General features: G+C 39.6%; 4 protein-coding genes across 8 annotated transcripts; 1 reads left to right on the top strand and 3 right to left on the bottom strand.

The window, feature by feature from the left end:
• Nucleotides 1–34,496: 34,496 nt before the first annotated feature.
• LOC137286758 (DDB1- and CUL4-associated factor 8-like) lies at nt 34,497–58,284 on the bottom strand. 2 transcript variants are annotated; one of them, XM_067818742.1, is made up of 14 exons: nt 58,168–58,284; nt 56,910–57,895; nt 54,351–54,460; nt 52,229–52,369; nt 51,777–51,871; nt 50,909–51,016; nt 45,745–45,772; nt 45,057–45,101; nt 44,561–44,618; nt 43,575–43,682; nt 42,910–43,040; nt 41,653–41,772; nt 39,534–39,650; nt 34,497–38,953 (listed from the first exon to the last, which is right to left on the bottom strand). In XM_067818742.1, the coding sequence occupies exons 2-14, from the start codon at nt 57,781–57,783 to the stop codon at nt 38,846–38,848; spliced, it is 2,043 nt and encodes a 680-aa protein (XP_067674843.1). In that variant the 5' UTR covers nt 57,784–57,895; nt 58,168–58,284; the 3' UTR covers nt 34,497–38,845. The 2 variants fall into 2 exon arrangements, with proteins under 2 accessions (XP_067674843.1, XP_067674853.1); XM_067818752.1 differs by having other exon boundaries at nt 58,101–58,261.
• A 252-nt stretch (nt 58,285–58,536) lies between these two features.
• Nucleotides 58,537–79,142, top strand: LOC137286749 (hormone-sensitive lipase-like). The gene is made up of 9 exons (XM_067818730.1): nt 58,537–59,245; nt 70,221–70,376; nt 71,266–71,343; nt 72,100–72,282; nt 73,048–73,179; nt 73,834–73,978; nt 74,387–74,605; nt 75,665–76,812; nt 78,131–79,142. The coding sequence occupies exons 1-9, from the start codon at nt 58,694–58,696 to the stop codon at nt 78,326–78,328; spliced, it is 2,811 nt and encodes a 936-aa protein (XP_067674831.1). The 5' UTR covers nt 58,537–58,693; the 3' UTR covers nt 78,329–79,142.
• Nucleotides 79,143–89,180: 10,038 nt separating this feature from the next.
• Nucleotides 89,181–110,819, bottom strand: LOC137282339 (contactin-5-like). Of its 4 annotated transcripts, XM_067814119.1 has the most exons (11): nt 110,673–110,819; nt 98,483–98,800; nt 95,302–95,577; nt 94,421–94,675; nt 93,238–93,510; nt 92,715–93,011; nt 91,879–92,181; nt 91,418–91,534; nt 91,014–91,044; nt 90,751–90,815; nt 89,181–89,758 (listed from the first exon to the last, which is right to left on the bottom strand). In XM_067814119.1, the coding sequence occupies exons 1-11, from the start codon at nt 110,773–110,775 to the stop codon at nt 89,613–89,615; spliced, it is 2,184 nt and encodes a 727-aa protein (XP_067670220.1). In that variant the 5' UTR covers nt 110,776–110,819; the 3' UTR covers nt 89,181–89,612. The 4 variants fall into 4 exon arrangements, 3 of the variants coding, with proteins under 3 accessions (XP_067670220.1, XP_067670399.1, XP_067670328.1); XR_010956813.1 differs by lacking the exon at nt 91,014–91,044 and having other exon boundaries at nt 110,673–110,801; XM_067814298.1 differs by lacking the exon at nt 98,483–98,800 and having other exon boundaries at nt 110,673–110,818.
• Nucleotides 110,820–115,031: 4,212 nt separating this feature from the next.
• Nucleotides 115,032–116,063, bottom strand: LOC137290313 (putative ankyrin repeat protein RF_0381). Its single transcript, XM_067821178.1, has one exon. It carries the CDS (start codon nt 116,061–116,063, stop codon nt 115,032–115,034), a length of 1,032 nt encoding a protein of 343 aa, XP_067677279.1.
• Between the last annotated feature and the right edge of the window lie 28,116 nt (nt 116,064–144,179).

The following is a 144,179-nucleotide window of genomic DNA, read 5'->3' as shown; positions in this document are numbered from 1 at the left end:
AGCTTGATCAAGAGCAGTATGGAGTTCATGAATAGAAAATGTTTCATTATAATCTTCCCCATTATCTGAGTTGAAATTGATAGTTATCTTTTCTTGTTGTTTTTGATATTGTTGGAATTTAGGTACATAATTAGAAGAGGAAGAGTGTTTAGCGAGGGTTTCACCTAGTTTATCAGCAATATCTGATTTATCAGTAAGCAATTGATCTCCATGTTTAAGATGATGGACAGTAGATTTAGTACCTTTACCTTTAATTTTCTGAACCATGTTCCAAACCTTGCACATAGGTGTCCGAGAATTTATTTTGGATACATAATTTTGCCAAGATTGGCGTTTGTTTTGTTTAAAAGTACGCCTCGCTTTAGCATTTAAAATTTTCAATTTATTTAAATGATGCACCATGAGATGGCGCCGGAAATGTTGTTCTGCTTTTTTCCTTGAATTCCTAGCTTGTTTGCACTCATCATTGAACCACGGTTTCCGAATGTGTGGAACTGCAGAGGACTTTGGTATACATTCATCAGTTATAAATCTTAGTTCATCAGAAAACCTTTTGATAGCGTCAGGAGCATCAATAAAATATTCAGGTTGAAGCCTGGTTGCACATTACGTTTCATATAAAGGCCAGTTAGCCTTTTTAAAATTCCATCTTGATGATGGAGGCACATCAGATGGTGTTACAGATTTTAGTATAGTAGGAAAATGATCACTTCCACAGAGGTCATTGTGGACTGACAATTCAAATTCATTTCGTAAGTTGGAGTTAGTTAATGACAAAGCAAGAGCTGTATATGTTCCTGTGCCAGGATGTAAATATGTATTTGTACCATCATTATATATACATAAATTATTATTCAAAATGAAATCCTCCAGAAGCTGACCTTTTGTATTTGTGGCTACACCACCCCAGAGTGGGTTGTGCCCATTTAGATCACCAATGAGTATACATGGTTTGGGTAATTGATCGTAGAGAGTTTGTACATCAGCCTGCATAAGAGTTGATGAAGGTGGAATGTACAATGAACATAAAGTAAGCGTAATGTTCAAAGTCATTCACACAGCAACTGCTTGAAGATTAGTTTTGAGTTTTAAAGGACTGTGAATAACATCATGCCTTACAAGAATTGAAGATCCTCCAGTGGCTCTATCACCAGGTGGGGAAAAGTGATGATATGCACTATATTGACGTAAGTTAAAAGTATTTGTCTGCTTTAGATACGTTTCTTGCAAGCAGAATGCTGATGGTGTGAAGTCTTGGACTAATATGTGAAGCTCGTTAAGTTTAGTCGTTAGGCCCCTGCAATTCCACTGAATAATATATGAAGAAACTGTTTATTGGAGGGATTTATTGGAGATCTACCCCTTGATTTCCTTGAGGGCGATAAAATATGTGCCCTACATTGGATGTTTTCGGACACATCCATCCTCTAAGGATCCAGACTTATCAAAAAGTTTGATGGTGTCATTTGAACCTTTGGAGGTTCTGCTACTTTGACATTTTTGTATGTCATTTTTGGTTTTGATTTTATTTTTGGTAATATCTTTCCCATTATTTTGTGATTGACGTTTAGGCATAGGCTGTGATGATGAGGACGATTGTTCTTGAGAAGATGACCGTGATTGAAATGGAGGAAGTGTTTTTGGAAGTGATTTAGCGGTCTGGGTCGACTGGTTGAGTATGTATGTATCAGGCTTCTCTGTATCCACCCATGTCATATCACTTTGGCACTCCACTGATGAAGTGGATGCAGTTGCTTTGTGGCTGACTGCAGAGGGTATTCTCGTAAGTGAGACATAAGAAGTGGTCTGGTCTGTTGGGGAACAAGTTTCTTGGCATCAGCAAAACTAATATTTTGCTTGAATTTAATTTTGTTTGTTTCCATTTGTTGAATCCAGATGGGACATTGTTTCGAGAAAGATGAATGTGTCCCAGAGCAGTTTGCACACTTTTTAATGTTGTTATTGCAATCCTCAGTAACATGAGTTTTCTCACTGCAATGAGCGCATGTTACCGAGTTAGTACAGGTAGTGACACCGTGTCGATACTTTTGACATTTGAAACATCTCAGTGGATTAGGAATATAGGTATCAACACTGAGACTGCAATATCCTGCTCTAACTGATTTGGGAATGGTTGGTGAGGAAAAATGGAAAAGATAAGTATTAGTAGGTTTAGTTTCAGAGTTTATTCGTGTTGTAAATCTTTTGACAAAAATCTCCCTTTGCTCTTTCATGTCTGCCGCGATATCAAGTTCTGACATATCAGAAAACAGTCGATCTCTGTCTCTGACAATCCCTTTGCTCGTATTTAGAGTCCTGTGAGGAGAAATTGAGACCGGAACTCCAACGAACAACTCGGTAGACATCAGGTTGGTGGATTGTTGTTTTCGATTACACTCTATAAGGAGAGAGCCTGAACGTAATCGTTTGACATGTCTGACCTCACCTGCAATACCATGTATACCGTTTGACACTGCAAAAGGGTTTAATTTAATAGGTGATTTGTCAAGAGTTTCCATAACGAGAAATCGTGGCCAATATTCGATTGAGCTGGACGGTCGAGGTTCATCATCATCATCATAGTCAAGGTGACGTTTGTTTCTTTTTAGGGGGGTTGTGTAAGCCATGGGTAATGTAGTATGGTTCATCATCTGAGCTCCCCACCCACCACCGACTATCACAAGGACAATGCTAAAAGCAAGTGGGTCTCCGACTTGCAGCACCAAGGATACTCAGATGATATACTCTAGTGGAAGAATTATAACTAACTAATCCACCAGATTGGCCCATGAGCCATCGCCTTCTGGCATAAGACCCTAGGCAAAGTTGATTGACCAAATATGCCCCCGGATGCACACAGCGGGTTGGTGAGCACTTAGCATTAACCAGCACCCATCAGGAGGAGGTGGCTCACCACGGGTGCCACTTATTGCAGAATATATCTAATGTATATGTATAACTCCAATGTATATGGGTCGGAGTCCTTTTGTACAATAAGCATCTTTTGACTTTGACTGCATCCTGGACACAGGAAAACAACCAGAACGTGTTCCCCTTTAGGGTATTTTATGGCCCCTTGAACGTATCCCTGTGAATCCTGTCCTTTCACACTATCATCTGAGGAGAAGTTTTGCCATATTGGCTCCAAAATATTTCAGCCACATTAATTGTAGACAAGAACATCAACTGAGTCATAAACCTGAGATTGCTGCAATATGGGACCTACCCTTCTCCTGACTGAATCTTAGACCAAGGATTGCTGCAATATGGGACCTACCCTTCTCCTGGAGGAGTCCTAGACCAAGGATTGCTGCAATATGGGACCTACCCTTCTCCTGGGGGAGTGCTAGACCAAAAACTGATGCAATATGGGACCTACCCTTCTCCTGGGGAGTCCTAGACCAAAGATTGCTGCAATATGGGACCTACCCTTCTCCTGGGTTAGTCCTAGACCAAGGATTGCTGCAATATGGGACCTACCCTTCTCCTGGGGAGTCATAGACCAAAGATTGCTGCAATATGGGACCTACCCTTCTCCTGGGGGAGTCCTAGACCAAAGATTGCTGCAATATGGGACCTACCCTTCTCCTGGGGGAGTCCTAGACCAAAGATTGCTGCAATATGGGACCTACCCTGCTCCTGGGGGAGTCATAGACCAAAGATTGCTGCAATATGGAACCTACCCTTCTCCTGGGTTAGTCCTAGACCAAGGATTGCTGCAATATGGGACCTACCCTTCTCCTGGGTTAGTCCTAGACCAAAGATTGCTGCAATATGGGACCTACCCTTCTCCTGGGGGAGTCATAGACCAAAGATTGCTGCAATATGGGACCTACCCTTTTCCTGGGTTAGTCCTAGACCAAAGATTGCTGCAATATGGGACCTACCCTTCTCCTGGGGGAGTCATAGACCAAAGATTGCTGCAATATGGGACCTACCCTTCTCCTGGGGGAGTCCTAGACCAAAGATTGCTGCAATATGGGACCTACCCTGCTCCTGGGGGAGTCCTAGACCAAAGATTGCGGCAATACGGGACCTACCCTTCTCCTGACTGAATCTTAGACCAAAGATTGCTGCAATATGGAACCTACCCTTCTCCTGGGTTAGTCCTAGACCAAGGATTGCTGCAATATGGGACCTACCCTTCTCCTGTTGGAGTCCTAGACCAAAGATTGCTGCAATATGGGACCTACCCTTTTCCTGGGTTAGTCCTAGACCAAAGATTGCTGCAATATGGGACCTACCCTTCTCCTGGGGGAGTCATAGACCAAAGATTGCTGCAATATGGGACCTACCCTTCTCCTGGGGGAGTCATAGACCAAAGATTGCTGCAATATGGGACCTACCCTGCTCCTGGGGGAGTCATAGACCAAAGATTGCTGCAATATGGGACCTACCCTTCTCCTGACTGAATCTTAGACCAAAGATTGCTGCAATATGGAAACCTACCCTTCTCCTGGGTTAGTCCTAGACCAAGGATTGCTGCAATATGGGACCTACCCTTCTCCTGGGGGAGTCATAGATCAAAGATTGCTGCAATATGGGACCTAACCCTTTTCCTGGGGGAGTCCTAGACCAAAGATTGCTGCAATATGGAACCTACCCTTCTCCTGGGGGAGTCCTAGACCAAAGATTGTTGCAATATGGGACCTACCCTTCTCCTGGGGGAGTCCTAGACCAAAGATTGCTGCAGTATCCAACCTACATTTCACCTGACCTACTGCAGCTGCTGCTGAAAAACAAACTACTGCAACTGATAAGCTGAACTGGACAGGTGTTATTGCATGCATTTTGACAATGACTGTACATTACACCATGCCCACCAACGTGCACTAGTTTACCACCACAAAACTGTTTCCAAAATACAGTCAAGTCAACCCCCATCAAACATCTTATGAACTTTTGTTTTGATTCTACTCTTTATTGATTGATTAGTGAATTTGTGGGCGTTATGACGGCATAAGGTCGCCTGATTCACAGTGAGTATTTGCCTAGAACGTTTGCAACTTAAAATCAGGGGGATGACATCCACTTCCGTGAGGCATGAATCGATGTGTTCAATTTGTACATCATCTCTTACATTTATTCCGCAAATACTAAAAACACAGTAGATCCATATCTGTAATATCACTTAACAAATAATTTATAAGGTCTGAAAAGATAAACTCATTATGTGTTACCATTTATCACTGAGTGTGCATGCATTACTCCAAGCATTACAAAAGACGAAAAGCAAAGTCGTCATATCCATTTCAAGCACCATCAGTAATGATTTTAAAAGACTGGCTAAGTGATCTGACCATTAGCTTCGGCACAAATGGGCAATTTGATGAGCTATGATCAAGGAAACCAACCTCACGTATGAGATATAACTTTAGAATGTTTGAAGTGGCCAATATGGCAGATGTGTGGCAGCCTGCATCCACATCTTTCCGGCTTATTGTGGTTTTACAGTCCTTCAGACTCTGTTTCTGTGACTCTTCTCTTGGAATCAGGAACTCGTCTTTGGCTGGCATTCGAATGTGCAACCTATTGTGCCGTCAGAGAGGTGGCTGTGAGCTTTTCCTATACAACCATGCCCTCCTGACCTGCCAGTTAGTAAACATCCCTAAAACCTCTGAGATTGGAGATGGGTACATTACGCGTCATGTGGATAAGTCAAAGGTAAGAAAGGTCCTATTGTCTTCCCAAACCTGTGTGATATTATTCTTGAGTTAAACATGCTAATATCTCATCAGTGTTATGAGGCATGTTTGCTGGTAAAAAAACCCAACTATGTTTAAATTGTAGGAATCTGTTGGTGGTGGCTGTTCCCTGATGACATGTAACCATGATGCTCGGTGTCTAAAAAATTGCCAAGGAGACACAGTTTGTGTTAAAGACAAGCGACGTCCAAAGAAGAATGTTGAAGACAAGCAACATCCAAAGAAGAATGTGAAGACAAAGGACATTCAAAGAAAGGTTTTGGAGACAGGAAACATTAAAAGAAGAAAGTCCCGCAGAAGACACATCCGAAGAAATCAGCTAAAGATAGTAAGAAAAAATGCATGTAAGAATAATGCTCTTATTGTGTTGCGTAATTGAGGCGTTGTTGATTGCCAAGGTGAAAACAAACTGTGTGGAAACCATAACACAAAAGATGGGACCAACACAACAAAAAATGTGTTACAAATCATATCCCTGCAAAGGGATCATTGAGCAGCAGTGCAAACTCAATTGTAGTACAACTGTAACATAATATTAGAGCAGTGATCATAATCATACAGCCTAGGAGTAGTGACGGGGGAATTAGATGTTTGACAACCAGATTAGAATTAGATGAGCAGAGCAGACAGTGAATGAGAATATGAGTATATACAAAGATAATGAGTATATACAAAAAAGTTAAAATGTGTGTAAGGAATAACCATATATTATCCGAACCTTTCATTAGTGAACTAAAAGTTAGACAAGGTTGTATTTTAAGCCCTTTCTTTTCTAGGTTTTTCATTAATGAACTAGCAGTACAAATATGTGACACATGTACGAATGGGATCCAACTAGACCAAGATATAATACAACTATTTCTGCTACATTTTGCCAACGATATTGTATTATTCCCTAGTACTGTTAACGATTTACAGAAACAAATAGACGAATTAGACCAATGCAAATTGTGTGTAAATAGAGACAGAACCAAAATTATCATCTTTAAGAAAGGTGGTAAACTTTCTCAAATACAAAAATGGTACTATAAAGGGCAACTACTCCAAAAACTACCAGCGTGTATAAGTACCTTGGTTTGCATTTCTCAAAAGCCTTTCCTGGTCTGGACACACAAGATAAAAAGGGTTGATCCTGGTAATGCGTTTCTAACAGATATCAGAGTACAATAGTGAATATGTCACACACCAAAGAACCATTGTAAATAAAATCATCCAAACTCATATCCATTCTCGAACTGGGGGGTTGGCTGCATCTCTAAGTACTGTCACTGTGTCAATGGAAAAGATCAACTGCTTGGAGATTTGAATGATGTGAATGCTACGATCAATGAGAATCGAGATGAGGATCTTGCTTTTGTTACAAGAGTGATTTGAGTTGTTATTAATTATTATTGCGGTAGTTGTAATTGGGCCACAATATTTAAGGCTTTAGTGTTAGTTATTATGGGTCACACTTTATACAGAGAATTATTTAAGCGGCACGACTCTAAGGTCTAAGATGGGCGTATAAGCTCGAACTTTCAGGAAATCACTGAATATATATATAAAGGCTAGTTGCCGTGGGAGGGGGAAGTATACATCATCAATTGGTGCCAACATTTGATCTTCATATCTGCCGTCAGACTGCTCGCTGTGTTACATTCTGCCTAACTTTTTTTCTCTTTCGTACTTAGACTTTGGTGAGTTTGCTATATATTTGTGACCCATTGCCTTAGATTTTGTCTCATCTGTATTGTATTTGAAACTGGTTTTGTGAAATTGACTTGTGACTTTGTATAACTTGCTCTCTTTGCATAATATTACAATATTTGAATGTTTTCGACTTGTCTTTGTTCTGTTTTGCTGGTTCACAGGGGATCTGTCACGGCAAATTTTTAACTGTAACAAAACTGGGGGCCCGTCCAGGGGCCCGTTTCACAAAACACTCGCAAGCCTAAGATCTCGTAACTTTTCTCGTAGCTCTTGTACCTGGCATACTGTAACATAGGAGGTGCAAATGCTACGAGAAAAGTTACGAGATCTTAGGCTTACGAGAGTTTTGTGAAACGGGGCCCAGGAAAACATTCATTTGACATTTGAGACCATTTGTGAAATTTGTTTCAAATTTCTGCAATTTCGCAAGGTACTTGTGGAACCAGCAAAATGGTGTTTGAACTTGAGAAGTTTGTATTGTCCCCTGACTCTGAGACAATTAGTCATTTGAGAAAATCAGATTTATTGCAAATTTCTTCACATCTCAAACTTGATGCCAAACCTGCAATGAGGAATTTTCAGATTTTGAAAATTGTTTTGAACCACTATATTGATGAGGGAATTTTTGAATTCAGAAATGCCCACAAAAGGGACAATGAGACTTTTGTAGAGTTCGCTAGAGAAAAAGAAACATTGTTTGATAGGTGGTGTGTCTAAGGAGGTCACAGATTTTGATGGTTTGAGACAGTTAGTGTTGATGAAAGATTTCAAGCAGAGCGTTCATGCTGACCTTAAAACTTATTTGGATGAACAAAAGGTTGATGACTTACATAAGGCAGCAATGTTGGCAGATGATTATGTTTTGACTCACACGAGTTCTTTTAGGTCTCTGTGTAATACAAAGTTTTCTGGCCAAAAGTGCTTTTCCCCAGTGAAGACCTCAGGACATGCAGGTTACAGTGGTGTTAGAACAGGTTGAAATCCTAGGGGCAAGCAGTTAAAGACTTTTCAGTCTAAGCCTAAGACTACCAGTGGTTCTGATCCTGTTTGAGCATATTGTAAGAAGCCAGGTCATTTGATTTCTGCATGTTACAAACTCCAGTTTAGAAATCAGGCTACAGGTTCCCCAAATGTTTTTGTGTCCATCGCATCTAAATCTCATTTCTTTCCGGGTGGTTCTGAGGAGAGTTTTGATTATGAGAGTATGTCTCCAGATTCTGTAGTTCAGAAGGAGTTTTTGCCCCTTGTTCATAAGGGTTCTGTGTCACTTATGAGAGATAATTCTATCCCACGGCCCGTTCCTTTCTTGAGGGATATTAGAGCTCTTCAGTCTCTGATTTTGAAGGATATTTTGCCTTTTTTGTGATGTCTCTTCAGCTAACTCAGATATTTTGCTTCAGGATATAGGTGGCGATTCTTCTGCTCCTCTCCATTTTGTGAATTTGACCTCAGATCTGATTTCAGGCGAGGTGAAAGTTGGTGTTCCTGACTCTCTCACAGTTCCGGGTGTCGATTTGTTGATCGGTAATGATCTATTGGGGGCCAAAGTTGGCATTGATCCTACTGTCACTGTTTCGCCGGAGAGTTCAGTTAGTACTGAAAAGTTGGAGGATGAATTTCCGGGTATTTTTCCCTCTTGTGCAGTCACTCGTTCAATGTCGAAAGGCATGTCTTCCAGGACTTCTTTGCAGAATGATACCACAGATGATTTGTCAGGTACTTCTATGGATCATTCTTTGTGTGAGGTGGAGACGGAGGACTTATCTTCAAAGAGTAGTAGCTTTTCAGGACTTCTTGATAAGTCCAGTTTGTCAGGTGGTGAGCACATTCTTTCCAGAGTGCAGCTTATTAGTGCACAGGGTGAGGATGTTGAAATGCCGAAGTTGGCTAGTAAGGCTGTTTCTTGTGAGGAGGTTAGCAAAGTTTCAGTTTGTTATTACTACAAGGATGGTGTTCTAATGAGGAAATATAGGTCGCTGGATGTCCCTGCGAAGGATGAATGGAAATTGTACCATCAAATTGTGGTGCCAAAATTATTTCGAAAACATGTACTTTCATTGGCACATGAAAGTCCCATGGCAGGTCATTTGGGTATAAACGAAACTTGTGAGAAAGGTTTGGCATATTTCTTTTGGGCCAGTGTGAGACAAGATGTGGCTGAATTTTGTAAGACCTGTCATGCATGCCAAATTGTTGGAAAACCCAAATCAGAAAATTCATTCCGCTCCCTTGAAACCTATACTTGCTTTTGAGGAACCTTTCAGTAGACTTATTGTTGATTGTGTTGGTACACTACCTAAGACTAAGCCTGGTAATCACTATTTACTCACAATCATCTGAGCTTCTACCAGATGTCCTGAAGCAATGCCGCTTCCTAGGATTGTTGCTCCTGTGACTGTCAAGGCTTTGATCAAGTTTTTCACCTTAGTTGGTTTGCGAGATGTTCTTCAGTCTGATCAGAGCTCATATTTTATGTCTAAGGTGTATCAACAAGCTATGAACCAGTTAGGTATTAGTCAAGTTAAGTTTAGTGCTTATCATCCAGAGTCACAGGTAGCTTTAGAAAGGTTTCATCAATAAAAGATATGATCAAGACTTATTGTTTTGAGACAGAGAAAGATTGGGATGAGGGTGTGCATTTGTTGTTGCTTGCTGTCAGAGAGTCAGTTCAGGAAAGTTTAGGGTTTAGCCCCTTTGAACTTGCATTTGGCTCAATGACAGACCTGAGATCAGTCTCTTAGACGATGTGTCTACATTTAGGGACAGACTATCAAAGGAAGTGAATTGGCCAGAAAGAGCTTGAAAGTTTCACCAGAAAAAAAATGAAGCTAAACTATGACAAAAAGTCGAAGGAGTGAAATTTTACTTGTGGTGAGAGCAAGTCAGCCCCTGAGAGGAAGATATCAAGGTCCATATGTTCTTGACAAAAAGGCTAGCGAGACATGCTATGTCGTCTTGACGCCTGGTCATCGTAAACAGAAGAGATTGTGTCCTGTAAACATAATTAAGAAATATCATGACAGGTTGGAAACGAAACATGTCAATTGCATTGCCACACTCTCCCCAGTTTCTGATTGTACTAAAGACAATTGTGAAAATTTTGACAACATTGATGATTGTGTTAGCAATGTGAAGTTTGATGATCTTAGTGATGATGTTTCACCAAAGTTGAGAAATTCTGATGTGTTAGCTCACCTTGATGAGAAACTATCATATTTATCCCATAAGCAGAAAGTTCAAATGCCAGATTTAATTCATGAGTTCTCTCACTTATTTCCTGATGTGCCTGGTCGAAATCATGTTGTTAGCCATGATATATATGTAGGTGATGCTGTGCCTGTAAAACAACATCCTTATTGGATGCATCCAGTGAAGCGTGAAATTCTTTGGAAAGAGGTGAAATGCATGATAGACAATGACATTATTGAACCCAGTGACAGTCCGTGGAGTTCACCATGTGTTCTTGTGCCAAAGAGTGGAGGTGGTTGGCCCTGCTGACATGAAAGCTGTCAATGTGCTCTCACAAACTGATTTGTATCCTATTCCGAGAGTGGACAATTGCATTGATCACATTGGTCAAGCCAAGTATATAAGTACAGTATGGTTCAAAATTATTGAGAATAGCTAAAGCATTTCATATTATTAAACGAGAACAAATCAGATAAAATTGAATGTATTGTGAAAGTGAACTGACCTTTTCATGTTGTGTAGGTAACAATTTAATATTTTATCAAGTCTCCTTGAGCTTCACGGCACAGTCTAAGACGGGTAGGCATACTTCCTATCAGAGAGGTTAGTGTCTCGTGAGTTATGCTGTCCCAGTATCGGACCACTTCTCTCTTCATGTCTTCAATTTTTGTCAACCCCTTTTGATTCACACATTCCTTCATCATCCCCCAAATGTTCTCAATGGGATTTAAGTCAGGACTATATGCAGGAAATGGTAATGCAGTCACATTTTTCTCCTGAAACCACTGCTTGGCAGGTTTTGCGGTGTGTTTAGGATCATTATCTTGCTGCAAAATCCAGTCATTTCCATAAAACACATGTGCACTTGGTAGGAGAAAATTATCTAATATGTTAGTGTAGCGTTGACTTGTCAGATTTCCCTCAAACACACACAGCGGGGTCGTTCCTAATAAGGATATCCCTCCCCATACATGAAACTTTGGGCTGTATTTCGGTCGTTGATACAACGGTGCTGACGCAGACTTTGTCCATATTTTCACATTATTGGGATAAACCCATATTGAGCTTTCATCAGTAAAAATCACATTTTCCCAGTCAAAGTTTTCATGTGCCAAACACCACTCAACACGCCTGTCTTTATGTTCTTGTTTCATGAGAGGAGAAGGAATTCCAGTCTTTTTCTCCCATCCAAGATCAATCAAATTTCTTCTAACTGTCGATTTTGATACAACTGTTGATCCCCTGTCTATCATTTCATACCTGATGTTGGAGATGCTTGCCCTTTGCTTTTTAGACGCTAAAATTCCCAGCCGGACGCGATCTGAGAAGTCCAATTTTCTGGGTCTCCCTGTCCTTTCTGGTGCCCCAAATCCTTTCCCTCTTTACAATTCTTCCTAATCCTATACACAGTCGAAAGAGGAGTTCCTGTTCTCTCTGCCAATGTATTTATATCATCAATTCCTTGATTACACAACTAAAAAATCAACCTTCTTTTATCTTCAGCAGACATTGTTGACAGTGCTGAAGAAAATGACGTCTGCTACAAATTCAGGGGAGGTAACTCTAATTGTACTATACTCAGTAGGCCAAGATGAGTTACCTCCCTTATACCATTACTTAGTTTTAAGTATCAGTGAATCAGTTGAGGTGTTAGGATAGCTCAAAGTAAGAAGAAAAATTCTCACTAATTATGAACCAGACTATAAATTTGACTTACTGAAGGGCTTCTGGCAGATTCCACTTACAGACCGTGCAAAAAAATATCGGTAATCGCTACACCAGATGGACTGTATCAATACAAGGTTATGCCGTTTGGTCTGAAGAATGCTCCAGCGACTCGTCAACAATGTCACATCAGGCCTTGATCATGTCGAGGCTTACATGGATGATGTCATCGATTAGGACATGGAGTGGGATGACCATCTGAAAAGGACTCGCGCTTTCTTCGAAAGACTGTCTGAGGCAAAGCTGACATCTCACCAAGTGTGAGTTTGGGAAGGCACAAGTTGAATATTTAGGGCTTGTTGTAGGGCACGGCCAGGTACAACCAATTCATGCTAAAGTTGAAGCAATTGTACATTTTCCAATACCTCAATCTAAGAGAGAACTCATGAGATTCTTGGGTATGGCTGGCTATTACAGAAAGTTTTGTCAAAACTTCTAAGATGTTGTATCTCCACTCACCAACCTTTTGGGGAAAAAGGTAAAATATCACTGGGATAGCAGTTGTCAGACTGCATTTGAAAAAGTCAAAGACATACTCATGAATTCTCCAGTATTACAGGCACCAAATTTTGAGAAAGCATTTAAGTTGCAAATAGATGCAAGTGATGTTGGTGCAGGTGCTGTCCTCATACAAGAGGATGATTCAGGGATTGAACATCTAGTTTGTTATTTTTTAAGAAATTTGACCAGCACCAAATAAATTATTCTACCATTGAGAAAGAGATATTAGGTCTTTTGTTAGTTTTACAGCATTTTGAAGTGTACCTTGGTACCACCACTTTGCCAGTTGAAGTTTATTTATAAGAGACTTATGAGGTGGCGTTTGACCTTGCAAGGGTTCAATCTTGTGATCAAACACATTAAAGGCAAAGACAATGTTTGTGCTGATGCACTTTCCAGGGTATATCCTGCTTGACTGTGTTGAATTCTCCATCACAAGGAATAAATATTTTAATGTCAAAACTGTTAACGATCTTTTAGTTAGTTCTCATTTAATTATTGTTATTATTAGTGGCTGTACTCTCAAAGGGGGTTAAAGCATTGTAAAATTATTGTCCTCCTGACAGGGTACGTAAGTCCTAAAGTCAATGTAAACTTACCAGGATTTTTAAGCGTAGCATTTGTTGTTGTTGTTGTTATTTTAATTTTGGCTAACATTTCATATAATCGCCAGCGGCTGTGGGGATGGTGTAAATGCAGCTAGGGTCCAAGTAAATAGCAAAGGTACTGTAAGTCCCCATGATGCCCAGTGTGGTGATCTACTTTCTGTTGTTTGCGATCTATAGCCTGTTTTTCATATTGTATTGTCAATGTAGTGATATCAGTTTTAACTTTCCACGGTAGTTTAATGCTAATTGTGATATTCTAGTTATTTTACTGTCCTTCCTCGGCAGGTTTTATAATATACATATAGTCCTTTTCATTGTTATCTGTTCTCGTCACGATATTGCTGAAATATTGCCGATGTGAGGTTAAATATTAACTCACTCACTCACTACTAGCTAAATGTTAAACGACTGCTGTCAGGCTAAATGACCCGAACGGAGGGAACGGTCTCTGTAGAATGCACTCGCTAGACCTGGCAGACCCTCTGAGTGTTTCAAGATGATGGGGGTCCATTGCTGAGTCGCATTATAATGAAACTCTATATAAACACAATATTATTAGTCTAGCGTGTTATCAATGAAGTAGTACAAATGGGATGAGCAATTTGTGTTTTCGTCGTTGTTTGGACTGCGTCCATATGACACTAGCTTCCTTAGAATTTTCCACCAGCAGCAGTCTTTTAGCTAAAGTTCAGTGTCAACAACCTTCTGTGGTATACATCAAAGCATAAGATAGCATATATTATTTTTAAAAAATGGGCATTTTATAAGAAACTGTGCATTAAACTGTTAATGGATCTTATCTCTCTTCATGAACTCCCAACCAACTAGCCCCTTGACACAGATAACCTATCTTGAAGATACCTACCTTAGCATTTTGAAAACGAATGACACGTGAAAGTGCTGTTCCCATTCGTGCTGAGTACACTTGAGTTAGGTTTTATGTAACTGGGAATATTTGAACTCCAACCACTTTTTAACTTGGAGAGGTGCATAGTGTGAGAAACAATAGGTATTGCACACTGTGTATTTTGCTATATAAAATTCATTATCTAATTTCTACTTATGACATTCAAATGTAGCATCTCTCGGGAAGTAGATGTAGTTATTTTCGTATCTTTGCAGCTGCAGCAGAATATTATGGATGTTTCTACGTTTGGGACCTGCTGCCTCCTGATGTAGTAAAGAAAATCAAGGGCGATGTACCTTTCGACCAATGCATACAAACATGCCATGTGGGCTCTGTTGGTATTAATGTAAGTGACGTTCTCGTGATTATATGAATGTTATGCCTTATAGCATTCAGGATTGTTACCTGTATATTATGCAGGTCTATATGTAATCTCTCTGTATCAGACAAATGAGTTAGTAAGCTTAGGTTTTTGCTGATTTTATCTAGCAATATCGTAATGGAGGTCTCTAGAAATGGGCGTGGACTTGTTTTTAAAATCTTATTTAGAAACAAATTGTGGTGGTCCACATACAAAGAGTGGCTGTTTCGGGACAGTTGTTTCATGTTGAATAGCGTGACTTCCCATCTTTGTGAGTGCCATATCGTCCACTGTTGCATCAAAGGAAACTGTTGTTATCTTACCCTTTGATACATTTACACAGTGCAGATTATAGTCTCAATATTTTAGCAACAAAACTGTGGACGTAGGTGCTGGGTTAGAAGTATTACAAGGGTCACCAGAAGGTAGCTTGGTGGAGGAAAGGGAAGGGAAGGTGGAGGGAAAGTCTATTGGCTGATCTAAGTCACATGATCACCGCCATAAATAGCCCGTCAAAGGCGAGGAGGGAATGAAAGATGGTTGTTTTCTTATACAGAAAACTTCAAAAGAAGACATAAAGAAAAGTGTGATGAATCAATGAATGTATAGTGTGCTACCCTGAATAGACAGACTGTACCCATCAGCCCAGTTTGAATTCAGCGCAATTAACAGCTCACGTTTTCCTGCCCTTTGAAATAGCCGACGCTCGACAGAGCTTTGTCTTTTGTCAACCCTATGTAAAGAATTATTCATCTCTGTCCCGACTCGGAAAGTTGATGTTTAAACGCTGTGACATGCAAGCTTTTCCTGTTAAATGTCTCCAGTTTCAGTTTTACTTCAAGGCTGCAAGACTGCAGTATGATGTTTCAAAAGCAAATGGTTCGAAATACACATGGATCGAAGCATATCTAGAAAACTAATGAAAACAACGCCACGAAAGTCACATCATTTCAGCACCGAAATGCATAACCTGTGTTAGCTCATACAAAATATAGCTAGAGTAATACCTAAGTCCAAAAGTGTACTCAGAATATATCAGTGTACATATTGTAAATAATTGAACCCAGCTACAGTTGTAGATAGCACCACAATTTTGGCAACAGGGATTCTGTATACCACAGTTTACAAAGTACTTTCGGTGCTCTATGCAAACCACAGGTGTCTTTGTGTGTATAGTGCACTACCCTGAATAGGCAGACAGTACCCGTCAGACCAAACTGCAGTCCTGAAGTTATGGCGCACCTGACGGTGATCACATTATCAGCCAATGACTTTCTCTGCACAACATTGTTTTAGCCTGAATAACAGTATACAACCACATCACTGAATTTGTCGGTATCAGCAATCAAAAACTACGACCCTTCTTACTGTATACATATGTTCTTGGTGGAACATGGACATTAAGTGTGTTGAATTTACATTTGTAAAGGCAAAGCATTTCGTGGCAGGTGCTACTGAGAAGGAAGGTAAGAACGTGCTTATATGATTTCTTTGTGAACTTTGACACTGTTTGTTGTTATTTATCCCAAGTTTGTGGGGGATATGGAAACGAGGTCCGTCCATCCGTCTGTGCATCACTCATAAATTGTCTAAGCATTTTGCCTAAACTATACGTGACTGCTTAACCAAACTTGGTACACACATCAACCATGATACCTAGATGTGCCTTTGGTGGTTAGACCCATATACGAATTTTATTGTTTGTGATTTCCGTGGAAACTACATATGCTAGCTTTGTTAAACGTGGTACACATGGTCACGATGATCCAAATATGTGCCTTATGAGGATTGCTCTCAGAGCGTGAAATTAAGTTTTGTTGGTCCCCTGACAACAAGTTCGACTTTAAAGGTCACGTGCAACGTAAAACACAACTTTGCTGATTCTGATACGCACTTACTGAAACAAATCATCACAAATGTCAGTTCAAGTTGATAAATGCGAAGAGTCCTTCCCTCTCTATACAATACACAGCTTCAATCATTAACCACATGCAATTTGAACTGAACACCTATCAGGCTGTACGCCATAAACAAAATATGACACGAGCACCTGAGTCCTGTGTCTGTCTCTCCTACATTATGTAATTAGGCATGTGTGATACTTGTACACATGTCATGTTTTTATGTCTGTGGCTTGCACACCAACTACACCCACTTTTCTCGTATGACTAGATCTGACGGAAACTGGTTTAAACTCTTGTCAGTTTCAAGTCCAGCATTTCACTTGGACGAATGACAGTAGTTCACTATCTCTACTGAGATGATTTTTGATTGGATCGAACGAAAATTCAGAGAGCATGTATTTACAAAACCCAACATCTCTATATACATTCTGTAGGGATAACAACTTCTTCTAGTGCATATGATTTTGTTTGACAATGGTATGCGAATCCATACTGAAACGACGCATCAAATACAACAATCCATAGAGAATCTTACTTTCTTGTGACTCGCCACACTTCTAAAATGCCCATCAAAAAGAACATCCTTCGGTACAAACAATGAGCCCTTAGCATATCAGCAAATGAAACAGCCAATCGGAAGCCGCCGTTATACTTGAGTGTACATCCACCCGCTAGGACTGGGTTCGGTCTCCCGGGTGCTTCGTTTCGAGGGAAGTATGCCCAAGTACAAAATATTGCACTTTTGAATCTCGACTTTGTGCTTATAATTTTGTTTATTTGTTTTTTACAAGCAGCAATGTATATTATATGTCATGAATAAGTGATAATTGTGTTTTAATTTTGTTTGATTTTTTTGGTTGCATGTGACCTTTAACTGGATTTGGTGGTTGTATTTTTTTCTGGAGCAGAACCGTTCTCTATTTATTCACCCAACTTGGCACATGGATAGGTCTGGTGGTGTTGTGGTGTCTTTAGGAATTCTGAATCTATATGATCACATGTCTTGACGGGAAATTCGACAAACTTTAATGTCCCTAAAATATAAAAGGCCTCGGGATCCTGATAGAATACCCGTAGAATTATTTCAGTAAGGCATCATTAACCATGCCCTACTTAGAAAGTTTGCTTAATGCTATTTAACTGTGTGATTATTCCACTACATATGAAAGGTTCGCAGATGACCCAAGTAACAAAGGGATATTTTTACAAAATGTAATTGGGAATCTTTTGTTGGAAGCCGAACAAGGTAATATGTAAGGCACAATCAGGTTTTACAGGTTTTAGAGAAGAAAACTGAACTTTTGACAATATATTTGTGCACACATAACACAGAAGGGGTGTGCATGGTAAATTCGTGAATATATGTATATCAAACTACATGCATGGTCAGGTGAAAGCCTGTGTTAGAGCAGGGAAGAGGTAATCATCTGTGTTTGAAAATGCTGCATGCTTAGTCCTGCACTGTTTTTCTTCATATAAGAACTATCTAACTCAGACAGTTAGGATTATATTGTTACAGCTAATAATTTGTCGTGACAAAATGTGTAAGAAATCTCCCCTGAACCAGCAAAATATACACCTCAGCATAAGTAATGCACCACCAAATTATTTTGTCAATGATTATGCAGTGAATGTGTAAATATACTTCTACTTTACACTCAGTGATTTAGACAATATCTGCACGTGACGTAACCTCAGAATACGAGCATGGAGTTGCATTATGCGCGTGCAACATGCGTAAGAACACAGCCCTCTAACACAAGTGAAAATACATGTTTAACTGACTGTTTTCGAAACATTTGTGAATCTTTGGTTAAAGGTCACAAACAAACAAAATCAAATATAATTAAGGCACAATTATCACTTATTCATGACATAAAATATATACTGCTGCTTGTAAAAACACAAATGAACAAAATTGTAACCGTAAAATCGCGATTTAAAAGTGCAATATTTTGAACTTGGGCTTACTTCCCTCGAACCGAAGCACTCGGGAGACTGGACCCAGTCATATCGGGTGGATGTACACTCAAGTGTAACGACTGCTTCCGATTGGCAGGTTCATTTGCTGATACGCTGAGGGCTTATTGTGTGTACAGAAAGATGCTCTTTTTGATGGACATTTTAGAAGTGTGGCGAGTCACAAGAAAGTAAGATTCTTTGTGGATAACTTTTTACATTGTACTTCATACGTCGTTTCAGTGTGGATTCATATGCCGTTGTGAAACCAAATCATATACACTAGAAGAAGTTGTTATCCATAAGGAATGTGTATAGGGATGTTGAGTTTTCTAAATGCATGTTATCTGAATTTGCGTTCGATCCAATCAAAAATCATCCCAGTATGGATAGTGAACTACTGCGTGGCTGGAAACTGTCATTCTTCCATGTACAAAGCAGGACTTGAAACTGACAAGAATTTTGCATCAGTTTCCATCAGATCCAGTCATCCGAGAAAAATGGAGGTTGTTTGTTTGCAACCCACAGACATAAAAACATGTCATGTGTACAAGTATCGCACATGCCTAATTACGTACATTGTGTACACAACCAAGATTAGACTACTGCTCACGACCTCATACACCTAGCCACTGCGTATGCGTTATGAGCGCAGCGTAACACAACTGTTGAAACCACTTTTTTCCCCAGCACTGGGGGAAATTTAGTGAATCGTTTGAACTCCGATTTCTCGGGCTTTTTTTCAACGCGTTTTTTTTCAACTTTTTAGGCTGAATTGGCATTTTTGATGATTTGTTTCAGTAAGTGCATACTGAAAGGTATCAGAACCAGCAAAGATGTGTTTTACGTTGCATGTGCCCTTTTAGGTATCCTCTATAATGAGGCCTAAAATTACCACAGGAACAGGATGGCAAATGATTGGAATGCACAGAATCGGAATATGTTCACGGACGATAGGCAGACAACTGAACATTAGTCACAGCACTGTTAGCAGACTTGTTGCCAACTGTTCGTAGTTCCAGAACGAATAATTTTCATAACAGTACTCAGATATGTAATGCGTTGTGTACATAATTTCAACAAGCACTGTGCGGCGAAGGCTTCATGTCGCTGGATTAAGGGCCAGACGTCCGATACGAAGTCCCCTCTTGACCCCAAGACACCGACAAAAGCATTTACAGTGGTGCATGGCTATGCGTCACTGGAATCTATGGTCATGGCATTGTATACACTAGTCAGACGAATGTCGGTTCTTAGAGCATGTCGTTGATGGTCGTTCGCGAATATGGCGTGTTCGGGGTGAAAGTTATAACCAGGACAATATTCAGGGAGAGGTTCCCTTCGGTGGTGTTCCGTCATGGTTTGGGGATGCATTTCCCTTGATTGCAAACTCGATCTTGTTATCATCCATGGTAAATGGTTGAATGGTCCGCAATATCAAGCAGAAATTCTTCACCACCATTTTGTGCCTCATTTTGATAACCATACCCTTGCTACACACCCTATCTTCATGGACGACAATGCCAGGCTTCACCACACACGCGCAGTGCGTGAGTTCTTACAACGTAACGCAATAGACACATTGCCATGGCCGACACGAAGTCCATATCTGATTCCCCTGGAGCATTTGTGGGACATTATTGGGCGCCGAATCAGATATCGAGACCCACCCGTCAATGAATTGATCGACAAGAATTAACACATATGATAATCGATGAATGGCGCAGGATCCCAATGATGACTATGTGAAGACTGATTCAGAGCATGCGACGTCGTGTATGGGATACCATAGAAGCAGGAGGTAGATATAGCAGATATCAAACAGAACATCATATTCTGTAACTCTGAAGTGTGCCCTTACTTTCTGTAAATGTCTTGCTCAAGACATAGCAAGTTCATATTCCGTGGGACAGAACTTTTCCATTGCTTGATTTTGGTCTTTTCATGGTAATTTGTTTGACCTGAATAAAGTCACAATTTTCGCCACTGTAAGAACTATATCTCTATCAGATGCTCCAAAGATGCACTTCTGTTCAAATTAATGCCTTTGAGAATATAAAATGCGTTTACAGGAATAGGGTGGTGCATTTCTTATGCTGAGGTGCATATAACTCTGAGTATTGATTGGAGCGTGATAAACATTTTTACTGAATGTATCACCCAGAGCGGTCAGGCAGCGGTTATGTAGGTCGAACGTTGAGAAAGGCAGGCAGTTTAGTGTACTCTAGTTAATCTCTGTGTGTGTCGCCTCGTCAACACAATAACCAACTTTGAGATAAAAAGTCACTGATTCCTGAACGGTCCAACGAAGAATGGAACCTTTGCCATGTTTCGCGATATACAAGGTAAACAAACCAATGGGAGGTAACTCTGAAAAGCTACCTTATAGGCCTGTTACTAAAATACTAATAGCACTGAACATGTATATGTGACCAATAATAACTATCACCCAAAACTCCAAACATTGTGACCCAATAATAATTATCACTTAATCAATATTACAATTTACAGAAAATACACTCTTGTAACAATATGGTCGTCTGGAAAATTTCCTCCTTCGTGGCGTAATGTCATTGTAGTCCCAATACCAAAACCTGGTAGGGATCATAGTTTGGTATCTGGAAACTAATAACCTTATCACAAATATGCAATGTGGTTTCAGGAAAACTCGTAGTACCATTGATCATTTGGTACGTTTAGAATCCTTTCATAAAAATGATACAGTAAATAAACAACATGCTGTATCAATTATCTTTGATCTTAAGAAAGCTGATGATGCAACCTTTAAGTATGGCATTTTGAAGAATTTACATGAATTTGGGTTTAAAGGCCGTTTGCCTCTTTTTATATCACAGTTTTTGAAAGACAGGCAATTTCAAGTCCGAGTGGGTTCAACCCTGTCTGATCATTACAATCAGAATCATTGTGTCCCTCAAGGCAGTCTGTCACTTTATTTAGTAGTAAGATCAATAGTTTATCCAAGGTTTTAAATGATTCAGTCAATGGATCACTTTTTGCTGATGATTTTAATATTACCTGTCAGGGTTAAAAATATGCATACTACTGAATGTCATTTACAGTTGTGCTTAAATACAATAAATAAATGGTTGTCTTGAAAACGGCTTTACAGTTTCTAAATCAAAAAACTAATTGTGTACATTTTTTGTAGAAACATATGCTGCATCAGGACCCTGAACTATCTTTAAATGACACTATGGCCAACTTCTTGGGTTTAATTTTCGATTCTCATTTAACCTTCTTACCTCACATTGAATCACTCAAAGCTAAATGCCTGAAGACACAAGATTGTTTCAAATTCAAAGTGGGGAGGGGATCAAACTAACTTCCTTCACTTACACAGATCATTGGCTCCATTGTCTATATTAGAGCCTGTAAAAGTAACCTTACAATTCCTGATTCTGTCCACCACCAAGGTGTAAGACTCACCAGGCCACAGGCTGACCTAACATTAACTACATTTAAAAATCAGAAACTAACGCACTACAGTATAAAGAAAGAATGTAATCAATTGAAAAATATATATAACAATTACTAATCTTTATTTACTAACGGGTCCAAGGACGGTGGTACATTGGCTTGTGCTGCTGCCATTGGATCCAGAACAAGATCTTTCAGATTACCCGTTAACAGCTTTATTTTCACAGCTAAAGCAACGCCATGTTAACGGCTCTTAAATATATTCAAAGACATCCTAAACATAAGCAATATATAATCTATTCAGACTCTCTTTCTTGCCTTCAGGCAATGATAAACTTATCATGTGAACATCCAATTTTAATAGAAATTATTGAATTTTATAATGATCTTGCTACCGGTCAATACGACATTGTCTTTTGTAGGTTACCCAGCCATGTTGGTATTGTATATATAAATGCTAGTTGCCGTGTCTTCGACAGACATGGACACACAATTACTGGAGTACATACATCATCAGTCTCTGTCAACGCTTGGTCTACAAAACCGCTGCCTAACCGCTCGCTGTGTTACATTCTGCATAACTGTTTCTCACTCTCGCACTAAGACTTTGGTGAGTTTGCTATATATTTTGTGACCCATTGCCTTAGATTGTATCTCATTTGTGTTATATTTGAAACCAGTATTGTGAAATTGACTTGTGACTGTGTATAACTTGCTTTTTCTGCTTAGTACTGCAATATTTGAATGTTTTAGAGTTGTCTTTGTTCTGTTTTGCTGGTTCACAGGGGATTTCTTACACCTTTTATGACGACAAATTTTTAACCATAACAAAATTGGCGGCTCATCCGGGACAGAATTCTTTTGACATCTGACATCATTTGTGAAATGTATTGCAAATGTTTGCACTTTTGCATCAAGTTAATTGTGGAAACAACAAAAGGGTGTTTGAACTTGAGAAGTTTGTATTGCGCCCGACTCTGAAACAATCAGGTATTTGTGGAAATCAGATTTATTGCAAATTCCTTCACAGCTCAAACTTAATGCCAAACCTGCAATGAGGAAATTTTAGATTTTGAAAATTGTGTTGAATCGCTATATTGATGAAAGAATTTGTGAAGATGACGTTTTGGAAATGGTGCCAGAGGAATGTTGAGATCAGTTGGAAATGAAAAAAATAGAACTGAAAAGGTTGGAAATGGAAAAACTTAAGGAAATGAAAAAGTTTGAAATGGTAATAGAAAAAGAAATGGAAATGAAAGTTTGAGATGAAGAATGAAACAGTGAGAGAAGTAGCAAACTGAAAAAAAATGGAAATTGACAGAGAAAATAAGTTAAAAAAAACTTGAAAACCCTTCTCAACCCTCAGATTCTTCCTCATTTGACATTTCAAGGCATGGTAGGCGTTTAAGAGAAAGAAGTAGACAAATATTTTCTACATTTTGAGAAAGTTTGCTGAAAATCTCAAGTGGCCTAGGGAATCATGGACTATGTTACTGCAAACTGTTTTGAAAGGTAAGCTCAGGATGCCTGTTCAGCCTTGTCGACACAGCAAAGCTCAGACTATGATCTTGTCAAGAAAACAATTTTGAAAGCATATGAATTAGTGCCTGAGGCTTACCTTCAGAAATTCAGAAATGCTGACAAAAGCGACAATGAGACCTTTGTAGAGTTTCCTAGAGAAAAGGAAACATTGTTTTATAGGTGGTGTGGGTCTAAGGAAGTCACAAATATTGAATGGTGATGTACCCTCTGTTGTTGGCGATCTATGGCCTGTTTTTATATTGTACTGTCCAAATAGTCATACTATAATATCTAAGTTTCCACGCTAATTTTAATACTAACTGTGATACTGTTCCTCGTCGACAAGTTCTTCATAATAATGCTTATATATTCTTTTCTGATGTTCTCGTTACGATATGGCGGCAATATTGCCTATGTGACGTTAAATATTTGATGGTATGAGACAGTTAGTTTTGATGGAAGACTTCAAGGAGAGTGTTCATTCTGACCTTAAGACTTATTTGGATGAACAAAAGGTTGATGACTTACATAAGGCAGCAATGTTGGCAGATGATTATTGTTTGACTCACAAGAATTCTTTTAAGTCTCCCGGTAATACAAAGTTTTCTGGCCAAAGGGGCTTTTCCCTGATTAAGACGTCAGGACATGCAGGTTACAGTGGTGTTAGAACAGGTTGAAATCCTAGTGGCAAGCAGTTACATACATTTTAGTCTAAGCCTAAGACTACCAGTGGTTCTGATCCTGTTTGAGCATATTGTAAGAAGCCAGGTCATTTGATTTCTGCATGTTACAAACTCCAGTTTAGAAATCAGGCTGCAGGTTCCCCAAATGCTTTTGTGTCCATCACACCTAAGCCTTTCGTTCCGGGTGGTTGTGAGGAGAGTTTTATTTGTGAGAGTAAGTCTCCAGATTCTGCAGTTCAGAAGGAGCTTTTGCCCTTTGTTTATAAGGGTTCTGTGTCACTTATGAGAGATAATTCTATCTCACGGCCCGTTATTATCTTGAAGGATACTGGAGCTCTTCAATCTCTGATTTTGAAGGATATTTCGCCTTTTTCTGATGGGTCTTCAGCTAACTCAGATGTATTTCTTCAGGGTTTAGGTGGCAACTATTCTTCTACTCTCCATTTTGTGAATTTGACTTCAGATCAGATTTCAGGTGAGGTGACAGTTGGTGTTCTTGACTCTCTCCCATGGGGGACGAAGTCGGCACTGATCCAATTGTCACTGTGTTGCCGCAGAGTTCAGTTAGTACTGAAAAGTTGGATGATGAAATTCTGGGTATCTGTCCTTCTTGTGCAGTCACTCATTCAATGTCGAAAAGCATTTCTTCCAAGACTTCTCTGCAGAATGGTACCACTTATGATTTGTCAGGTACATTCATGGATCGTTTTTTGTGTGAGGTAGAGACGGATGACTTATCATCAAAGGGTACTAGCACTTCAGGTCTTCTTGATAAGTCTGATAGTTTGTCAGGTGGTGAACACATTCTTTTCAGAGAGCAGCTTATTAGTGCACAGGGTGAGAATGTCGAAGTGCAGAAGTTGGCTAGTAAGGCTGTTTTGTGTTGAGGAGGTTAGCAACGTTCCATTTTGTTATTACTACAAGGATGGTGTTCTGATGAGGAAATATAGGTCGCCAAATGTTCCTGTGGAGAATGAATGGATATTGTACCATCAAATTGTGATACCGAAATTATTTCCAAAATATGTACTTTTATTGGCACATGAAAGTCCCATGGTTGGTCATTGGGGTACATACAAAACTTGTGACAAAATGTTTGCACATTTCTTTTGGGCCAGATTGGGGCAACATAAGGCTGAATTTTGTAAGACCTGTTATGCATGCCAAATTGTTGGAAAACCAAATCAGAAAATTCCTTCTGATCGCTTGAAACCTATACCCGTTTTTGAGGAACCTTTCAGTAGAGTTATTATTGATTGTGTTGGTCCACTACCTAAGACTAAGTCTGGTAATCAGTATTTACTCACAATCATGTGTGCTTCTAAAAGATGTCCTGAAGCAATGTCGTTTTGTAGGATTGTTGCTCCTGTGATTGTCAAGGCTTTAATCACGTTTTTCACCTTAGTTGGTTTGCGAGATGTTCTTCAGTCTGATCAGAGCTCATATTTTATGTCTAAGGTGTTGCAACAAGCTATGTACCAGTCAGGTATTAGTCAAGTTAAGTTTAGTGCTTATCATACAGAGTCACAGGTAGCTTTAGAAAGGTTTCATCAAACTTTGAACAAAATGATCAAGACTTATTGTTTTGAGACAGAGAAAGATTGGGATGACGGTGTGCATTTGTTGTTGCTTGCTGTCAGAGAGTCAGTTCAGGAAAGTTTAGGGTTATCCCCTTTGAGCTTGTATTTGGTCACAGTGTGTGTGGGCCACTAAAACACTTACAAGAACAATGGCTCAATGACAAACCTGGGATCATTCTCTTAGACTGTGTGTCTACATTTAGGGACAGACTATCAAAAGCAAGTGAATTGTCCAGGAAAAAATGATGCTAAAATATGACAGAAAGTCAAAAGAGAGAAATTTTACTTGTGGTGAGAAAGTGTTAGTTTTGCTCCCCATTCCTGGTCAGCCCCTGAGATCAAGCTATCAAGGTCCATATGTTGTTGACAAAAAGGCTATGACGCCTGGACGTCATACACAGAAGAGATTGTGTTATGTAAACATGATTAAGAAATACCATGACAGGTTAGAAACTAAACATGTCAGTTGTATTGCCACACTCTCCCCAGTTACTGGTATTAAAGACAATTGTGAAAATATTGACAACATTGATGATGGTGTTAGCAATGTGAAGTTTGATGACCTCAATGATAATGTTTCACCAAAGTTGAGAAATTGTGATTGTTAGCTCACCTTAATGAGAAACTATCACATGTATCCCCTAAGCAAAAAGTTCAAATGTCAAATTTGATTCATGCGTTCTCTCATTTATTTCCTGATGTGCCTGGTCGAACAGATGTTGTTAGCAATGATACAGATGTAGGTGTTGCTCTGTCTGTCAAGCAACACCCTTATTGGATGAATCCAGTGAAACGTGACATTCTGTGGAAGAAAATGAATTACATGCTGGACAATGACATTATGGAGGTGATTGGCGCTGCTGTGCTGACATGAAAGCTGTCAATGCACTCTCATGAACTGATTCATATCCTATTCCGAGAGTGGACGATTGCATTGATTGGACTGGTCAAGCTAAATATATATGTATGTTTGACTTACTGAAGGGCTTCTCTCAGATTCCACTTACAGACAATGCAAAGATAATATCAGCGTTCGCTACGCCAGATGGACTGTATCAATACAAGGTGATGGCGTTTGGTCTGTAGAACGCACCAGTGTCGTTACAGAGACTCGTCAGCAACATCACATCAGTCCTTGATCATGTTGAGGCTTACATGGATGATGTCTTTAATTACGACATGGAATGGGATGACCATCTGAAAATGGCTCATGTTTTCTTTGAAAGCACATTAAAGCCAAAGACAATGCCTGTGCTGTTGCCCTTTCCAGGGTGCAAATGTATGATGACATACCTCTACTGGCCTCATAAGTAAATGGAGCCAATGTCCTCTAGGAAGTCTTTCTCAGCACTACAGCGATACATATATGTGGCTAGATGTAGAGCAAAGTAGTGTCGCTGAGTGTGTGTTGTCGGTAGTTACCTTTTGATGCACCGCCACCAGTTTTCAATAAGGTTTGTACAGGCAAATAATGGCGGATTATTTGCTAATATTTTCAGTAAGTTAAAAAGATACACCTGTGCTTTACACTGCACAACTGCCGGGCTGACTGTCACTTGTTCATCGCTCAGTCAATTGGTCACGAATGCTTGATTACCCCCGTGAGTTCTCGTTCAAGTCGTCAATCGCTCTCTGATGTGGGTCAATATCAGCATCCGATAAGGACGAAAAAAAGCAAAAGTGGGTCTGGTGAAGAAGAGGGCTCACGGTCTCGTACTATGTTTACTAAGAAAGTGAAATCCCAAATATGACATATGTTGCATTTGACCACTTTCTAAATGGCATCGTGTAATCATAGCTTTCGGCCATGGGAGCCGTGCCAATTTACACTCATCAGAGGGGTACACAAAGTACGCAGTCTAGACTACCAGTTGTCCGACTTTCATTTTTGTGGAAGTCGCGGTGGCTGAGCGGGCTAGGCGGCTGACTTTGTGTGCTGGCGATTAGGTGCCTGACTCTGAGGGTGCGGGTTCGAATCCCGGATGGGACTCAACCGAAAAAAGTACTAGAATTTGTACTTTACTAAGAAAGTGAAATCCCAAATATGACATATGTTGCATGTTAGGTGGAATATCTAAACGTCTAAATGACGACGTGGCTTCTAAATTTTGTCTTTCTCTTACACCTGGAATGTTTACCACTCTCACTCAGCTCGGGTCTTGCATGGGTATGACTATAACATGTATGTTTTATTCAAAAAGCATTTAATCATGGGACGTCATTACATACAAGCAAATCATACCAAAATCATCATATGCATGGGAAAAGCACACCAGGTGATATCTCATTCAAATTTCGCACACACCAACAGAGTACGGCATCACACTTCTTTTACTACAATCAGTTGTTTTGCCAGTATAACCTCCATATTTCAACACTTTAATGGAACAAAAATATAAATTCATGTGGAATGAGGTTTGATCCCTTGAACTCACTACCCTCATCTCTCAGTGTATCTCCACTGCTCCTTGTAGCCACCGAGACTTATGAAATGAGCTCGTTAATTAATACAATACAACTCACGCATAAGCTTACAAAACAGCATCTAAATACAATAAGTTCTGCTCTGTTGGTCACCAGTCAGTAACACTGAGGCAAGACGGAGGACTCTCAACCAGACGACCCGGGTTCGGTTCCCAGAGGTGACGTCATTTCTTTCAGACTTAGTTAGGTTCTTAGATAAAATTTTTAGATATGTGGTTCACTTGAGTGCTTATACCACTAACATTAGATGTATGACAGTAGTATGTTAATTCACAGGAAGTCACAGGTGACGAGAAGAGATGGGCCGAGCAAAGCCGGAAGAAGAAACACACAGATAAAGTAGAAGGACAAAAGCGTTTTATTTTTTATCACCGCCCGTCCCGCCACTTTTTTAATATTATCCCCAAACTTCTAAACCTCCATTAAATGCTTTAACCTTTAAATCTTGAGAAGAGTACATTCATTTAAACGTCAACAATCAGCAACAAAGAGATAAGGTCTGTTATCTTTCTTTGCAATTAAAAGACAGGGAGCAGCCCCTGGACTCATAGATTCCAGACCCCACAAACAATGATGAATACTCATGAATGAGATTTCTCATGTCTTTGGTTTCTTCTTTGGAAAGATCAGGATTCATGCATGGGGAAAACGTTTCCTCTTGTGCTTCACATGATGCAATTTTGTTATCATCATCCATCAAAAATGTCATCTTTCAAAGACAAACACACTAACTTCCCCATCACTTGACATTTAACAGCTACAATAGTGTTATCACTAAAGTTTGAAACAGACTGAAAGCCTTTGAGGGTGATTTCCCAGGTAGCAGACCTGTAGATATCAGACTGTCAGATCCTGTCACTGCACCTCTCATTACTGGTTATAATGATGTATCTTCTACACAACGCTGGTTTGACTATCCCCCAAAGCATTCAACAAGAGTTTCATTTAAAACACAAAAGTCTGCACCACTATCCAATAGTGCATTAGTCTTCACATTGTTTACCCTCACTTGAATGTAGTTTGTCAATAGCTCACTCAGTGTAGACAAATGCATCATCATTCCCTGAGACTGTTTCTCTGACAAATGGAGACACTTCATGAGAAGTTAATTTTTTCCTCTGGCTTAGATTTGGCCCCAGATTGAGCAGCCAAACAATTTTTCGCGAGATGGTTGAGACCCTGAAGTTTGTAACAAGTTTCTGGTTCACCACGAGACTGGGCAGAAGAATGCTGTCTGCTCGTATATCTGTAACACTGTTGATCAGAATGATCTTGCTTATTACAAAGCTGGCATATCGTAGGTTTGGAATTTTCTGTGTCCTTAGGATACATAGTAGTTGGCCCAAGTGCTTGAATGGTATTGTCATAGACTAAATCATTTCTACAAGTTTCCTTAAAACTTCATTTATTCAAACGATCTATTTATTTCAACATAAGTCCAGGGTGCACCGAAATTCTATCCCCTTTGTCTATGTAATGTATTCAGCAAACATTCGGTGTATCCCCTCTTATCATAAACCCCCCTCCGGGCAGGACCCTTAATTTTCAAACGCTATCAATACATGTCAATGAACACCTCCCTAAGTCGCCTAATCTTACGCATGTACTTGTGCATGGACCAGTGACCTTGCACAATGTGGCGTAATGGCCCTGTGTATAAAAACCTGGCTGATATGGTCAGTCGACAGACCATCCAGCGAGACCAACCAGCGAGACCATCCAGCGAGACCAACCAGTAAGACCAACCATGGAGACTAGATCATCGACAGAAGTGGACGGATTGTGCGTCTAGTCAGGGTGTCGGCCAAGGCCGTCGCCCCACCTACGACTATGTCGACGATGAAGAATCGCCGTCGGATTTCTGAATGTGTGTGAGTGACAGAGCGGCTCTCCACATCGGGATCATTGGCCACTCAGTCCCGATGTGCGTTCTGTCACATGTCGACTACTGTATTTACCATTCTGACCATCCTTCGACCAAACAGTAATAAAACATGGCTGCGGCTGTCTTCATCTCCAACACCGACTCATGTCCTCCCTGTTTCTTGTCCACCATCCTAAACTACCACCCGAGAGCGACGACCACGACGGACGCTCTTGGACAGTATGCTGGCGTAAGGACACGTGAGAAATTTGGTCCTGTAATGAACTCACTTGGGAACACAATTTTGCAGCTTCAGAACGGTTTTCTGTTTTTGATACAGTGTGGGATTCGCTCACTACTCTTGCAAACCGTACTGCATCATTGAATGATGTAGGTCTGTGTTGTATGACTGAAGGTCATATGGAACGGGACAGGTCCCAAATGAAAATACAAAGTTTTTCCTAGTCAACTTTGTTCAAGCTCGTATGTCCATGATGCATGTTTCAAGATCTTCAACATCTGACATGCGTCTGTCACACAGTTGTCGCTCCAATATCAGTTGGTTGTCAATAAAACATGTTTTAAATGGAAATATAGTCTATCAGGGTTATTCTGTATATGATCAGACAATGACTGGAACCACATGAGAGAGGATCCTTGCAAATTCAACATCATAGCTGGGGCAGTTTGATTGGCTCTAAATCTCTGAGGAGTTGCCCATGCTTTGAATTTTGACAACCTTGTAACAGCATCTTCACATGGTAAGCCATGAAATGTCTCTAATTTTGCACCCGAAGAATTAATAACTACAATTTCTGCATGTAGCGAGGAAGGTACTGACTCTCCACCTTATTTGGCATGGGTGCCACTTACCCCCCAAATGTTATTAGTGTCACAATTCCAGGAAAGAACATACTACACGATATTCTATAGACGTCATTTTATTCAAACTCTCTCAAAAACTCTCCTTCCCACAAGGGTGGTAATAAGAATATGAATGAAATTAAAACATAGATTTGTCTCCCTGACACTACTAAACTATCTAACTTTGAAATATGATTGAAATGTGATAAATATATGTATGCAACATGCATATACTTGATCGTAATCCCACTGAACAAGGTCATGTTTAGAGTCTCCATATTAAAGAGAAGTAATTTATGAAACCAATTCCGCTCCATGATACCCTTTCATAATCCACCCAGTATCTGTAAGGAGTATTACCTTCCACCCTTGAATTCAACTTTTATGCCTGATGCCATGTGAGCTGGACATCATATTCTTAAGTGAATGTGTATGTTTGTGTGACACCTTGATGCCATGAAACCTGAACCAGTGAATTAAACTAATGAGACCAGAACCAGCTTTTAGTTTTGTAACCCCATATTCACCCCCAGGATGAACTTGAACAGGTGTTAGAGAGAGAATGGCACAACATTCCACAAAGGCTGATTTGTTCAGTGCAAGGACGTGTAGAAACTTGCATTCCTGCTCATACGCGTTACAGAACACTGTTTCACTGTCGACCCGTGAAGGTCCCGGGGTAGAATAGGCCTTCAGCAACCCATGCTTGCCATAAAAGGTGACTGTGCTTGTCGTAAGAGGCGACTAACGGGATCGGGTGGTCAGGCTCGCTGACTTGGTTGACACATGTCATCGGTTCTCCATTGCGCAGATCGATGCTCATGTTGTTGATCACTGGATTGTCTGGTCCAGACTCGATTATTTACAGACCGTCGCCATATAACTGGAATATTGCTAAGCGCGACGTAAAACTAAACTCACTCACTCACTCACTCACTGTTTCACTGTCAAAAACTGACTTGAACCTTCCAGTACAGCACATTTTGCACAACTGTTTCACCGGGTCATGACAATTTGTGAATCTTTTATTGCTCAACAGTATTTCAATTCATTTTGTTAAATGCGTGTACGTATGTTTCTAAAAGAAATAATGTCTTTACATTTCCTTCACAGTGTGCTAAAGGATGCTACTGCCATTTCATCGTGAAATATCGGCATGAGCGTATTGACGACTCACACTGCAATACTCCGAGGTGGATGAGTGACAAGAATACAAGGTGTGGCATTAATAAAATTCTGGCAGCGTATAACATAACAGGAATGGCAATGGATCAATCAAAACCATAACAGTGTATGGCTCAAAACACAACAAGGAACACATTCAGTGATGTCCATGCAAGAAATATGCATTAACCCAAACTGAATTTCCCCAATTATTACATTTTCCTGGAATGATGTAAAATACATAACAATCAATGTGAAGTGAGAGAGTGATAAGTGGATAAAGCTGTGTCAGAAATATATTGAGAGATAATATTAATAGGAACTGTGTGATCGAAGATACATTTTGAAAGAAACTACAAACACGTATGTTCGAATGAATGCTATTATAGGAATTTTCAGTTTTGCAACGCTGACAATTTGTCAAGAATATCCAACAGAAGTGTGACTGATCTAGCATCAAGGTATTAAACTGGACAGTTTCTTTTGTTCTTTGCTGTTCCACAAATTCCAGACGACATCTTCCGACAATATATACCGAGAATATAAAGTTAAACGCCTGCTTATTTAAATACTAAGATGTGATGCTGTGGAAAATAATGGGGAAGACCAATCCATATTTGGAGAATGTTGATCTGGTAACTGATTTGGGGACATCATAATTATTCGTATTTTCAATTAAAGGAATTACTGGGAAAGATAGGATGACACTGCTTTGTAAAGCAAGTTAACTATTCATATTCTTATACAACACTATTAAAGTAAGGTTTCGTGTGTCAGAAATGACAGTCACATGACCATATAACAGTCAGTTCTGACTTTCACTTTACAAAAGAAGGTATCCTTTTCAGGAAAACACAATGCATTTTTTTCCAAAAGTGCATACACCCTAGTTCAAAGTAAAAGATAACCTAGAAGTACTAACCAAATTATGACATTTGTTGTTTGTTTTCTGAAAGATTCCTTATGAGACAACCTGTATTGGCAAAATATACTGGGTAGCGCTTAACTCACAGTACATCATCGATGGTCCGTAGGCATCGTCTGCACCTCAAGTGGTAGCATTTCGGTATACCGAAAGTGAGGCGGTTCAGAGTAACTGTAGCGTCACTGTAATACAAACACTGAAGACACGGACGATGGTCATTAAGTATTTTGTTATCAGTGTTCAGGTATTGAGGTTAACTTTTCATTTTGCTTTATGTCTGTTTGCTCTCCTCACGTATCTGCTGTACAATAAAATGTGAAAATGTCACTGGTGTTGGGGTTGTTTGTCAGCAGTGATTGTGCTCAATGCGTGACTGGTAAAGTAGGTCCATCGTTCCCAACAATGTATCTCGTAGTCAACACTCTTCATTCGTGCGTAAGTCCTGGTTGTCGCTGCATTGTCCAGTATTTCGTCATGTCATCTTGCTGAGGGATCAAATGCTGAAGCTAGTCAGGTTGTAGACCCTAATCACTATTACTCGTGATTCGTGATGACCCAAATGATTTTTTTCTGTAGTTACGCCAGGGGACTCAAGTCTCAAGCGATTTGTAGCTCCCCTAAACGCCAGAGCCTCCCACTTGCATGAATTGTTTTGAACTCGCCTTGCTTACAAGGCTACATTTCTAACCGTATTACAACATACTGCTACAGGCATGGAAGTGAGAACGTTGTCTGTGCCAATCATTAAGCCACTTATCAATAATAATTCTTGATGAGGTAAATACCCTATAACAAAGTGACGTTATGTTGTTCATTACATAGTGGTGACAGATTTGAAGTTGTAGCATTTTATTGTAAAGCATTACGGATTTAACTTTCATTGTACAAACTAAAATGTCAGCGCAATTTACACATTCTGTAACGTCTGTTAAGTTCCAATACCCATCTTTGATCAATATCTGGTGTAACCCTGTGCACGGAAGACTGATTCAGGGGGTCTCCTCATTCCCTGGATTTGATTATGAGGAATCCTGGTCCATTCCGCATGCAAATCGTAAGCAAGTTCATGCACATCCGCACCCGGCGTCCCAAAGTGCCCCCAAAATGCTCAATGGGATTGAGACCTGGACTCAACAGTATTGGAACAGCATGGAATGGTCTCAAAAGCAGAGGATGGTTGTCAAAGTACTACCGCTCTCTCGGCACCCGTGGCGAGCCACCTCCTCGTTGTGGGTGCTGGGTAATGCTACCTGCTCACCAACACACACCCGCCAGTCGCCTTGATGGTGTTGAGGATCCTGTTGTTTCTTTAGAAAACCATTCAATATTGGCCTGTTTATTTTAGGAGTCTCTTGACTTTGTAACTGACAATGTATGGGAGGCTGGTGACAAAGGGTGCAGATTGTTGACAACAAACACGACTTTTGTGGAAAAGAACCACTGTATTTCTTGTCTCATGGAATTATTAAACATCAGGAATAAAGTATCTCAGTTATATGCTATGAACAAATGCAACAAATGTAAGCACTTTCTATTATTTACTAGGAAAATATTACACATCAGGTGGAACACACATCCTGTCATTTTCAGTCAGAATTTGTTGTTGTAACTGGGTGACTCATCTTGGGTTTTATGCCGTCATGTATTTCTGTGATTTCATCACAGACACAAACAAACTCAAAGTGACAAATTTCCTTGATAAATGGGGTATACTTGGGACACAGGGTAACTGACTCACTCTTCTCCAGAAATCACCACATCCATATCTAAGACAGTGACCTTTCTGCTCAATCAGATGTTATAGTATGTGCAAGCACAACCATATTCTAAACAACTTGCAGCAAGATCTGCAGTTTTGAGGCATGCAGCCCAATTATTGCAACCCCATCCCCTCATGATATGACAATTTCACCATTCTCCCCACAACATTTGCTTCACTTTCCTCTTCTTTGGCACTTTTACTGCATTATGAGACAAGCTGGAGGGCATTTTGTCTATTCTATCCCCAAATCCTAAAACAGTCATCACTGAAGTGGATTAGCTTAAGGTAACCTCTCTTGATCTTTGTCAACAGATCACCTGACATATGTTGATATGGAACAAACCCAAAACGGTTTTGTTTTCTTCCCAGCAGGCCTCATGAAAAAAGAAGATTGTTGGAAGGAGAGTTTCTTCTGATCATTTCAGGCCCTAGTGCCCCAATTATTGTGTAGAAGTTCAGTCGAACTCTGTCACTACATTCTGACTGAAAATCACCCACATATGCAAACACACATAACATCAGGTAATAGTTTCGTAACCAAAGCATTAAATAACTGTTATATTATGTACACAGACATGGACAAATTATTTACAAAAACCTAGTGAATTTGTTACAGGATTTAGCAATATGACTTGGCAAGGAATCAAGCTACACATCAGTATTATGTAACATCATTGATAGGCATTTTAGAAATTAAGTAGATGAAGAATGAGGACTATGCTTTATGGATAAACAACTTCTTTTATTCAGTGAGTGCGATGTTTCAAAATAGATACTAATGTCTTTGTAAAGCAAATGGCAACGACAATGACAAAGACATTAGTATCTATGTCGAAACATCGCACTCACTGAATAAAAGAAGTTGTATATCCATAAAGCAGAGTCCTCATTCTTCAGTATTATGTAACCCTTAACAGTTCCTGTAGGGTAGAACATATACCATTGAATAGCAGTGAAAAAAGATTCTTAGACAGAACAAGATCCTAATTCTAAACAGCAGACACTGAAACTCTCTTGATATTTAGAAGCAAGAACTGAGCGCTTGATACTTAACACAATTTTGACGAGACCACTGATTAATATGCAACCCATCAGCAGTGTCGGACAAACCAATCTTAAGCGTAACTCTGCAACGCAAATTATTTTGCACCAAAGAACCGGTCCAGGACCCAAGTACTTCAAACCATGTGTGTAATACTCACCAACCTTTTCAGAAGTGAATGATTTTAGTTTTATACTGCTTTTAGCAATATTACAGCCAAATCACGCCAAAAATGGGCTTCACACTTGAGGGAAATCAAACCCCGGTCTTCAGAGTGACTAGTGGATGCTTCAACCACAAGGCTACCCAACTGCCCCTTTTTAAGATGAAACATGGTAGTTTTCAGTACGTGAGTGAGTGAGTTTAGCTTTATGCTGCACTCAGCAATATTCCAGCTATATGGCAGGGGTCTGTAAATATTGAGTCTGGACCAGACAAGAGCGTGAGCCTTGATCTACGCAACTGCGAACCGATGAAGTGTCAACCAAGGCACCGACCCTGACCTCCCGATCCCGTCGCCTCTTATGACAAGTGTGGTCGCTGTTTTCAATAAGTAACTTGCAATGCTTGTTTATCATTTTTGTCCAGTGTCTGCTTTCTACAAAGTGCAGCTACTGTAGGATACATTTGTTAGTCTGAGATGCATTTAAACAGCCTTCATCACATATGCAATGTTGTGTGTGGGAACATAATGCCCACCACTTGTTGCATAGGGTATAGGTAGGGGACAGGCAATGAGAAAGTGTTTTGGTGTCAGATTAGTTGTAGAGAACAAAAATCCAGGGTCCTGTTTCACATTGTTATCTTTAGCATACAACTCCCATGCTTTACAATTTCTCACGAAAGTCATACCAACATATCTTTACTGACAGCAGATCTTGTAATCAAGTGAGAGTAGGTCTATCCTTCCATCCACAAAATACTCTGCATCTATAATGACCACCTATACTTCATGTCAGTCACATCCAAGGTTGGCAATATATCAACTCCATTTACCTTATGTCTGCTATGTACAGGGATGGCAACAGGAAAATCAGTTTTCAGTTGAAAACTTAATTTTGTGTCATCGAATAAGGGTTCAGACAATTCACAAAATCGATCAATTTGAAACAAAATCGGCGGAAAACCAGGGATCCATGGAAAATTGCCATCCCTGTTTGTAGGTTTGTTTCATGTCACCTTCAGCCATGTATATGACAACAGATACCTAAATCTGCCTGACAGAACTTTCAGAAGTGGACATCACAAGAAAGAATATATGTGACAGGTTTACAAAGACATGAGTTAACTATGTCAGCAAGTCTGACCATGCCCATCCCCCTAGCTTCCTCTTACATATGAGCCACTTTGGATTCACTTAACTTTTTCACTACACTGAACTATTTCAGGGCAAAAAGTTTGTCACATCACTCAAAAAAGAATTTAAATGGAGAATATGAAGCTTTGCCATATACCAACGTTATTGACAAGGCATCAACTTGACATGCAAAATAACATAAACACACCTAGCTTGTCTGTAACTGCCATCACTCAATCCGGCAATAAAAATGCATAAACAAAACCAGAAATGTCAAAGATAGCTGATATGGTGAAGAATTCATGATCATAAAGGAGCACAGGATGTTACATCTTAGAGCTGATAACATCACAATAATAGCATACAAGCATACAGACTGTACAGGTAGCAAAGCAGTCGATCATCTATGTTTCATTAAAGCTATGATTCAAATTTGCTGCCAAACTATCAACTGTCAATATATCTCAACTGTGATCACGATATGTAACTGCTCTAAGCATGATTTTCAATTCAATATTTGAAAAATAATCTATTTCTATGACATTTACGTTTCAAACTTCATACAGAACTGCAAATACATAGAAGAAAATATATGTATTTCCTGGTTGCTATAGCATGAACTGCTGGCAAGTGTAAGTGTGTCAAAAATGTCCATATCTTCCCTGCATCACAATGCCCTGCTCTAGTTCTGTACACTTATTAGCATACAGTGGAATACACAACTTGGACACATCCATGATGACACATGCTGTAAACTGTCATTCTTTTATAATCCCCCTGTCAAAGTGACATTTGGCAACATGTACTGTGGCACCATGTACTTTACCATGGGCAATGGACACAATTTGAATTCGGACATATTCAGATTCAGACTGAAGCAGAATATTCAAATTCATTAACTGCACATTTAAGATTGAGATTTAGATTCTTGATTGAACTTTCAGATGAAAGGCAGAAAAACCCATAAGACATAAGCATTAAAAACACCACCAATCTTCAATTCCATTGTCATTTTTAACACATTAATAATTATCAATTTCCACTGAGCAAATCCAGAGTACATGAAATAGCAACCAAGGAGTCTTTCTTAGAGAGAAAGCATTTTTTCTTCCCGTCGGAAAAGTACACACATAAACATCACTTAACATTTGGAAATGCTTTTTTTCTTGTTACATCATCTCCTCTTAATAACAAAAGCTAGCTGGTTTGTGAAATTCACACTATGCAGATGTACACCTAACAATATCAACTGTCAAATGTTTACTGTACATTTGCTGAAAAGGATCGCTAAGTCATTTTTGTGATGTAACTTCCTGTGTACAAAATGTTTATTTTGTGGGCAACTTTGTTTCTTAAGAAACAGTTTCATTGCAGGTTCTTCCGAAATGGCTGTTGTGTTCAAGTCTTTCTCCTGCCTTAAGTGAGACAGTTTCTTTAAAGCTGTCATTCCATAGCATGAAATGGTGATGCATTGCTAACACTGTATGCTTTCCAGTTTCATGATCAGCCCAACAATGTCTTATTGTAATGCAAACTGGCACTGGTCACACATGCAACACGGAAGTGCAACATACCGAGGATCTGAAATCATGACCATCTCATGTCACGTGACATGTGGCTAGAATAGCTTATGCATCTGACAACAAAAGTGCCACATGACAGTCATATGACTAGGACGGGGTACATTGAAGTCTCTCAGTGTCCTCAGCCTCCTCCTCATCTGAATCAGAGTCACTGTTTTCGCTGGAACTCGACACCTCTTCCCCCTCTTGACGCAACTTACAGAAAAAACAAAAACAAAAGATTTTTCAGTTTATAAAAATGATTAAATGATCTGTTTCAGTGTGTATGACACTGTTCAGTTTAGCAGATCGTGTCTAGCCAGCACTGTTCAATTTAGCCTGGTACATGAAGTGTGGGCCAGAGCATCTAGTCGCTGCATACCAGGCTGTCAGGACACAGGTACACTGCATCACCACACATTTTAACTAGTCCTCAATAATCCATTGATGCCAACAGGTGAAAGAGATTTCAGCTGTTTTTCAGTGAAAGTTACAGTGAAATTCTGAAATTTGATAGACACAGATGTGGGTACTTGACGCTGATAAGCGGGACATCATCCCCCGTAATATTCTCTCTTTGGATTTATATGTATCTGAAGATTGATTGACTTGCAGAAAACTGCCATCCCTGTTAATCAGTGATGAAAAGCAAGAAATAAACCTACTCTCCCTTCTGTCCTGGCAATAAAGAACCTACCCTTCTTCAGGCCATGTCCTAGTACAGATTATTCCATTAGGGAACTTATCCTTCTCGTGGAGAGTCCTAGAACACAGATTATTCCAGTAGGGAACCTACCCTTCTCCTGGCAGAGCGCCGGAAGTGGTGCATGATAAACCACAGCATCTGTCCATCAATCATCTCTGGTTCTTGTGTTCTCTCCTCATCTCTCTCTTTACAGTTCTGCTTCATTGCCTGAAAGACAAATATTGCTTGTTGCTTAACATCGCACTCAACAGAATTCTAGCTACAGAATGACACCATGTAAAAAATCAAATCCAGAAAACCTAAGTAGGGGTTTACCACATGCAGAAACGTGCATTTTATACCGAAATAAGTGTGTGAGAACATCAGCCAGGACTTGTTTATATATTCCTTTCATTAAACAAGCAAAAGTCAGTGAGGATGTACTCAAACCTAGTATCCTTATAGGGCTAAAAATGTCTTGAATCTTGTCATATTGGCTTATGACAGATTTTTGGGGCAAATTATTCATTATGATTATTTCCTCAAGGTGCATATGAATGGTTATTGTGCGAGATAGCAAAAGCTAATTTACATAAACAGTCAGCAGTGTGTAAAATATACAAGTTTAAGTCAAGAACAACAGTGGTTAATAGCATGAGAGTTCTTCACTTTCAAATGAAGGTTTGACACGGTAAACATCTGGTCCTACTCATAGCTAGCTCGTCTTAATGATCATGATGATAGTTGACTCTTCAAGTAACTGGAGGCATGCTCAGCTCAAGAGTCAGGCTAGGGGAGAGAGGCTTGGTTTGTACAATGTTTAATGCTGCACTCAGAATTAGTCTGCTGCAGAATGATGAAGATGAAGATGATGATGACGATGATGATGATGATGAAGATGATGATGACGATGATGATGATGATGATGATGATGATGATGATGATGATGACGATGATGATGATGCATCAAGCTATCGATGGATAGTAATTGTTGACTCTCTGATAGTGCAGAGTTGACGGTACAAAGGAAAAACTATTGATCTATCAATAGTAAGTGTAAATATCAATTGTTTAATAATTCATTTCTGTTGATAAATGCTCAGCACAAAATACAGTTTATACCAGATTTGTTCACTTTGATTTAGAGTGCAGACTTGCAGCTTCAATGAGTTTGTGTTTTAACTGTTTACTCAATTTAAATGAGACAATTCAAGTAAAAAAAACCTACTGAAATAGTGTTCCAATAGTTGCTCCCAACTGACCATAGCTATTGCAATAGCATGTCATTATTGCAATAGTTGTTTCAGCGTCAGTAGTGACCCTTTTGATGATGATGATGAACAACTTGTTGAAAAACGACTCAATCTGACAAAACGACTCTTAGCCGACTCAAAGTGTCCAATCTTCATGAGGTACAGATATGTTTATTCTCAGTGTGCCAGTTTCTGTCAACATGACATGGCTAGACGTATTTCCAATGGGATGTAATTCACTCACTTCCGGCACGGGAAGAACAGGTGTGCAAGGTGGCGCTTGCAACTACTAAACCATGTCACCTTCCAAACTTACACTAATTCAGTTACAACCTTTCGGTTATTTAATACTTTGATTCCTACCTTCGTCAGTACTGATAACTCCTTGTAAGGTTCAAGTTTCACACTATCTACTCACACTAAGTGCTAAGAAAATTCAGTCTAGGTTATGTTTTATTAGGGTAAACTGCAACCATACCTGAATGAAATTTACATCAAATCTTACTTTATATTTTAGTCAGGGGTTCAGTTTTTTTTAAAAGCCACTTGAAACAGGGCAGGTGACTTCAAGAAAGGGATCTGACTAATTTTCCACTTGCCCTGATTTTATGACACAATGTTTGATGGTAACTTTTACTGGACTATTTATCGAAAAGTGATAAATTTCTAAGAACAATAGCTCTATTTTATTATTATTGCGAAATTTATTATTTATTGTAGCTACATCATGAGCAGATATGAAATGAAATCCAACTATGTCTGCAGTTTGAGACCGTAAGTGGAAATTATCTAGTGGTCCACAGACACGTAAGATACCATTATTTGATTGCCCGTAATGAAAACTGACTTGTTCTTGGCGTTGGGCGATGGGCTTTTTGAACCTCTGTTTTAGTTTCAAAGATCTCATAAATACAACCACTTTATAACTGTTGAATGTGTGAGGGTGTGAAAGTGTGAAATTGTGAAAGTACACCTACCTTCCTCAGTCCCTTCAGTCTGGTGGGTTCCTCTGCTGTGGGCGCCCACACCTTGACATCATGGTCTAATCCACTGGTAGCCAGGATAGGAGCAATGGGATGGGGCTCCAACACATTGATCTGGTCACAAAAATGGAGATAGTTGGGGACATTTATTTGTTGAATTCTGCTCTAGTGCAATAATACAGAATATTTGAAGGCAGTGTACAAACAGTGGGATAAATATAGTGATTTTGCAAACAATACACAGTGTTGGGGTACAACATCAGTTTTGTCCATCCATTTGCTGCTAAAAAACAGAATACGTTGGTGTGCACCTTGGCCTGGAGTTTCTGGTAGGTGAGCATCACTTACTGTAAATGACAAGCTTGAGTAATATAGGACGTGCTAGCTGATGGAGAGCCATGTCCTACGCAGTTGTTGATCACCTCAGTCTAAGTAAACTTAGCCTCGGTACTTTTCGTTACACTCCACTGCTAAGTCTAACAAAAGCATATGAGATGTCGTGTCAGGTAACCTTTGAGATTGACCAATGAGAACACAGCTTACCAAATTGCGAAAGTAGACATTTGCACATACCTTTTGAACTTTTTATCTCGAAAAGGTTTGCACCTAAACGATTCTGAATGCTACTTAGCGTACGATCCCTTACTGGTGATGTACACGGCACACATTACAACCATGACAATGGTGAGTAAACAAACACTGAGAATTGTGTTTTTGGCAATATTCAACGATCTCATCTCGCTGAAGTATTAGCTAATGGTAACCATATGAACAAAAAAAAACCAAAGCGTATATACTTCAGGTCCAATAACTGTTATATGCGGATATGTTTGTGGACAGATCTGTGTCAGTGACCTGAGTATTTTGTAAGTCGCTCTAATCCCTAAGTAGTAGCCGTTGTCTGATTGGTTAAATCTATTTAACCATCTCGCTATTGATTGGACTGTCATAGGTCGCTCAAAGGTTACCTGATGTGATATTCTACTAGGGTTTGTTAGAGTCAGTGGTGGTGTGTAACGAATAACACCGAGGCAAAGTTTATTTAGACTGTTGATCGTCTGCATGATGAAGAGACAAAGCACCTGCACCTAAACATGGCTTTAAAAGTACAGAAGTAAACCTGTAAACCTTGTCTTCACAGGAATCAAAGTTTTAGTTCGTTTATTTGCCTAAATGCTTTCAGCAAATTTCAGCTACATGAGAGCTGTTTATAATCGTACAGGTAAAATCAAGTGATATCAGTGAACTCACCACACCCCCTTCATCCCCTTCCATGAAGTTGACGATCTTTGCTGTCTCCTTGTCCCAGAGGAACACATGGCCACAGTCACTGCCACTGACAATGTACTCACTCTTAGGCCCATAGAAGTTCACTCCCTTCACTAAAACACAGTACCAGTACTGCAGCTGAATGCTATCACTCCCACTACAAGTATGGGTACATATTTCCAGAGAAAGAAAACAGTATAATTTCTTTCTTTCTTTGATAATAGTACAGGTTCTGTGTGTGAAAATCTAAGGGACACAACTCCTGATAGCTTGGTACATGTCCTATTATGTACATGTAATCCATTACATGAAGTATAACATCAGTGATGCCTGTGAAAAAGCAATAGCACCTTCTGCTAAATATACCTTCTGTCTTCATAATCAGACGGACTTTTTGTTCTAAAATACTAAATCACAAACAGCATCTTAAAGAAGTGTGTTGTTTAAAAAGGTTCAGGTAAAAATGTCACTCAAAACTGGCTCGTCTTTAAGTCTGTGGCCATTTGTTTCTTGTAGATTTTCGACAGAGCTTGTATTTTGAATCATCAAGTATGTGAATATGAAGAAAACATGAAAACTGAACAAAGTGTGAGTGATGATGGTGATGTCATAAAAACACTACAAGAGAGAAAGCACTGTGACTGTACCTGTAGCATTATTACGATGGCCGCGGTACCGCTGTGTGAACTCTGCACCATCAGAGTGGAGGTTGTTGAACAGGTAGATGTCCTCATCATTATACGTCCCTAGCACCTCTACAACCAGATGTCCGGAGGATGATACACATACATTTCTTCACTTCATTATCAAACTGGTCTTCTTAAAAATGTCACTAATGATGTTGACATATTAAGGCAATCCAAGTCATGATTTACAACTAGTTATCAAAGAATTTCATTTCAACTGATTGCCGTAGCCTATAGAGACTAAAGAGTTCGCTCGTGGATACAATGTGTGAAGCCTATTTTGTTAGTTCCCTGCCTTGATATTGCTGAATATTGCTAATAGCGGCTTAGAAACATACTCATTTCTTGTTCAACTTTCTTCTCCAAAGTAGACGAGTGCCAAGCGGGTTGTGTTTGAAATGGATAGTTACTCTGACTTAAAGAAACATTGATGATAACAGTGTGAGCAATACAACTAGAATACAGCATGGAAAGAATGCATTTTCTTATAGGTAGAATTCACACTTCTCACATCACACAAAACCCAGGGTGAGTGAGTGACTGAGGGAGCGAGCGAGAGAGTGATTACGTTGGGTTTTACGCCGCTTTACTAGTATTCCAATTACATCATGCCTGGGAACACCAGAATTGGACAAAACATACTGCACCATAAGGGGAATCGAATCTACGACTTCAGCATGATGAGGGACTGCTTTTACCACTAGGTTACCCCTCCAACCCAGCCGAGGGAATGAAATTGTGTTTTTTTCTGCTGCATTCCTCAATATTCTAGGTACCTGACATCAGCTCGGCAAAACAACGTCTAATCAGTACCTGGCAAATCTAGTGATAGATACCATGAGCAACAATTCATGCTGTTGGGATGAGTGGACAAGCTGTCAACTAGGTCACAAACCCAAACCATGTGGTTAGAGAATGAAGAAATGATCCACACACAACCCTCTCACCTGTTCCGTTGTAGTTGTAGCAGGCGCAGGTCACGTTGGCCTTTACATCACTCTCTAGCTGAAACAATTCACACAGTGGTATGCAGAGAAGGTAGCTGCCAATTGCAAGATAAACAATAATGAAACAATAGACTTGCGAATCAGTATCATGAAGCCTGTACATGCATGGTGGATTGTGATATGTCAAACAAGCAGTCAAAACAGGAAGACATTGCTCTAAGGGGTTGCCGTAATCCTAATCTGTTGTAAAAACTATCAATATGAGTATCAGTAAGTGAGATTGAGTAATGACACCTATATTGTTTTTGTGTTGTTGACATATCTGAATAAAGCGAATGGTACATCTATATTATTGCATGTCTTTATTCTTGCGTCATGAAGTCAGACGCGAAATTCGCAAAAATTAACCAGTCTTGAAAATTTGGCTGTTTACAGTCTATGGGCTCTGTGTGCAGGACAGCAGCTACAGACTTGTGAAGATAAATAAACGTCATACCAGATGATGAGGACAGAACTTCTTTAGCACTCCGCCATTGACATCCTGCAATCAGAAGACATCTTTTAGCCTGGCAATGAGCGAACACAACTGGTCATACACAAGTTGTCTGATATACAAGTAGTTAGGTGTAATGCACTTATGAACATTTTCCCTGTTAAGGTATGTGAACACACTGGGGAACAATTACCTCAAGAGGAGCAGGTCTGAAACTTTTACCACTTTAATGAAATCCACAAAACTAGAAACTTCAATGAGGAAAACCACTAACCACAAGAAGTGGTGGGGTAGCCTAATGGTCATAACTTTCGCTTGTCACAACGTACATTCACAGGTACCTGGTGTGTCCAAGGGATGGAACTCTGTATAGTGAATGGAATAGTACTGATAACAATGTTATCACCATTCTAATACACATGTTCAGATGATGTTTTACAACAGAATTATTCTGAAACTCCCATGGTGAACACTATATTATGATAAGTCCGACTGACCTTGTGCATAGTATTCTATCACTTAGTGCATGGGTATGGACCGAACCTGCTTTCAGCCATATCACAGCAACGTCAGTCACTCAGAAGAACCACATAGTTAAACAGGTTGTGAAATAAACCCCATCAACTAATGTTCAAGTAATCAGTTCCTTCCTGATTGTGTTAATGTACAAGGACATTCCATAGCCTCTCACCTCTGCAATCCGTCTCTTGTCATAGACTCTGGAAAGTAAGCCCATACATAACATTAGTGCAAGCTTCAAAAAATTACGTGCCTCCTGCAACAAAACACAATGAATTCAAGTCCTGGTGGCATACACTTTACACTTATCACGAACATGGCAATACACATCTGTTGCTTCAACCAAAGAATTACAGTTGATCACCATACAAAATATCAGTGTTGCATCTAGGAATTACCATATGTAGCTTATGCAACTCATCAAATTTTCAAATTTGAGTATATCTGACAGTCAATCAGGACTATTCCTTCTTCATAACTGTCAAAATTACATCTCTTTTAAGCTACAGGTTTTTCTGAAATTCGTTGCACTTTCATTTCAAACTTGGTTGTGTATTTATCCAATCAGGTGTCTACGCTGGGAAGTTGAGCGAACCAATCACAATTCACTTTTGTTTTTAAATTATCTAACTGATTAAACTTGGCAACACAAACCTCTGGAAGAGGTAGAAGGAGTTCTTGCATATGTTGTTTTAAAGTTGTGAACCGGTCAGTTTGTTTGTGTGATTTCCCTAAAATCTGAGTCACACAGCGAGCAAACCTTCGCACTTGTGACCGCTACCTTTATTGACACAGGCAAGCTCGGTTATAACAACGGCCTGCTGATTGGCTACTGTGAGAATGTTCAGCCAGCAAAGTCAGGTAATAACATTTTTCGGGCTGACCTGAAGATGCATCCAGAGTATAGTGGAGACTTATAGGAACGTATAAACTGGAGATATCGAGGATGGTAAAACACATCATCATTACTTGTAATCATTTTTCTCAGGGTTGTATGTAAACTCTTGTTTGGTATCTACATGTTTGAGCAACATGGTGATGATTGTAAACAATACAAGGGTGGATGAGGTCCTCACTTCAACACAAACTGGCACTCAATGTGTCAGTGAGTTCTGCTCTTACCTATATATCCAGGGCCAAGCACAATTAAAGGTGTATCCTGACTCATGGTTATTATGCTTATCTTCTTCTATGTGAATGAGAGTGAACACTTGAACCCCTAGTAGTTCCCTTGAAGAGGGCATAAATGTTCACACACACCCTCCCCCCATTGAGTTGCCTCCCTTGAATCCTTTTCCTGCCAAAATAGCCATGCGCCTTGCCATGCTTGTCACTCTCTCCCGAATAAGCTCTTGCACCTGGGTTTTCTGGGAGACTCGACATGTTTTCTGCAGGAAAGTTTGAATGGCCTGACACCATAAGTCATGAGTACATCCAACTTCCATGTCAACTCGGGGAACCACATCTTCTCTGAGACAAGCGTATCTCGCTGATCCATGTGCATTTTAGATATACAAGTATCTTTTTCTTTCTAGTTATCCATAAACAACCCACACACAATGATAAGACTGTTACCATAAATGAGTTGCAACCCCTAGGTACATGGGTAAGATGGTTATCTGTACAGTCTTTATCATTCATGCTGGTCTGGTCTAGGCTTTGCACATGGACAACCCAAACTCTCCAAACTGAAGGTTATCAACAAGTGAATGCAACAATGGGTGACACTGCCACGTTCATGGTGGTAATCGAGATACAACTGCTTTTGGAATCATGGCTTGGATGTTAACCCAAGTCTTGTGGGTCCACAATACACCAGGAGGTGAAGATCTTGCTTTGGTTCCAACTCTGACTTCATCAAGTTTACTAGCCATCCCGTTTGCAACACCTCTTTGATGGGGAAGTCTAGCTGCCGAGGGAGTTCACAAGCTTCTTGATGAACTTGCATCCCGCTGTCCGGTTAGAAGGCAATGTAGATAGGTGACGATGGGCTTGGTTACTAGATATTCCAAATGACAGGACACTCCACTGGAAGTATTGATATCTGAACAGGACTCTCGTACTTTCTTGACTCCAGATGAATCAGGATGTGCAAATATGTGGCTTGTAAGTCTACGCTGGCCAAGTAATCTGCTGGATGAACAAGTTGAGGGAGGTGGATTTCCCTGGCTTTAGTATATAGTTTTGGTTGAATCTCTTCATGTTGTGGACTTCTCTTTGAAGTTCTTTTTGGGTACCACGAATGAGGAGTAGAAGCCGGGCATCAGCTGATTTTGATCTATCGCTTCTACAGTGTTCTTGGCCAATAGCAAGTCCCTTGTGTATTCTAACTTTTCTGCCTGATCATCTGTGTAGTAGACTAAAGGGTCGAGGGTTAGCAGAGGTGTGGCCTTCAGCTGCACCCTGAAGCCTTTTTAGAGTACTTGTGAAACTTAGTGGTCCTCTAATATTCCTTATATTTTCCCCAATACCTTTGTAGACATCAACAGACTGTTGATGGTTGTACAGGAATGATTGGGGGTGGAAGTGTCCAGTCATTCCAAACCCCATTCTCAGTGTCTTGATCCTCTGGAATGTCCAGGACAAAAGGAACTCTTGTCGCCTTCTCGAAGCTGGAGTATCTCTTCCCCTTTGCCTTCTGTACTCAAGAAATACCCCTGGGACATTTGACAGATGATTTTGGCCAACATAACATTGGACTTGATAACCATGGTTTCTCTGGAATCATGTTTAATTTCCTGGACAACTGTGTCAATCTCCCTACCGAATGTAGTGGGTGCTGTCCAAGGAGCTCTTAGTCGAGGTTTGGTGTGTAACTCCAGGAACATGTCAACAGTGGACCTTGTGGACCGTGGAGGGTGATACCCGCCGACACCAAAACCAGGTGATCAGACATTAAGTGTTGGTGTTTCTTCTGAGTTGGTATTGCTGATAGGATCATTTTATCATCTTCAGCTTTTGGGTCCTCGAACCTGGCTATTGCCTCCTTGATGGCTCAAGATCTTGCAAGGCCAAAGAGTATTCTTCAAGTCATGGTGTCAAGTTCAATCTTCTTGTCTACCACCTTATAAGAATTATTACATTAGTCGTCCTCCAGGTGCGGCACTCACATGAAGGGGCCATGTGATGCAGATGGAACTTCTTAGTGTTGCATGTTGGTACATGTTTATTTTGGTGCTTGGCTGCTTTCTCAAATGCTGTATGGAGGTTTGCAGTCACCTTGGAGGTCTCAAAGTCATCATCCAGCATCTTCATGTGAACGCTGCATTTGATTCTTTTGAGGGGAACGAAAAGTCCAAGCTGTTTGCAGGCCAAGATGTGACCTCTGCTTCCTAGAAGATGTAGTCACTGTCCTCCTCTGTGCATTATTCCCTGAGATAGTTCTGGATCAGCCGAACTGTGCTTTCGCGTGCCTTCATGTGCCTTTGCGAAACTTCCTCTTCAGAACATTCCTCCTACTCCAAGCATCTGCGGTTTCAATTCTGTGACAACGCTGACCTATAAATGTGGGAGCTACAGGATTCTGATGTGCAGCGACTAGATTTAAAAAAGGATTCTCTTTCTTCTCGGACGTTTAATGTTCACTCACGTGACGTTGTCTCACGGACTTTCATAGAAACTTTTTCCTCTTCCCCGTGACGGCTTAGTGTTCTGAACTTGAAGATTTTCTTGAACGTGTTCGCAAATGTCGTCTTCAGATGTAGACCTGTGGGATGAGGACATAGAGCTCTCAAGAACAGGTTATCGAAGACCCATGCTTCCCCAAACACTGTCTGTCATCATAGGGTCCTGACATGGAGCTCCTTCTTCTGTGAAAAGAAACGCCATCATCTGCATTGTTAACTGCTTCCTAAAGTCACCCACGTCAAAGTTCTGCGTTGTAGGCTGGAACTGATGAGGTGTAGATGCAGCATCGAGAATGCTGAGGCATCATCTGTGTCTTCTTGCAGCTACGATGAGGCTACGTTGGTTTTGTCTCTTTTAACAGAGGTCTCCATTGATGGAGGCTGGTCTTCACATACCTGAACAGGGTTGCAGGGGATGATTGTCACAGAGGTAGAGTGTGTCGATGTTCTAGCAGATCCTACTGGTACTTCAGGCAGCAGTATTTGAGGGTCAGCATATACGTCTGCTTCATCAGGGGGCACAATGTCTTGGGTGAACAAACTCTGATGCATTGTTTTACTGAAACAAGTTGACTTCAGAGGGGTCCTAGATGAAGATGATAACTTCTGCAACACAGACGATGAGGGCATATTTTTTTTACTCTCCGACGAAGCTGACTCAGTATCACCAGACTTCTTCCTAGACACAGCTAAGTCCTGATCAGCAACAGATGACTGTCCTGTAAGAATTTCAGCAGCAGTTAACAACACACAGTTACCAGTATTATCTCTAGACTTATCACCAGTGATTTCAGATGACTTCCTCCCCCAGTCCATCACATGTCTATTGATGTAAGTTGTAACAGTATTAATGATTAAATTACAAATCTGATAAATTAATACAGTATCTGCAACACAACCAGTACTTGCATTCACTGCAAGATTTCATATTACGTAGACAAACTACATATGATGAATAAATCTCACAGAATATGAATATCTTTTTCAAACTTTTGACATACGATGAAATTTAATTATAAACAAAAGACATACACAGCTTGGATAAAAGATATAAAAGGATATGAAGAAGAGAGTGACAATCATGTCACGTCACATGACTGTTTAGGATGGAAAAAGGTTCAAGAAAGGCAGCTCGTGTGTGATTGAACTTATACGTCCTCTTCAAGTGATCTACAAGGGATTCAAATTTTTCACTAATATTTGCACCGAAGAAGATAGTGAGTGAGTGACTTGAGTTTTACGCCGCACTTGGCAATATTCCAGCTATATAATCAAGTCTGGACCAGAAAATTCAGTGATCAACAGCGTGAACATCGATCTGCACGATTGGGAACTGATGACGTGTCAACCAAGTTAGTTAGCCTGACCACCCGATCCCGTTCATCACCTCTTACGACAAGTCGCCTTTTATGGCAAACATAGGTTGCTGAAGGCCTATTCTATCCTGGACCTTCACGGGGCTAGAAGAAGATAAGCATAACACGCATGAGGATAAGGAACAATTTAATAATTATTTTTTCTTATTCTACAAAAAATATGACCGTCGGATCTGTAAAACAAGAAATAAAATTGGTCTGGCCTAAGTTAAGAATACAGATCTGCATGACGAACAAATCTGCTTTCAAAGAATGATCTGTGACAATGATGTTCGCACGACCACTGTATCTGCAATCTAATAACGTTTCATAGACATAATGCCGAGACACTGACCTGATGAAGTGATCTCGACCTCCGACACAGAACTCGAAAGAGTTGCGTGGGTTGGAGTGGATGGAGTACAGTGCCACCTTCCGGTCATTTTCTTTGGTTGTTATCAGTCTGTGAAACAAGAACACCTTATTTACTCTTTCATCAAGTACAACAATTTAGGTGTCTCTTTGTAAAATCAGACTGACTATACAGTCTGATGATCCAAATAAATCTAAAACATCACAAGAATTATGTCATTTCAATTAATTATTTAGTAGCTCAGTAAACATTATGAAAACCTATAAACTTGACTGCTGACATTCACAAACACTATCAAGACTGTCGAGCATAGTTCAGCTTCAATTGTCTTGGACCTATAACATTCCAACAAACAATAAACATATTTCCTGTTATGTGCACTGACATTCTAAATAGCCATGCACATGTTAAGCTGTTACAGAGAAAATGAGCGACATGAAATATTCCATCCTTTTCATTTCAGTTTTGGGTTGTCATATTGTCATGCTAAAATTACATACTAGCAGCCTCTTCACAAGCACCTGACTACCATCAAGTCCTGTACACAAAAACAGGTTGCCAATTTCAATATGGAATGTCAGCACAGATAAGAGTCAAATCAATTCGCAGGCAGTTCAAATAAATAAGACCAGCATGTTCTCCCTGTCTTGTGCTGCTGTCGGGACAACTATTGACAGCAGAATATTAATAACATCTTTGTTTCATGTTTCTTGAGTCATGTCACAGTCCACAACATATCAGTGCCACCAAAAACAAACAAGTGGGAACTGCACCTGGCCACTTGGTGTCAGGGCCTATACTGGATGTTTACAACAATGGTACTGTCTAGGAAAGAAGGAAGCCAGCCTACTTGTTCGGCTTGTCCTGTCTCAGATCCATCTCATATGTCATTGCATCCTCCCCACAGCTGAGAAACAAGTGAGGTGAATCGAACTCCAGGGCAAGCTGTACAAACATACAATAATCTGCTTAACAGTAGGGGACATAAATGTCCTGTTTGCAGTTGTACAACAAAGCACACATTATTAGGATGAGTTGTATCTGATGGAAAGACTACAGGTAGATTTTGTTTGACAAGTTTTCAGAACTGGTGAATCTGATTTTGAAATGACCTCGATAGCAAGCATGTTAAAGATTTATTTGTCTAATTTGCTTGAGGCAGTGCCCATTCACCACAGGCTTTATTAAGAATAAATGAAAAGGTTTTCTTTCACATTTCTGAGAGTATGCTTATGGCAACTTCATCATGTAATGGCACTAAACTTGGCAAGGGAATCACTGGAATCACAATACGTTCTTCACCTTGTGTGCTGCCCCCTTGTGTTGGGCCAGCTTCTTGGTGCCCTTGCACACCCCAGTTAGAGACAACTCTGCCAGCCTCACTTGCCCATCTCGTGCACAGCTCACTACGTGACAGTCACCACTATATGGCATGAACTTCGCCTGCAACAGTCAGTATGATCTTGTGTCATCAACATCAATCCAAGGCAGGGGACAGGAATAATAGTCTCATTTCAGACACATAGTTTTTAATATGAGCATTTGTCCTTTACAAAAAAAATCCTGGATTTAAAAAAAAAAAATTCTGCATAAAATACCATAGTTGTTTAGGTCTTGTCTGTGCTAATCGTTGGTCACTAATTTATACATTAACACTTGTAATAATATGACCACAGTAAGAGTGGACATGTAATGAATACCAAGCTGTCCTTTCACTGTGAACTACTTGGTAGTAAATGGAACATTTGTCTTACCAGGGTCAGTCAGGACTGAGAGACATTTCATACACAATGTCTACCACCAAGGTGTTTTCAATATTCGGGCAATTTTTGTTTCCATATCGTCTACAAACAGTGACAACTCAGTTACCATGGGTAACTGGAAGACTGGAATTGTTCAGTATTTTGTCATGTACTTGTATGCAACTGTCAGTGTTGCAACCAGAATTTCTTAATAGGGTTAAACTCAATATATAATAGTCATACAATTTTGATAATAAACATGACATCAATTCAAAGTGAAATGCACAATATGTAATGGGACGTTAATCTTCTGTGACATGCTTTCAGAGCACTAATGAATGAGAGAGTGAGTTCTGTGTCACTATTAGCTATATTTCGGCAATACAACATCAGGTGCACCAGAAATGGGCTTCACACATTGTATCCAAGAGGGGAATCGAACATGGGTCTTCAATGTGACAAGCGAATGCTTTAACACTAGGCTATCCTACAGCCCTTCAGAACACAAATGAGGATGAACTAAGTCCATATCTTCACAAGGAAAGGAGGTAAACTGGCTACAACGAACCTTTATTCACCATAACTGACCTGGTGTATTATGTGACTTTGTAATGTTCATCCACTTTGGAAAATATACAAAGACAAATACACATTGCATCCTGAGACACTCACACCCAGATAGCATTCATAGTTGGCCCAAAATTGGCCCAACATATGGCAAGGTTGGGCTAACTATGAAGGCTATCTGGGCAATAATAATCACTGTATCACTTCTTGACAAGAAATACATACTGGTAGTTACTGTTGATATAATTATGTTGTTATGTCACAAGAAAGTGACATCTACTTTTTAAACAATGTGGCACCTGACACGTAGCATTTGCAAAGAATGTACACTGCCAATATATGATATCAATGTCATGACGTTTTCCTAATGTTATCCTTCATTTCATCCACATTTGCATGTGAAGTCAAGTATTTTGCAAGGTGGGACCAGTTTCGTTACAATATAGATCTTGATTATTAATCAGTACTGACTGAACTTTTGATCATTATGTTTCCAGCACATACACGCTACAGGAGTAGTGAATTCATGTCTGATCAAATGGAGTAGGGGCACAGAAGTGACATATCTCAATGGTCAAGCTACTACTGATTCACAAAATTCCAAGCTATATGAGCCAGGTTGTAAACCAAACGTTGACCGTGATGTACCTTCTTTGCACAGGAAGGACTATTGACTGAACCTATCTCCATTCTACCTTGTTGTAAGGAAATGTTTCACTGTCACATGAACATAACGTCCTGATGGAGGAGCCTACAATTTGTATCACATATAAAACATTTGATTACACAATAATTCAGTATTTCTAGGATGTAACAAAGTTTTATCTCAATTGCTGCAAAGAAGATACAAACAGTCCAGTCCAACATATCTATTCACATGATCAAACACCTAACTATCATAACACTTTCCATAAAATATCTTTCTTTGTAATTTCATCAAAACTGAAACTGTGAAGTGAAAAAAAAAAAGAAAGACTAGATAGCTTGGTCCCTGAGTAACAGTTGTCTCCCTGCTCTTGTTGCCTTGGAGCTTCCTAGGAATAAATCAATATGTAAACAAAGCCAACTTGGCAAGAAGGTGACAGATCAACTCGGTAATCTGTGTCTGTGCTTACCTGAAAGACATTGCTCCGATGGCCACTGTCATATACAAGGGCAGGTCGATTCCTGAGCCAGTTCCACAGTACTATGTTGAGATCATCAGACCCACTTGCCAACAGTGTGCCTTCAGTCAGAGACAACAGTATGATGAACATGACCTTCATTCCAGATTTGTCCAAGAAGCCACCTACACACTTACATGCATGACCATACAATCGTTAACATCCTAGTTAGAACTGATCTTCAGTAACCTATGTTTGACTTAAGAGGTGACTAAAGGGATCGGGTGGTCTGACTCTCCTGACTTGGTTTGCACGTCATCTAATCCCAGTTGCGTAGATCGATTCACATGATGTTGACCACTGGATTGTCTAGTCCAACTCGATTATTTACAGACTGACGCCATATAGGCGGAATATTGCTGAGTGCAGCGTAAAACAACAACCTCACCAAACTGATTTAACCCCAGAAACATATAGTGCTTACTCATGCATTTTGACAGTAAGCAGTGTTTCTGTGACACTTCCCTTCACTGACAAATGCCTTCACAATGTAGATATTTATCACATCTACATGATCTAGCTGATGAAATGAGTGACATTTTAGTGATGAAAAGAATCTGCAATGCATAAAAAATTATGATAAATGTAGTTGACTGTTTATTACTATTCCCACAGAGGTTGGAAATAATGATGGCCAAAACCAAAAACCAAATTCTTGACAAGAAATATTATACTTCAGCTATCAAATGACTAATTAAATCTGTTGGTAAAGTATACTACAGCATTTAACCAGGAATCTTACATTCTCAAGAAGCCCATGTGAAATTATTAATTGGCAATCCTTTGGACAGTTGGTTTTGTTTATAAAAATAATTGAAATTGTGATGGAAAGATTTCCTCACATAGTCCGTGCTAACAGTTTTAACTGAAAGCTTTATCTGCACATATTCGTAACTATAATTCATTTCAGCACAAGCAAACTATAGTGCAAACAGGGTTGTGGAAAAGAGAGAAAAATGAGCCATCTACTTAATATGCGAGTGAATGAAGTGAGAAAAGGTTAACAACATCCATCTCTCAGTTCAGTTCAAAAAATTGTTTCAAAGCCAAAATAAAATATCACGACCATCAACATGATCAAAGGCAGACACCCATTTCATCACATGGCTGTGCACTCAGATTTTCATGCTCACATTTAATATTTTAAGCGCCACTCATGGCATATCGAATCATTTTTCGCTTCCATTACTCCTGCCAGCTTTTGGTTTTAATAGAGCGAAAGACAAGGGAGTTAACTTTAAATAAACCTGTTGAATCACATATCCACCATAACGAACATTTGCAGATGACCATCGTCGTTACATCCCTTGCTCTCATTTACTAGCTACATCATGAGTGTTGTTTTAGAAAATAATGAAACAAAACATTTAACAACACCGACAACAGATAAGACAACAGTTTTCAACAGTTCAATGGTAAAATTAGGCAATATCATATTGCATTTTCATTTCTGCATATTTTTGTTCCTTCACTTCCTTGAATGGGAAGCTGTCAGGGGTAATGGAGGAAAAGGACAATTTGATATGCCAGTGGTGTTTAAAATGTTGAATGAAATATATCTTATGTTAGTAATTATTAAATACAAGGTTGGAAATATGAGAGCACAACCTTGAGAGGAAATGGGTGCCCACATTTGCTAGTTGCAATATTTTATTTTGGAACTGAAAATACAGGGCTGCAGATAATGTTTCAACATCAGGAGTATGTAATCCTTATTTTTTCAATACATTAGTACTGGAAAAACCTAAGTGTACATGTAGAGTACTGAATGGAATTTAATGGAGTACCAGCTATCTTGTGTTTCATTTATGCAACACTGATTCTCTTGTGTAAACATGTCAATAAACAATATATTTTTCAGATAAATATGTCTGTAAATGATTCTAAGACCACACACCAATTATTTCCAACTGGACTGCGCTAAGTTTTCTGAATTATTTCCAACTGGACTGTGCATATTTTTTCCCTGTACAAAATATGGGCCGATAAAGCCCTTATATGGAGAACTGAAAATACTTTTAACTGAACTGAGAGAAGCACAATGCCCAGCCTCTGCTTTTCGCTTATACATGATATAGGAAGACTGGTTGCACAACTGTACTTGTGCCACAGTTCGCCTGTGTCTATTATCATACTTCTTTTCAGTGACACAGAGTAATTTGTCCAAGAATGCCAAATTAAGCTTATATGTTGTTCAGAGGTTTGGGAAGAGCACTGACGTGAATAATGAGCACAAGTACTGAGTTTGGGGTCATGATTTCAAGTGATGCAGAAACGTGCTTCTGATGTACAGAAGTCTTGAAAAGGAAAGACAATCCTGTGGTTAAAGTCACTTACTGTTTAGTACTACACTGCTTTACATACTGTGTATGTACTACTGAAATTTATTGTCAGGAGTTACTTAAGGTGGATTTGGGACCCCAGTTTTGCAAATCTAAGTACAAACCTGAAGGGAACACTTGTAATGTGTATCATAACAGAAAGCAAAAAAGTAAGTACTGAAAGAGTTACCGATTCTGTTGAAATGTAGAGCATTGACACATCCCTCATGATATTCCATCCTATACTGTAACTTTAGTCTTTGTACCATTTGAAGACTTGCATGAATCTTCTCACGAAATATGGATGGAGGTGATCTATTGGTGTAGCCATACTCCCGATCACGCAAGTCTGACACAGCTCGCCATTTATGACGTGGTTTGATACCATCATCATCAATGTCCATTTCATCCTCACTTTCAGACTCAGATTCTTTCTTCTTACTGGTGTCTGCAGTTTCATTATCACTGTCTTCAGAGTCACTTGATGATGAATTGCTACGTTCATGCCTGCGTTTACGAGTACCAGGCGATCCTGTGTTAGTTTCTGAGTCATCTGCAACAATATTTGTATCACTGACATCATGACTTGGACTAGCAACGGGTGACTCCGTCATATTAGAAGTGGCAACATTTTCACTGTCATCGGTGTCATTACAATCACGCATACCTGTGCTTTCAGATGAATCAATGCCAACATCTGAAGTTTCATCTGATTTAGCTTTCACATCTTCCCATTTGACATCACTAACCGATTCACTTTGTGAACAAGCTGCACTGTCATTCAGAGATTCACTGCACTCTGCATCTGACATCTCTTTTGTACTTGTAGTTGGAGATTTCTCCATGTCAATTCCACTGTCATCTTTCTTTAGAGTTCCTAGAGTGAAGTTGTCCCGAGATGCCATACTGGACTCGGACAAATCATCGCTTGTGGTTGACGTTGGGAGGTTGGACTTGTCGTCAAACTCAACAAAATCATTCTTGCTCCCTGAGCCACTGCACAGTCCACTTCCTTCTATGTTGTTGTTCGTGCTTGAAACCTCCTGATCTGATGCCTCTGCCATCTTGCAGGATGTTGCAAGACACTTATCAAGACGATAGAATCAAATGACTGTGGACGACGTTTTATGTTTTCAAAATATTGCAACTGTCATCATGCTCCGATGATCTCATGCTCTGAAATGCAGAAAGACGAGATGCCGCTGAGCCCATGAACATTAATTTTGAAGTGAAAACATTAAACTATATGTGTAGGTAGGTTTGGTGTCTTGAGTGATCAAGCGGCCATATTGGGACATGAATTTACATCCAATAACAAGTTACATGGATCAAAATGTCAAAATAAACAAAACGTTATTGGCTATACTGTCAGTGACATTACATGAAATGAAAGGCTAGACTTTGTCACGTGATGTATTGTTTATAACGAGCGAGAGGTACATGCACACCAATTTATCTCCGATGCACTGCGCAAAGCATTCTCAGGAAATGTTTCCAAGCTTTCTCAGCTGTGTCGAGATAATCCTTGTTTTCGTCTCACATACGGGCAGTGAATGAAAAACCATGAGGTGATTGGTCAAAATCTTGCAATCTGATGCGGGTAAAATTATCACTGTTATATATGTATTATTGTCTTTTACGTTCTATCGTTATATATTCAAATTAATTTGGTCACAATTAATAATATTTATTACTGCGCAATACATGTAGGATTCTTTCCCTGATCTTATATGACTCGTTCTTCGTGCAAATACAACCAATTGACGGATTCTACCGAACATTTCCGAATGACACGACGCGCACAATATTCGCTCCGTAACTTAAAAAATGGCTGCTGACAGAAGTAAACACTGTTTATCAGCTGTCAATTTTGTAACTGAGAATTGAAGAGGTGGTGTGACAGTAGCGTGCTGTAAACAACTGATCGACTCAGGCAAGACTGTGTATAGAAAAAGACGAAACAGTAACTTTAAGATGTCTCTTGAAAACGACAATCCCGGTCGCTTGCTGTCATCACTTATCAAGGAACTGAAATCCCTGGCTTTGAGCAACATTGAGTACTTTCAAAATGGGAACCAGAGCCATCATGCTAAATATCACACGTCATTTTGTCTTTTGTACGAATATTTGGACATGGGTATTGAGCCTAACATCGCTGGCCTACTGCCAAGACTGTCTGATTTTGACGTGTCACCGGACTTAAAAGGAAATGGTTACAGAAGTTTGATAAGGATTGTCTATAAATGTTGTTTGCATTTAGCTCAGTTGCTCAGGTATATTGTTGTGAACAGAGATTCAATACTATTCAGAAGAGCCCACTACTGCAAAGAGGTTGAAGCTTATGTCAGTACCATAGGCCAACTGAGAGCATGTCTCTATTATGCGAACAAGCTCATCAACTACTGTCAAGATGGAAACCTGTTTGCAGATGAGGAAAATCTGAATGAAAATATTGCAGAGCAGTTGATGGAGGAGGTTGAGATGTTAAACCAAGACTGTTTTTATGGCCGTTGTCTTGGATTCCAGGTAAGGTCATACTTAATTTGTTCATGAGTGTATTGACTCATAATTTCACTCACATTATAGCTTAATTTCATTTAACTTGGTAATTCCATTTTTACATTCAAGCAAAGTGGGATGATGTTGAGACCAACTTCACTGAGTAAACAAAAGATCTAGTGAACAAGATAAATTGAAAATGTATTCTCTGCTTCATTTGTCAGTATGCATCATTATATGTTTTGTTTACCATAACATAGTAAAACATAATCCACTGCTCAGAATTGGGGTGTTATCTATCAAGTTCATATGTCATATTCATGTGCCAAGTCAGACTGAACATAAACATAGTACTGAACATACTTCTGATAAAGAGCAAAATGAGTCATATTTGCTGTACAAAGCTCATAAATCAAGCTATATATTAAATCATTTATTGTTTGGAGTCAGAAACAAGTTTTGCAAATTCTGTATGAACTTAATAATATACATGTTTTATGTTGAAATGCATTAATGCAAACAGGTCCTTAACAACACGATCATTTAAGAACAATATAGCATGAACAATAAGACCACATGTAAATATTCTTGTTTCTCATTACTGTGCTAAACAAACTGTGGGATGAGCAGGCAGATTTTATTATTGTCTTGTTTTATGCCCCAAACCCTTGATTCCTGAGGAAATTAACACCTTTTATTCGACAGAAAATCAAAACTTAGTGAAATATTCAATCCTTTTTACTGAGTCAAAGGTGCAATTTCTCTCAAGTGTGAAAAATAAAAGAAATAGGGTTGGGTTGAATTTTTTTTATGTAATGGGAAACAAGAATATTTTTATGCATGGCCTAAGCTATGGTGTAATATGTGGAGTGATGTGTGGCCATACAAAAGTGTCCTTGTCATTGGCTGAGGAACATGAGGTGAGGTCAGGTAGATTACATCACCCACAGAATGACCAGAGGTCATTGTTACATAATAACCTTCAACCTGCTGGGCAAATCTGCTGTATATGGTCTCACTGTCACCGGCTTCTCAGGCTCACCCTTTAGATGATTAATTATTGTTTAAAAAAGAGCCATGTGTAAAGATTTTATTACATTCCACCAACATACACCAGGGGTTGTATTTTGTTATCCTCCAAATGTTAGGGACTTGCTGAAAGTTACACTAATGTATTACTCTCTAACTTTCTCCCTGATCTGCTGATAGTATCAAAGATTCCTTCGAATGGTCCTATGGAAAACAAACAAACCAACAAAGTCTTTTTCTTGAGAGATACTTCTTTGGGGTATATGTCCATTTAGAATTCCCATGACAGTTGTAGCTAACTTTTGAATACAATATTTACAAAACAAAAAACTTCATTTTTTCAAAATTTTCAAACTTGGAAATCAAACAAACAATTGAAGTTACAGGCAACTTAAGACAGTGGCCATGACAACAAAGTCTTGAGGATCAAAGAAGCATATTGCATGTGATTAAACAGGTGATTAAACTGGCATGATCCCAAGCATAGGCTAGGAATACTCTGACAAACCTGTGTTTATTGACTGACCAGATAATTTTGGAGGAGAATTTGGACCAATAAACAGAAGCTGCTCTGTCTTCTTGTCTTGAATGTGTTTATGTTCTGTGTGACATACTGACCAGTAAAATGTGTCTGACTGTGGTTATTCAGTTATGCTGGTCACAGTGTCCATAAGACACAAATGAGAAGATCCAGGTTAGTTCTTCAGTGTCCATGCTTGAGGTGACAAATGACTTGCTTGGAGACTCGATTATTTACAGACAGCTTTACATATATAGCTGGAATATTACTGAGTGCAGCGTGAAACTAAAGTCACTCACTCACTCACCGTTAGATGTGTACTGACTGACCTGTTCTAATTATCTCTGCACAAGATTGAATAAAAACAGGGTGAACTTCAACCAACAATTTTGTCGTTGAGACTGTGCGGGTTGAAGGTGTGGAGCTCAAAAATCCACTTAAGTTCCGTGGAGCATCGGATGTAGTGGTGTTTTCCTTCTCAGGATCTGCCCTGAGTTGAGTGATGATAGAGTATCATAAATCACTTTTATGATGGTTTGGAAGGTTAAAATGGTGAGAGACGGGTTTGTCTCTCTGGTGTGTGATACCTGCCAAGTGTTCAGAAAGCCTGGTTCTGAACGCCTGTTTGGTTTCACCCACATATTGTTTCTTGCAGGCGTGGAACGTGAGCAAGTATATTACATTGCGGCTTTTGCAATGATGTTCGCGGGTCCTGTATTTACGACCCGTGTGGGTACTGTAAAAGTACTCACACTGGATATTCCTGCAGACTTTCCAGGAATGATCTTGGCATGGTTTGTCTGATGAGTCCAAACCCGGACGAAACTAGTAATCTTTCTTGCTAGCTAGTCAGCCCTGCCTCGCCCATACTGGCCTCTACTCTTCTCTCCTATCTCTGCACCAGGCCTACAATACAAATGTGAACAAATCATCAAAACTGAACTCATATCATGCATATACACAAGACAAAAACATCACCAAGGGAACAAAAATCACCCAGCTTAATATAATAGGGGGTGATGAGTTATATTCCGGTTCCGATTCTTGTTTTGGTGCATATGAATTACAGGCCCCCCCTAAGTAATTGAAGGAATTACAGCAAATTTGAAGGAATTGCATCTCAAATGTAAACAAACGCAGCCCACTCGGGAAACAATTGCAGCGATATCGGTAATTTAGCGGTAATAACAGAAATACATCGGCCCTATCGGAAGCAATGTCGGTAATACTGGAAACACGATCGGCCATCTTCGGAGATTTTTTGGTCGCGAGCGGAAACTCACGCAGCAAAACATGGCGTCGTTGGAAGAAGCACCCGTCTCGATGAGATTTGTTTTTAGTTCCTACTATTACATTTTTATACTTATCCATCTTTGACCACCCGTGTTGAATGCGTTTAGGTATGAGGTGTTGTCGGGGCAATAGCTTATGTTTTTAGGAAAAGATTGTCACTGCAGAAGAGTGTCACAAGTCATGCCCCTGGAGATTGTTTACATCTGAACATCGAAGTCGTGCCGATGATTACGAACATCATGAACGTGCGCCATGAAGAAGTTTATGAGCCATAATTTGTCTTGCTATGAAGTGCAATTGACAAATTTAAACACATTTTTTAAAAAAATGATGTTATATCTGGCGCACATTCGTAATCATCGGCACGACTTCGATGTTCAGATGTAAACAAACTGCAGGGGCATGACTTGTGACACTCTCCTAGAGTGACTATCTTTTCATAAAAACATATATCCCTAAATTACTTAGGGGGGCCTGAATTAAGTTTGATTTGTTCACTGTTTGTATGGTAGACCTGTGCACTGTAGATTTAGTAACAAAGCTATATATGGACCATGACAAATACAAGAGGTGCTAGTGTATGATAATGAAGTATCATGTAGGTATTTCATTTACCTTAATATACATTATCTGTCTGGCAGTCGAAGTAGTCACTTGTAACATTGTTGATCCCAGAGTATATATTTTCATCATATTTGTATCATTATTATTCACCTAGGCAACATTTTATGTATCATTGAGGGCATGCCACCTGGTACACAGCACATGAAACAGTTCAACATTGTTTCTGGTAAAAATCTCTAGTCTGTTTCAGGGGATCTGAAAGGTTGTAATGAAGCTGCAAAACGATATGGTAAATTGCTTGAATTAAATATTTTGGACCCAGATATCTGTTATGCATTTATGATGGCCTCCAATTGAATCTCTCATTGCAGTAGAAATTGCTGTGCTTCAGTGTTTACTCACAGTCACTCTATGACATGTATCTAAAAGCTCAATATCATGCCACACTTCTCCAATAATCAATATTCAATTTCTCTCATTAATATTTAGTATCAGTCCCCATCAAAGCTACAATATGAATTTAAAAAGTTGGAATGTATCAATGCAACATTGTATTATGTGATCGCTTGTGCCCACTGCTGACTGAATTTTATTTGTGAACCCCATAGAGTTATGTCTCCAGGAATGCTGTTTACAAATATCCTGTAGCACAGCTTGTAGTAGAGACCAGTGTGGCCAATAATGCATGTAACAGTTTTCGATGTGCAGAGCAATCGTTCTTACCCATATATGGCAAATGTTTCCTATCCCTAATCTTTCAACTATCGTATCAATTTTGGGCAAGTCGTATCGGCTAATAAGTCTTTCATTGCATGAGTACGAAGCTAAAGTGAGTGCATATGCACCAATATATATGATGGAATCTGTGTATTACGGACTTGTCTGTGACAGACTCATTTGTCCGGATTGTAAAAGAATGCGAAATATACATTTTTTGCCCTTTACCATTGACACTAGTGGGTTGCACTTTCATTAGACTTTTTTTTCGGGATTAGAAAACAACATCTTGTCACTTTGCATGAAGAAACAGTGGGAGATGACTTGAAAAAGATGTCCAATGTGCAATTAGACGTCTATAAATATGGAGGAAAGGTTGGATCCTGTGACACTACACACAGGTAGATGAGGTAGATGGATATTCAGGATATACGCAGTGAGATTGTCGATAAAGGGGCATGCTGAAATGATTTGGTTAAGTATCTTCTGGTGCTTACCGCTCTGGTTGACAAATGCTTTAAAGCTAATTAACGAAGTCTTTTTATACCGGGAGATTTGATGGTACATTAATTACAGTCGGAGAAAGGGACTCAATATTCAGATGGGCTATCAAACATTTTTGTTTGATGTAGGACATTATTTCAGGAGTCAAAATGGTCATGAGTTCTATTTTGTTATTTGTCTGGAGAGTGGTGTATGATTCTGGGCCCCACTGTTGACTTGAGAAGTTCTATGTGTGTATTGAGAGAAAAAATGAAATTATCAAGAATTGTACAAGAAACCAGTAAGTTTCTGCCAGGAAGTTTGTGAACCTGTGTTGTGTGTAATCCAGGGGAATAAGGTAAAATCTGAGATCCTCTGAGTGAGAATTCATTACAAGAATAAACAGGACTTGAACACCATACTGGATATTTTGAGAATTCATCTTGGCTGCATTATCCCAGGAACATGAGTGGAAAGACGGATTTCCTCGGGAAAAAGGTACCTGGACACCCTCAGGTACTGATCTATAACCAATAGACAAGATTATTTACCTTTTCAGTATTAATTTGTTTTCGCTAGGCATTGTCTTATATGCAGGGATTAAGACTGCCACCATGTGTACTTGTATTGTATACAGACTTGAAATAACAATTACCTGTGCACAGGAATGTTTGCAACCTACTGGTGATTTAGTTGAAACATACCCAATAATATTAGGAGATGAATTCTGATGCAGTGATCGGAACAATATGGTTTGAAACTATTATTTTGTAAAGTGAAACATGTTCTAACGTGTATGAGGCAATACTTGATTGACAGCAATACAAGAAGATGTATCAAAAAGTTGCTTCACCTGAATAAAGAAGTTGCTCATCCATAAAGTTTGCCCTTATCCAAGTCCATGTTATATATATATGTTTCTGAAAACATGAACTCGTTCAGTGGTGTACAGGAAGGTTGTATTTTAAGTCCATTGTTCTTTTGTCATGTTCATTAACCAATTTTATACTGGAATTATAAATGCTGGAGAAAGAATATATGCAATTGTATCTATTGCTGTGTGCAGATGACTATTTTTGTTTGGTGATTCTGCCATAAATTTAAACAGGAAAATCAACATCTTATCAGTTTTTTGTTAGAAATAGGGTTTATCTGTCAATTTTGACAAAACTGAAGTTTTAGCTTTTCCAAATGGAGGCGCAAATTAAGAAAATGTGAAGTATGGTATTTTAATGACTAAGTTAAAAATGTCTACTTACTGTGGCTTTGTTGGTTTATCATTTTCTAACAGGCTATGACGGTCTAAATATGCCCCAAATATCGTAAATAAAGCTAATAAAGCCATGGGTTAATCTGCTTGCTACTAGATTGAAGTTTGTATCACCTCTGGTTTTATTTAAAATATTTGATGTACAAATTAAACCTATTATTTTATGTGCGTCTGAAATATGAGGTTTCCATAAATGGGATGTCATTGAGCAATTTCATGTAAGATTTTGCAAATATGGTTTAGGTGTCAGTTACAAGAGTGCAAATGTTGCTGCTTAATAGCAGAATGTGGGAGAAATTATGTTTGTGTTGACTCCTGTTTGAGAGTAATTACATACTGTTGAAACTTTTGAATTTACCCAATGAAAGGTACCCTAAGCAATGCTGTGTAGTATTGACCATGCTGACAGAGCTGATAGGAAGACATGGGGGTATTATGTAAAACATACTTTATTCATTTTCGAGATAGGGAATTATTTTACAAGAATTTAATCTTAAGGTAAAGGATTGTCATCAACAATCAATTTTTGAAGATTTACATAAATTATCATCTTTAGATGTTTGTTCATAAGTTATACAGATTTTCAGGATTGAACGATATCGAACATTTATCAGTAACTACCAGTCATCTTGTTTTCTGAATTAATCATGATTAGGATCTCAAAAGCAGTTTTTAGTCAGCTATGTACATATTACAAAACATTGTTCTCATAGCAAATTGATTTTTGGGACTGTTATTTTAGTCTGCAATCCATAATTGAAAGAGTCTGGATTATGAAGCAAGTATTAATGATAAACTAATGAGACTCTGGATATAGTGGAAAAAATACAGATTGCCCAGAGTCCGGATTTGATAGATTCAACTGTTAATATTATGGACCAAATTGTCATACAAAAGCTTGACATAGTGCCTTTAACAGCCCATAGACCATGATGATGATGATGATGATGATGATGATGATGATGATGATGATGATGATGATGATGTTTTACTTATCTAACATGGGTGACCGTGTGAGTTATGATCAGTATGCCACAGTTATCATATATACACATGAACATAATATAGGCCATCAGTGTCAGTAACAAGATACTGTATCTTGTGATCAGTCAGAGGCTGTTTCAGTTTATTATGTGTTTGTATACTTCATGATTAATTCCTATGTGTAAGTGTAATGGAAATAGAAAAATGGAAGTAAATTTTTTTAAAGAGCAATAGAAACCTGGTTATCTGTGTGTTATAATATATACTGGCTGTCACCACATCTTGAGTGCTAATGAGGTGCCTTCCATTAACATGATGTTAGGATCATTTCCTGCAGAGTGTTTGTAGTGTTGATGGGGATCTGTTTTAGACTTCAACGAGCTGCTATTGGCAGGCAAACTGTGAAAAATTGTTTATTCTGTTCTAAATTAATTGTAACATATGTCATATTCTGGGTGAGTTTTTCTTAGGAAAGTACAAATTAGGGTACTTTTTTGGTTCAGTCCCATTCAGGATTTGAACCCACCCCCTCAGAGTCAGTAATTGCCATCACACAAGGTCAGCCACCTAACCTGTTCGGCCACCGCTGAGGAATTTGTATTTTCCTAGGAAAGTGTAATCTCAAATGTGACATATGTTACATTTGACCACTTTGTAAATGGCATTGAGTAATCAAAATGAATTGTTTCAAGTTGGTCTCACAGTCGATATAGTTCCGTCAGGTTGTTAAATGAATATCAGTCGATAATGACAAATGTTGATATGTAACACTGAGCAAAAATGACTCTGAAATATATCAGCATATTCCACATTGGTGGTGAGAGGTAACATAATTTTGTATGCAGGGATTACCGTCAAAATGCTGCCCTGAACATACGTATGGATTAGCTCATGAATATAGACGTGTTATTGTCAGTGTAAATTTGAAAATTATTCCATGACAATAGTTCATGTATGATATTTTCAGTTACACGGTTTTCAAATGTGATAATCAGAAATATTGATTGAACCTTTGTGCCTTTGAGCAGGTCAAGATATGTGACTGATCAAAATAAACTGTTATAACCTGCAGCTGTCATTTTCTTGCAGTGTTTCACAACTCTTTTTGTGATTAATGCATGCTTTGGACATTTCTTGTATTAGTGTGTTAGCTGCATAGATAAAACAGGAAAACATGTTGTGAAATTAATGAACTTTTACAGTATATCGACCATCCAAACAACCACAGCTCTGAGCATGATGCATGATGATTATATACATGAACCTCTAGATGCTGAACAAGATGTTACCAGCCTCACTGGAAAAGTAAACATTATCCATGAAATGTATCATTTATCACCTTGAAGGTACATATCCAAGCGAATGGATTAGGGTCTGTTTGGACTGACCTTTAGTTCAGTTTTAACTATTATAACCTAGGGTTACACTGAATGAAACACTGTAATTGCAGGAAAGTTGGGCAAACAGTTTAAACATGCAATGTTACAGCAGCTTACACTTTCTTTCCTGAGGACATGTATACCAATGTCTCATGAAGAGATCTCTAGCACACAAGAAAATGGACTCATGCCTCCTCTCACCATTGCTAAATTCAAAGTCCATATTTAGTGAGTGGTTTGAATCCCAGCTATTTGTTGTTTCCCTGCCTGACAATGGCACTAGGTGTTAGAATAGATAGAGGGTTGGTTGACTCACAGTTTTGATCATGTTTACATGTGAGTAGAGTGTGCATGGTGTCGTGGTGAGCAAGCACTGTAAAATCAGACGTCTAAGCATCCATTCATGCTTCATTATGACCTCCAAGTGTTGCACGATCCAAGGGAGTTGAGACAGACATCCAATGATCAATGGAAAAACCTTTGAGCATATATTAGTTGCATGGATATGTGTGCTATATAAATATCCTATAATGATAATAAATAATGACCTTAACTCACCTCATCTTGCCTTCAACACGTTTAAGTTGCAAGGTGTAAGAGTCCTTTTAGTTGACCTCCAAAGACATGGTTATGATATGTTGATTGTATTGCAGTGCACATATAGACAGGGGTCCAGATAACTTTGGAAGGTGTGGGTGTACTTACACCTCATATTGCAAGTGGAGGTGTACTGATAATTTTGAAGTACTGACATATTTTTGATAATGTGTATCACACAATGTTAGTAGAAAATTCACCTTCACACAACTAATCAGTCCAGATACATGGTATATCTGTGGTGGAAATAACTTTAAAATTGCTAGTATACTGCAATTGCCTTGGTAATATTTTAACCATACTAGCCAATTTTCTTGTTGATTTTTAAATAAGCAACATAATTGACACTGGAAAGTCAACTGGACACTGGAACACTGTGATATACAAATTTGCTTGCCTGATAGAAAATAATCACTGGACTGGAACATTGGGCAATAGGTTGTTTCCCTCCCTCCAGATAGCAGACTGTCACCATCAAGGCACTGGCTCACTTGTTCTACATGCTACAAGCAGGACATTCATTCATCAGCAACACATGCTTCTTTGAGCTGCATTCCAGAAGTTGGTAGTACAATATTGACAAACTTAAAGGTCATATGCAACATAAAACACAACTTTGCAGATTCTGATACTTTTTGGTATGCACTTACCGAAACAAATCATCAAAAATGCCAATTCAGCCTATAAGGTTGAAAGAAAAAAACCCCACAAAATTCAAACAATTCACTAATTCTCCCACAGTGCTGGGGGAAAAAGTGATTTCAACAGCAATTCTCTGCTGCCTTCATAACACGGAGCTTGAAACAATACGTCTGCCCAGAGTATAAGGTCTTGAAGAGTGCTCTGATCTTGGTTGTGTGCACAAACAAGTAAATAATCCACTCATGTTGATTGGGATAAACAGACTCTTTCACAGAGAAAACTCAATGTCTGGTTTATTGACACCTATCCATATATCTGGCTGCCTGTCTGCTAATGACAATATGCAAGTTGCACAAGTTCAATCATTGACCTCATGCAATTTGAAATTAACACCTATCGGCTTTATAAGCGCATCGGCAAATAAACCAGTGGCCAGTGAAAATGCTTCGTTACACTTGAGTGCACATCCACCAGCTCTGACTGGGTTCAATTCTTGCACTTTTGATTTGTGATTATAATTTTGTTTGTTTGTGTTTCCTTAATCATCAATGCATTTTTATTTTTGTATATTATGAATAAGTGACAACTGTGTTTTAATTATGTTTAATTTTTGGTTTCATGTGACCTTTAATAGAAAACAGCCTTGTTACTTGATGAGGTATCAAGCAGGGCAGCGGTACAAGAATCTGTACCAAAGCATTGCACTCATGAAATATTAGATGTTATTTTCCATAGTTTGTCAATGTAATAGATACTTGTCATAAGAGGTGACGAACCAAGTTCAGAGGATGTCAAACAGTCTGACCCACTGCCTTGGCTGACTGATGCAAGTTGCATGTTCTTGATGTTTTTTCCTGAAATGTCAAGTCTAGGTGCATGTATTTATTGTGGGAATAGATGAGAGCAACATTTAAAAACCAACCAATAAACAACATATCAAGAACATAATTTTTATACATTTTACCATTTCTTGGTCCTGGAATCCCTGCAGAGTGGAGGATGTCACAACCCACACAGGATTTGTCCTCATGGTGAAGTTAGTTGTTTCAACATAATTCATGCAGGGTTCCCACTTTTATCAGTATTCACACACTAGTAAATGGTCTTCACAAATGTATGTATCTTAATTCACAATGACACTGCTTTGGGAGAAAACTTTTAGTACTTCATGCTAACTTTATGGCAGTTTCAGACTAGCCATCTCTGCAGACCCTTAATCCTGTGGTCCTGCTGTCAGTCTTGAGATAATTACATACTGTAGTCCTCTGCTAAGATTACAACATCAATAGCTGTCTTTAAGTAATGTAATTTTCTGAATAAAATTGATATCTTATACTTAAACTGACTCATGTTTATTATGCTTTTCTCCTACCTCTATGGGAAGATAGTGGAACACTTGAAATCCCTTTGAAATTCCCTTCTGTGAAGCGGACGTACAATGATACTGAAAATATGATGCTAACTATCCAGTATCATTGATTTGATTTCTATTTTCACTGATGCCTTTATGAACATTTTTTGCAGTTCTGTGACTCAATGCAGCGTCCTCTTCATGCTGTTGCCATAGCAATGGCATCTTTCTCTGAGGGTTATCAAGAAAACTCACAGGTGATGCAGCTAGCCACCTCCCTTGTTAGCAGTGGGAAGTACTGGATGAACCCTGAACTCCGTGCTCAGCAGGTTAGTGTATGAGGCAGCCTTAAGGTATAAACTGATGCATTAAGAAGGCATCATGAAATCCTGATGCTGATCTGAAGCTATGACATCACAGTGCACAGACACGTGACATTACCCTTTGTTCATGGTGTATTAATTCACATGACAGACAAGTGATTTGCCAAAATTTCCTTGTTGCTGAAGACATGAAATGGTGTATTGTGTTACTTGGATGTACTAGTTCATCATACAAAATAATCAGTTGTCATTGTTTTCAAACTTTAATGTGAAAATACTGAGTTTTTCCACAAGAACAAGAGTACAGAAATGGAATTTTGTGCACAAAGGCTTACAGATGGTGCTTTTAGCTTTATGCTTTGTAAACACTCTGATGTCATTCTTATGTGGTACAAGCTTTTGTGCACAAGCCCCCAGTGATTTTGTGTCCTATCCAGTTAAATGAAATTGGAGAAAGGTGCTCACATTTCTGTTTGGACAAATTCTAAATCAGTATTAGTCAGGGTCTCACATTTTCACATCAGTGCTACTTTAAATTTTATTAGGGATATTTCTGTGTAGTATTGAACTGAATGTTTTTTCTTCAAATTTGAAAAGCCTTTCCATGTTACCATCTGACAGATGTGATGGTCTTTTTGACTTGATAGATCTAAGTCGACCTGACACTAACTGAGTTTGATGTACATACGTAGTCTGACCATTGAGCAAAGATTCACCATCTGTCATTGTGTGGAAGGTTGTGTCAGTTGCTGGTAATCTGCCAATCACTTTATAGAAAGAAAAGATTGTGTCATGGACTATTCCTTTTTGCTTATTTTGGAAAGCTTATATGACAAAAGCATATTAATTGTTACTGCTAAGTGTAAAGACTACTTTGAAATGTGTTTCCTTACAGGTTGTTTATACAACACGGACAGCAGACGTCAAGTTTTGCAAAGCATTCTGGGGGATCACTGAAACTGAAATAATGAAGGTATGAATTTGACATATCTCTCTTGGAGAGTTTTTGGATCTACTCTGAAACATTGCACATGTTGTAAGAATGAAGCAGAGACTTATCCACCCTTGTTGATGAAATTTGACTTCAAGTTGTGAACTGCGAATAGAAGACAGGAAATTCAGGAAATAGGCAGGGCTTTTTTCTTGAACTGAAAAAAGGGCTGAAACAACATTTTTCAGTTTCCATCACTTTCCATAAACCCAAGAATGACTAATGTTTTGTTTATGTACATGTATAAGAGATTTCTAAATGTACACTAGCTCACCAGTGCCTCTAGCCTTCTGGCTGATGCACAAGGATATCCATGGAAATATGTGTAACATTTTCTGTTTTCTTGGATATCTTTCTCCACCTTTTTTCAGTTAATGTTGTTTTTGTGTGATAGAGATACTTCTTCATTCTAAGGTTTAGTTAGATATAGATAGCCTTTTGTTTAAAGCATATGCTTATCATGCCAAAGATTGGCATTTGATTTCCCACAGAAGTACAATGCATGAAGCCATTTCTGGTGTGTCCCCACCACAATATTCCTGGAATACTGCAAAAAGCATCGTAAAACCATGCTCACTCACTCTTTATTCTGTAACATATTATTGGATGAGAAGGATTTAACGGAAGAACCCTTGATAAGATCTGATTCTGAGTAGAGAAGGCTCCATATTAAAAGGCAAGATTACAGGTTTGTGATTGTAAATGTGTACATGACCTTGACATATTCACATTTTGCAGTCATTGCCATCCCTGGTATGTCCACCCGTTCAGGTGAATGAGGTTATCTCCCTTGGGCCAGATTCTTTTGAAATGCCCACAGCTGACGGGTCTGATATTGTTGTGATCACACCCCCATGTTCTCACACCGGCCCGGGACATGTACAAGTTAGGCTCATTTCATCAATCCTTAGGGACGGACAGGTAAGGAAACTTTCAGGCTGGTGGCAACTATCCATCTTTAACATGCTTATGTGTTCAATCTTCTGTTGAGGACGTCTCTTGTAACACTTGCCTAGGTTTTCCAATATTTCTTCCCCTATACTTGTCAGTGGTTTTTGTTGCTCAGGCAAGCCACACTTCTTTGGCAAGCCACATGGCTTCCTGAGAGAAGGAAGGTAAGTGACTGAAAATGTCTAGTTTCTTCCCTTGCAGAGCTGGCCTCTAGGTTTATGTCCAGAAACGGATGTTAAGAGTTCTGTGTCCTAGTAGGATTCTTCCTCCCAAGGTCATTTTCACAGGCTTTAAGACCATGGTGGCACCTAAACAAGATGATCTGGTCAAAACAATCAGAGATCAGTTGCACATTACCAGAATCACAAATGTCAGTGCCAAAAGAAAGTGGCACAAGACTTGATCAACAACGTTCACAAGGATTTATGTCAGAATAAATAATATAATCAAGAATATTACATGCATGTTATTGCTTGTTTGAAAGCAAATAAAATAGTTACAAAATACACTTGAACAATGTAATAAAATAGTCAAGTGAGAAGTTTTGAAAACTGATTGCACACATTTTGACCTACTCATCCTGAAGTTTACACAAATCTACATACTGTTGCCAAGTTGTTGACCAACTGGTTTGTGATTTTTTTCATAATTTGTTTTAGACCTGACATGCATCTTTTTGTCTAGCATAGTTGACAGTTGGGAACATGGACATTTTAGTAAGTTGTCTCCCTTCAGGAATGTCATCTGAAGCAGCCTACGAAGTCTAAAAATGGCCGTCCAGCTCCAAAGCTGGCACCCAAAGCTCCGGGCCTGCTGGTTCACTGCCACGGGGGAGGGTTCGTGGCTCAGTCATCCAAGTCACATGAGGTAACGAGTTGATGACTAAAGTGCCACTGTTAATTGAGTATAATAATGTGCACCAAGTGTTATACACAACACCATTTTGGGGAACTTGAAGATGATATATTTCAGGTTAATGTGCAGACTATATTACTTTGGCAAATATAGGAATCAGCAAACACATATTAACAAACTTATTCAAGAAAAAATATTCAATTCAATATTTGCATGAACCTGTCACATATTCTGTTACTGAGACGATGTCTAAATAGGAACACAGAGGCAAAGTTCTGTCATATACCCATAATCTGGTACATGCAAAATAAGGTCGTGAAATGAAAAACTCATCACATAAATTCATTAAATATTCTATAAATTATGTTTAACTCGTGCTTTAAGATGGATCAAATCAGTTATTCAAGCCTGCAACAGGTACCAGAATAAATCTGAATTTTGTCATCATTCCATAACTTTGAGATAAATCTGGCTGCAACTCTGCAACTTTGTCTTTACCAAAATGTCCAACATGCATGGGTGAAGTGCTTGGGAAATCCTTCTCTCCTTATTTACATCTGAATCAGTTTCCTTTCAGAAGAAAAGGTATCAGCATATGAGAAGAACTGTTTTGCTACAGCAGAATGTTTCAAGTTTGAGAGTCTGTTCCTACATTGATTTTTTAAGGTCTACCTGCGCCACTGGGCCAAAGAGCTGAACGTACCCATACTGTCCATAGACTACTCCTTGGCACCAGAGTTTCCCTTCCCCCGTGCCCTGGAGGAGTGCTTCTATGCCTATGCATGGGCCACACAGAACTGTGACAAATTGGGTATGTTTGCCTGTTGTCTTGTGCACCTCAGCAATGTTCACACAATATGACACAAGTCTCTAAATCCAAATCGCGGGCAGTAGTTGGCATGGTTGAGACAAGATGTGTACTGTACAGTGATTCAAGTCACTGACCACCTGATCCTTTCAACCAACACTTGTGACAAATAAAAATAACTATAGACCTTTAATCCCAGGAGGTTCCAGAAATGTTAAGTGAATTGCTATCAAATGGATGGACAGTGTATGTGAACCATTTCCAGTAATGTATATTTACCAGTTTAGCTGGTCTGTTCAGAAAGCAATGTACCAGTTGAAGTGATATAGCTGTGATCAGTACTCAAAGTCCCTTTACAATTTGTCTCAGAGCATGTGCAGTAGAGACTGATGTGTGCTGACTGTTGACCAGGTACAACTGGGGAGAGAATCTGTGTTGGAGGAGACAGTGCAGGAGGAAACCTCATGATATCCACGGCCATGAGAGCTGCTGAGTTCGGCATCCGCTGCCCTGATGGCATCATGGCTGCTTACACCCCAGTGCTGGTGCGCTACACACCTTCCCCCTCACGGCTACTCTGCCTAATGGACCCCCTGCTGCCGGTTGGCATTCTGTCCAGGTGTCTCGCAGGTATGTCATCATCAGTAACAATAGTAACATGTATAGATTAATGTGAGGTACCCATTAACAGCTGGTGGAGTGCTGTACCCGCAACTAAGTCTATGCACGTATTCATGTGGCCACTATCTGGTCATATACCAACAGATTCGTGGGTTCTTTTAAGTGCACAGGTTTGTGTATTGTACACTAGGGGTTGTGACAACACTGAAAGAGTCTGCACACAAAGCTGACTTCAAGGTTTTTACACCCGGTCACAGGTGGGCTCAATCCCGACACCTCAACCTCGACGGATCACAAGCCTGGCGCCTTAGCCAGCTCGCCCATCATGCTCCCACCATGGGGATACCCTGGTTGTTAAAGTGTTTGATCATCATTGTGAAGACCCGGGTTCAGTTCCCCACTTGGATGCAATTTGTGAAACCCATTTTCGGTGTCCCCAGCCATGATATTGCTGGGATATTGCTAAATGTGGCGTAAATCCATAGTCACTCAGTTACTCACTCAAAAAGCATGAAATATTTGAGAAGTCATCAGTGATTTAAAAAAACTGCTTGAAAAGGATGCTTATTGCTCATATCTTACCATTGATTGTTCTAGGATTACAGGTATAAACTGTTCACTGTTACAACATGTAGTGTCTGTATACATAAAATTCATGTCGAATACCTGTTTTCATTGATTTCCTCTGTTTTCTCCTATTTGAGAAATTCAAGCAAAATGCTCGATCAGAGGAAAAATAACAATCCACAGAGAAATACTGTTAGCATGGGACCTCTGTTATTGTGTTAGTTGCTGTGTCTATCAGGATCATTAATGACTGACATTTGGCAGTTTAAATATATATTCAGTTGACTGATGTTTAATCTCCTTTTCAGTCACAAAAGATGTGGCACATAATCGCAACTCATTCAATACAATTTCACTAATCCTGTTTGGTTCATTTGACCCTTTATTATCATGGTATTGCCATTTTCTTACTATGGCATGTGGTACAAGCAAAAACACTGCCAACTGTTTACTTAAGACATGTAATGAGTCTTATTTTAATATGGAAATTTGTTTTGACAGCATATGCTGGTGTGTCAGACGAACTGGCGTCTGGACTGGCAAGCACAGTGTTTCCGGGTGACCAGGAATCGCTCAGTTCCATTAAACTCAAGTCTGATGAGTCAACAGACACAGACTGGGTCATCATTTCCCAGGATGAGAATGCAGCGAAGACCAGGGGCCCAGTTGTCCACTCTTCACAGATGGACCAACTGACTCCATCTCCCTGTGCAGATGGTGTGGACCATCTCATCACTCAAACTGAAGTGCTTCACTTGAATGAGGGATCGGGAATTGTAATGGACTCCCCGTCACCAGACACTTTCTTCACCCCTGGAGAGGGTAAGGGCGAGGTAGGTTTCCAGGAAGTGGCCAAGGTGCAGGGTGAGTCACTAGAAGACATTAGGCTGGACAGTCCAACTCCAGTGTCAGAAGGACAGAGAATCTGTAAGGAGATTGCTGATGTGTTAGCTGAAGATTCTACACAACAGATCAGTCAGATGAATCTAGATCGAGACTCTGATACATCATCTGGGTATGAAATTCTATTTGATAAGAATCCACAGTCTGCTAATGGACAGTCTAACCTAGCAGAAGGTGCATTTCAAAAGGGAGATAACTCCGAAGGTCAGTCTAAACAGGGAGATAACTGTGTATCTGAACTTGAAGGCCAGTTTGTGATACAAGCTCCTGTTTTGAACCCTAACTTCAGAATGATATCCACTCCATCTGTAGACAGTGGCTGTCATATTGAAGAACAGATGTCTGCAAACCAGGAACACCAGACTCACAGTGCAGACATGGGTCATTCTAACACTGATGCCAATACTGTGGATATAACTGATCTACCCAGCAGTGCAGGGAGCTCAGCTCAGAACTCACCATCAGCCCTCCGATCAAAGCTGCATCTCAATTTGAAAAAGACATCTGAGTCACCACTCAAAACAAATCAGCCCCAAGCAACACATATGCATCGATCTGCCTCAGCGGGGGTTTTCAAGACCACTGTCAACAATCCAGGGTCCCCTACAGACTTCCTCCGGCACCGCCACACCGCTCAGAGTCCGCTGCATGCAATACGGCGCCTGCCTATAGTGAAGAACCCCTTCATGTCTCCACTACTGGCCCCAGATCACATGTTGAAGGGGCTACCTCATCTCAGTCTGGTGGTAAGTAGAGGCCTTTTGTAGTTGTATATAACAAGACTATATGTATTATGTGTACACTATGTACTCTGTATTAAAAAACTGTTTATGATTTGCACTTCAGCAACATACATACTTGTTATAAGAGTCCAAATCTGGGATCAGTATGTCAGACTTACTGACACATGTCATGATATCCCAGCTGCATACATGATGTCAATGAGTGGATTGTCTGGCCCAGTATAAGTTATCAGCATCAGACCACCAGCAAACAGCTGGAGTGTTGCTGAGTACAATCTTGAAGACTAAGTGATGATAGTGGCGAGTTATAACAGAGGTTATTTATCCTTCATAACAAAGGCCCAAGTCCCACATGTATTTGTCCATAATAGGCTTCATTTCCTTTGCTCCTGCTGTCATTCTGCTGCTTCGTTGTGAAGTTGTTTAAAGTAATGCAATTGGCTGCGTAGAGTTGCATCCCTTGGGCTTCATGTGAGTGTTTCACCAAGTCGTAACTGACACAGGGCTGCACTTCCTCATAGTGGTGATATGCTGGGTTATTACTGGAAGACTTATTCTTACCTATCAAAATGGCCTAACACCCAACTCATTCACAGATATGCACTGAGTAGTAGTCATGAAATATGTGATATCAGTTACTATGCACTGGAAGCGTTTATTCCATGCTGTGCAAACACAACACAACTATCATGTAGCCATTTGGATTACTGCATTTTACGACCCCTGAAGGTCCTGGGGTAGAATAGGCCCTCAGCAACCCATGCTTGCCATGAAAGCTGACTGCTTGTCGCAAGAGGCGACTACTGGGATCGTGTGGTCAGGCTCGCTGAATTGGTTGACACGTCTTCGGTCCCCAGTTGTGCAGATGAATGCACATGCTGTTGATCACTGGATTGTCTGGTACAGACTAGATGACTTACAGACAGCTGCCATATAGCTGGAATATTGCTGAGTGCGGCGTAAAACTAAACTCACTCACTCACTCATTACTACATTTTACTGCATTCAAATGTATTGTTATCCTTGATAACCCCATGTTGTTATGGTAAGTTCCAATATAATAACAATGATGTTATTGTCATTATTATTACTTTATGCTCCAAGTGTTTATCCAGCAATGATTTTGTTTGTATAACTTCCATCTTGATAAATGCATGATATTCTGCGGCATATTACTTTATGATAGTTTTATTTATTCCATGATATTGTGCCAATATTGATATTGTTATTAAAAATTCCTATATATGTCAAAGGCATACAATAACAACAATGCCTGTGATAACACAGTGAAACTGTACACGTAATGATATCCAATTCACAGGCGTGTCACCTTGACCCTATCCTTGACGACTCCATCATGTTTACGAAACGACTCAGGAAACTGGGCAACTCGGTTGACCTCCACCTTGTTGATGATCTTCCTCATGGTTTCCTCAACTTTGCTCTGGTGTGCAAGGAGGCAAAGCAAGCATCAGAAGTCTGTATCTCCAAACTCCAGGATATGTTAGCTCCCAGGTAGACTAGTCCTGTGTACCAGTGAAGTCAACAGATACGCAGGTTGTATCACTGTTGTACCTGCTTCAAGACAAACCACAACCCAGCAACAGTAATGAGTGTATATGTCATTCGTGCTGATTTCATTCAGATACGTTTTCATGACATAGTAGCAGATGTGGTTAATATATTTTAGAAATATGTTGTGCACTTCATGCTGGAAATGATCTCATGCATGGCAAGGGAAAAATATGTTTTATCTGGACTTTTACACAGTGTGTTTTTAGATCAGAATTCTGACATCTTTATTTAACAAGTTATCTAACTAAATTTTGCTATGTTTCTGCTAATATGTCGTGGTGATATTATAGGATGCTTGAAAAGCCTTGTTATGAACAGAAAAGAACAGAAGTTTATTGTGTTTCAGAGTCAGAGGGCTTAGAGTACAGAAAAGCTTTGATATACCTACATGCTTATATGTAGCTTTGTGACTGAACCCAATCAATCGGAAAATTGATAGTATGAAGCAAAACACATCATTTGTTTTGAATGTCTGATAATGTTTTAACTGTACGTACATTATGTAAATATATATGACCTTTGAAAGGAAATGCATTGGCAATGTTGTAATTACTTTACATTTCACTGTGCTAATTCATTTAAACACTGAGGGTGTCCATGGAAGACACACTCACTGTTTGTTTGTCTGTTCTTGGTTTGTATATTGACCATAGAGATATGTCAGAAGGGCTAGTGAGGGCAGGAAGACAGCCTCCCAAAAGTGACCATGGTTTGGGAGGGTAATGAAACCGCCATAAGTATTTCTGTGCAAAAAAAAATATTTTTATGACAAACAAGTGTAGTGTGATATAAAACACATTGCAATATCTGTATTTTTTATTGTTAGATATGTAGTTAAATTTTCACCCATGGGTAAAATGTAACCTCTTGAAAGTCCTGAACATATCCTAGGCAAGTGTTTAAGGAACGGTCACACACTTGTAGAAAGGGTGATTAGATTTTGTTGTTGTGAATGTGCCATCATTACAGCAACAGGCTTTCTGTGTTACAGACACAGGATGATAGACAGTAGGTGAAGAGGTTATTAAGGAGCAATGAGTGGTATAAAGGTGTGCTTTTGATTTTGTAACTTTCAGTTATCGCTTTACCAAGTTCTTCGAAGTGAATATGCAGTGAGTTGTAAGTTCACACCAATTGTACTTGTCAACATACACTTAGGTATTTGTGTAAATCTTACTTGCTGCTTGACCAGCTGGTGTTGCATCCATTAGCATAAAACAGCCTCACTCTCTTTAAGAGAGTACCTCTGCAATACCATGATATTCAGTATCCACAAACGTATTGCCTCCAGTACAGGGTGATCACAGGACCTCACATCAACATTTTGTCCTCACACATTATGGTTCCATGTCTCCCATCACAAAAACCTTGAAAACTAGAAAGTCATATGTTTTAGACAAGTCCACAAACCCAGTACAGGACTTGACTTCAGGCAATAAATCAGTTTCCACTCTCTACAATCCAAGGCAATGACCTGGTTGCTCCTGTTTCTCAACAAGATAATATGTATGTGATGCTTAAGTTTGGGGATTGTTGAATTAGAACATCCTTGTAACAAAATTATTGTCTGTTAAGATGTTCTATCATACAATGGATAGTGTTCTCTGCTGGATAAAGGCAGCTGATATTTTTCTGTATCCACTTGGGTCATATCCTGATATCAGTGCAAATTAGAGAGGTCATATGCAAATTTTGGGGATTACTTTCACAGTCTAAACAAACATGGGTCGAGGGTCGGCGGTCGTGTCTGGATGGATGACCATGGTTACGGTACTGTCAGTGCCTTGATCCCAGAAAAGTCATGGCTGGTTTTGAGAGATGGAGTAGGTTACAAAGCAAAGATAGAAATTCATTGACTTGAATGAATTGAAAATACCAACCTCAGTTCCCCATCTGATTGTCAGTGTTAGCGAGAGAACGACCCAGGAATCCAGGTGCAAAATCTCATGTCAACATTAAAGCGTATTTGTTGTTCAAAGGGCTAACTGAAGGTTTCTGAAGTTGTTTAGTGGTTTTTTTCAAATGTAAGCTAAGATTTGTTGACAACAATACTTGCTTTAACATAAAAACTTACTTGAAACTAGATGACCTAATGCATTCAGCTGCATGATCAGGAGAAAATGTGAGTCACTGAGGTTGTGATGTCACATATTACTATGCACATATTTGTGATGTCATTATATGTGGAAGCATCCCACGAAGTTTGCTTGCGTGATCTTGCAGATGGAATCACATTTTTTTAAGTTATAAAGTAAGACTCACAGTGAATGATAAATAGGTTATCACACTCATGTGTTTGGGGATGGTTAATATACCACATTAGGAATAAACACAGTGTATTTAGCTCCTAATGCTGGATATTAACCATCCCAAAACACACACATGTGATAATCTATATTTATCGTATTTCATCTGTGTAGTCATCAGAGCCACTGCTCCAGTTCCTAGATGATGTCTGTGTTATTTGAACAGCAATATATCAACATATGCTAAGGGCAAGATGGTACAAATATGAGGTTGAATGTTGCAGTGTCAGGTTCTAGATATAGAGATCAAACCATGTTGTGAAAAGCTTATTTAACCAGTTCTCTGAGTTTTTGGAAAGGTCTGCACAAAAAAGACAATGCTATGTATTTAATTTACATTTACTATCAGTTTTATTCAGTTCTCAATTGAATCATTTAATGATTGTTAGCAATTACTGCTGACAAATACAAGTGGTTAATGAGGACATCACAACTTTGTTGTCTTGTGCTTAAAGACGAGCAGGAATTTCAAAGGCTGTTTAACATGTACATGCACAGAATGTCAATCCAGGTACAATACATGATGTCTTGCTAATGTTACATTTTCTAATATTTGATAAATTTAAATGATACTAGCCAAAATGAATATTTTTAGTGGCTAAACAGTGCAGTATTTTGCAACCAATGTATTTTTGTTTGTTTACAATAGTGAAGTCAGATGACATTCATTATGAGTATATTCAGCCTCTAGTTTAGACATACACAACTTTTCAGGGCAACTCAGCCCTTTTTCCCTTCATCTGCGTACTGGCAGGATGGGAACACTTATCACAAGTGGTTTCTCTCGTATGTTTCTTATTAAACTGGTATTATTTGCAAATGTGTAAGCATGTCATATTTGATCATCCTGTCATTCACCAGAAGAAGGGTCAAGAAGTCGCCTTGAATCTTTGTTTATGCCTAAAGCAGAAGCTGGTTTTCCTGTTTTGTTGTAGTTAAGAGATATAGATACATGGTCAGAAATGTGAGCATATTAGACAAAAATAAGTGTATAGCTCAACAGATTTAGCAGGACAAAAGTGCCAAAATGTCAAACTTGTGTCTTCTGTGAAATAGCAATATTTTTGTACAACAGATATTCATGGTCCAGAAAGTGTTCAAATTATAGAAGCGAAATCACTACTCTAACAGGTAAGATATAGGTTTGAATCGAATTCCAATACTTTGCACCAAGTCTCAGTGTGTATGGTGGTAATTGTTTGATGTACTGCTGCATACACTGATGGACACAACTGTTCCTTCAAACAACCATATAAATTTCTATATCTAGTAGGTAATAGTTAGTATCTAGTGGTGAAATAAGGAGCCGTGGACTATATTTTTATATACATTGTTCATGTGGGAGAAGTGAGGTCCTACTCATCCTAATTCCAGTGTTATTTAGCCTTACATCTCCACATCATTACACCATATCAGGAGGAGGTGGAGGCCATTGATCAGACACATTGCCATAATATTCCTAGTTGCCATTGATTCCTGAAAATGGCAACGTAGTGATATCAGCTCCTTTCTAGAAGAATGCTTGTCATCTTGGACAAATTTGTTGCTTGAAAGTTATTATTTTCTGCACATTTTGTCTTGTGCCAGGATTCAGAGTAGCTGTTATTAGTGGACATTAATGAGATAAAAAGACCCTGGTAAAACAACCATCGATATCACATACAACCGGGCATGGTAACATGGTGTTTATAAATGTCTTATTCAGTATTGTATCACCTTTCTGCCCTGACTGTGTTAACATAAGACACTTTTTCTTGCACTAGAAATCCTGTAATCAGTGACGTAGTCCTAATGTAGTTGACTCCCATTTCTTAGCATTGAAATGGCACAACCCATCATCTGGTGTGGAATCCTGTTGACTTAACAATTCGTATGTGTTCAGGCCTCCATTGTCAGATGCTCTTGTAGCAAAACAATGCTAGGAGTAACGTTCAAGTGATACATGGATCTAGTGTTAGTAATATGATCATCCTTCAGTATCATGAAATAATTACTTGCTATACCACAAATATATAGAGGTCTACAAATATTTAGCTACATTGCTTGTACAATTGCAAATGTGTCTCAGCCAGTGTTCTTCTCGCGGGGATGTTAGACAGGGATGTACTACAACCTTGGATGTTCTGCATCATGCTTTGCATGTCAGGGCTGTCCATTTCAGCAAAGTGAGAAACATGTTTCTGTATAGTGCTTTGAATGTTCTAGTCAACTATCACCTGGCCATATACTGCCAATAAGCAGGAAGACAGGTGATTGTGGCCATGTTGTTTCCCGGTTCGTGTTTGCTTTGTGATTTGTGCACATTGCTCATCAGTACTGAAACAGTCTTCTCACAGTTTACTGGAGGCCATGCAATCTCACTGTAGTCAGACCTTGGCGCCTGCTTCTGCAAGGATCTGAGAAGATCCCTTCAAGGTCACATCTGACTGACTTGCGAATTCTGACCACTTGTCACATGACTACAAGGAGCTTGGTTTAAGCTTTTTTAAGGTTTCTAACCATCAACCATTGTTCAAGATTACTCACCTTTTTAACAATGCTCTCCGTTCAGATTTTGAAAACTGAAGAAATTATGATTCATTATTGTTATATAGACTACTTTTGTTAAATGAAAACATCTATAATAAGCGTCTCTGGTTGTTAGTATTTATCCAGCTTAAGGTAGAGGCAGATGATTCATTTGACAGAATCAATCATAATTTTATTTTAATTCCATGCTTTCACCTTTTTTAAGCTGCTTGATTAGGAAACTCTTTTAGTCGTCACTGTTGCCATGTTGTTGGTAATGCTTTGTCTAATGGATGAAAGGTCATTCTGGCATGACCTCGAATGGATGTCCACTTTATGCAGTAGTGAACACTAAAAGCTGACTGTAGTGATGCCTGCAACTCCTTGGTTTCAGGTTTGCTTGCGTCAGTGCTCAGAGTTAGCGGATCCAGACAGTTTTATTCTTACCTTAGGATGTCTGGTTGCTGTATCCTTCTCCCTAGGCATGCAGTCTGACCATTCTTCTTTTCAGGGGAACATGTACCCCACACCTCCACCATATGTTACCCAAGGGTGTCTGGGCCTGCTACCCTTCTCCCCAGGCACTCTCTCTGACATCTCTTCTGTTCTGAGGATGAAGTAGCCGAGATAGTTTCAACAAGTCTAGTGTACTGGTCAATTAGCCTGCTTACAATATCACTGACCTGGTGTCATCATGTTAATCTTCCACTGTTTCCTGAAACTTTCATGTCAATCTTCCATCATGTACTAAGTGCTCAATAACCCTTTCCTTGAATTTATCATGCAGATTTTCCATCTTGTTACTTGTTGAAATGTCCTTATTCTCTTATCAGTCATGTACATCTGTCATCAAGTTCCTAGTGCTCCATAAAACTATTTATCAATCTGCCATGCATATCTTCCCTCATGTTCCCAGTTGTCAGTGCCCCTGTTCATGCCTCTGTGTTGCATATCGTCCATCATGTTCCTAGCATGCTATACTTCCATGTAATTCCCAGTTGTCCAAGCCCTTTGGAATCATCATGTTTGACTGCCATCATGTACCCAGTTTTTCTTACCTGAAACTGAAAATGTTTCATTCTGTACCACACGATGGTGCTTCTAATGGTTGTGATGTTCTAAAAGCAATGTTCAGTATCAATATCTATTTCACACATGGCATGGTGAGTCAGCATGTTTGAGCGGTGAGTCATTTAGCTGCTTATGCTTGGAATGAGAGTGCCTCACTCAGTGTTAAACAGTGAATTCATTTCCATGTGGGCCATTGCAGACATGGATAATCAAGCCTGTCCACTATTAGTGAGATGATTAGATTTATCAGACTTGGAAACAACCAGTCCTGGAATTTTCATCACTGACTTTTTGACAAGTGCCTTTTTCATTGTTAATGGGGTAATTGAAGCAACGTCAAAGTGACAAAGGAAAGCAGTGACAAAGGAATGCAGTGAAGTGTTGCACCTTTGGGCCAACATTTCATCTTCTCATAGGAGTAGAAGCTAAAGAATCAGGACATTTGTCTCTGAATGTCCTCGCTACTTTACCTCCATTCTGAGTGTATCCACTCTCACTTTCTGTGGCTGGCATTGTTTCATCATGAATCATGTTCTTCATATTCCTGATCACTAACTCTTGTTTCACTGGCTTGCATATTTTCACCTTAAATTGAGTGCTTCTTTTTCCAGATCACCAATCAGATCACCAATTTTACTGGCTTGCATTGATTCACCATGAATAATGTACTTCATTTTCCAGATCACCAATTATTGTTTTACAGACTTGCATTGATTGACCATAAATCATGTACTTATTTTCCAAATCACCAGTTACTGCTTTACAGGCTTGCATCGATTCACCATAAATCAGGTTCTTCATTTTCCAGATCACCAAGTATTGTTTTGGTACTGGTTCCATCCTTTCTCCATAAATCATGTTCCTTATATTTCTGATCACCAACTTTTGTTTCACTGGCTAGCATATTTTGACCATATGTTACATGCTTCATTTTCCTGGAGGCCAGCTCTTGTTTTACGGGCATGCCTTGATTCACCATAAATCATGTGCTTCATTTTCCTCATTGCCAACTCGTGTTACTGGCTTGCATGTTTTCACTTTAAGTTATGTGCTTCATGTTTCAGATCACCAGCTGTTGTTTTACTTGCTTGCATGTTTCACCTAAATGAAGTGTGCTTCATTTTTTCTTATCACCAACCATGTTGTTTTACAACCTAAGTTTTGTTTAGCATGTTACTGAGACTAGTTGTGTCATGTGTTTGTCCCATGTACTGTCCACGATTTTGTCTTGTTTATGTACATTGGTGGGTTTACATTGTAATACCAATGTAACTTTTGGTTATTTTATTTTCATAAATATTCCTTATATTTTAGGAAGTGTCTGAGCATGAACAGAATATCATTATTGTGCCAAGTGATATACATTGGCAAAATATTGTCATGGAAACAGTTTTCTTATTGGTTTCAGAGACAAATCCACCAAATATTTCTTTCTGTTTAACACATTTTAGGAAACTCCTTTTCCTGATTATCAATAGACTTGTCTGACTGTCTGTTAGCTGGTCGTAGGACCACAAACTATTCATAAGGATACCAGATTGTTTCTGTAACTGATATGGAAGATACTACTCTTTGTTACTGCTTTACAAGATGTTACAATGTTGTTGTGTGACACATCTGTTGGTATGTACCTTCTTGAATCTACACACTGGAGACATTCATACAGGAATGGCAAGGAGCAGAATGTCAAAACTTTAGTAGTTCTGCACATGATCAAAATATATTTCAGGACAACCTTGCAAACATTTCATCACAGAAAAGTTGTTTTGTCCCAATATCAGGACAATGGGTTCTGCTCAGGGAGTGGTGAAGGCCTGTACATTGGTACCAGAGGAACCATGACAGTATCCAGCAATCTATCTCACTGCTTGTCCTGATACATGAGCGATTGCTTCAAGAAAACTCTTGTGATATTATTTTCAAGTAAAACTCAGTTTGTGGTATGCTTCATATACCTCATTCTGTTTACTGACCTGTGGCAAACTCAGTCTGTTCAGTTCACACTTTGTGTGGATAACTAGCCTGTGATATATGGTACATTGTATATTGTTTATTGTAAACCCTTATTTACAGATTGATGCTTGTCAAAAAAGTGTATCTGAAAGATGTATGTTTTATATGAAAAGGTTTACTTTTAGATGACAAGCCATTTCTTCCATTCTCAAGATCGAATGATGAAGTCGTTTAATTTGCTATCTTGATGTATGTAATATATGTGTGAGTCAGATATTGTTGATGTTACATCTTGTGTGCTGTTTCCCAGTATATGGTCACGACAGTTTTTCTAGTTAGAGATGCTTCATCACAGAAAATATTTGCAAAGTTGGATTTTTTACTGTGAAATGTTTGTTCAATGAAAAATGTGTGTTTTTGAACCTATTTTCAGTGGAGAGTTTACTGTCTTGTCTTGTTCCACCATATATGAGATCTTATATTTATGAAACTGGTCTCCAGGTGTTTTTAAGATCTTGTCCTGCAAAACTATGTTGTACAGTGCTGTCTACTCTCTGTCTGGTTTGTATGTTCAGATTGTCATATCAAGTTGGACAGTATCTCCTGTACACAGATGTCGTGTTAGATTTCTGTGTCACTGACGGTAGGGGACAACCAGTGTCATTGACTCCTCCTGAAGTCACAATTAGTCATAATTCCTTACATCCTTGTCACTTTCTTTACAGATGCCTCTATGTCTAAAATGGAATTAGGATTGACAAGGATGTTTATAAAGATGAATGTTACAACAAAAATGGCAATGGATTGGTGTTGCCAGAATTCAGATGTATTATGTTTATTAGGACACAAAAAACAGGTCATGAATATTTTGTTTGTTTTCTCAGACCAGTCCAAAGCAAATTCTTCACAAATGTCATACAGTGTGTTTTATTGGGTTCAAACTAATCTGTGTGTGAACCCCAGAAGACAGATTTCACCGGGACTTTTTCCTTCATCATAGAGAAATGAAGTGTACCTAAAATTACTCCAATTGGGTTTTGGTGGACATTCACAAATGAGACATTTTTAACTCTAGTCAAAACACCAGTTTCAAATATTTGCAACTTGGGCATATTTTGTGCCCCTTGGGTTTTATTCCTAGAAACAGAGATATGTGGGTTAATCTTAAATGCTAAATAACAATTATATTTATTTGGAAAAATCTGATTTTTAATCTGGTTCTAAGAACTAATCATGGTCATTGACAAGATCATGTGAAACCTGTTCAGTATCTATCTTATATCATACCAAAATGACAATCGCAAAATCAAAGATGAAATTGCCTCACAGTGTTTTGCGGACCAGTTTGAGGTCATCGATTAATGTGCCCCAGATCTGGTTGCATGTACTTTTTACATACAAGGTACACTTTTTTGTGGTAAAAAGGTTAAGAAATTACATGAGAAAATGTTAGGTAAATATACTGGAGAACATATGTATATATATATGTATATGTTATGTGTCACTGCAGTAAGCAGCGGCGAATGGTTTATAATGTGATAAATATTAATTCTGTTCTGTGCATAGACGATCTGGAAGGCTGTAGATATTATTTAAATTAAAAATATTTAACTCTACGTCTACTTGTGTGATGTTTTGTAAGCAAACATGGCTATTGCCAATGTGACTCAGTGGAACTGTGGTCATGTATCAGAACTAAGATGAAGAATACAAGAAAATAGTACCAGGTAATTTACAAGCTGACAGCAAGCATGCATGCATGTCGTAAGAGGAGGCTAACGAGAACAGGTGTTCGGACCCACTGTCATCGTATCCCAGTTTTCTAGATCAATGCTCAAGGTGCTAATCACTGGATTGTCTAGACCACATTCGATTATTTAAAGAACGATCTGTCGCCTTATAGACTAGTTGAAACATTGCCGAGTGCAGCGTTTAACAACAAATATGCGCATGTTGCACGCCATGTGGCCAGCTATGTCTCGCACTGACATTACCTTTCAAAGAGATACTGAGGAAAGTGTCTTTTCACTGAAGATAAAACATCTGCGTCTTGTGGTGGGTGGAGAGTACTGAAGCATCGAGGCAACAGTGTGTGAAATAGCCACTGTCCTGATACCCCCTTGGGACAGACTGTTGATCACAAGATGATCTCTCTCTCTCCTGCCTGACCTTTATCTTTGTTACCGCTGAGACGGTCACAAAACAACGATTTTCTTTTGAAGATGTACATTATGCAATTTGCATATTTGTGAGGCTGTGTCAGAGATCAACTGTTGGTTAGGTCTTTGAGTTCCTCAAAGCAATGTTCATTCACCCACCTAGTTTTCCTGTCATAAGAGACTAAAGATGACACTCCGAAGGGAATAAGTAAAACTTTGTCAGAAAACAACATTCCTGATTTTGAGCGTGAACGAAGGTGTTCTTCCAAATTAGTTTAGGTGAGTGTTTGCCTGCGGTGCACAGTACTTCTGTTTGCGTCCACTTTCTCACAACACAAGATCGTAGGTATGGCTTGACAAACTAAGTGTTATTCACAGGACTAATATTGTTTGGAGCTACAGCTTACAGTTTTCTGGTACGTTAATGAAATGTGACGTTCACAGAGACGTGATGCGATACGATGCACCGCAATATTTTGACTGAAATAAGGGCTTAATCATGAAAACAAACGTTCCAAGCTTAATCTCAAGTTTTCTGTGAGGTTTCAGTGTTTATGCAATAATACGTGGCTGTTTGTGTGTGCGTGCATGTATGCGTGCATGCGTGCGTGCGTGTGACTTTGTGTGAATTCCACCCTACTCTACCTTAGTTAAAAACGCTGACTGCAGCTCTGTTTAATACTCCTCATAGGGTACCCGATCTCCTTGAACTGCTTTTAGCAATATATATGTGTATCTGTCGTAGTGAAGATGACCCTTGGCAAGAGTTTCTGAACGACTTCAACAGGACTTCCGTTAATAGTGTTCATTCATGCACATCGCTTTATAAACAAGTTATCTATACAACGATGAAATTAGTAGGTGAGTGAGCTGAACAGCTTAGCGCATCTGTGCGGCATTAAATCTACGAGGAGAAGAAATCACTCTGTTGAATCCGACGATTAGACGCATGGTGCTGAAAAGTCAAGAAACGAGGTCTGGGTGAACCTGAGATATACTTGCTCACAGGATTCTGACACGTTTAAGGGAAGTAACTCTGCACGTTGATTTATGGCGTCTCGGGAGATGGGCACTGACATGGTCCCAACATCAAAATGACCTCCTTTGACGCGATACTCGAAAGAGTTTGTCAAAAAACTGTCGTACACCCGTACCTTACGAGGGCCTGTAATAGGACTCTGTGTGCTTTGTGAACATATTTTTGTCCTGTGAACCCTGTAAAGTGTTGTTGTTATCCACGTTCAGTGTCATCATCTGCAGACACCGCCATGTTCACGTACAGCTTCGGCTTCTCCAGCTGCTCGTAAGAGGGCGCTTCAACAGGCGTGTCCCTGTCCGAGGTCAGAGCTTCGTAAGTGTTCCTAGATGTCCCTTCACCTGTAATAGTAATAATTAGTCATGTCATCCTGCTGTCACAGGTAACGTGTCAAACTCACAATTTAACAAAATCCCAAAACTTAATCTGGAACATTCTGTCACATGCTTTGCCATACAACGCCAGATGACCTGGCTGCTCAAGAAGTTTCCGAACCAGTTCATCTCCTTGTTAAATAGTAACTACCCAGCCTCTCCTTCCTGTGAATGTTAAAAGCAAACTTTTAACGATTACAACATTGTTTCACAATGATTATAAACCAATGGCACATACATTTATGTATGTACAATTCATTTACGCGTCTTTTAAATATTATGTGAGTACGCAAATCTTACAACAGCAATGTCAAAGCAAGAGATCATTCATAATACTCGTATAGCCAAAATGCTATAATAAACAAGGGCATACACCATACACATTCACTACGACAATCAGCGATAATCAGTGGAAGATTGCACAGGCTATTCGAGGTGGTGAACACGGTCTTCCTCATATTAACATTATCAGAAACCAAAGGTGCCTCATAATAGATAGTCATGCTTAGAATCTACCTCCGTCTCCACTGTACAGTCAGCGTAGGATAAAATAACGACCCGGCTAAAACAATATCAGTCGCGTATGTCTTCCCGGATCTATATATATATTCGGGTTCAGTAAAACATGTATTTACAAATCAGGGCCTAGAGTTTCGAAGCTCTCTTAGCGCTAAGATAGTCGTTAGTGCCATACATTAACATTAACTTACGACTATCTTAGCGCTAAGGGAGCTTCGAAAATATAGACCCAGGTCTTGGATGTTATTAGAAGTGATACAAATGAGGAAAATGGTATTTTTGTGTGTCAACTTCTTTATGAGAAAGACAACGTTTCGTTTTGGAGTTAATCCTTACCCCTTCAACTCCGAAAGATTGCGTTTATCATAACAAAGTAATTGACATCCAAAAAAAAACACTCCCTTCCTTATATATCTACAAAGTATGTAATCCTTGTTTACCCGACTGCCTGTCTTGCGGGCGTCTGTGTTGGACTGTCGCAGTAGAAGCTGCTACTTCGTGATACCTGTACAGACAGATAGATTTCACTAACATGTTCTGCTTTGAGTGTCCAGAAAGGTTAAATTGACATCTCTTTACTTATTGGTGATTTTGAAATACATTAGCATCAATACAAATGATCTATACTTCTCTGCTGGTTTCATTTAGGCTACATGAAGTTTCAGTTCCTAATTATTTAAGCATCGCAACGAAAATGTCGTACACAGACTCCTCTTCTTTCTGCCTGGGCGAATCTGAAATGAGACCTCGCCTATTATAACAACTTCTCTCTGGGTTATTGTCTGTTCACTGTATCACTGTGTAATTATATCCTAACTATCGTCATATCAGAGACAGCTAGTGTGGTGCGGAACATGTGATTGTGTTTTCCAACATTCCTCGATTATATGACAGCACGACAAACATGTTATTCCTTATTTTGTACACATGTAGAATTGATCACTACAGCGCCTGTACATCCCGCTCTCTCAGACAACTTAAACGTCACACTTAGTGAAGCCCGTTGCTGGTGTGTGTGTGTATTTAGGAGAGATCCCGGAACCACATCAATAGATAATGACTTGTGTGATACATGCACGTCTTGTCCCGGAAGCAATGGATACATACCATTCCTCGTTGACTGTCTCTTCTTCCTGCAGATACACACTACAGCTAGGGATACAGCTACAGCTACTACTGCAACAACGAAGCCGACTCCCACTCCTGCACCGAACGATAGCTCGCCTGTACACACAGAAACAAGATGTTAGACTGGAGCGCTTCAACTGTCCAAAATAAGTTCTTGGACGACAGTCCGATAGGATACTTGGATGACGATGGCCCGTATTAGAGCATCAGATAGCTTTGCTATACATGTTGGGCTGGTGTTAAAGTGCAAAACGTTTAACACCTGCTTCACGAAATCCCCGCGCCATGAGAATATATAAAATCATCGACCCAATGTACATTAATTATTCTTCTAAAATTATGTGTACCTTTGTTACTATTATTGTTGTGTTTATACAAGTGTGCGCAGAAAAGTCCCGGGAAACGATGGACAGCTAAAATCCAGAATAAGTGTGACTTACCACTTGGGACTACGGCAATGAATGTTGAACATGACGCCATCACCGGTGACGTCATTGCACTATCCTCTGTAGCATAGAGCCTGAAGAAGACGGTGCTGCCTCCAGACAGGGGCAGCTGTACTTGTCTCAGCGTACCGTCACTTTCAACAGGCGCCGAGACTGTAGTCCAGTTGGCCTGTGGCAGTCTTTGCTCCACCACGAAGTCGACACCCCGTGTCTCAGCATCGTCACCTGGAGTCCACTGAAGAATGTAACCGCCAGCTTTGTTTTGACACTGGAAGTTCTCCGGTACAGGCAAGGGCGCTGTGTCAAAGGAGGAGCATTGCTTAGACAGGGCAATGACACAATATGGGCTGGTTTGACCATGCGGAAAAAAACACACTGTACCCATCTCTCTCTGTGAGTTTAGTGTAGTGAATAATTATTATTTCACACCGCACCAGCTATATGTCAGCTATTCGAGAGCTAGTTAATAAAAGTGACTGACTTATTATTTGGCGTGACATGGACAATATTTCAGCCATGTAGTGACGAGAACAATCCAGTTTATGACGATAGGAAGATCAATAAAGTTACAACATAAAAACATGTAATCGAAGGACAGTAAACATACCAGAGTATCACAGCTATATAAATTCAAAACTAGTACACTATCGTAAAATAAAACCACTACAGACAGTACAAATTAAATACCGGGCTATAAGTCACCAACAACCGAAAGTAGATCACCATACTAGGGACCATGGGGACTTAAAGTACCTTTGCTACCTGCATGGACCCTAGCTTGATTTATACCAGCAGTTAATAAAAGTATGCGCATAGATCAATGAAAGTACCTTTCTTTCCTAGTTGAAACTGCATTCGGAACCTTCCCAGGGAATTTGTGACGTTTACATAATAAGTTCCATAATCGTTCTCTTCTGCAATGTCGGTAACGATATATGACGTCATGGCATTGTCGTACTGGCGCCACTTCGATACATCGATAGGTTCGTCTGTACCTCCGTTCTGTTTTAACCAGGTGAAGGTCGGGCGTGGAAAAGCTAGGATGTGAGCCTGTAATCTGACTGGCTGGCCTACGTCAACATACACATCTCTCCTTGCTGTGTATTGAAAATTGAGTCGTGGGGAACCTTCAAAGAAGAAAGTGTTTCATTTTACTTTCTTCCTGTAGTAATAATATTCCATGTCGAGTATTTCCTTTCATGGGAAGCGACACTAAAGTTACACGACTACATACAGATATATTCATTGTCCTTTATATTTGACGGAATAACTTCATTTAACATTTGCCGGCCCATGCTTGTTCAGGTAGCACACTAGTCCGAATTCTATAATGAGGTGTGTTTAGGTACGTACATTTTACATTCACTGTTACTGACGCTGTCGTTTGACCAGCTATGTTTTGGGCAACACACATGTAGTCGCCACTGTCAAGGCAATCTGCTTCCGTCAAGTTGAAACTGGCTGTGGCTACTTCTGTCACGTGGGTCAGTCGGACAGTGCCGTTCATGATTGATATGCTAGACAAAGGATTACTGTCTACTGTGCATGACAAGACCACGGAACCTCTTTCATCAACTTGAACAGTACCAGACAAGCCGTTAGCCACTACAGCTGCAGTTGGTGAATCTGAGGTGTGAAAGACGTAAACTTATATAGAAATAATTCCTTTCTAAATTGCGAAAACCAGGAAATGGAGAGATGTGGATCTTTTCTTCGCTTTTGTATTGCAACATAACAGTGACAGGGCGAAAGGCAGAACACCTATGATGAGTAAACCAATGTGAAACACTGTGAAATTTGTTCACTGTGAAATTTGTTCACTGTGAAAAGTACACGTGTGATTATTCTATTTTCATTCAAACTTCAAACTGCACGCCATCAGCGTCTATGTTAGTTGTCTTGTGAGTAATTGAATCTGGACATATAATACAGGAACATCAATATACACAATTGTGATATGATTACCTGTGTCAACCAAGTCAGTGTGCCTAACAATCGACCCCTTTAGTTGCCTTTTACGAGGCCTCTAACATGGGTTACACGTGTTCCAACCCGGTTCTTCACGGGTCGCTTTTATGTCTACATACGCTGATGCGATATCTGTTTTCAGAGAAATATCTATCATGGGTGGACATTATACAGAAGGATCCATAGGGGAGTTTACACTATGGTGAGTTTGTGAGAGAGTTAATATTTAACGTCACATCAGCAATATTTCAGTAATATCGTGACGAGAACATGTTTGATAATGAAATGGAATAAGTGTATATTATAAAAACCTGTCGTGAACATTTGGAATATCACAGGTACAATTAAACCTAGTGTGGAAAGTAAAAACTTGCACTATTTGATTTCACTGTATGTATAAGAAGCAATGACATGGATCAGGTAGCCTAGTGACATGACTTGTCATAGTGTCCCATTTTGCGTCAATCACTGGTTTGCTAGGCTCGATTGCCTATATACGTGCTTACAATACTAATTAGACAAAACAAATAGTAGGTAAAGAACAAATGTGGAATTCTGCGATACATACAAAGGACATCAAGTGCAACAGCCAGACTCTCTAACGTGCCATATATATTTTCTGCTGTGCACACGTAGCTGCCAGCCACTGTCCTGTTCGCTGCACCAAGATCGAGCACCTGTCCAGTCATCACTATCTGAGACCCTTGTTTCCAGGAATATGAGCATGTTGGTCGACACGTGCTGTCACACCTCACCCGGGGCACGTTGTCAGTCTCCTTCACCTGCACTGATGCTGCAGAGATGCTAATATTGTAAGGAGGATCTGAAAGTTCAATACTATGTATCATTTCAAAGCAAATACAAATTTCAAGACTCTGTGTGGAAAGGTGAGTACAGAGGAAACGATACTTGGCATAAACACATCACAGACAAAAAAACCCCAACAATTTAACGTATTCCAAAACTCCACGTGGACGACACTTCTATTCAAGTATTTAACCGTCATTACAGTTTCTGTGGCAGGTGATTAAATTTTGTCGATTTTTAAGACGGTTGTTGACTTTGGACACCTGGTTTCACCGCTGTTTCATTGTGATTTATGAACACATGCTAACATATTGGCGAAATCGCACGGTTTTCTGTGCATTACGACTTGCGCTGTCAGATAATTCTTATCGATGATTTTGATGTTTTTATGATAACACACCTTCATGCTAAAGGATAGATCAAACAATCAGATTCGTAATATTTCCTGAGGACATTACACAAATTCCTACACGGGTTTTATAATATACGTTGTGGACCTTTGCTGCGAAGGCAGACTGAAACTTTGTGGAGAAAAAACCCCCAGGAAACATAAAAAATGAATACGTATCCAAAAGAGTTTTTATATGTATACCATTCCATAGTTTTTTTGCACCTTGCATATTTCAGTTTGTATGTACTTACATTCCGGAGTTAACACCAGAACGTCACTGTCTCTCCCTAGGCCTTCGTCCTCTGTCACGTGACACATGACACCGGGTGGGTTATATGACTCAACCGGAAGTGTTATGCTAGCGCCACCTGGTGACGTACGGTTGCGTCCGTCTACCTTCCAGGCGTAGGTGAAGGTCAGTCCGTGATCTGCAGGCAGTGTTGTAGACGTTGATGAGCACCTCATCGTGACGTTCCTGCCAACCACGGGAGTTGACTGCAGTGATATGACTGGCTTGGTCGGCTTGCCTAGAAAGATTGGTTCATTTTCTTATTCTATTTCTTCAGAAATACGCACCTGAGGGCGTCAGGACCACAACATTGCTGTTATAAGGTGAAAATTGCATTCGTATACAAGAAACGAATTAAACATCCATCTTTGAGATTTGCGGTTAGGTCGGCATGGCACCAATGCTATTACTACTGGGTAATAGATTAAGGGATGAAAAAAGGGAATAAATGTCAAGCAACAGAGCAGAATAGATTCGTCAAGTAGCAATTAAAGCTGAGTCACTGATTAGAATTAAGGGAGATTTCCAACCACGAGGTACGACATGAGACCAGGGAATGATGTAACTTCTAATGAATCAAAGAGATTGTAGAGGGTCATGTGATAAGGGTGGAGCAGGCTCGAACACCTTAAAAAGATACCGTCAGCACTAAAAAGTGTGCGAGGTGCTGTGCGGGTTATAGAGTCAGCAGAACGTTCACATCCCGATTGATCAGTAAAGAGCTTGCCCTACCCTGTCCAGGCCAAGTCAGACTGTTATGAAGAGAAGGATCGAGTAAACCGATGTGAGAATAGAACTTCGTGTCGAGTTATTCATTGTATGCCCGAGTGCCAGTACATGAATGCTATATCTTAGTTAGGAATCCCGGTCGTCAAACCACTCATTCCTAGATGTAGCAACCCGGACAGACCAAGCGAGTATGCCACCAGAACTGGCAGCGCCACCAACAAGGCAGAACGGCCATCGTAACAGGTAACTGGTACGACGGTTTACTAACACCCAAATTCCAGTTTCGACATTACGTTGTGGTCACTATTCTACAATAACTGACATATAAATGAAGTTCCTTCTATTTTTATAACTTACTGTTGTCACTGGGTCACTAAATGTATCCAGGAATAATATATTTGGACTTGTTATTTGTTTTGTCTTCCCAGCATTCGCCTGATGAATAGTCCCACAACGACGTGTATGTACATTGAGGAAGTTGACGCAGTCATGCTTATGTAGTATTCTAAATGCAATGATTGAGTGATTGAATGGTATTAATCTACCGTCAGTGATAAATTTTCATAGTTTATGCACGTTATCTGTAGCCCTTTGCGTCACAAGATATATATGGTCCCACACGTCAAGACAGGCTGACTCACCATCATCCATTACACATTCAGTTACTCTTTTCGATTCTTGTCGGACTTTGCAACATATTTTATGCAAACTGATGCATTAACAAACAAAACATAATTCAATCTCAATATAGTTTTATGGATTTATTAGTTTATCAAATGCAACCACGAACATTAACTTCACAACTAACTTGAGTATTTGAGTGAGTGTGTGAGTGAAAGAGTGAAATAGTATTTATCCTACACCGGCAATATTTCAGTCAAATCATGACGCGAACAGCCAGTTATCGAATGAGGGATCAATAAATCTAGAAATGTAAAAACCTGTTGACCTGGAATATTGCATAAAACAATAAAATAAAAAAATATGGGCTCTGTATCACAAACCACTAAGGTTCATTAGGACGTACATTACTTATGTTAAATATGTGCACACGGGATTTACTTTATACCTTCATGTAATGGCGATTGCTCAGCAATCAACCCACATTATTAGAAGAAATGTGCTACTACTAAATTTTAGGGAATAAAACATTACTGTAAATGATATAGGATTCACGTACCCTCTCATGTGGACAATTATCTAACGCTACTGCAACTCCCTTTGAACCCCCTTTGAACCCACAATCATAGTTATTTAATCATACTATCAATTACTGCTGTATTTAAAGTAGAAATCACATTGCCACAATCATATTATTATGTGATGCATTCGTTGTTGGATATTCTTCAGCACACTGATGCTGTTAGTAAGTGAATGAAGTTAGTTTTATGCCTCTCTTAGCAATATTCCTGCAACATCACGGCGGGGTACTTCAGAAATAGGCTTCACACATTGTACCTATGTGGAAATCGTACCCGGGGACCCTGCACGACTATCTAAAGGTTTAACCACCACGTTATGCTACCGACCTGCTCGACAAGTATTAGATAGGCCACGACCATTCGTAACTCGAGTAGTTACGAATGAGGCCACGACCTGACGAATGACCAAAATTTGCATGTATGGGAACGCCCAGAATATTCCTCTTGAAACAAGAGGGGAACAGGTTGTCTTCTAAATATAGAACAGTTCAATTTCCTCGTGCGAATCGAGTCTTGATGGTGTTTTGCTGAACTAAATCGCTCTACGATTCAGCGTATACTGCACGTGTTTAATCGCAATGCACCTGTAGCAACCAAGTGTATTCGTCCAGAGTACTCCCCCTCCCGCCGTTTGTCACAAACGCGTTCAGTGCGCTGGCTCATCCAATACTTATCAAGCAGTAGTGATGTTGAGAGGCAGCTATTTTTGTATGGTTTTGTCGCTAATGACGTGTCCAATGCTGTTATGCGGATATTGGTGTACAAACCTGTAGTACATTTCTGACTGCTATGGAAGACTAAGATAAAACATGTTAACTTTTGTAATCACATACCAATGACTATCAGCTTCAAACCACAACCCTGAATCAGTGTAGTGGGACCCCCGCCACCACAGGTATAGTATCCAGCATCTGATCTCGAGATGTTTTTTTATCACAAATGTCATGTTCCTGGAGGAATAGCTGCCTTCAAAAACAATTCTATTTTTGTAGGGGTTGGTGGCAAGGAATGTCCCACTCCCTACAACAATAAACGCAGTAACACCATTTGGCGTCATGAAATAGAATGAAGATCCTGTCCCAAGACCACCCTGTGGGATGATGAAGCTGACTGTGCTGTTATCTCCAGGAGAGGCAACGACTGTAGTCTGACTCTCAGTATCTAAGACAGAAACAAGAGCGTTAGAGACCAGTTGTTATTGTGCACACTTACCAAGTATGATCAGCATCTGTCCACAATTCGGGATGATATCAGACAGTCCATTTTGACCACAGGTGTAATTCCCAGCATCTGATCTGCTCACATTGCTCATATCAAAGGCCATCATCCCCGCTGTCATGTTCCCAGTGTAGGTGACACGGGCTTCATACATATGAGCAATCATGTGTCGGTTTAATATATTAGCGAGGAGGACGGCCGTCCCACCTGGACTAATCACATACATTGCCGTGACTGATGTCCCTCCGGGCACTTGCCATCTGAATCTAGCCGTCTCCGTCTCTCTTACGATGATACTCTCACCATCTGTGACTAGAACAAAGGTGGAATTCCAACGTTCTGAACACGAGTACGGTTGGAGTGAGTGAGTGAGTGAGTGAGTGAGTGATTGAGTGAGTGAGTGAGTTAATATTTAACGTCACATCGGCAATATTGCAGCCATATCGTGACGAGAACGTTTAATACTGAAATCAAATATATGGATACTATAAAAACCTGTCAACGAGGGACAGTAAAACAACTAGAATATTGCTAATGGATTAAAACTAGTGTGGAAAGTTAAAACTCATATCATTATTCGGACAATGCAAAATAAAATCAGGCTATAGATTGCCAACAACTGAGGGTAGATCACCATACTAGGGGCCATGGGGACTTACAGTACCTTGGCCACCTGCATGGAACCTAATTGGATTTACATCATCCCCTCAGCTGAAATTTAGTCACATCTAGCCAAAAATTAAAAATATACATATACTACGATTAAAAACAGTATAAGTCTAAACGTACATGAAACGTTTTGGGACTTACGTACCCTCTCAGGAGGACAATAATTTTACGGTACTTCAACCCCCTTTGAGGGTACAGCCACTAACAATTCAAGTTACTAATCTAAACTACCATGAATTAAAATGCAGCTATCTACAGAACATAATAATCAAAATTCAAAGATGAAATCAATTTCCTTTAAAAATCCAAGAATTAAATGAGAACTCACGGTGTTAAAAATATTTATCCTTTATGATAGAGAATTCAACACAGTCAAGCAGGATATGCTTGACCGTGGTTCTCTCATCACAAGGGATGCAAAACGGAGGATCCTCACCTTTCCATAGGTATGAATGAGTATATCTAGTATGGCCAATACGACATCGCCGCATGATTACCTCTTCAAATCTGGGCTGACAACACAAAAAGGAATAACCAATATACGGTTTTATTTCATGTAATTTATTGATGCCTACCTGGGTGTCCCACTTCTTCTGTGACAGATCACGGATATAAGATCTAATGTTAGCTTTATAATCACTGTATGGAATAAGAAGTGGTGTCACAGATTTGGTGAGTTCTGCCTTGAGAGCAAGATCGGCCATTGCGTTACCAGAAATGCCTACGTGGCTGGGTAACCAACAGAAGACGGTGGCGTATTGGCCAGTAGCAAGATCATTATACAATTCGATAATTTCTATTAAAAGTGGATGTTTACAAGAAATATTTTTAATAGCCTGAAGGCAAGAAAGAGAGTCGGAATAGATTATATACTGTTTATGTTTAGGGTGTCTTTGGATATATTTAAGAGCCGTTAGTGTGGCGTTAGCGTCAGTTGTAAAAATAGAACTCTTGTCTGGTAATGTAGAAGATATTGTTCTGGATCCAATGACAGTGGCACAGACCACTGCGCCACCGGCCTTCGACCCATCTGTAAATAAGGATTTATAATTGCTATATTTATGTTTTAATTGATTGTATTCTTGTTTATATTGTAATTTATTAGTTTCTGATTTTTAAAATGTGGTCAATGTTAGGTCCACTTGGATCCTGACCAACGGCCAAGGAGGAGAAGAAAGATGACGGGAGGGAGCTATGTTTTCCAGCTCAATGCCGGCAGCAGAAAGAAATGGTTTAATTCTTTGTCCTAGAGGCGGGACAAGAGTGAGTGAGTGAGTTAATACTTAACGTCACATCGGCAATATCTCAGCCATATCGTGACGAGAACATTCAACAATGAAAAAGAGCATATATAAATCATAAAAACCCGTCAACGAAGGACAGTAAAACAACTAGAATATCACAATTTCAATTAAAACTAGCATGGAAAGTTAAAACTAATAGCACTATTTAGACAATACAATATAAAAACAGACTATAGATCGCTAACAACAGAAGGTAGATCACCACACTAGGAACCATGGGGACTTACAGTACCTTTGCTACCTGCATGGTCCCTAGTTGGATTTACACCATCCCTTCAGCTGCTGGCGATTGTATGAAAAGTTAGCCGAAATTAAAAGAACATGAATGCTACGATTAAAATCCTGGTAGACTTAAATTTACTGTGAATGTTTGTGGACTTACGTACCCTCTCAGGAGGACAATAATTTTACAATACTTCAACCCCCTTTGAGGGTACAGCCACCAACGATTCAAGTTACTAATTCAAACTACCAATCATTAAAATGCATCTATTTACACAACATAATTTTCAAAATTCCACCAAAAAATCAATTTCTTTTAAAAAACCAATGATTAAATGACAACTAACAGTGCTAGAAAGGTCCTTGATAGTTTTGACATTGAAAAATTTATCCCTTGTGATGGAGAATTCAACACAGTCAAGCAGAATATGCTTGACCGTGACTCTCTCATCACAAGGGATACAAAACGGAGGATCCTCACCTTTTAAAAGGTATACATGAGTGTATCTTGTATGGCCAATACGACATCGTCGCAAAATGACTTCTTCAAATCTGGACTGACAACCCAAGTATGTGTAACCAATGTAGGGTTTTATTTCATGTAGTTTATTTATACCTACTTGGGTGTCCCACTTCTTCTGCATCAGATCACGAGTGTAAGCTCTAATGCTAGCTTTGTAGTCAGAATAAGGAATACGAAGTGGTGTCACAGATTTATTGAGTGCTGCCTTAGCAGCAAGATCGGCCATTGCGTTACCGGAAATGCGAACGTGGCTGGGTAACCAACAGAAGACGATGTCGTATTGGCCAGTAGCAAGATCATTATATAATTCAATAATTTCTATTAAAAGTGGATGTTTACAAGAAAGATTTTTAATAGCCTGAAGGCAAAAAAGAGAGTCCGAATAGATTATATATTGTTTATGTTTATGGCGTCTTTGAATATATTTAAGAGCTGTTAATATGGCGTTAGCCTCAGCGGTAAAAATAGAACTCTTGTCTGGTAATGTAGAAGATATTGTTCTGGATCCAATGACAGTAGCACAAGCTACTGCGCCACCGGCCTTGGACCCATCTGTAAATAAGGATTTATAATTGCTATATTTATGTTTCAATTCATTATATTCTTGTTTATACTGTAATTCATTAGTTTCTGATTTTTTAAATGTGGTCAGTGTTAGGTCCACTTGGGGCCTAACCAACTGCCAAGGAGGAGAAGAGAGAAGACGGGAAGGAGCTATGTTTTCCAGCTCAATGCCGGCAGCAGACAGAAATGGTTTAATTCTTAAACCAAGAGGCGGTACAAGCGAAGATTTCATATTGTATAAGTCCTCACACAGAGGACTGAAAACACAGTTATATGCAGGGTTTGACTCACTGGAATATAATTTTGTTACATACTGTAAAGCTAATTTGATACGTCGCTGCTCAAGAGATGGCTCATCGGCCTCAACGTACAGGCTGTCAACAGGTGAAGTTCGAAAGGAGCCAAGACAAAGTCTTAGACCTTGATGGTGAACAGAATCTAAAAGTTTCAGGCTGCTTTTACAGGCTCCACCATATACAATGGAGCCATAATCAAGTTTTGACCGGATCAGTGATCGATAAAGTTGCAGGAGGGTAGCTTGGTCCCCTCCCCATTTAGAATTTGAAACGACTTTCAACAAGTCAAGTGCCTTCAGGCATTTAGTTTTGAGAGATTTGATATGTGGTAGAAACGTTAAATGTGACAAATGTCAAAAATTAATCCCAAGAACTTGGCCTCCTTTACAACTTTGATGGGAGTGCCATCTAGAGATAGTTCTGGGTCCTTATGTAGCTTATATGTTCTGCAAAAATGTCTACAATTAGTTTTGGACTTCGAAAAGACACCATTTATTAATCTTGTTTAAACACAACTGCAGTTGCCGTTCAATAGTATGCATATTTTTACCACGACAAGAAATGTTAAAATCATCCACAAATAATAATCCATTAACTGAATCGTTTAAAACTTTTGACAAACTATTTATCTTGATACTAAAAAGTGTGACTGACAAAATACTGCCTTGTGGAACACCCTGATCCTGATTATAATGATCAGACAGAGTAGAACCTACGCGAACTTGAAATTGTCTGTCATTTAAAACGTTGGCTATGAATTGAGGCAAACGACCTCGCAAACCGAAATCATGTAGATCTCTCAAAATGCCATATTTCCAGGTTGTGTCATATGCTTTTTCTAGATCAAAAAAGATAGACACAGCATGTTGTTTATGAATTAGTGCGTTTTTCACAAATGATTCCAGTCGCACTAAGTGATCGACAGTACTTCTATTTTTACGGAAACCACACTGTATATCTGTGATTAGGTTATTGGTTTCCAAGTACCAAACAAGTCGATTATTTATCATGCGTTCCATGGTCTTGCACAGCTAGTTAATGAAATCGGACGATAATTGGACGGATCCGTGTGATCACGTCCAGGTTTAGGTATTGGTACTACAATGGCGTCACGCCATGAAGAAGGAAATTTACCTGAAGTCCAAATATCATCAAAAATAGATAAGAGCGTCTCTAAACAGGTTTCTGGTAAGTGCTTCAGGAGTTGATAATGTATGTTATCAGCTCCTGTAGCAGTGTCATGAGCTTCATCAAGAGCAGTATGGAGTTCATGAATAGAAAACGTTTCATTATAATCTTCCCCATTATCAGAATTGAAATTAATACTTTTCTTTTCTTGTTGTTTTTGATACTGCTGAAATTTAGGTACATAATTAGAAGAGGAAGAATGTTTAGCAAGAGTTTTGCCCAGTTTATTCGCAATATGTGATTTATCAGTAAGTAATTGATCTCCATGTTTAAGATGATGGACAGTAGATTTAGTACCTTTACCTTTGATTTTCTGGACCATGTTCCATACCTTGGTCATGGGTGTCCGAGAATTTATTTTAGATACATAATTTTACCAAGATTGGCGTTTGTTCTGTCTAAAAGTACGCCGTGCTTTAGCATTTAAAATTTTAAATTTATTTAAATTATGCACCATGGGATGGCGACGGAAATAATGTTCTGCTTTTTTCCTTTCCTTCCTAGTTTGTTTGCATTCATCGTTGAACCATGGTTTTCTTATGTGTGGAACTACAGAGGACTTTGGTATACACTCATCAGCTATGGAATTCAGTTCATCAGAAAAGCATTTAACAGCATCAGGAACGTCAATAAAACGTTCAGGTTTAAGTTTTACAGCACACAGTGTTTCATATAAAGCCCAGTTAGCCTTCTTAAAATTTCGTCTTGATGATGGAGGAACATCGGATGGAGTTACAGCTTTTAACATAGTAAGAAAATGGTCACTTCCACAGAGGTCATCGTGGACTGACCATTCGAATTGATTTAGTAGTTCGGAAGTTGTCAATGACAAGTCAAGAGCAGAATAGGTCCCTGTCCCAGGGTGTAAATATGTGTTGGAACCATCATTATAAATACATAAGTCATTGTCAGCACAAAAGTCCTCCAACAATTTCCCTTTAGTGGTTGTAGTTACACTACCCCAGAGTGGGTTGTGCCCATTTAAATCTCCCATAATAATACAGGGCTTCGGGAGCTGATCATATAGAGCTTGAAGATCAGTTTTGGCAAACGTTGATGTAGTGTTAGATTTAGATCCCGATGATGTTTTTGCTACTGTAGCATAAGTTTGTGGAAGATCAGATCTCTTTACCATTTTTTTTGGCCTCCGAAAAAGAGATATTTTGAGTAAATTTTATTTTATTGATCTCCATTTGCTCTTTCCAAATAGGACACTGTTTAGAAAAGGACGAATGTTCGCCTGAGCAATTGGTGCATTTTTTATAATGACTGTCACAATCTTCTGTTGTGTGTGTCTTCTCACCACAGTGAGCACACACAACAGACAATGTGCAAGTATTTACACCGTGTCCATATTTCTGGCATTTAAAACACCTGAGCGGGTTGGGGATGTAGGTATCAACTTGTATGTTGCAGTAGCCTGCCTTCACTGATTTTGGAGCATTTGGACATGAGAAAGTAAACAGATACGTATTTGTTTTGACGGTTTCGTTGTTTCTGCGAGTTGAAAAGGGCTTGACATATAGTACACCTTGATCTTTCATTTCAGATCCTATATCAAGTTCCGACATGTCATCAAACAATCGATCTCTATCTCTCACGATACCTTTACTTGTATTCAAGGTTCTGGGTGTAGAAACCGTGACGGGAATGCCCACGAAAGATTTAATATTCATCAGATTTGTTGCTTGCTGCTTTTTCCCGCACTCGACTAGCAGGGCACCCGAACGTAAGCGTCTTATGTTCTTCACATCCCCAGCAATGCCTTCAATACCTTTGGATACAGCAAAGGGGTTCAATTTCAACGGTGTCTTGTCAGGAGTCTCAATCACAATGAAACGTGGCCAATACTCAATCGATGTAGACGGTCTATGGTCAGTATCAACAGGGTCAATATGAAGTGGACGTTTTGTTTTTTTTGTTGGAGTTTCATAAGCCATGGTTAGTGTAATACGGTTCATCATCCGAGCTCCCCACCCACCACGGAGTATCACAAGGACAATGCTAAAGCAAGCGGGCCTCCAGCTTACAGCACCAAGGATACCCGGATGATATACTACAGCAGAAGAATTAGAAATAATTAATCTACCAGATTGGCCCATGAGCCACCGCCTTCTGGGCATAAAACTCTAGGCAAAAGTTCAGAACTTCAAAAATGCATTTTAAATTTCGAAAAGCTCAATGAACAAATAAGCCAAGATCGAAAGTAAAAATCCAAATAAAATTTGTGCAATGATACATATCCTCCATGCACAGGGCTTGGCATGACCAGCCGATTGGTCGAACCGGGCCCATTCGACCACCCGTCTAGGTGAAGTCAGGGCCAAAGTGGTGTGTTGGGCAATGGAACACAGTTAAAAGCCCCAGTGCCCTCAACCACCAGGATCCCGTCCTCCGCCGACACGGGACACAACCCACGGCAAACGGGTTGGTGGACCAAATATCCCCCCGGGTCCACTACGGGGGTGTCGGCGAGCTCTTGGCGTTACCCAGCACCCACCACGAGGAGGTGACTCGCCACGGGTGCCCGGGACAAGAGAAGACTTTTTGTTGTATAAATCCTCATAAAGAGGATTCAAAACACAGTTGTAGGCAGGGTTAGATTGATTAGAGTATAATTTAGTAAAGTACCGTAAAGCTAACTTTATACGGCGCTGCTCAAGAGATGGTTCATCAGCCTCAACATAGAGACTGTCAATGAGTGAAGTTCTAAAAGACCCAAGACAAAGTCTTAGACCTTGATGATGGACAGAATCTAATACTTTTAGTTTTTTTTTAAGAACGCACGAGTGATCGATAGAGTTGGAGAAGGGTAGCTTGATTCCCTCACCATTTAAAATTTGAAACCACTTTCAACAAGTCAAGTGCTTTCAGGCATTTAGTTTTATGGGATTTAATATGCGATAAAAACGTTAAGTGTGAATCAAAGATAAGACCCAAGAACTTTGCTTCCTCAAAGGTCACATGCAACCAAAACATCAAACATAATTAAAACACATTTATCACTTATTCATGACATATGATATACATTGCTGCTTTTAAAAAAACAAATAAACAAAATTATAAGCGTACAATCGCGATTCAAAAGTGCAATATTTTGTACTTGCGCTTACTTCCCCCGAAACGAAGCCCTCGGGAGACCGAATCCAGTCATGTGCACTCAAGTGTAACGACGGCTTCCGATTGGCTGTTTCATTTGCTGATATACTGAAGGTTCATTGTGTGTACAGAAAGATGATCTGTTTGATGGGTGGGCATTTTAGAAGTATAGCGAGTCACAAGATAGTAAGATTCTTTATGGCTAACAACTTCTTTTGTGTACTTGATGCGTCGTTTCAGTATGGATTCATATACTGTTGTCAAACAAAATCATACACACTAAAAGAAGTCGTTATCCATGAAGAATGTGTAGGGCCTATAGAGATGTTGGGTTTTGAAAATATATGTTCTCTGAATTTGCGCTCGATCCAATAAAAACTCATGTCAGTAGAGATGCTGCGTGGCTGGAATCTGTCATTCGTCCAAGTGCAAAGCAGGACTTGAAACTGACAAGAGTTTGCACCAGTTTCCGTCAGATCCGAAAAAAGTGAATGTAGTTTGTTTGCAACCCACAAACATAAAAACATGTCATGTGTATCACACGTGCCTAATTACATAATGTGGCAGAGACGGGACTCGGGTGCACGAATCATAAATCAACTTATTTTGTTTATGTGTTATAGTCTGATAGGTGTTAAGTTCAAATTGCACGTGGTCAATGATTGAAGCTATGTACTGCATGTTGCCTTTAGCAGAAAGGCAGGCAGACATATAGGTGTGAATAAACGAGACACTGAGCTTTCTGTGTGACAGAGACTGCTTACCACAATTAACAAGGTTTTTTTTACTTAACGAGTAGATTATTTATCTGTTTGTGTACACAACCAAGATTAGACTACTGCTCACGACCTCAGACGCTGGGCATGCATACTGTTTCAAGCTCCACGAACCTATTCACTGCTCATGCGTTATGGACGCAGCGTAGCACAACTGTTGAAACCAGTTTTCCCCCCAGCGCTGGGGGGAATTTAGTGAAACGTTTGAACTCCGATTTCGCGGGCTTTTTTTTTCATCGCGTTTTTTAAACCTTATAGGTTGAATTGGCATTGTTTGTGATTTGTTTCAGTAAGTGCATTCCGAAAGGTACCAGAATCTGCAAAGTTGTGTTTTACGTTGCATGTGACCTTTAACAAGTTTAATTGGCGCACCATCCAGAGATAGTTCAGGGTCTTTATGTGGTTTATATTTACTACCAAAATGTGTGCATTTAGTTTTGGATAAAAACAAATTAAAGCCGTTTTCAAGACACCATTTATTAAACACAACTGCAGTTGCCGTTAAATGGTATGCATATTTTTACCACGACAAGAAATATTAAAATCATCCACAAATAACGATCCATCAATTGAATCGTTTAAAACTTTTGATAAACTGTTTATCTTTATACTAAAAGGTGTGACAGACAAACAACTGCCTTGTGGAACACCCTGATCCTGATTGTAATGATCAGACAGGGTAGAACCCACGCGGACTTGAAATTGTCTGTTATTTAAAGGCAAACGACCTCGCAAACCGAAATCATGCAAAACTCTTAAAATGCCATATTTCTAGGTTGTGTCATATGCTTTCTCAAGATAAAAAAAGATAGACACAGCGTGTTGTTTATTAATCAGCGCGTTTTTCACAAATGATTCCAAACACACCAAGTGATCGACAGAACTTGTGTTTTTACGAAAACCACACTGTATATCTGTTATGAGATTATTTGTTTCCAAGTACCAAAGAAGTCGATTATTTATCATGCGTTCCATGGTCTTGCAAACACAGTTAGTAAATCATAATTGGATGGATCCGTATAATCACGTCCAGGTTTAGGTATTGGTACTACTATGGCGTCACGCCATGAAGAAGGAAATTTCCCATCAAATTATCATAAACATTATATAAGAGCGTCTCTAAACAGGATTCTGGTAAGTGCTTCAGGAGTTTTTAATGTATGTTATCAGCTCCTGTAGCAGTATCATGAGCTTCATCAAGAGCAGTATGGAGTTCATTAATAGAAAACGTTTCATTATAATCTTCCCCATTATCAGAATTAAAATTAATACTTTTCTTTTCTTGTTGTTTTTGATATTGTTGAAATTTAGGTATATAATTAGAAGAGGAAGAATGTTTAGCGAGAGTTTCGCCCAGTTTATTCGCAATATGTGATTTATCAGTAAGCAATTGATCTCCATGTTTAAGATGATGGACAGTAGATTTAGTACCTTTACCTTAAATTTTCTGGATCATGTTCCATACCTTGAACATGGATGTCTTTGAATTTATTTTGGATGCATAATTTTGCCAAGATTGGCGTTTGTTCTGTTTAAAAACACGCCTTGCTTTAGCGTTTAAAATTTTAAATTTATTTAAATTATGCACCATAGGATGGCGACGGAAATGTTCTGCTTTTTTCCTTTCCTTCCTAGTTTGTTTGCATTCATCGCTGAACCATGGTTTTCGAATATGTGGAACTACAGAGGGGACAAGCTATGTGCCCTAGATTGGACGTTTCCAGAAACGTCCATGTCCTCAGAGACCCGTATTTATTGAACAATTGAATTTTGTTTTGTGACCCTTTAGGAGCTCTGCCACTTTGTTGTTTTGAAGCATCAGGCTTTGGCCTCGGTTTACTTTTCACCGTTTGTTGACTATCAGCTGTGGATTGAGACTTTGAGTGTGACTGAGATGATGATTTGTGATCGGAAGAAGACTTTGAGGTACTAGGAAGTGATTCCTCTGTCTGTGATGATATACAAAAGGGTACAAAAGCTGTGGAGAATCGCAATTTACCCAAGTCAAGGTAATTTGGCAGCCTGTGGTTGATGCTGTTTTAGAGCTAGACCCCGATGATGTTTTTGCTATTGTAGCATACCTTTCTGGAAGATCAGATCTCTTTACCAGTTGTTTGGCCTCGGAAAAACAGATATTATGAGTAAATTTTATTTTATTGATCTCCGGTTGCTCTTTCCAAATAGGACACTGTTTAGAAAATGAAGAACGGTCGCCTGAGCAATTGGTGCATTTTTTATAATGACTGTCACAATCTTCTGTTGTATGTGTCTTCTCACCACAGTGAGCACACACAACAGACAATGTGCAAGTATTTACACGGCGTCCATATTTCTGGCATTTAAAACACCTTAGCGGGTTGGGGATGTAGGTATCAACTGGTATGTTACAATAGCCTGCGTTCACTGATTTGGGAGCATTGGACATGAAAAAGTAAACAGATACGTGTTCGTTTTGATGCTTTCATTGTTTTTCCGAGTTGAAAAGGGCTTGACATAAAGGACACCTTGATTCTTCATTTCTGACACTATATCAAGTTCCGACATATCATCAAACAATCGATCACTATCTCTCACAATACCTTTACTCGTGTTTAAGGTCTTGTGAGCAGAGACCGTGACCGGAATGCCCACGAAAGATTTCATGTTCATCAGGTTCGTTGTTTGTTGCTTTTTCCCGCATTCAACTAGCAGGGCACCTGCACGCAAGCGTCTAATGTTTTCACCTCCCCAGCAATACCTTGAATACCCTGGGACTTTAGTTATTCAACTACAAAAAGCGTGTAAATCCTTGGAGAAGAAGCAGCTGTAATATCAATAGCATGAAGTCATTATAATGGGCGGTATTGTTAAGATGAGACTAGTTATCTCAGTTCACCTGCACCATAATGCCAGCTGTAGACTGCACCGCCACAATATAGATAACGTTCATATGCCGTGTAGGTAAACGTGGTATTTCCCATAGTGTGATATTATGCATCCATTGACGTGTTTGCAGTATGTTTAATGTGGCCGGACACACTGCATTGTTAACAAAGACCCCCATGTCTATCACAGAAAGACATGCATACAACACTTGTGAACTATGGACGTATACACATTACTACATTGATATCCCTGCACAGATCTGTCACAAGGCTGGGAGCAATGCCCTCTCCAGTTACACATACATTGCCCTACATTGAAATTCACATATGCATGTGTTATCCCACCCAGATATAGCACAACGCCTTGTACAGGGTGCCGACAACGTTGTATACAGGACAGATGTACTCTAACACATATGGTGATATGTATAATTCAATGTATACACTGGTTTAGGCTGTAGAAAAAGTTCGATATGTACAGCTAAGCATCTAATCTTAAAAAAACCCAAGTCCCTGCATGTTGGAGGATTATCATGTGCTGGGCTGCTTGTCCTGCTTGCTTGTCCTGCTTTGTCAAGGCACCCCAGTGACTAGGCATGTTCGTAATACTGGTTAAGCTCAAATGCAGTAGACTGCGGAAGAATACGATCTCCGAGCCTACAGTGCACATTATACTTACACTTAGCACAGCATGAGATCAGGGCAATAATCCACATACGGTGTCTTGGGATCTCCATGAATACTTCACACAGACTATAATATTGTTTCTGAATGTTGTCCATCAACAAACGCTGATGTTTGTGGTCGGGTGGATAGACTCAGTCTTGTCCCTTCCGGGTGTTTGTATTACATATCTACCACCCTAAAATGTCATGCCATGTTGAGGTGGTCGGTTTATACATTATTGCACAGAGAATGATCCAGTCGGTTAGTAGTGAGATTAAAATATGACGGGCTGGAGAAAGAACAATATGACGCAGATGGATAAAATGAAACACTGTATTAAACGAAGTGGCACTTGACGCCTTTTGGGACGTTCTCCATCCATGTACATGTAACACGTAAACTGTATTTGAAGCAGTATATCACTTTATCATGTCGCTCATAAATACAAACATAGAATAAAACATGATGGTCGACGGAATGAACGAAGTAGTTCATTGATTTGCACGAAACATGGCACATTGGATAAAAATGGCAATGTTCATTTAAATGTGTCTTGATAACGCAATGGGGTCTTAACATACTAGATAACACATAGTGAATGATTGAATGATTTAAGTGAGTTTAAACTTTTAATGGGAAGTGTATATGCAAAAATAAAAAAATATGCCTCTGTTTATCTTGGTGGAAAACGTTCCCCATGCCTCGCCTCGTGAACAATAGGTTCCTTTCAGCCTGATACCTCGCAACACGACTTGATCGTTGTTTTAAACTATCATCTGCTGCTCAGATCTCTGTTTTCAGGTAAACAATCAAGCTATAGACCGTCCCCGTAGGAGCTGCCAACCAGTTGGATACCAACGTCAAGACTGATGGATAAACAGAAGAAGCTACATCCCCGTGTTGCCGTATTTATAATGATACGATAAGTGGTGGGAATGTGGGTACCAAGGTCAAGGTATCCTATAACAAGAAGTCAACGTCCACGTGGAACCACGAAGAAACATCATCCGATTATGGCCCAGACACCCGAAGTCAAGATACCACCTGATGACGATCATAAAGCTTCCAGCAATCCGACACAAAGGAAAAACATGGACAATTTTGAAAACTGATAAATGCAGCGCCTTTCCCTTACTACAGCTGAAAAAAAGGCGTTGACGTATTATGGCAGTCCGGACGCGTATCAGAAATCTAAACCGTCTAAAACACTTAGTTTGTTATGATATGATATAAACAGACTTTTGTTTCTTTACAACTGATTTTGTAATGAACGATTCTAACCGCTCAGTGGCACTTCTACTTTTTCGAGAACCACTTTGAATATCCGCAATGAGATGGTTGGGTTCAAAATAACAGACTAGAAGATATTCTCCACCATACGCCCAACGGTTTTATCGGGCGCACCTAGTGAGAGATATAGGACGACTATTTGATGAGTCTGTATGATCTCAGCCAAGATTAGGTATAGCGATAACAACTGAGTTGCGCGATGACAGAGGAACATTTCCTGGCAAATGTTTCAATAGAAGATAATGTACAACTTTTCTAACCAAATAGGAACAAACACGAACCCTAAATTCATCGGTGTTTTCGTCATAGAGTGAATGCTGATGCTCTTATCAATAAATGTATTTTCGTTTTGGAAGCCCCAAGTGAAACACATCAAAAAAGGAATCGCCAAAACGGACCACACCAATGAACACGTGGGTATCGTGCACATATTTGTCATGAAATAGAACATGCACGAATTGTCACCACCTTTAGCGGGTATAAGACTGTGCACAAAAATTGGGCCTAGCCCTCCTCGTTCAACAATGCCACCCTAAATTGCGAGACACCGAGCTATCGGACGTTTGGAAGCTGGAGTGTCGGTCGAAGATGTTTGCACGTCATTTCCACGTAAACATAACCACGATTTACCTACTCTAGCATCGATACAACGCTACACAGACCACAGAGCGGTCGTCCTAACGTCACCACCCCACGACAAGCTCGTCACATTACTTCACGATCGTTTGTCTAAAAACTGAAGACAAGTCAGTCTTTCTTTACCACGCATCACATATCATTTACTGTATCAAAATTTATGCAGAGACAGATTGTGTTCACAATCCAGGAAGTGAACCTTTGAATCACTCTCTGACAGTTTTACCACAATAAATTCATGATGCAAAGTTTTATCACATTCAGAAGCGGAAATTTGAAATCATTTGAATTAAATATCAAACTCTCAGATTAAGGCACATAATCCATTGCAACCGTGGTAAAACGTACCAACCTCTTCACCGCGTGTGGCTTCGTATCATGCGATGGCTTTCATCACTGGTACAAGACAAACACTGTTATACTAATGCTAATCTTGAGACGCCAACAGACACGTTGATAAGCGGAATGCGCGGCTCAGGAAAGTAAAGCAAACTGTAAAGAGATCGAGCCGCTTGAATATGTGATTATGAATCACGGTAAAGTAGTGACTATACCAGGGGTTCTTATCCTGCTCTTATTCTGATATTCATCCTAAACATACACTAAGTCTACTCAATTGTTCACTTAAAATAATTTGGGAAAGTATGGTACAAGACAAAATAGGGAATGGCATCTGACATAAAAAATCCACTGAAAGCTGAAAACATTTTGAACGTTGAAACCTTGATAGAAAGTCTCCAGAGCAAGAGTGGTATGAAGTTCTTTGAAATGTTGCTGAAAGGGTGAAAGGAGCATGTTCGGTTGTTGAAAGGCTAGACTGTTGGACTATTGCTCGACATTAAAAGATAATCGACTGTTGAGAAACCATCACTTTGACATACAGCCTTGTTGCCAGTATTTTTGTCACTCTGAATGCATTGGTGTAAATATAAAACATGATTGCATTGACTGATGCATATGGTAATGATGTTTGGGCACATTTCCCGACAATTGTCTTCAGAGTCTATTTCTGCAGACATCATTGAGTAAATTTAAAAAAGAAACAAAACACAAACTGCGTTTCTTTTATCTGTCTGTAAGTTGTGTTACGAGAGTGTATATTCTGTAAACTGTAATGCTGATAGTTAACATGGGTCACATCTCATAAATGTCCATCGCTCTTAGTATTTTATCGGTCTTTAAGGTAGTTCTCTAGAGTTACCTCCCTTTGATAATATTCTGAGGTAAACACGAGGCTGGTCGAGAAATTTCGAGAAAGTTCGTATTGTGCTCGAATATTCAGGAATCGGTGACTGTGTATATATAGGCTGGTTGTCGTGTTGTCGACGGGATACACACAGAGCATACTTGAGTATACATATATCTTAAAGGCACCTGCCTGCCTCTCCGTCAACGCTTGACCTACATAACCGCTGCCTGACCGCTCGCTGTGTTACATTCAGTAAAACATTTCTCACCAAGACTTCAGTGAGTTGACATTATATTTGTGACTTATAGATTTGACTCAGCTGCATTGTATATGAAACCTCTCTTGTGAATCCTTGTATCCTTGTCTTTGCTTGATCAATATAAAGTAACTGAAAAAAATCAGACTTGTCAGTGTTATATTTTGCTGGTTCTGAGGGGATTTCTTGTTCCTTTTGTCACGGCAATTTTTAACCGTAACAGTTGATTATAGATAGAAATGTGATGTAATGCTGAGCATCAACATTCTCATCCAGACCGGGAAAGAAAAAGAGAGGGATAAGGAACTGCTTTTCAACTGACATTTATTCAAAAGATTGTCTCGGGCGTGTTGAGTAATGTCAGTGTTCAACAGTGTTAATGCTGGATTTCATGTTGCTATCATTTAACCTTATCACACATATTTTATTAAACAAGACCAGTTTGTGGTAAGTGTTTTAGATAGATGCTTTCATAAAGTCATCCGTTATCACTGATTCATTAAACAGATGTAATAATGCATGCCACACGTGTCTGAAATATCAATGGAGCCTCTGTCAATATTTCCTTCCTCATTCTATTGCTTAAAGTAGCGACATAATATTACTTCTAAGAGTGGTAGGGTTTCCTTCTGATCTTGTCAATGACTGTTGACAATGAAGCAATATGTCGATTGGCCCTGATGTCAATGGATGTTCGAGTGATCCTAATGGAAGCGAGTTCTAGACATATCGGGTTTAACTGGTCCGTTGTTGAAAAAGTACACTTATATAACGTTGCTCTGGGCGTCAATATATATGTACATTCAGTGTAATATTACTGATTGTTGAAGCAAGTGTACTTGGCTCTGATGATCCTAGACTTATCTTTACGTACAGCTGATGTGAATGGTGAGGTCAGAAATAACAGGGGTCTTGGTTGATGGCGGAGTTTCATCATGCTGCTCGCAACTGTATTGATGTATTTAAAGGACATACTTGCATGGACAATCATATCACCTCATTCAGTCACCTCCACTCAAATAAAGATGATCAAATAATCCTGTTATCTTTTTTTCGTGTGCTATCACGACTGCTGTCTGTCCTTTCAAGTTCTTGACATCAATGTTCACTAGGTTATGAGACAGGATATATTGCGCAACCTCCACATATCCGTTCTCACAGGCCAAGTGAAGGACGTTGTTGCCGCCTGTATCCACAAGCAGCGCGTGAGCTCCCTCATTTACAAGCAACTCAACTAATGCTCTATGGCCTTCCTCCACTGCCAGCATCAGTGGTGTCTTCCCATTGTGTCCTCTACTGTTGATGTCTATTAAGGCCTGTGAAAGGACAAATCTCACCACCTCAATATTTCCCTTCGCACAGGCCAAGTGAAGGAGGTTGTTACCACCTATATCAACGAGTGAAGCATTCGCTTCTTTTCTCACCAGGGTTTCAACCAATTCACTATATCCTGCTTCCGCTGCCACCATCACTGGTGTCTTCAGTCCCTGGCCTCTGCTGTTTATGTCCACCAGGCCCAGTGACAGGACAAAAAGCGCCATAATTCCTTGTCCACCCTCACAGGCAAGGTGAAGGATGCTGTTACTGTCTTCATCAACAAGTGTTAAATCACCTCCTTTACGTACAAGGACGTCAACTATGCTTACCCTTCCTGTAAAACCGGCCAGCATAACTGGCGTCCTCTTTTTCCATCCTCTGCTATTTATATCTACCACGTCTAATGAAAGGATATATTGCACTACCTTCAGAGGTCCATTCTCACAGGCCAGGTGTAGGGTGTTGTCACCAAGTGTGTTAGCAAGTGATACGTTAGCTCCTCTGCTTACAAGGAACTTCATCAATTCTAGATGTCCATTTTCTGCTGCCCGCATCAACGGTGTCCATCCAGACTGCTTACAGTTAACGTCCACCCGCCTCTGACACAAGATGAGTCGGGCAGCTGAAAGATTTCCGTTCTTACAGGCTTGATGGAGTTTGCCTTCAGCTTGTCGATCAAGAGCTAAGGGAGCCAGTGTTGCTGTAACACAATTCATGGTTCCATTCCATTCACATCACACACCAAGCATTTTATACAAGGTTTTGTTTTCAATACCAGTTATGAACGTGAAATGGACTAGAAAGTGCAGGTTCTTAAGTATTAGAGATAACTCGTTGGATCTTTACTGGATCACCTCTCCACAGCCACCATATCATTCCTGATTGATTGTTATCGCTCATAAGAAGTAGACACCACCACCCCCCCCCACACACACGTGCACACCCAAACCATAAACAGTACATATTTTTGAAAGGTTACTTCAGACAAACTTCTATTTCTATAGTGTAGGTGCCCTCCATATCAAAAGTGATGAAACTGATAGAAAGAAGATTAACTTTAACAAGACTCTAACTAAAACACTTACGTTGCTCGCAAGTCTCTCCACATTCGGTTTCTAAGCATCGGGAAGTCAGATTGCAGCCATTAGAGGGGCATGGGGTACCTGGTATCTGTTGAAAGCAATAGTTTTCTATCAGCATGAAATAATGTGGTTGTTACATTTCCAAATGCTCATATATGGTTCCGAAGTGATTTATGTGATGTACCCCTGTGAAGACCTGGGTTAGAATTTTCAGTAGCCCATGCTGTCGTAACAGGAACCTAACAGGGTCGGATGGTGAGGATCGCTGATCTGGTTGACACGTGTGATCGTATCCCAATTGCATAGATCGATGACCAAGCTGAGAATCACTTGATTGTGTTGTCCAGTCTCGGTTATTTTGAGGCCGCCTCAGAGCTCCAGATAAGACGCATATTTGCGTATTTTACTCAACAAAAATCACATTTACTCAATTAATCACAAAACCGAGAGTACCAAAACCGCATACGAATCACTTAAAACCAATATGTCTATAATACCTTGTGTACATTACTCAATTAACTAAATCGGCTAGCGTATGATTCGTCGTGGCAATCAAACAACACCATTAGCTGATGATAGGCGATGACTATGTATACACATACTGTTACAGCCGTAGCCACTGTCCGGGGTTTACTCTAATAGTCACATGACTTCCCTGATGAGTATTTAGAATGGCTGCCAAATATTTGGCAATGCAATTACTAAGACCTTTTAGTCTATTGAGATGTATATATATTTATGTATTCACTGTTAAGAACCCAATAAGGATAAGAAACTCTGTGTAAAACTATTCATTTCTTTAAACTAGTGGGGTTATAAAAAATGCTGGTTACTCCTAAAATGCGATTACTCACATATAAACAGACATGGGAGTAAATAACCAATTGCTTGAAAAAAATATCTGGAGCCCTGACAATGCAGGGTTAAAAACAATCATCCAAACAAGCGAAGCCTCGTGTTACACTGGTAAACCTTTCTTGGTGTGATTTCCACACAATATGAGAATAGCATCATAAAGTCATCGTACAAATTACACCATCACCTAAATGACTAACCACTTTGGGGGCTCGATAGCTCCCTACATGGAGCTGAACACGTTCATGTCATATCTGAGCAACATAAACCTTAGTTCGTTCTGCAGATAACGGTGTCTGTCTATAGGTCTTTTTCTCTTGACACCATGGTGACGGGATATGATCTTTAGTCATTGCACAATGGGCTTGCTCATCAGAAGATCCGTTATCATTTCTTGGCATTAGGAAAATACAAATGCAACACACTTTTTTTCCATAATCATATGAAATTTGTAAAGATGTTTGTCCTGTGTGCGGTTCCGGCCAAATACGTTGATTCAGCACAAACAATGACTTTTTAATTCAGTGCTGCAGCTGTAATGGACAGACATGTCATGAAACACAAAACACGCACCCCCCCCTCCCCCAATGAGATGATAGTCACATGTTTGCGGCCTTATGTAGTTTTCATAATGATAAATTGTATGATGAATTGGTCCATCTGCCATCTATTTAATCTAAACGGAAGCAATGCCATGCAGCTACTCTATCATACACAGCGTGTAACAAAGTACGTTGGCATTAAACAATTCAAACAACTTACATGAATACAATTCTTAGAACGAAACATGGATTCTCCCGTCTTCATTGTTTCAGTAGTCGATAGACGACACGATGCAAAAATGAAGAAGTCTTTGGTGCATTCCCTTTGACACAACTCGATGTCAATATTTTTTAATGTGACAGACCTGTTCTTCATCCTCGCTGATATCTGCAGCCTACATTTCTCTGTGCTGCAAGTGGACAGTACAAACATGAAGAAAACAACTGCTGTCACTTCTGCTTGCATATTGTGAAAGTAACTTGAGCAGGGCTTGAAGCGTTCACAGAAGATGATATTCAAAGACTGGTCAGACGTAGAGTCAGAAAGACATCTAGGGTTCACTATATGGACTGAGGTATTTATTATGTTTCAATTATTCATAGGACACCACGTGACAGCTTACGCATGGTAAAAATGACTGAAGAGACTGATACAGCATACATTTAAAAAACACTGCTGACAGAATATACATAAAATACGTAAATAGCTCGTGTTGGTTCAAACTATATATTGCTTCACCTTGAACAGGTGCTTCACGGGAGGGAGTGGTTTGCATTTGACATATCTTCAAGCAACGTACCAATTGCTTTGGATTCAAAACAATTTTGAAAGTATGCTGACACTAGAAACATAGATGTAAATACTTCACGCCAGTGAAGTTAATCAAATGTTCCTGTCCCTTCATATGTAGTACATAGTAGCGTGGATTTCCATTTGTAGCTTTTTTCGGGAAAATTCCAATTATATGTAGTTTAACTATTGAAACTCAGGAATAGCTGTGTATATAAAAATACCCATGTTGATAATTTGCACCGTTAGTTTATGTCCTACAACGACAATCGCAGCTACATATATCAGTTTGCATGCCTCGCCCCAACATTGCTACAACCTTTACACATGGACACTGGAGAGATTGATCCTGCGTATGTTCTTGAAAACTTGGCTGACTGAATAAACATGAATGGAAATACCTTGGATGGGTTCCCTCTGATGGAATGAGGATGGATGTGGTTTACATTTGAGGACTCTTTTTGGAACATTCCATACTTTGCAAACCGAAAAGAGAGAAATGGTATTTCATCCCTGTATATGTTAACGTAGCCATGGAGAGTGAGTACATTTAATGTTTGCTTTATATAGACCATGGCGTTAACTATTGTGTATTCAGCTGTTCGCTGCCCTCCTCATGTTGTTTTTCGGTACCCTTGTATTCTTTACCCAGTCATTACCGTGTTATTTTAGTGCATCACTGACCTCCTCATGTTGTTTTAGTGTGTCACAGGCCTGTTTTTTGTGTGTTGTATTCCATCAAGTCAATCACCATGTTGTTTTAGAACATTACAGACCCCATGTTTGTATTATATTTGCAACGTTGTTTAACATGTTTTCTTTGTAGCGTTTCTGAACGTTGTGTCATTCACAATAAAGAAGTTGATATCCATAAATCTGGCTTTTCTTATGCTTTCCACCTATAAATGCCCTTCAAAGATTTCATCACCATGGCCTCAAGAGGCAAATCAATGACATCACCACGAACCCAAGAATCTAACCACACGCTCCACCGTCGACCTCACACTTTCTGAACTGACATCACCATCAGCGCGGTCGGTGCAAAACCGATGTTGTCATGAACTCAACAGTCACATCACCGACATGACAACCATGCTAGAAGACGAACCAGATAAACCACCATCAGTCCAATATGTCCATCACAGACGTCCTCATGAAGTCAAGGGGTATATCGCCGACATCACCAAGAACTCAAGAGGTACTTCACCGACGAAATCACCATCACCATCCACATGTACCACCCTCATCCCAGCATTTTCACCTCATTGCCATATAATATTACAATTAACTCAAGGGGTATCAAAATATGAAATGACTATCAACCCAAAACGTCATCACAGACATCTGTCTTACAGGTCTGACGTATATACTAAGCTCATTATGCCGTCAGGTTTCAGCATCGTTTAACGTCTGGTGTACGCATAAACATGTCAGTCTGAACATTGGTTTTAACAAAACTTTCAAAACCGTCTTAATTGTTTTTAGAATTGTCCCATTGTATAGCTACCTTGATTGTCTTGAAACGAGTGTATACTTGTAAACGAGCATATGCAGGACCGTTTCGGGCTTCGACCTCGAACTAACTCGGTGATTTGACCTCTTTCAATACGGTTCATTATGTTTGCAGAGACAAAGCTTCCCTTCTCCTGTTTCATGGCATGACATTTTAAAAGCTATTTGTGAGGTTTTCCATTTTATTGTAGTTATTGTCCAGAAAATGATCTGACGTATTTGAATCGATTCTAGGGCGTTGTGACTCAATTAAATATGCACCTACTATTTTCAAATGGTCGGCATCAACGTAGTATTCAGTGTCTTGTATTTTGCTCTATTCGATCTTCCTGAGAGCGGGCATTTCATTGTTAACCGCTTTATGCAGGTTGTCCAGTATCAGAAATTGTAACCATGTCGTGAGAATAAGGAATTGCCTGCAATTGAATTCAGCGCCATGACCTTTGCTGTTTTTAAATATAAATGTAATATCTATAATATATATGTATGGCCTTGTATCCTCTACTACAAAGACTCTTTTGGACTTAAAATGCTTATGAATACTTGATCTCGTCACTACATGGCTGGAATAGTGGTGATGTGACGTAAAGCCGAACTCAACTGAACTCACATACTACAAACAAAAAACCCCCTAAAATGTGATAGTCATACAATAAGTAATAGTGATGAGGTCATTTATACTCTCGGGTAAATGTTACTTGTCGTGTGCTTTATGGGCACTTTGAACGACATGTTGGAACATGCAATGAAACAACCGATTCAAGATTTGCTGAATTTGAGTGAAATGAAACATTGCCCAAAACAGCGAAAAACAAGGGTACTAAAACACGAGTACCGTGTTTGATTCAATCGCCCAGACACAACAGACTACCGCATGGTGGAAAAACCACCAATGCATTGTCCTCCACTTTCCATGGTTAGAGGGATTTGTACGTGCAAATCACTGACATGAAGTGGCAAGTGCATTTCCATATTGACAAACTGAATTAATATTGTGCCATTTGTAGCAGAATGTAACGTTAAAGAACGTTATAATTACATTTCAACGGCATGTGTTTTTTCCATACTAATAAGATAGTTTATAAGATATTAATATGTACATATTTCAAATAAAATGGAAGATGCTACAACCTTTCAGAAATAGTGTTATCAATAGCTTCATCCTTCATTAATGACGCCAAAAATATAGTTCGGTGGGAATTTTTCATGTCTGTTAGAACGCCAAGGTTTTTCATGAGCTCCACAGATTATGAAAATATGTTATCGGTCCAAGGGAGGTAACTCTTCTTACCTTTCTAGACATGTCAGATAAGAGCTACCTCTCCTGACGTTCAACCAGATGCCATTTTTCAAACGCAATGTCCGAAATGGCTGCTGAAGAGAAAAGAAGGTTGCTTTTAGAGCTGTATAATGGAAGCATCACAAATGTTACACTGCCAGAAACAAAAGACACTCATCTTTCCAATGTGTTCAGGGTTAAGAAGAATAATGAGAGTGGAGCTGGAATTCAGCACATCATAGGAACAGTGAGGCCTAGAAACCTATAGTCGGGTCAGACTTAGTGTTTTCGTTTCAGCTAAGACAAAAGCAAGTATATCCAACAGGTATGAGATGCTAAATGGATGGTCACGTAATTGGTCTTGGATATGAGAAAAGAGACGAACGCCAACCCCTGACATGAAATACAAGCAGAAGGAGACCCGTATTCTGTGGTGTCAGGACCATGTGTGTGTTCAGTCTGTGTGTATCTTAATAACACTGAGATATGGACAAACTCTGGTTCTGCACCAGTCCCAAGTTTCCAAGTTTCATGTGTGGGGCGGAGTAAAGACACTTTCTAGGCCTCACTGTGAACGTCTCATCTGTGCGTGTTTAAGGGAAATAACCAAACGAGACTCACCAAACATGAAGACATGAAGAAGGAAAAATACTACCCGCTGCTACAGTAACTGCCAAACTCCCCACCGAGGAGCTGTATCACGAACAATTGTGTGATGTCATAATTTGGCGCATGCACTGCCCTGTTTGTGAGTTCACTATGTATAGACATGTTTTACTGACTTTCACTACTTAAAATATTTATAATATATTTAAAATATTTTATACACAGAATAGTTTGCACACTCAACTTAAACATAACTAACATAATTAAGTAGCACTTTTAAGCATCTCAGAATATGTTTTCATATTTTAAACAGAGTCAGACGCCATTTTGCTTACATACTCTTTAGTCGGTAGTGATCTTCCAAATGTAATAATGGCACCCGTGAACGGCCATCTTGCCGTGGTGGGTGCTGGGTAACACTGAGGGCCGTTCACCCCCTATGTGGACCCGGGGACATATTTGGTCCACCAACCCGTTTGCCGTGAGTTGCGGCCCTGTGTCGGTGGTGGAGGGATTCTGGTGGTTGAGGGCATGGAAGCAGGACCATTGTTCCTATTGCTCAACACACCACTTTGGCCCTGACGTCACCTAGACGGGTGGTTGAATGGGCCCGGTTCAAACAATCGGCTGGTCAAGCAATGTGTATGGACTGTGTATGTGTCATTGCACAAATGTTATTTGGAATTGTTTGAATTTCGGTCTTGGCACTACAACTGATCTATAACTTTTTGGATTGTGAAATATGATAGTATGAACTTTGCCTAGAGTCTTATGCCAGAGGGCGATGGCTCATGGGCCAATCTGGTGGATCAATTATTTACAATTCTTCTGCTGGAGTATATCATCTGAGTATCCTTGGTGCTGCAAGTCGGAGGTCCACTTGTTTTTAGCATTGTTCTTGTAATAATCCGTGGTGGGTGGGGAGCTCAGATGACGAACCATATTAAACTAACTAAGGCTTACACAACCCCCATTAGAAGAAACAAACGTCAACTTGACAATGATGATGATGAACTACGACCGTCTATTCCGTCCGTTGAATACTGACCATGATTTCTAGTGATCGAGACTCTTGACAAATCACCTATCAAATTAAACCCATTTGCGGTATCAAAATGTATACATGGCATCACAGGTGAGGTGCGAAATATCAGACGACTGCGTTCAGGTTCCCTACTTGTAGAATGTATCAGGAAACAGTAGTCAAACAACCTGTTGTCAACTGAGCTATTTTTTTGAGTCCAGGTTTCAGTTACTCCACACAGAACTCTGAACATGAGCAAAGGGATTGTTAGAGACCGAGATCAATTGTTCACAAATATGACTGAGCTTGACATCGTATCAGAAATGAAAGATCAAGGGGTGACTTTCACTAAAAGATTTACAACTCGGACAAACTCAGAAACAAACCCTACTAAAACATATCTCTTCCACTTCTCTTCTCCAAGTATTCTAAAATCAGTAAGAGCAGGACATTGTAATATCAATGTTGATACTTACATGCCCAACCCGCTAAGGTGTTTTAAATGTCAGAAATATGGACACGGTGTAAATACACACAACAGAAGATTGTGACAGTGATTTTAAAAAATGCACCAACTGCTCAGGCGACCCTTCGTCATTTTCTAAACAGTGTCATATTTGGAAAGAGCACATGGAGATAAAGAGAATAAAGTTTACTCAAAATATCTCCTTTTCGGGGGTCCAAAAATGGTAAAGAGATCTGATCTTCCAGAAAGGTATGCTACAGTAGCTCTAAAAGAACAAAATCATCCACAGACTGCCAAACTACCTTGACTTGGGTAAATTGCGATTCTTCACAGCTTTTGTACCCCGCTGTATCATCTCAGACTGAGGAATCACTTCCTAGTACATCAAAGTGTTCTGATCACAAATCATCATCATCTCAGTCACACTCAAAGTCTCAATCGACAGCTGATAGTCAACAAACTGCTAAAAGTAAACCTAAGCCTAAGCCTGATGCTTCAAACCAACAAAGTGGCAGAGCTCCTAAAGAGTCACAAAATAAAATTCAGTTGTTCAAGAAATATGGGTCTCTTAAAGACATGGACATTTCTGAAAACGTCCATTCTAGGGCACATAGCCTGTCGCCCTCCAAAAGAGTGCGGGGTAGATCCCCAATAAATCCCCCCAAAAGATAGTTTATTCCAATAATATTCCACAGTGGAACTGCAGAGGACTGAGGACTATTTTACATGAATTGCAGCTATTAGTCCAAGATTTTACAATTGCTAACAGCTGAGGGGATGATGTAAACCCAACTAGGGTCTATGCAGATTGCAAAGGTACCCATGGTCCCTAGTATGGTGATCTACCTTCAGTTGTTGGCAATCTATAGTCTGATTTTATATTGTATTGTCCGAATAGTGATATAAGTTTTAACTTTCAACGGTAGTTTTAATCCAATTTGTGATATTCTAGTTGTTTTACTGTCCTTCGATGACAGGTTTTCATACTATACATATATATCATTTCAGTTCTCGTAACAATATGGATGAGACACTGCCGATGTGACGTTAGATATTAACTCACACACTCACTCCAAGATTTTACACCTTCAGGCATATGTCTCCAAGTCACATATTTAAAACAAACAGATATGTTTGACCTTCGTCATTTTAATGCATATCATTGTTTTTCCCCTCCAGGTGATAGGGCCACGGGCGGATCATCCATTCTAGTCACACAAAAACGTAATTCGAAGCCCTGTTTCACTTAATACTAATATGCAGGCTGTTGCAGTGAGAATTCCTTTACATGTAGCGTTTACGCCATGCTCTCTCTACATCTCTCCGTCTTCAACGTTTGCCAAAACTGAACATCAAGCTCTAAATGACCAGCTCCCGAATCCCTGTATTGTAATGGGAGATTTAAATGGGCACAACCCACTCTGGGGTAGTGTAACTACAAACACTAAAGGTAAATTGTTGGAGGACTTTTGTTCTGACAATGATTTATGTATTTATAATGATGGTTCCAACACATATTTACAGCCTGGTTCAGGGACCGATTCTACTGTCGACTTGTCACTCACAAATTCTGAACTACTAAATGAATTCGAATGGTCAGTCCACGATGACCTCTGTGGAAGTGACCATTTTCCTACTATACTAAAAGCTGTAACTCCATCTGATGTTCCTCCATCATCAAGGTGGAATCTTAAAAAGGCTAACTGGGCTTTATATGAAACACTGTGCGCTGAAAAACGTTTTATTGACGTTCCTGATGATGTTTTTCTAATGAATTGAACTCCATAGCTGATGACTGTATACCAAAGTCCTCTGCAGTTCCACATGTTTGAAAACCATGGTTCAACAATGACTGCAAACAAGCTAGGAAGGCAAGGAAAAAAGCAGAACATTATATCCGTCGTCATCTTATGGTGCATAATTTAAATATATTTAAAATTTTAAATGCTAAAGCACGGCGAACAAACGTCAATCTTGGCAGAATTATGTGTCCAAAATAAATTCTCGGACACCCATGTCCAAGGTATGGAACATGGTCCAGAAAATTAAAGGTAAAGGTACTAAATCTATTGTCCATCATCTTAAACATGGAGATCAGTTACTTACTGATAAATCAGATTTATAAAGCAAATAAACTGGGTGAAGCCCTCGCTAAACACTCTTCCTCTTCCAATTATTTACCTAAATTTCAGCAATATCAGAAACAACAAGAAAAGAAAACTATTAATTTCAACTCAGATAATGGGGAAGATTATAATGAAACGTTTTCTATTCATGAACTCCATACTGCTCTTGATCAAGCCCATGACACTGCTACAGGAGCTGATAACATGCATTATCAACTCCTGAAGCATTTACTTGAATCCTGCCTAGAAACTCTTCAAAATATTTTTGATGAATTTTTGGACATCGGGCAACTTTCCTCCCTCATGGCGTGATGCTATAGTAGTACCAATACCTACACCTGGACGTGATCAAACGGATCCGTCAAATTATCGACCTATTTCACTAACTAGCGGTGTTTGCAAGACCAAGACCATGGAACCATGATAAATAATCGACTTGTTTGGTACTTGGAAACAGATAACCTCATAACAGGTATACAATGTGGTTTCCGTAAAAAACAGAAGTACAGTCGATCACTTAGTGCGCTTGGAATCATTTGTGAAAAATGCGCTGATTAATAATATCTGTTTTGATCTTAAGAAAGCATATGACATAACCTGGAAATACGGCATCTAAAGTTTTAAATGATTTAATAGATAGGTTTTAATTTGTGTATGATGAAAATATTTCTCGCCGTGGTAAACATATGCATACTTTTGAACGGCAACTACATTTGTGTTTAAACAAAACGACAAATGGTGTCTAGAAAACGGCTTCAAATTTTGTAAATTGTATACCAATTGTATACACTTCTGTCGTAAATACAAACCCTATAAAGACCCAGAACTATTTCTAAGTGGTACCCCAATCAAAGTGGTCAAGGAGGCCAAGTTCCTGAGACTTATTTTCGATTTATATATGACCTTTTTGCCACATATTAAATTCCTTAAAGCCAAATGCCTGAGGACACTCGATGTATTACAGGTTGTTTCTAATTCAAAGTGGAGAGGTGATCAAACTACCCTTCTTCACTTACATAGATCACTGGTCTGGTCTAAACTTGATTACGGCTCCATCGTGTATGGTGGAGCTTGTCAAGGGAACATAAAGCTACTTGATCCTGTGCACCACCGAGGTTTAAGAATTTGTCTCGGTGACCCGTGAAGTTCCCGAGGTAGAATAGGCCTTCAGCAACCCATGCTTGCCATGAAAGGCGACTCAGCTTGTCGTAAGAGGCGGCTAATGCGATCGGGTGCTCAGGCTCGCTGACTTGGTTGACACATGTCATCGGTTCCCAATTGCGCAGATCGATGCTCATGTTGTTGATCACTGGATTGTCTAGTCCAGACTCGATTATTTACAGACCGCCGCCATATAGCTGGAATATTGCTGAGTGCGGTGTAAAACTCAACTCACTCACTCACTTTGTCTCGGTTCTTTTAGAAACTCTCCTATCGACAGTCTATACGTCGAAGCTGATGACTATTCTCTCAACCAACGCCGTATAAAACTATCTTTACAATACATTATAAAATTAGCTTCTAATGAGTCTAATCCTGCATTTAATTGTGTCTTTAATCCTCTTCATGAGGATTTGTATAACAAAAAGTCTTCCCTTGTTCCGCCTCTTGAGCTCAGAATTAAGCCATTTCTTGCTGGTTCTAGTATTGAGCTGGAAAACATAGCTCCTTCCCGACTTCTTTCTTGTCCTCCTTATCAATGGGTTAGGCCTCAAGTCGACCTAACATTAACTAAATTTAAAAAATCAGAAACTAATCAATTACAATACAGACAAGAATATAATCAATTAAAGCATAAATATAGCAATTATAAATACTTATTTACAGATGGGTCCAAGGACGGTGGCACAGTGGCTTGTGCCACTGTCATTGGATCCAGAACAATATCTTCCAGGTGACCAGACAACAGTTCTATTTTTACAGCTTAAGCTAACGCCATACTAACGGCTCTTAAATATATTGAAAGACATCCTAAACATAAACAGTATATAATCTATTCCGACTCTCTTTCTTGCCTTCGGGCTATTCAAAATATTTCTTGTACACATCCACTTTTAATTGAAATTAATGAATTGTATAACAATCTTGGTACTGGCCAGTGCGACATCGTCTTCTGTTGGTTTCCCAGCCACATGGGCATTTCCGGTAACGCAATGGCCGATCTTGCTGTTAAGGCAGCGCTGAACAAATCTGTGACACCACTTCTTATTCCCTACAGTGATTACAAAGCTAGCTTTAGAACTTACATCCGTGATCTGATGCAGAAGAAGTGGGACACTCAAGTAGGTATAAATAAATTACATGAAATAAAACCGTATATTGGTTACACCTACTTGGACTGTGGCACCCGTGGCGAGCCACCTCCTCGTGGTGGGTGCTGGGTAACGCCAAGAGCTCGCCGACACCCCCGTAGTGGACCCGGGGGGATATTTGGTCCACCAACCCGTTTGCCGTGGGTTGCGGCCCTGTGTCGGTGGAGGACGGGAGTCTGGGGGTTGAGGGCACTGGGAGCCTGTAACCGTGTTTCCTTTGATCAACACACCTCTTCGACCCTTACTTCACCTAGACGGGTGGTTGAATGGGCCCGGTTCAACCAATCGGCTGGTCATGCTAATCCCTGACTGCACAAATTTGAGACACTATTTACAAATTTTGTTCTAGCTTCATGATAGGACTCATAAGTCCTTCAGTTACAACTAAAAATACCTCCTCGCACTCATGCCAAACAGACTTGACATGGGTAAACTCTGTCACTCCTACACGATTGTCTCCTGATCAGTTCACTCAGACAGCAAAATCACTTTCACAGCTGAACCCCATGCAGGAGCAATATTCTCTTCCACAAACTTGTTCTCAACCTAACAGAAATGAGAACCAACCTGGAAAGTCCAAAATCAAATCACGGATAGACACTTCAAAAACAAATCGGGCATCTAAAGGGTCAGATAAGATAAAAATATCTAACAAATTTTAATCACTAGAGGATATGGATGTTTCTGATAGCATCCATCAAAGGGCACATAGTTTATCGCCCTCAAAGAAAGTGCGGGGCAGATCCCCAATCAACCCTCCTAAAAGATAGTTCATTCTAAAAAACTAGTAGAGGCTTACGGTCCAATTTCAATGAGTTACAGCTTTTAGTCCAAGATTTTGCACCATCGGCTTTCTGTCTGCAGGAAACGTATTGGAAGCAGACAGATACTTTTGATTTACGGCATTTTGATGCATATCATTATTTTTCACCTCCGGGTGACAGAGCCACTGGGGGATCTTCAACCTTGTTAAACAGGATGTTATACATAGTCCTGTACCACTCGCAACTAACCTCCAAGCCGTTGCAGTTAGACTTACTCTTCATGTTACCTTTATACTATGCTCTTTGTATATTCCGCCCTCTTCAGCACTCCAACTGTCAGATCTGCAAGCTCTCTATGAACAACTTCCTAAACCTTGTATTATAATGGGTGATCTCAATGGCCATAACCCGATATGGGGTGGCTCAAACACTAATTCAAAGGGTCAAATACTGGAAGATTTTATCTCCAATAATGATTTGTGTATTTACAATGATGATTCTAGCACTTACCTGCACCCTGCAACTGGCACTTACTCTCCTCTAGACTTGTCTCTTTCAGATTCTAGGCTACTTAATGAATTTGAATGGTCGGTCCACAATGACCTCTGTGGAAGTGACCATTTTCCAACTATCTTATCAGAAATTAATCCGTCTGACTCTCCATCATATTCGAGATGGAATTTTTCCAAAGCAGACTGGTCTTTATTTCTTGCTTTATGCACATCTAAAATACGGCCCGAAGTTTTTAGTGACATAGCTGATCCCATTCAGTGTTTTTCTGACGTTTTAAATGAAATTGCTGATGAGTGTATACCCAAGTCCTCTACGAATCCACATGTACGGAAACCATGGTTTAATACAGATTGTAGACAAGCCAGGAAAGCTTGTCCACAACTTAAATAAATTTAAAATACTCAACGCGAAAGCACGTCGTACCTTCAAACAAAACAAACGACAATCCTGGAGAAATTGTGTCTCCAAAATTAATTCACGTACGCCAATGTCCAAAGTATGGAACATGGTTCAAAGAATTAAAGGTAAAGTTTCAAAAGCTGCTGTTCACCATCTTAAAGATGGGGATAATTTAATTACAGACACATCTGAAATTGCAAATAAAATTGGCGAAACTCTTGCCGAAAATTCATCATCGGCGAATTATGTCCCTGAGTTTCAGAGATATCAGAAACAACAGGAAAAGACAAAACTTAATTTCGATTCAAATAACGGGGAAGATTACAAGTGTTTTCTTGACATTAGCTCCATACGGCTCTTGACCAAGCTCACGACACTGCAACAGGTGATGATAATATACATTACCGGCTACTGAAACACTTACCTGAATCATGTTTGATGACACTTTTGGATATATTTGACCAAATATGGACATCTGGCAAATTTCCTTCTTCATAGCGAAATGCCATTGTAGTTCCAATACCAAAACCTGGTAAGGATCATACAGATCCGTCGAATTATAGACCAATATCGTTAACTAGCTGTGTCTGCAAAACCATGGAGCGTATGGTGAATAATAGATTAGTTTGGTATCTTGAAACCAATAACCTGATCACAAATATTCAGTGTGGTTTCAGGAAAAATCATAGTACCATTGATCATTTGGTACGTTTAGAATCCTTTGTTAAAAGGGCACCCGTGGCGAGCCACCTCCTCGTGGTGGGTGCTGGGTAACGCCAAGAGCTCGCCGACACCCCCGTTGTGGACCCGGGGGGATATTTGGTCCACCAACCCGTTTGCCGTGGGTTGCGGCCCTGTGTCGGTGGAGGAGGGGATCCTGGTGGTTCAGGGCAATGGGAGCAGGACCAATGTTCCTATTGCTCAACACACCACTTTGGCCCTTACTTCACTTAGACGGGTGGTAGAACTGGCCCAGTTCTATCAATCGGCTGGTCACGCCAAGCCCTGAGCTACAACTATTTCATGCTCAAAATTTATGAAACTGGTAATTTGATTTTTCATGCTTGGCTCTTTGGAGATTGTAATTTGAAATTCATCATTTTATATATGTTTTTGCCTAGAGTCGTATGCCCAGAAGGCGGTGGCTCATGGGCCAATCTGGTGGAAATATTAATCTTTTGATTTTTCTACTGGAGTATATCATCCGGGTATCCTTGGTGCTGCAAGCTGGAGGCCCGCTTGCTTTAGCATTGTCCTTGTGATACTCCGTGGTGGGTGGGGAGCTCGGATGATGAACCATTTAAAACCAACTATGGCTTACGAAACCCCCATTAAAAATGCAAAACGTCCACTGGACCCTGATGAAGATGATAATGAACACAGACCGACCCAATCAATTGACTTCTGGCCACGCTTTATAGTGATCGAGACTCATGATAAGACACCACAAGTTGAACCCGTTTGCAGTATCGAAGGCTATTCAAGGCATTGCGGGTGATGTCAAAAATGTTAGACGCTTGCGTTCAGGAGCTCTTCTCATTGAATGTAGTAAACGACAGCAAGCTACAAACCTGATGACAACTGAAATGTTGGTAGGAATTCCTGTATCAGTCTCAGCTCACAGGACGCTCAACACTAGCAAAGGCATAATTCGAGATCGTGATCAGTTGTTTGCGGACATGACGGAATTAGATATTGGGACAGAGATGAAAGATCAAGGTGTGATGCATGTCAAAAGGTTTACAACCCGGAAAAATAAAGAAACTGTTCCAACAAACACATACTTGTTTTCTTTTTCCTCGCCAACTGCTCCAAAATCTGTGAAAGCTGGATACTGTAACATCGCTGTTGATACCTATGTTCCTAACCCATTAAGGTGTTTTAAGTGCCAAAAATTTGGACATGGAGTGAATAGTTGTACATTGTCTGTCACGTGTGCTCACTGTGGTGAGCAGACACATACAACTTTAAGAAATGCGTTAACTGCGCCGGAAGTCACTCGTCTTTCTCAAAAGACTGTCCAGTTTGGAAACGGAACATGGAAATCAACAAAATCAAAAATACTCAAAACATTAGCTTTGCAGATGCAAAAAAACTTGTCCAAAGATCAGACTTAACAGAAACTTATGCTTCTGTTACCCGAACATCGCCTTCGCCAACCGTGAATGTAATCAAGTCTTCTGTTTGCTGTCAAACCAACTTAACATGGATTAATACTGACACTCCTCAGACTTTGCTACCTGAATCATCCACTCAAACTGCTGACGTACTTCCGGAGCCCATGGGTGTTCAGGATGTACCTTGTACACAGGAGAAATTATCTCAGACAAATGCAAAACGGACGTCTCAATCCAATGTGAAAGAAACTGAGAAAAACAAGCTTAAATCTAGATGTGAATCTTCACAAAAGGGTAAAAGTGGAAGAGCCTCAAAGGGGTCTAGTAACAAAATTCAACTTTTTAATAAGTTCGGATCCTTGGAAGATATGGATGTTTCCGAAAACATCCAAACAAGGGCACATAGCTTGTCGCCCTCCAAAAGAGTGCGGCGTAGATCCCCAATAAATCCCCCCAAAAGATAGTTTATTCCAATAATATTGTACAGTGGAACTGCAGAGGATTGAGGACTAATTTACATGAATTACAGCTAATAGTCAATGATTTTACACCTTCAGCGTTATGTCCCCAAGAGACATATTTAAAACAAACAGATACATTTGACCTTCGTCATTTTAATACATATCATTGTTTTTCACCTCCGGGTGATAGAGCCACTGGTGGATCATCCATTCTAGTCAGACAAAACGTTATTCAAAGCCCTGTTCCACTTAATACTAATATGCAGGCTGTTGCAGTGAGAATTACTTTACATGTAGCATTTACGCTGTGCTCTCTCTATATTTCACCGTCTTCAACGTTTGCCAAAACTGATCTTCAAGCTCTATATGACCAGCTCCCGAAGCCCTGTATTATAATGGGAGATTTAAATGGGCACAACCCACTCTGGGGTAGTGTAACTACAAACACTAAAGGTAAATTGTTGGAGGACTTTTGTTCCGACAATGATTTATGTATTTATAATGATGGTTCCAACACATATTTACACCCTGGTACAGGGACTTATTCTGCTCTCGACTTGTCATTGACAAATTCCGAACTATTAAATGAATTCGAATGGTCAGTCCACAATGACCTGTGTGGAAGTGACCATTTTCCTACTATACTAAAAGCTGTAACTCCATCTGATGTTCCTCCATCATCAAGGCGGAATTTTAAAAAGGCTAACTGGGCTTTATATGAAACACTGTGTGCTGAAAAACTTAAACCCGAACGTTTTATTGACGTTCCCGATGCTATTAAATCTTTTTCTGATGAATTGAATTCCATAGCTGATGCGTGTATACCAAATTCCTCTGTAGTTCCACACATAAGAAAACGATGGTTCAACGATGAGTGCAAACAAGCTAGGAAGGCAAGGAAGAAAGCTGAACATTATTTCCGTCGCCATCCTATGGTGCATAATTTAAATAAATTTAAAATTTTAAATGCTAAAGCACGGCGTACTTTTAAACAAAACAAACGCCAATCTTGGCAAAATTATGTGTCCAAAATAAATTCTCGGACACCCATGTCCAAGGTATGGAACATGGTCCAGAAAATCAAAGGTAAAGGTACTAAATCTACTGTCCATCATCTTCAACATGGAGATCAATTACTTACTGATAAATCAGATATTGCTAATAAACTAGGTGAAACCCTTGCTAAACACTCTTCCTCTTCTAATTATGTACCAAAATTCCAGCAATATCAAAAACAAGAAGAAAAGAAAACTATTAATTTCAATTCTGATAATGGTGAAGATTATAATGAAACGTTTTCTATTCATGAACTCCATACTGCTCTTGATCAAGCTCATGACACTGCTACTGGAGCTGATAACATACATTATCAACTCCTGAAGCACTTACTTGAATCCTGCCTAGAAACTCTTCTCAATATTTTTGATGATATTTGGACATCGGGCAACTTTCCTCCGTCATGGCGTGACGCCATAGTAGTACCAATACCTAAACCTGGACGAGATCATACGGATCCGTCCAATTATCGACCTATTTCACTAACTAGCTGTGTTTGCAAGACCATGGAACGCATGATAAATAATCGACTTGTTTGGTATTTGGAAACAAATGATCTTATCACAGATATACAGTGTGGTTTCCGTAAAAACAGAAGTACTGTCGATCACTTAGTGCGTTTAGAATCATTTGCTAAAAACGAACTAATTAATAAACAACATGCTGTGTCTATCTTTTTTGATCTTGAAAAAGGATATGACACAACCTGGAAACATGGTATTTTGCGGGATTTACATGACTTTGGTTTGCGAGGTCGTTTGCCTCAATTTATTGCCAACTTTTTAAATGACAGACAATTCCAGGTCCGTGTGGGTTCTACCCTGTCTGATCATTACAATCAGGATCAGGGTGTTCCACAAGGCAGTATTTTATCTGTCACTCTTTTTAGCATCAAGATCAATAGTTTATCAAAAGTTTTAAACGATTCAATTGATGGATCGCTTTTCGTGGATGATTTTAATATTTCTTGCCGAGGTAAAAATATGCATACTATTGAACGGCAACTGCAGTTGTGTTTAAACAAAATAAATAAATGGTGTCTTGAAAACGGCTTCAAATTTTCGAAGTCCAAAACTAATTGTATACATTTTTGCAGAACATTTAAGCCACATAAGGACCCTGAACTATCTCTAGATTGCACTCCCATCAAAGTTGTAAAGGAGGCCAAGTTCTTGGGATTAATTTTTGACTCACATGTAACGTTTCTACCACATACCAAATCCCTCAAAACTAAATGCCTGAAGGCACTTGACTTGTTGAAAGTCGTTTCAAATTCTAAATGGGGAGGGGACCAAGCTACCCTCCTGCAACTTTATCGATCACTGATCCGGTCAAAACTTGATTATGGCTCCATTGTCTATGGTGGAGCCTGTAAAAGCAACCTGAAACGTTTAGATTCTGTTCACCATCAAGGTCTAAGACTTTGTCTTGGGGCCTTTCGAACTTCACCTGTTGACAGCCTGTACGTTGAGGCTGATGAGCCATCTCTTGAGCAGCGACGTATCAAATTAGCTTTACAGTATGTAACAAAATTATATTCCAGTGAGTCAAACCCTGCATATAACTGTGTTTTCAGTCCTCTGTGTGAGGACTTATACAATATGAAATCTTCTCTTGTACCGCCTCTTGGTTTAAGAATTAAACCATTTCTTGCTCCTGCCAGCATTGAGCTGGAAAATATAGCTCCTTCCCGTCTTCTCTCTTCTCCTCCTTGGCAGTTGGTTAGGCCCCAAGTGGACCTAACACTGACCACATTTAAAAAATCAGAAACTAATGAATTACAGTATAAACAAGAATATAATGAATTGAAACATATATATAGCAGTTATAAATCTTTATTTACAGATGGGTCCAAGGACGGTGGCGCAGTAGCTTGTGTCACTGTCATTGGATCCAGAACAATATCTTCTAGATTACCAGACAACAGTTCTATTTTTACCGCTGAGGCTAACGCCATATTAACAGCTCTTAAATATATTCAAAGACGCCATAAACATAAACAATACATAATCTATTCCGACTCTCTTTCTTGCCTTCAGGCTATTCAAAATCTTTCTTGTAAACATCCACTTTTAATAGAAATTATTGAATTATATAATGATCTTGCTACTGGCCAATACGACATCGTCTTCTGTTGGTTTCCCAGCCACGTTGGCATTTCCGGTAACGCAATGGCCGATCTTGCTGCTAAGGCAGCACTCAACAAATCTGTGACACCACTTCGTATTCCTTATTCTGACTACAAAGCTAGCATTAGAGCTTACACTCGTGATCTGATGCAGAAGAAGTGGGACACCCAAGTAGGTATAAATAAACTACATGAAATAAAACCCTACATTGGTTACACATACTTGGGTTGTCAGTCCAGATTTGAAGAAGTCATTTTGCGACGATGTCGTATTGGCCATACAAGATACACTCATGTATACCTTTTAAAAGGTGAGGATCCTCCGTTTTGCATCCCTTGTGATGAGAGAGTCACGGTCAAGCATATTCTGCTTGACTGTGTTGAATTCTCCATCACAAGGGATAAATTTTTCAATGTCAAAACTATCAAGGACCTTTTTAGCACTGTTAGTTGTCATTTAATCATTGGTTTTTTAAAAGAAATTGATTTTGTGGTGGAATTTTGAAAATTATGTTGTGTAAATAGATGCATTTTAATGATTGGTAGTTTGAATTAGTAACTTGAATCGTTGGTGGCTGTACCCTCAAAGGGGGTTGAAGTATTGTAAAATTATTGTCCTCCTGAGAGGGTACGTAAGTCCACAAACATTCACAGTAAATTTAAGTCTACCAGTGTTTTAATCGTAGCATTCATGTTCTTTTAATTTCGGCTAACTTTTCATACAATCGCCAGCAGCTGAAGGGATGGTGTAAATCCAACTAGGGACCATGCAGGTAGCAAAGGTACTGTAAGTCCCCATGGTTCCTAGTGTGGTGATCTACCTTCTGTTGTTGGCGATCTATAGTCTGTTTGTATATTGTATTGTCTAAATAGTGCTATTAGTTTTAACTTTCCATGCTAGTTTTAATTGAAATTGTGATATTCTAGTTGTTTTACTGTCCTTCGTTGACGGGTTTTTATGATTTATATATGCTCTTTTTCATTGTTGAATGTTCTCGTCACGATATGGCTGAGATATTGCCGATGTGACGTTAAGTATTAACTCACTAACTCACACACTCACTCACTCCTTTGTTAAAAATGTTATAGTCAATAAACAACATGCTGTATCAATTTTCTTTGATCTTGAAAAGGCTTACGATACCACCTGGAAACATGGCATTTTGAAGGACCTACGTGGTGTTGGTTTGAGAGGCCGTTTGCCTCTTTTTATATCACAATTTTTAAAAGACAGGCAATTTCAAGTCCGTGTGGGTTCAACCCTGTCTGATCATTATACACAGAATCAGGGTGTTCCCCAGGGCAGTATTTTGTCGGTGACCTTATTTAGCATTGAGATCAATAGTTTATCCAAGGTTTTAACCGATTCAATTGATGGATCACTTTTTGTGGATGATTTTGATATTTCCTGTCGTGGTAAAAAAATGCATACTATTGAACGGCAACTGCAGTTATGTTTAAATAAAATAAATAAATAGTGTCTTGAAAATGGTTTTAAGTTCTCAAAGTCGAAAACTAACTGTCTACACTTTTGTAGGAAATATAAATCGCATAAAGACCCTGAACTATATTTAAATAGCACTCCCATTAAAGTTGTAAAGGAGGCCAAGTTTCTGGGCCTAGTTTTCGACTCCCATTTAACTGTTTTTGCCGCATATTAAATCGCTCAAAGCCAAATGTCTGAAAGCACTCGATCTGTTGAAAGTTGTTTCCAACTCAAAGTGGGGAGGGGATCAAGCTACCCTCCTACACCTATATCGATCACTGATCCGTTCAAAACTCGATTATGGCTCCATCTTATGGTGGAGCCTGTAAAAGCAACCTTAAACTATTAGATTCTGTCCACCACCAAGGTCTAAGACTTTGTCTTGCGTCTTTCAGAACTTCACGGCACCCGTGGCGAGCCACCTCCTCGTGGTGGGTGCTGGGTAACGCGAAGAGCTCGCCGACACCCCCGTTGTGGACCCGGGGGCATATTTGGTCCACCAACCTGTTTGCCGTGGGTTGCGGCCCTGTGTCGGTGGAGGACGGGAGTCTGGGGGTTGAGGGCACTGGGGGCCTGTGACCGCGTTCCCTTTGCTCAACACACCCCTTCGACCCTTACTTCACCTAGACGGGAGGTTGAATGGGCCCGGTTCAACCAATCGGCTGGTCATGCTAAGCCCTGTACATGTAAATTTTACAGCATAAATTTTTAGAAACCATTTTGTCTTTTGTCAGTTGTCATGGCTTTGTGATGATATATCTATTTTACGATTAAATAACTCAAATTTCGTATCTTGCCTTGAGTCCTATGTCCAGAAGGCAGTGGCTCATGGGCCAATCTGGTGGAATAATTACTTGCTGATTATTCTGCTTGAGTATATCATCCGGGTATCCTTGGTGCTGCAGGCTGGAAACCCGCCTGCTCTTAGCATTGTCCTTGTGATACTCCGTGGGGGGTGGGGAGCTCGGATGACGAATTCATACTAACTTACCATGGAATACCAAACCCCAAACAAAAAAACGAAACGCCAACTCGACAATGATGATGATGATGAACAGCGACCCTCCAAATCTATTGATTACTGGCCTCGTTTTCTGATCCTTGAGACGCTTGATAATACTCCTTTAAAGCTGAATCCATTTGCGATATCTAAAGGTATCCATGGAATAGCAGGAGATATTAAAGATGTGAAACGCTTGCGTTCAGGATGTTTATTACTTGAATGTAATAGAAAACAGCAAGCAACTAACCTATTGTCCATTGAAACGTTTGTTGGAGTTCCGGTTAAGGTCTCTGCACATAGAACACTGAACACCAGTAAAGGTATTGTACGAGACCGAGATCGTCTATTTGCAGATATGACCGAGATTGACATTGCATCGGAAATGAAGGATCAAGGTGTGATGTATGTCAAAAGATTTTCCAGTCGAAAAAACAATGAAAGTGTTCCAACTAACACATACCTGTTTTCTTTTTCTGCGCCAAATCCACCCAAATCAATCAGGGCAGGTTACTACAGCGTTACTGTTGATGCATACATCCCCAATCCTCTGAGATGTTTCAAATGCCAGAAGTTTGGACATGGTGTGAAGACTTGCACATTGTCTGTTACATGTGCTCACTGTGCTGAGACTACTCATGTAACAGAAGATTGTGAAAGTAGCTCCAAAAAATGTGCCAACTGCAATGGAAATCATTCAGCATTTTCTAAGGATTGTCCCTCTTGGAAAAAGCAGATGGAGATCAACAGGATTAAATACACTAATAATGTCAGTTTTGCTGAAGCCAAAAAGTTGATACAGTCAAGGGATACTAATGAAACTTATGCCTCCATCGCCCGAAAGCCATCAGAAATGACCAACAAAGAAAATGCTTCTCAAGTCATTACCTTGTCACATGCCTGTCAAACAGACCTGACGTGGATAAACACAGACATTCCAAAAAATCTTTCTCCTGAGCAATCAACACAGACAGCAGATTTACTTCCTGATCAGCAGAACTTTTCTCAGCACCAATCTCCCGTTTCTCAACTTGGATCACAACCAGGGAAGAATGAGAAACAGACAGGTAAAACAAAGATCAAATCAAGATCAGACACTTCAAGACCAAATCGAGCTCCTAAAGGGTCAGACAAGATCAAATTATTTAATAAGTTTGGGTCACTAGAAGATATGGATGTGTCTGATAACATCCATTCTCGGGCACATAGCTTGTCGCCCTCTAAGAAAGTGCGGGGTAGATCCCCAATCAACCCACCATAGTTTTTTTCCAAAAGTACAATACAATGGAATTGTAGAGGATTAAGGACTAATCTTAATGAACTACAGCTATTAGTCCAAGACTTTGCACCAGCAGCTTTCTGTTTACAGGAAACATACCTGAAACGGACAGATGCTTTTAATTTACGTCAGTTTGATGCATACAATTATTTTTCCCCTTCGGGTGACAGGGCCACTGGAGGATCTTCAATCCTCGTTAAACAAGATGTTATCCATAGTTCTGTAGCTCTTAAAACTAACCTCCAGGCCGTTGCAGTGAGACTTACTCTTCACGTTACTTTTACACTGTGCTCTTTGTATATACCGCCTTCCTCAGCACTCCAACAGTCAGATCTGCAAGATCTCTATGATCAACTCCCAAAGCCGTGTATCATAATGGGTGATCTCAATGGCCATAACCCGCTATGGGGTGGTACAAACACTAACTCAAAAGGTCAAATACTGGAAGATTTTATCTCCAATAATGACTTATGTTTATACAATGATGATTCAAGCACTTATCTGCACCCTGCAACCGGCACCTACTCTTCTCTAGATCTGTCTTTTGCAGACTCTTCACTACTTAATGAGTTTGAGTGGTCAGTCCACAATGATCTCTGTGGAAGTGACCATTTCCCTACTATATTAAAATCTATAACTCCATCTGATGTTCATCCATCATCAAGGCGGAATTTTAAAAAGGCTAACTGGGCTTTATATGAAACACTGTGTGCTGAAAAACTTAAACCCGAACTTTTTATTGACGTTCCTGATGCTATTCAATGTTTTTCTGAGGAACTGAATTCCATAGCTGATGCGTGTATACCAAAGTCCTCTGCAGTTCCACACATAAGAAAACCATGGTTCAACGATGAATGCAAACAAGCTAGGAAGGCAAGGAAAAAAGCAGAACATTATTTCCGTCGCCATCCTATGGTGCATAATTTCAATGAATTTAAGATTTTAAATGCTAAAGCGAGGCGTACTTTTAAACAGAACAAACGTCAATCTTGGCAAAATTATGTATCCAAAATAAATTCTCGGACACCTATGTCCAAGGTATGGAACATGGTCCAGAAAATTAAAGGTAAAGGTACTAAATCTAGTGTCCATCATCTTAAACATGGAGATCAATTACTTACTGATAAGTCAGATATTGCGAATAAACTGGGTGAAACTCTCGCTAAACATTCTTCCTCTTCGAATTATACACCTAAATTTCAGCAATATCAAAAACAACAAGAAAAGAAAATTATTAATTTCAATTCTGATAATGGTGAAGATTATAATGAAATGTTTTCTATTCATGAACTCCATACTGCTCTTGATCAAGCCCATGATACTGCTACAGGAGCTGATAACATCCATTATCAACTCCTGAAACATTTACCAGAATCCTGCCTAGAAACGCATCTCAATATTTTTTATGATATTTGGACATCGGGTAACTTTCCTCCGTCATGGCGTGACGCCATAGTAGTACCAATACCTAAACCTGGACGTGACCATACGGATCCGTCCAATTATCGACCTATTTCACTAACTAGCTGTGTTTGCAAGACCATGGAACGCATGATAAATAATCGACTGTTTGGTACTTGGAAACAAATGATCTTATCACAGATATACAGTGTGGTTTCCGTAAAAACAGAAGTACTGTCGATCACTTAGTGCGTTTAGAAACATTTGTGAAAAATGCGCTGATTAATAAACAACATGCTGTGTCTATCTTTTTTGATCTTGAGAAAGCATATGACACAACCTGGAAATATGGTATTTTAAGAGATTTACATGATTTCGGTTTGCGAGGTCGTTTGCCTGAATTCATAGCCAAATTTTTAAATAACAGGCAATTTCAAGTCCGCGTGGGTTCTATCCTGTCTGATCATTATAATCAGGATCAGGGTGTTCCACAAGGCAGTATTTTGTCTGTCACTCTTTTTAGCATCAAGATCAACAGTTTATTTAAAGTTTTAAACGATTTAATCGATGGATTTTTATTTGTGGATGATTTTAATATTTCTTGCCGTGGTAAAAATATGCATACTATTGAACGGCAACTGCAGCTGTGTTTAAACAAAATAGATAAATGGTGTCTTGAAAACGGCTTCAAATTTTCTAAATCAAAAACCAATTGTATACACTTTTGTCGTAAATACAAACCCCATAAGGACCCAGAACTATTTCTCAGTGGTACCCCAATCAAAGTGGTCAAGGAGGCCAAATTCTTGGGACTTATTTTTGACTCACATTTGACCTTTTTACCGCATATTAAATCCCTTAAAGCCAAATGCCTGAAAGCACTCGATTTATTAAAGGTTGTTTCAAATTCAAAATGGGGAGGGGATCAGTCTACCCTTCTTCACTTATATAGATCACTGATCCGATCTAAACTTGATTACGGCTCCATCGTATATAGTGGAGCTTGTCAAAGCAACCTAAAAGTACTTGATCCTGTGCACCACCAAGGCCTAAGACTTTGTCTTGGTTCTTTTAGAACCTCTCCTATTGACAGTCTATATGTCGAAGCTGATGGGCCTTCTCTCAACTTACGTCGTTTAAAACTATTGTAGCAGGGCGTGGAGTCATCCCACAGATGACATCCTTACCTTGTCAGCTTGCTGACGGGGTTAACCTCTTTGGTCATGTGGACAAGGCGTCCGACTTCGGATCAGAGGGTCCGTCGTTCGAATCCCAGCACGGGACTCGGAAATTTTTGTGGCCGCTACATTGGCGCCCAACGTGGGGCTGAGCACGTTCATATCAAATTTGAACAAAATAAGCCTCAGTACCCAACTATGCGGCCCGGGACGTGCCTTCTGTTGACGGGGGAGTATGTAGCAGGGCGTGGAGTCATCCCACAGATGACATCCTTACCTTGTCAGCTTGCTGACGGGGTTAACCTCTTTGGTCATGTGGACAAGGCGTCCGACTTCGGATCAGAGGGTCCGTCGTTCGAATCCCAGCACGGGACTCGGAAATTTTGTGGCCGCTACACTATCTTTACAATACATTACAAAATTAGCTTCAAATGAGTCTAATCCCGCATTTAATTGTGTCTTTAATCCTCTCTACGAGGATTTGTATACCAAAAAGTCTTCCCTTGTTCCGCCTCTTGGGCTCAGAATTAAGCCATTTCTTGCAGCCTCTAGCATCGAGCTGGAAAATATAGCTCCTTCCCGTCTTCTTTCTTCTCCTCCTTGGCAATTGGTTAGGCCACAAGTTGACCTAACATTAACGACATTTAAAAAATCAGAAACCAACGAATTACAGTATAAACAAGAATATAATCAATTGAAACATAAATATAGCAATTATAAATCCTTATTTACAGATGGGTCCAAGGACGGTGGCGCTGTGGCTTGTGCCACTGTCATTGGATCCAGAACAATATCTTCTAGATTACCCGATAATAGTTCTATTTTTACCGCAGAGGCTAACGCCATATTGACAGCTCTTAGGTATATTCAGAGACACCCTAAACGCAAACAATATATAATTTATTCCGACTCTCTTTCTTGCCTTCCGGCTATTAAAAATATTTCTTGTAAACATCCACTTTTAATAGAAATTATTGAATTGTATAATGATCTTGCTACTGGCCAATACGACATCGTCTTTTGTTGGTTACCCAGCCATGTAGGGATCTCTGGTAACACATTGGCTGACCTTGCTGCTAAAGCAGCACTCAACAAATCTGTGACACCACTGCTTATTCCTTACACTGATTACAAAGCCACCATTAGATGTTATATCCGTGACCTGATGCAGAAGAAGTGGGACACCCAAGTGGGTATGAATAAATTACATGAGATAAAACCTTACATTGGCTATACCCACTTGGGTTGTCAGTCCAGATTTGAAGAGGTTATTCTACGACGATGTCGTATTGGACACACTAGATATACTCATGCGTACCTGTTAAAAGGTGAGGATCCTCCTTTCTGTATCCCTTGTGATGAGAGAGTTACAGTCAAGCATATTCTGCTTGACTGTGTTGAATTCTCCATCACAAGGGATATGTATTTTTCAGTTAAAACAATGAAGGATCTTTCTAGCAGCGTTAGTTTTCATTTAATTCTTGATTTTTTAAAAGAATTTGATTTTTTGACTGAATTTTGAGCAATATGTTTCTGTAAAAAGATGTATTTTAATAATTGGTAGTTTGGATTCGTAACTGGAATTGTTAGTGGCTGTACCCTCAAAGGGGGTTGAAGTATTGTAAAATTATTGCCCTCGTGAGAGGGTACGTAAGTCCAAAAACATTGATAGTAAATTTAAGTCTACCACTGTTTTTAATCGTAGTATTCGTGTTGTTTTAATTGTGGCTAGCATATTGTACACTCGCCAGCGGCTGAAGGGATGGTGTAAATCCAACTAGGGTCCATGTAGGTAGCAAAGGTACTGTAAGTCCCCATGGTCCTAGTATGGTGATCTACCTTCAGTTGTTGGCGATCTATAGCCTGATTTTATAGTGTATTGTCCAAATGGTGTTGTTATTTTTAACTTTCCATGCTAGTTTTAATTCCATTTGTGATATTCTAGTTGTTTTACTGTCCGTCGTTGACAGGTTTTATAGCAGACACATAGTCAATTTTGATCTTAGATGTTCTCGTCACGATATGGCTGAGATATTGCCGATGTGACGTTAAATTTTAACTCACTCACTCACTCAGAACTTCACCTATTGACAGTCTTTACGTTGAAGCAGACGAACCATCTCTTACACAACGTCGTATAAAATTATCCTTCCAATGCATTACTAAATTATACTCTAATGAATCTAACCCTGCATATAACTGTGTGTTCAATCCACGTTATGGGGATTTGTATGACAAGAAGTCTTCTCTTGTTCCACCTCTAGGGCACAGAATTAAACCCTTTCTTTCTTCGGCCGGCATTGAGCTGAAAAACATAGCTCCCTCTCGTCTTCTTTCTTCTCCTCCCTGGCAGTTGGTTAGGCCTCAAGTCGACCTAACATTAACTTCACTTAAAAAATCAGAAACTAATGAATTACAGTACAAACAAGAATATAACCAATCAAAAACTAAATATA

The sequence above is a fragment of the Haliotis asinina genome, chromosome 1, assembly GCF_037392515.1.
Source record: "Haliotis asinina isolate JCU_RB_2024 chromosome 1, JCU_Hal_asi_v2, whole genome shotgun sequence".
Classification (NCBI taxonomy): Eukaryota; Metazoa; Mollusca; class Gastropoda; order Lepetellida; family Haliotidae; genus Haliotis; species Haliotis asinina.
This window is presented reverse-complemented; position numbering and strand designations above follow the sequence as displayed.

Bases quoted from the DNA above. Each gene is read 5' to 3' on its own strand.
- LOC137286758 (XM_067818742.1), bottom strand. From the start codon at position 57,783: ATGGCAGAGGCATCAGATCAGGAGGTTTCAAGCACGAACAACAACATA. The intron at 54,461-56,909 runs GTAACTCTTTCA...CTCTGACTGAAG, and splicing joins TCTACATTTCAACAGAATCG to GCACACTGTTGGCAAGTGGG. The intron at 52,370-54,350 runs GTAAGCACAGAC...TGACTGTTGCAG, and splicing joins ATCGGAGCAATGTCTTTCAG to GCGAAGTTCATGCCATATAG.
- LOC137286749 (XM_067818730.1), top strand. From the start codon at position 58,694: ATGTCTCTTGAAAACGACAATCCCGGTCGCTTGCTGTCATCACTTATC. The intron at 72,283-73,047 runs GTAAGGAAACTT...GTCTCCCTTCAG, and splicing joins CAATCCTTAGGGACGGACAG to GAATGTCATCTGAAGCAGCC. The intron at 73,979-74,386 runs GTATGTTTGCCT...ACTGTTGACCAG, and splicing joins ACAGAACTGTGACAAATTGG to GTACAACTGGGGAGAGAATC.
- LOC137282339 (XM_067814119.1), bottom strand. From the start codon at position 110,775: ATGGACAACATTCAGAAACAATATTATAGTCTGTGTGAAGTATTCATG. The intron at 92,182-92,714 runs GTACTTTCATTG...CCTTTGACACAG, and splicing joins GTTTCAACTAGGAAAGAAAG to CGCCCTTGCCTGTACCGGAG. The intron at 91,045-91,417 runs GTATGTATCCAT...GTCTCATTTCAG, and splicing joins GAGACAGTCAACGAGGAATG to ATTCGCCCAGGCAGAAAGAA.
- LOC137290313 (XM_067821178.1), bottom strand. From the start codon at position 116,063: ATGAATTGTGTTACAGCAACACTGGCTCCCTTAGCTCTTGATCGACAA.